General features: G+C 44.1%; 14 protein-coding genes, 1 non-coding gene and 1 pseudogene across 15 annotated transcripts; 6 read left to right on the forward strand and 10 right to left on the reverse strand.

Moving 5' to 3' along the window:
• The first annotated feature begins 13,321 nt into the window (after positions 1–13,321).
• LOC128716337 (palmitoyltransferase ZDHHC15) lies at positions 13,322–15,626 on the forward strand. Its single transcript, XM_053811257.1, has 6 exons — positions 13,322–13,490; positions 13,564–13,685; positions 13,862–14,206; positions 14,280–14,403; positions 14,483–14,612; positions 15,305–15,626. Exons 1-6 carry the CDS (start codon positions 13,322–13,324, stop codon positions 15,624–15,626), a joined length of 1,212 nt encoding a protein of 403 aa, XP_053667232.1.
• A 7,289-nt stretch (positions 15,627–22,915) lies between these two features.
• On the forward strand, positions 22,916–27,131 carry LOC128716050 (cold shock domain-containing protein E1). The gene is made up of 11 exons (XM_053810973.1): positions 22,916–22,952; positions 23,266–23,633; positions 23,720–24,132; positions 24,383–24,590; positions 24,675–25,121; positions 25,195–25,518; positions 25,590–25,892; positions 25,963–26,385; positions 26,463–26,639; positions 26,796–26,991; positions 27,109–27,131. The coding sequence occupies exons 1-11, from the start codon at positions 22,916–22,918 to the stop codon at positions 27,129–27,131; spliced, it is 2,919 nt and encodes a 972-aa protein (XP_053666948.1).
• A 5,201-nt stretch (positions 27,132–32,332) lies between these two features.
• On the reverse strand, positions 32,333–33,207 carry LOC128714248 (neurogenic locus notch homolog protein 2-like). Its single transcript, XM_053809123.1, has 4 exons — positions 33,153–33,207; positions 32,677–32,825; positions 32,463–32,592; positions 32,333–32,397 (listed from the first exon to the last, which is right to left on the reverse strand). Exons 1-4 carry the CDS (start codon positions 33,205–33,207, stop codon positions 32,333–32,335), a joined length of 399 nt encoding a protein of 132 aa, XP_053665098.1.
• Positions 33,208–34,105: 898 nt separating this feature from the next.
• Positions 34,106–36,831, reverse strand: LOC128713976 (uncharacterized). The gene is made up of 2 exons (XM_053808851.1): positions 35,388–36,831; positions 34,106–35,325 (listed from the first exon to the last, which is right to left on the reverse strand). The coding sequence occupies exons 1-2, from the start codon at positions 36,829–36,831 to the stop codon at positions 34,106–34,108; spliced, it is 2,664 nt and encodes an 887-aa protein (XP_053664826.1).
• Positions 36,832–37,939: 1,108 nt separating this feature from the next.
• Positions 37,940–42,482, forward strand: LOC128711585 (tectonin beta-propeller repeat-containing protein). Its single transcript, XM_053806467.1, has 4 exons — positions 37,940–40,392; positions 40,762–41,833; positions 41,903–42,358; positions 42,441–42,482. Exons 1-4 carry the CDS (start codon positions 37,940–37,942, stop codon positions 42,480–42,482), a joined length of 4,023 nt encoding a protein of 1,340 aa, XP_053662442.1.
• An 893-nt stretch (positions 42,483–43,375) lies between these two features.
• On the forward strand, positions 43,376–44,635 carry LOC128713926 (ankyrin repeat and MYND domain-containing protein 2). The gene has a single exon (XM_053808797.1). It carries the CDS (start codon positions 43,376–43,378, stop codon positions 44,633–44,635), a length of 1,260 nt encoding a protein of 419 aa, XP_053664772.1.
• Positions 44,636–48,860: 4,225 nt separating this feature from the next.
• LOC128711283 (sodium- and chloride-dependent neutral and basic amino acid transporter B(0+)) lies at positions 48,861–79,838 on the reverse strand. The gene is made up of 8 exons (XM_053806150.1): positions 79,771–79,838; positions 74,498–75,124; positions 51,770–52,001; positions 51,297–51,454; positions 51,123–51,166; positions 50,894–50,986; positions 50,544–50,810; positions 48,861–50,469 (listed from the first exon to the last, which is right to left on the reverse strand). The coding sequence occupies exons 1-8, from the start codon at positions 79,801–79,803 to the stop codon at positions 48,861–48,863; spliced, it is 3,063 nt and encodes a 1,020-aa protein (XP_053662125.1). The 5' UTR covers positions 79,804–79,838.
• A 17,617-nt stretch (positions 79,839–97,455) lies between these two features.
• Positions 97,456–98,578, reverse strand: LOC128714635 (RAB6-interacting golgin). The gene is made up of 4 exons (XM_053809511.1): positions 98,503–98,578; positions 98,012–98,432; positions 97,796–97,936; positions 97,456–97,723 (listed from the first exon to the last, which is right to left on the reverse strand). Exons 1-4 carry the CDS (start codon positions 98,576–98,578, stop codon positions 97,456–97,458), a joined length of 906 nt encoding a protein of 301 aa, XP_053665486.1.
• A 573-nt stretch (positions 98,579–99,151) lies between these two features.
• LOC128714781 (uncharacterized) lies at positions 99,152–102,859 on the reverse strand. Its single transcript, XM_053809662.1, has one exon. The coding sequence runs from the start codon at positions 102,857–102,859 to the stop codon at positions 99,152–99,154; it is 3,708 nt and encodes a 1,235-aa protein (XP_053665637.1).
• A 993-nt stretch (positions 102,860–103,852) lies between these two features.
• Positions 103,853–105,320, reverse strand: LOC128713385 (protein trapped in endoderm-1-like). Its single transcript, XM_053808242.1, has 4 exons — positions 105,188–105,320; positions 104,701–105,068; positions 104,110–104,603; positions 103,853–104,030 (listed from the first exon to the last, which is right to left on the reverse strand). The coding sequence occupies exons 1-4, from the start codon at positions 105,318–105,320 to the stop codon at positions 103,853–103,855; spliced, it is 1,173 nt and encodes a 390-aa protein (XP_053664217.1).
• A 2,631-nt stretch (positions 105,321–107,951) lies between these two features.
• LOC128714058 (eukaryotic translation elongation factor 1 epsilon-1) lies at positions 107,952–108,706 on the reverse strand. The gene is made up of 4 exons (XM_053808935.1): positions 108,626–108,706; positions 108,353–108,565; positions 108,185–108,280; positions 107,952–108,104 (listed from the first exon to the last, which is right to left on the reverse strand). The coding sequence occupies exons 1-4, from the start codon at positions 108,704–108,706 to the stop codon at positions 107,952–107,954; spliced, it is 543 nt and encodes a 180-aa protein (XP_053664910.1).
• Positions 108,707–110,997: 2,291 nt separating this feature from the next.
• On the forward strand, positions 110,998–112,129 carry LOC128711684 (LITAF domain-containing protein-like). The gene is made up of 2 exons (XM_053806567.1): positions 110,998–111,272; positions 112,023–112,129. Exons 1-2 carry the CDS (start codon positions 110,998–111,000, stop codon positions 112,126–112,128), a joined length of 381 nt encoding a protein of 126 aa, XP_053662542.1. The 3' UTR covers position 112,129.
• A 1,629-nt stretch (positions 112,130–113,758) lies between these two features.
• Positions 113,759–126,312, forward strand: LOC128713135 (ionotropic receptor 75a-like). The gene is made up of 10 exons (XM_053807998.1): positions 113,759–114,166; positions 114,634–114,938; positions 116,583–116,855; positions 117,329–117,496; positions 117,587–117,738; positions 118,688–119,033; positions 120,085–120,362; positions 122,619–122,830; positions 123,883–124,178; positions 125,988–126,312. The coding sequence occupies exons 1-10, from the start codon at positions 113,759–113,761 to the stop codon at positions 126,310–126,312; spliced, it is 2,763 nt and encodes a 920-aa protein (XP_053663973.1).
• Trnav-cac (transfer RNA valine (anticodon CAC)) lies at positions 115,301–115,373 on the reverse strand. Its single transcript has one exon. It is a non-coding gene; the product is annotated as a tRNA-Val (tRNA).
• Positions 126,313–130,380: 4,068 nt separating the features above from the next.
• On the reverse strand, positions 130,381–131,323 carry LOC128715500 (microfibril-associated glycoprotein 4-like). Its single transcript, XM_053810406.1, has 3 exons — positions 131,142–131,323; positions 130,575–131,075; positions 130,381–130,510 (listed from the first exon to the last, which is right to left on the reverse strand). The coding sequence occupies exons 1-3, from the start codon at positions 131,321–131,323 to the stop codon at positions 130,381–130,383; spliced, it is 813 nt and encodes a 270-aa protein (XP_053666381.1).
• Positions 131,324–132,233: 910 nt separating this feature from the next.
• Positions 132,234–133,191, reverse strand: LOC128713136 (ficolin-1-like; annotated as a pseudogene).
• Positions 133,192–141,228: the final 8,037 nt, after the last annotated feature.

Consider the following 141,228-nt stretch of genomic DNA (forward strand, 5'->3'; position numbering starts at 1 on the left):
CATGGTCAAAATGGGCTAATTTGGCTTGCACGACACACCGTTGCTGCCGGTGTAAGATATTCCACCCTTCCAATAGCGCTTTCCTTCCGAACACGGTTTATGCTCGAGATGGGCCGACCACGGAACGGGGGAGGTGGGTTCATACACGGCGCGATAGAGACAGTGAGCGAGACAGGGTTATAATTGCGTCACAAATAAGAACACATTAGCACGTGAGCCATGAATGCGTCGTCACGACGGAGTTATTTGCAACGGGCAAAGCGCTACGATGCTCGTCGTTGGCCGGGTCCCCCCCCATTGGCGCAAACCGGGGCACATTGCTCATTGCGCGAAGCACGCAGTCATCTTACATTCATGATCACCCGCGCTCGTTTATATAAGTCCAGCTCGGCGTCCAGCACCAGAAATCGTTTCAACACACACACACACACCTCGTAGACGCGGGAGAAATTTTCTTCCACCGTTTATCTACCGGAAGGGATGATCTGCTGGGTTGGCTTTTGCTTACACCATCATCCACCGGCCCGACGATCAACGGGTCGAACGCATTTGTCCAAATGAGCTAAACTAAATGCGCTTCGCCACAAAAATCGTTCGATCTCCAACCGTTCGCCCGAGGTGTTCAAATCATCTCGAACTGTTTACACTAAAGGGGGGAGTGGGGGAAACCCCCCCCCCCCCCCCCCCAGCGAGGATCACTTCTCGTGCGCCATTTCTTTTATTTTATTTTCTTTGCCCGTCAAAAAATTTCCAACCACCGAGCTGGAACTATAAATTTACGCAGTTTTTTTTTTTAAACGATATACTTTCCAAAGGCGAGCAACAAGAAAAAAACAGCAACTCGCACGTTACCACTCAACTGTGAACAGTTAGCCACCCGTCGATTGTTGATTCTAATTCTGACGAGACGAGTTCGTGATGAGTTCGATGAAGTTTCGCTGCCGGTGGGAGTACATGCATCACAGCACCAGCACATCCCAGAGCTGGTCTTATGAATGTTTTGAAACTGTTCAATAAATTACTCAAGTTTATTATTTTCGCTGCACCGTCGGGAAGAGTGATAGTGGTGTTAACCATTCCACCTTTGTATATTTATCAAATCTTGCCGGGGGCAGAATTAAACCTTTGAATGACCTTCCACTTTGCAAGGGGCACATATTGCGTCTTTGGAAAAATCGATGTATGCAAGATTGTTGAGCTGTTTTAACAGAATTTCTATGAAGTCTATGGAGCACTAGGGAGTCAATGAATATTTTTGTTGGAAAACTGAGCATTTAAGGAGGTATCTGTGTGACAATTGAGCAGTTTTTAAATTATCTGCTCTTGACCTAGGGTCTAGTCCTAGTTGTCTTGTGATAGACGTATTATCACATTTTCCTAAAACTTCAATCATCTTAAGATTTACATAATGTTTATTTGACATTTTGACGATGTTTTTAGGTGTTTAGGTTAGAATACACCGAATTCGTAAGAACCCACAAAACATTGGAGTTTGTACACTTGAATTCTTAAGTTGCAGTGGAATATCACAAAAGTTAGTATGTTAGACCAGTGAGAGAACAATACATAACTAGACGGGCATCTTCACAGACATTAACGACATTGATTGAATCGTTAAAAATAATCCAACTTGAAAGCTAGTTGTGTCTGTCAATTTGAGGCCCAAAAATAAAATACCATTCCAGTGTATCTGCAATCACAGGCAAAAGTATTTCAAAAGCATGCATCCGTTACAGATTTCCCTTGCTGTGAATCCTTAATAAAAGTACCAACGTCACCAACACACAATGGAAACCATCTTGAGGCGTGTTCATTCCAAACGTTGCGTGAAAGATCGAGAGTGAAATCCCTTCCGGCTAATTACATGCTTGAAAGGGAGCTTCTTTTCTGTTGTTCGGTGTGTTACGACGGTTTCAAACTGCGACACGTTTGCGGTACAACTTATGCTGCTTCGCTGGCAGGCTTTTTCATATTTCGTTCGGTGATGGTGCGCCGGTTCGTGAGACTCACGACAAATGCCACCAAACGCGGCAACAGCACTTCACGTCAGCAGGAAAGTACTTAAAAACTCGGGTAAGATAACGGTCGCCAAGCAATGCCGAATGTCGCAACTTTAGCAAACCCAAACCAAGAGCGGCACCGCCGTTGCTTCGTGTTCGTTTTGCTCTTGTTCCATTGCTAGTACCACTTCAGGATCGGTTTGCCACAGCGACAGCAACAATGTACAAGGAAGCGGTCGGACGCGATGCTGTGGGATCGGGAGGTCGTAAATTTCGCGACCTTCCTAAATTTTCATTATTTACCAGCCACAGACAGCGGTCGGTGGATAGCATAATGCTAGCTTAACAAACGAACAAACAACACACACACACACGCACACACACTATCCCATAACCTGGTGCCCACAACCAGTGCCAGTTTTTCAGGACGCATCACCAGGGAAGAAAAAAAAAAGGATCCAAAAGGCAACACACACGCGCGCGCGGATGTGTTAAGAAGTGTAGTTAGCTTTCGGCAAACCTTCACGAGAACATCTTGAAACTGCTGACGGCAAGTTCTGACGACCGAGCGGACCGTTTCGTGTCAGCCGCGCTGGGAGTTTGGGAGATGGCTAATAATGAATTTATCATCATGTTCCACGCGTCAGATGCCCGTGGACATTTGCTGGGACGAGCGACCATTTCTATTCCACTGCAGACCGAACGCTGTATCGGTGTTCTTGCTAGTACGGCCCCACGATTCCTTTCGTGCCCTATCCGAAACGTGCATCGCATAAACTGGAGGATTTCATGGCTATTCAATAAATAATGTGCCAGCAGGCTACTACTGCTACTGCCCGGGATAATGCGAGAAAATGGCCCAAGAAAACAAATGCCAACAACAACGGAATAGAAGAGAAAGAGAGCTTTTTTAAAAATTATGTTCGCTATCTTTCCAGCGCCGTTAAGCAGAAACTGTAACGGTGGGATTATGTGTTCAATTGTGTGCTTTGCCATTTGGCAGGAAAGGCAAAATCGATATTCTCGCCTTCATAAAGGATATACAGAGTCGTCGTTCGTGTTCATAACACAGGATCGATATGACTCCAAACTGACGTCTACGAATTAGAGCAGAAAGCGCGTAACTCGCCCCAATGGGCTACAGTGCCGGCAGCATAATAAGCCAAAAAAAAAACGAGCCTTTCAGCCCACACTGACGACAACGCGCGCTAGAAATCGGTGACGACAGTGGCAGTCACCAGAAAGCTAAGTGAAAAATATGCACCAACATCATGCACCGATTTGTTTGCCTTTGCCGACGAGTTCCATCAAATTCCTTCACGGTCTCCACGACCGCCACCACTACACTACCACAATTTCTTCTGCTTGGAAAAGTTTCGACTGTGCTGTGCAAAAATATTAGGTAGGCAACAAAGTTAAGGTCTTTTGAGGATTTGTTACATTTATGATATTGAGTCGCTCAGAATATTGTGCTTCGCTGTAGCTTTAGATATCTTTCTCCAAAATTCTGAATTCCTAGTCGAAAAATGTCTTCGCCCTTTGAAGCTATCCAGCACTTAAGCTACGTATGGAACTCCTGTACAGCTAGACCATGTGGCGAACCACAGAACTGAAGATATCTTAATGGTGCAATAGCTGAAGAATGCAACTGATGTGGTAGGATCTCTTATATTACCATTTTTCACCGACTTGGAATAAAAAGAATGGGTGATCTAATTCATCTTGCTAATCTCACTACATTCGGGGATCGATTGCATTCTAATTACAATACCCCATAGTCGTTTACTACGCTATTGTCAGTGGTTCATCATTGGTATACGACTCTCCTACGTAGCGGATACTCGACGAAGAACTGATAGGTGGTCGCACTTTCGAAGTGGTCCAAAATTTTACCTATCTTGGGCCAAAGGTGAGCACCGACAACAAACACCGTCGAACGACCCTTGGACTGTATAGAACTTATATAGTTCCAGTATTCCAGTACATGCGTCTCTGAGACATGGGCTTTGTCCAAAACTGACAACTAAGAGGATATCCGCGTTAGAGACGAAGATACTCAGAAGAATTTTTTGGCCCCGTATGTGGCAATGAAGGAGACGCTTCAATGACGAGCTCTGTGATGTAGACTTGCCAAGGCTTCGGATGACTCTGCCCATAAAGTTCTTTTAGGTCGTCTATATGGACAGAGGAGTCGTGGTAGATTCAAATTGAGATGGAGTGATGGCGTTGATGCGCCCGCCAGTAAGGTCGGGATGAAGGTTTGGATGACGACCGCTCTCGAACGAGTTCGGTTTAGAGGACTCCTGCAGCCGGCCAAGACCGCTCTGGTCCCAGGAATTAAAAATTAATTCAGTATTTTTCGCTCTTCCTTCACCGTTGTAATCGTCGAAATCACACTTTTTAATATAAAGAAAAGACTCCTGACAGTCGAATTTATTTAAGTTTTGGACGACTACATCATCCCAGCTTGATTTATGATTCGTTGGATATTTCAACATATGTCCCAGCTCAATCCTTAAAAAAAAACAATCATAACTTACCAACAAACCCAACACACTGCGGACTCATTGGTGTTCTTTCGTCCACACAGCATGACACACTCTCTCGTGACGGTGTCATGCCTGCTGTTCTGCTTACATGGGCACTACGGGCACAAATAAAAACGCACATCACAGACCACGGTGCACACAGCATCCCCTTTGGCCAGAGTACGACCAGGCCCGGCACATCAACCAAAACAATATGGTGTTTCTCGTCACATTCAAGTTATTTTAGGTGCTGTTGTTGCTTGCTTTCCTGTTCGCTTGGGCCGCGCACGTGAAGTGTGGTCGCGGCAGCGGTGAAGAAACCGGGCGACAAAACTGCGCCTGGTTAAAAGTGGCAAAGATGCAGTCGCATTAAAAAGAACGGAAACACGTAGCATAATGATGAAACAAGATGTTGCCGCTACTGCCGCGCCGCACACCATGGCTTGTACCGTGATTGTAATATTTCACGATTGTAGGAATAACATGTTTTTACTCTTATCGGGCCATCCCCCTGACGGGGAGGGAAGATCTTTGGCGGGCTCCCGGTTGCTGTGTACCCAACGTTCGCTACAGCGTACAGTCGCTTGATTTGCTAAACCTCCGACCTGCTGCTTACCGTTTTCCCATGCCCTAACACATCCATTTCCATTCGAAGAATCACACAATTCCCGACACACCGCATGGGATGTGATAATCTTGCAATGGATGAATCATCATAATCGCACCACCGAAGCATGTCGACATGGAGAGGGAAGCACCTTACGCTATAATCTTCCCAAAGTTGTTACCATTTGCGGTTAACTCCCTGTGCGTTACGCCGATCGAAAGCTGCCCCAAAAGTAAAAGCAAACCCTTTTGTTGGTGTGCTAAACCTTTTTTGCATATCGAACGCTTCTTCTCCGTGAAGGGACACGCGTTGTGACGTTGTGGGTTTGTGCCACTTTACATCGTCGCATTCGAATGGTCACCAACCAACCACAAAAATACCCTCAAAATATCTCCATCCCCAAGTGTGTGTGGGTTTTCCCCATGGACTCTTCTCCCCACGATGAAGGAAAGATTTGAGCTACTTCTCGAGCACTGGAGGAAAATAAAATACCTCTCCTCATCCGCCAAATCGATCGATAGCAGACGTACCGGGCCCCCCATCCCAATACCCCTTGGGGGGGTGTCTATTGAGTGACACGTTTCGAGCGGAGCAGGACAACGGTTTGCCGAAACGCCCTTCAGGAGAGCAAGTATCCATTTTTAATGCTCTTTTCGTGCATAAAGCCCACACATGCACACCGCCAAGCACACAGAAACCATTCAGGGCCACTGAACCAATTGAAAAAGATTTTCGGGGTCGTATGTGAACGAATGGGAACGAAGCCTCCCAGCATAATCAGTTTCATTCCGGTTGAGTGCAGAAAATAAAACTTCTCCCAACACGTGGGAAAAACACGTGGGACCGCGGTATTTTGGGGGGAGGTGGGCCAGGTGCGCAACATATTTCGATTGGCCAAACTGTATGCCCTGTACGTTTGCACCCGTTTTTGGTGCAACCCCCCAAAAAGTGACTTCTTTTGCGGGAAGCAAAGTTTCAGACAGTTTTACCCAGTTTTTTTTTTTTGTTTTGGTCTGGTGGACAAGGGAGATTGCATAAATGAATGAATGTGTGCCAAATGGTAGGTGTTTTTTTGCGCAAGTACCGATCCACCTCACCGCAGCGAGTGTTGAAGCGTTTACCTGTTTACGTAAACTGACGCATGTAGAGCAACATTGACATTTCGACTGCACCGCGGGATGGTCTCCACCACATGCACCGATGCACTCGCCAGTCGAGGTGCAAACTATTTTTAGTTAAAACGAATGACCCGCAATGCACTGCAAAAACCAAAAAAAAACAAACGGGAAACCGAGGAAGACAAACAACTGTGCAACCCAGGATTGCATGTGTCGACGGTGAGACACTGGGACACTTGTACTCCTGTAGAAACATTCTTAGAAACACACCGAGGTGTACGCTACCATTTGCGAGGGCGCATACCTACGAATTCGGCTGCCAGTCATCGGTGAGTTTTCCGCGACATTTTAGTTTTTATTGACCCGCGTTACTCCCCAACATGGAACAACATCACCAGCCGAGTCGTTCAAGGGAGGCTTGAACGCGGCAGGGACACATTCACCGACACATTCCTGTCCCAAGTTCGGCTTGCTGGTAGCTGAATTTATGAGCGTATGCTAACAATCCGCGTCGGTTATCGGATCGACTCCATCAGCCCTCCTGGTCTAGCCACAATCCAAATCTTCCATCTACACCCAACCCAACAGACGTACAACACCACAGCGTTAAAATGCCACCCGGAAGTGTGGCGGCCGCAGCACTAAGGTACCGCTTTCAGAGCAACATAAACTTACTCCTGATGAAATATTCACGTAACCTTTTTCCATCGTCCAATGTCCACCGTCGCAATGTCCCCTTTTTAGCTCGGGGTTTTGAACCGAGCGACAGGCCCCGCTTCGGCGAAAGATTCGCGTTTATGGCCCGTGTGACAGGTTTATGTGTTGTCCGCTCGTTCATCAAGAATCCTGGCATTCATACCCGAGCGATTCTTCTCCCCCTCCCTCCGTTGGCTAGCGGTTTCCGGTTTTCCGGCCAGATGTTATGCCGACACAGGGCCTTCACGGCCACCTTTACCTTGTCCTAATTACACACGCACCACAGCCCCACCTTCCGCCATGGCGAACCGCGGAGACATCCATGCGCAAGTCCTGTTTTGTTATGCAAAAACAAACCCGCACTACGCCCTACCGCAGGCGCGCAAACTGACCTTCGTACGGTGGGCAGAATCCTGGGGAAATGAAATGGTAGCTGACAAATCTTTTAGAATTTTACCGTCCCCAACAGCAGCAGGAGCAAAACCAAAAACAAAAAAACGCTCCAGCGGCATCGACCGGAGCAGAAACAACGACGATTGTCCTTCGGTTGTGTGTGTTGTGAGACGATGCCGGACCACCGATGTGAGGGTAAACCACAAGAGCGAAAGACAAAAATATCAAAGGGAAATTGAAAAGGAAATGCAGCAGGAAATAAGAAAATTCCGCAATACATAGTTCGCATGGCGCATGCATGGGGAGGACACCCGTTCACAGCATGAGATGCCGGTGCTCTTTACCGGGCGTTGCTCAGGCGCCCAGCGCTTAAGCAGGAAAAGCGTTTATAAAATATTGAACGCATCTATTAATGGAAATGCGGAAACGGGACATCGCGAAAGGTCACCAGCGTGCGGTGGACGGATTCGTTAGAATTTTTACCAGTTTATAAACCAATCAGGGCTAGTCATGCCGTGAGAATGATTCCAGACGACCTAGCCCGTAGATTAAAGATCGAATGATCCGAACGATACCATCAGAGGAAAAGTAATGGCCCTAATCGGACATTTGAGCCATAAGAAATTTGACAATAAGAATTTGAGACATAAACAGGAGTACAACAGGAGTTCTTGACTTGACTTATTGGAACTTAAAAAAACAGTTGGTGGCCTAAGCCTTCTGAAGAAATCCTTTAAAAAGTTCCTAGATGTTCCTGTAGTCACATCGGAAATTGCGACAGGATGATTAGAAAGGCCGTTAAAAACCTCCACATACCACTGGAGTAGTGATCATACTTCAACAAATCAAATTCAATCCAACAATATGGGGATCTTATTTGATCTCACGGATGGCCGTTCGAGATAATCAGGCGGTTTTTTTAACTGCCTCTGTGAATTTGAATGCCTCCGGTCAGAGACCAACAGAGATCACATGATCTTATCCGATCCAGGTCCCCATTCTTCTAGATCACTCTAAGTTCGATTGCTAAATAGTTCCATTTATCTGCTTTACACGATGTCAATTATCGTTATGTTATAATACTAACTATTATCTGAATTTATTATCTAAATCTGCAAATCTTTTTTAACTTTGTTACTAAATTCTTTTTCTTTAGCAATACAACAACCTCAATCTGGATAGTCAGTCACCAACTCCAGCCGGATTTAACTGCAAATTAAATCCCTATCATTCCCAAATTAGTAGCTAATCAAGGCTTTTGCTACTGCGAGTCCGCTCAAGATGGCGTTTGGCATAGGACATTCGGTGTATCAGATCAAAAGCCACAGACCATGCAACCACTTAAACTACGCTAAATAACACAATGTGGTTAAGAACCTTAGAACTTAAAGTCGTTTTCTCACAGTACTCAAGCGTCACTATGCCGTCAGTTGTGGTCTATTTTGCCAGTTGGCAAAGTGCTGCTAATAGAGATGTTAAAAAGCATTTCTATTATAGCGATTATCATCTCGAAAGGGACAGTTGTCGCCAATTCCATTAGGGGAATGGCAAGCAAAATGAGTCAACACTTAACAGGCTTGGTCCCATTCCCCAAGGATCTAGAATAGACAACGTTATAATTTTAATTTATCAATAGAAAAAAAACCCCAAAGTTAGAAGCCATGTTTATACATCAGAATATTTAAAATATTTTTAAATCACTAAATGTTTCATAAAAAAATAGCAATTGCTAAACTTGAACTACTACATTGCAAGCTGTAGATGTGTATTATATCGTATGCTAGCCGAATATACATTCAAGTTTCATGACATTAAACATCAACAACTGCTAAGTGATATTTCCTCCCAAACCCAATACAATTAACTCGAAAAGTGTATTTGTTGCCCTTTTCCGAGCTAGGACCTTTTTTGGGATGGTATGGCCTTCTGTCCCTACGTCCCTCGCTATGTATTGGTGCGAAGGAATATTGGAACTTGTAAAAGCATACACCTGTACAATGCGAAATGAGTTGGTTGATTCGTCCGGCTACTGGTACCAACACTACGCCAGCAGTACAACTACAACTAGAACCATGCGATTTGTGCACTAACAGGAAAATTCTACTGCGAGAACACCTTCCAGTGTTAGTTTTCTATAACACGAATAAAGTTTGTTAATAGCGAAAGTAATTCTTACGCAAGCTGAATAATTAGTTTTGTTAAATACCACCAAGGCGTATACACTTTTAACTATTAACATATTAACTTTTATAACTGTAAAATTGTCCAAAAATTTTAACCCCCACTCGCATGATATTCACATCAAATTTTATCACCTTTAAAACTTCTCCAACCCTATTATCACGACTCTCTCCCACCTTTTCTGCTCTTTCTCGCTCACTCTCTCCTTTTTTCTGCTCAATCAAATCACCTGCTGCGATTTCTTTCCAACCCTACTGTAGTACACCTGGGCATACCAGGCGGAGGTGGAAATCTAGTGTGTTAGTGTGCGTTCCACGCAATACATACACACATGTTCAAGGGTTTCATTCAATCAACCAGCGTGCAAGGAGGCCGCTGATAGGTGGTCGAGGCATTTAAATTTTTGGCTCGGAAAAAATCCTTCCACATCCCACGGACACTTTTTGATTTGCGTTTCCTGTGCGGAAACTCGAGAAAGCGTGGCAATGAAATGCTCGTAAGAGCGAGTGAAAATGTTGTACTGTGTTTAATCATTCTTTCGAAGATACATTACCTTGCTGTCCGCTACTTGATGGTTAAGATGGTCGATACTCAGGAGTACTTTTGTAAGAAATATCCTTTATCGCTTCTTCTATCGACTGTTTAGAGTGCTGTTTTTCAGCTCGATATTGCACACACTGCTACACTTCACCAAATCCACTAGAATCACTAACGCACGATGCTTTTGCCAGAGCCTTCTAAAAAGAAGCTCGAACCTGTACAAGGTTCAAGATGGGATTGTGAAACTACTGTAGAACAGTTGCTTTAGTAAAAAAAAAATAATCCAGTTAAAAGAAAATTTCACTTTCTTCAGTACTAAAAACGAGTGCGAGTAAGATAAAACAACAAAAGTTTGCCTTCTCAGGCGAGGCAACAGTCTTTTTTTTTTTTTGTGTGGTAGGGATTTTCTTCAAGCTCACTCAGTTTTCACCCGACCACCAAGCCGTCCGCCGAGTCGAGTTCGCGATTTTGTTTCCCGGTAAGATCCGGAACCATGCCAGCTTCTCACAACTTGTTACACACGGCCAACACATCCCCTGGAAAGGCTGGCATTAGTTGGCTCCCGCTCTCACCGCACGAGCAGGAGTTGCGCTGCTCTCGGGAAAAGAAAATTTATCAATCGACAACTTTCGCACGGGCAGCAGCAGCAAAACCCCAACAGACGGGAGGGGGATAGCGCAAATATCCAGCATATATATACACACACACACAAACACACACACACACATTCACACAACTGCTCACGCACTGGTATCAAACCAACATCAAAGTGAGCGGGGCAGTTTCGGAAGGAGCGCCGAAGACGGGTCAAAGCTTTACGATGTCGGACAGAAAAGGAGATGGCAAAGTCGCACACAATCGAGAAGAAAAAACAAAAACGCGACACGCGCGCACACTCTGCCAGCGACGGTAACGTGACAAAACGCACTCACACACAGCACACCGTGTGAGCACTACCTTACATACACAACAAACACGCGCGCACACACCGCCAGCACACCTGATGTCAAAAGTGTGATTTCCTTTGAATCACGGCTCGCTCGCTCGCTCGCTCTCTCGCTCTTTCTCCCACCGTGCGGGTACTCCGGGGCTCTCGCACACAGCGCTCCGCTCTGCAAAAAGTTATCTGTTTCCCTTTGCCAAAAGGGACGACACCGTTTTCTTTAGCCCCCAAAAAATAGGGGGGATTTTGAAGGGAGAGTTCCGATCTCTACCACCTGTCCAACCGAAGGAAGAAAAAACTTCACACCGGAATCGATTTTCAAATTTTCACCATTTTCATTAACATTTTACACACACGCACTCACACACATACACACGGCAACGTACAGCAGCAGTACACGTTTTCAAACCTGCACGCAGCTTTTCAGCTTTCGGTAGCGTTTAACGCAACGCGGATCAGGTTCGACAAACAGTCGCACAGTTCCCAACCAACTCTGCTAAAGGCCCTCCGGCAATGAAAGATAGTTTCCGACACTCACGGTACGTCCACAAGAAGCCACACCAGAAAATCACGCACAGAAAGATTTAGGCTACTGTTATTTGTAGTGCGAAAGCGATTCCAAAATACCAACCCAACTGGGCACACGGTTGCTTCGATCCTTGCAGCACACAGCACACGCACACGCACCACACACTATCTAATAACACCTGCCCTGCACACTGGGCCCAGCGACTTTGACAACCGCGTACGGTAAACCGATGGTAACCCAGCACGGCCAGTTAGCGGCCCTAGAAAAGCACGACACACGGCTGTAACACGGACCGGACAGTGCCTGCAAGTGGCGGCAAAGGAAAAAATAAAACAACCTTCACAAGGTGGTCACTTTTTTCACAGCTCGCACGCACGGCTGGCAGCTTTCACTTCTGTTCTAGCAGTGAAGCCGCTATCTCTTTCGGATCCAGCCTGCAGCTTCACTCGCTCAACGCGTTCCATATCGGCGAGCCGCGCGCGATAATTGCGCTCTCACGCACGCTCTTGCGATTTGCTTCTCTCCCGGTCGCTCATTCGTACGCGGCCGTTCTCTTTTTCGCTCTTTCGCAGTTGCGGGCATGCTGGGCTACACGGTGAACGTTTTCTGTGCGCCAGTAGGTAGAATTCAACGTTCGGAGCCTCCGCGAGCCCTCCTTTGGGAAGGCGTACTCTCTTTCACGCTCTGGTGGAGTATTTTTTATCTGTGGTATTTTACGCTCATGCTGTTCCTTCTTTTTTATCACCGTTTCGTCGTTTGCCCAGAACCCTAAAAAAACCCCAAAAAAGTACTATTTTACCCAAGGTTTGATTAGGAGTAGATTTCGTTCTGGTAATTACAGTGTAGTTCGTAGTTCAACCAGCTTGGAGGTTTTATGTTTCCGATTGCTTTTTACAAAGTTCATAAGTAACAGGTTTTTTTGTGCAGACCACGTGGTGGATAGTAAATTCTTAGCACCCTTTGAGACCTTCACGGATTACACATTCGTTTCTCTTCTTAAATACTTGAAAAATGTTTAGGTGGGAAACGTTTTCTATAAATTTCTCAAATGAAATTGAAAATTATTATATTTTAACTTATAATCAACCGTTTAACGATTATCTAAAAGTTGTTGATAATCATTCAAATGTATGAGAATTTACGGTAATTTTTAAAAATTGTGCAAAAATCGATTTGCGCTTAACCATTGTGCAGTTCACAAATGTCAAAAGTGGCATTCAAAAACAAGCATTTGTCAAATGTTCGATAATTATTGGCCGCGTATCCACTAGCTGGATCGAATACATTCCTTCCGTAAAAACAAAACTTTCCAACCGCTCTTTCGTTGTTTTTCTGCATCAGTATCGCTTCTTGACTGCTAAATAAGTAAGAAAAATTGAGCTAAAATATGATGAAGGCTGTTTGACAACGTTGATAGCCGAAATAGTATAATTAAATGTCCAAAAAAGGCACCTAAATATTGAATATTTCGCACAAGGTAGCTCAAGTACACCCTGTTTTATACACCTTCCGTGCAATGGCAAAACAAAAAGAAGCTGACATTCCAATTTCTCAATATTATGGGAATTTCTGCTAGGAGTGTTTCGTTATTTATCGGTTTCTGCTAGCAGCTAAAAAGTGTTTTAATCCCATTGTTAAAAACACCAATCGTAAAGTTGCACACTCACCATCGCGGTAATAGTTCAACGCGCAACCATTGTGGCGACCACGGAAAGTGCCGCAAAGGGATCGTCCTCGTCGATCCTACCCGTAGAAGGTCGCTGGTATAAGGTGGCGAACTTGCAAGATGTCGATGGCCCATGGAAACAACTATGATTATCATCGAACTACGTTCGATGGCGAACGAAATGAGCGGTGCGCCTGTTGCGTGCGTACGATGAAATGGTTTCCGGTGCTGTTCATCGTGTCTGTGATCGGTTGGTCATACTACGCGTTTGTGATACAACTTTCGTTCTGTGAGTAAAGCATCGTTATTACCGTGTTTTATCCGATTCTAATGTGATTCACTCATTCCCGCTAATCCACTAGTTACCGTCACCAATATTGTTCAAAGGATATTGTTCCTGCTGTTCTACCATGCCGTGCTGGTTATGTTTCTGTGGTCCTACTACCAGACAGTATTCACCGATATCGGTAGAGTTCCTTCCAGGGTAAGTCGATTCGAAGCGCGCTCCCTTCCCGATTACTCATCGGGTTCATCCACTCGCTTCAAATCGTTTGCGCTCCAGTGCACAACAATCGCCAGTAATGGTTGGGATCGTAAACGCTGTCGAGAAGATAAGATAACAATAAACCCCTTTCACTATGCGTTCACACCATTTCACAGTTTCGCGTTCCGAGAGCCGAGCTGGATCGAATAGTACGCGCGACGAATGAAGAGGAACAGAAACAAATACTGGAACTATTCGCAAAGGAGCTCCCCGTCGTGACGCGCACGTTAAATGCAACCGTGCGTTTTTGTGACAAATGTCGGCTGATCAAACCCGACCGGGCACATCACTGCAGCGTGTGTGGCGTCTGTGTGCTCAAGCTAGACCATCACTGTCCGTGGGTAAACAACTGTATTAACTTCACGAACTACAAGTACTTCATTCTATTCCTTGGCTACGCACTGCTGTACTGTTTGTATGTGGCGTGCAGTACCATACCCTACATGGAGTTGCTATGGACGGTAAATGAACCTACTGACCTGCCTGTCCCGATGTACCAAACCCGTGTTTTATAACCGTGTATTCGCATTGCAGGGAAAGATCGATGGAAGATTTCACATTTTGTTCCTGTTTTTCGTTTCCATCATGTTTGCAATCAGTTTGGTTAGCCTGTTTGGCTATCACGTTTATCTGGTGCTGCTAAATAGAACCACCTTAGGTAAGCATCCATTTACCGTTGTTAGGATAGTAGCGAAAAAAACCCGTTCGTCTTATGTGTTCAAATGCTTCCATTCTAGAATCGTTTCGCACGCCAATTTTTCGATACGGCGGGCCAGACAAGAACGGGTTCAGCTTGGGAAAGTTGAACAACTTTCAGGAAGTGTTTGGCGACGATTGGCGATTATGGTTCGTTCCAGTATACACCAGGTAAGTTTGCTCCTGCAAAACTTTGTACTTTCTTGGGTAGTTTAAGATTTGCTCTTTAACTCACTGGAAATGGGATGAGATACGAATGCACTTGGAATGGAGCACGATCGCTACATGTTACATGGATCATCTCTACCATCTGTGAAACGAAATATTTTATTTAAACTTTTCTTTAAGAAAAGGTGTTCTATGAATTGTGATCTTGAAGGACCGGCAACTCGGGCTCGGTTATCCAGTTCCTATCTATCTGTATTTTAACTATTATGGCTTTATACTTCTGCAATGCACCGTTTGTTGTATGTAAAGCAATGGTTGACTGAATGAAAAAGTTTCGTGACTAATCCTATCGAACATAAGACAAAAAACAAAACATCGTTGATTAATAGTTTTCCCTTTACAACTTAACCCCGTTTTGCAACGTTCTCTTTTTCTTTGTTCCTGTTTCCTGTGTATATAATATTTACGGAAATTCAATGTATTACTTTCCTTTGCATGCATGATACATAGGGCGATTTTCTTTAAGGCGGGGAAACCCAACATGAAATGGATCTAATTTTGTTTATGAAAAAGAAAAGAACATCTCCCCACATTAATCCTACCTTTTCAATCCGTGTCTCTCTATTTGAAAAAAAAAATCATCCACCTTACCGAATCTCTCTCTCTCTCTCTTTGACTTTTCTGTTCATTTGTAGCCTTGGGGATGGAATATTGTTTCCCACCCATTCGCACCATTTAGCATCGAACTCACCGCATGAAGTTGGGTCGCCAGTAGCGCCACTGACCGCCATCAACGGCGGCAGTCCCAATTGTAACGGTTCGGTTGCAAATGGCACCGCCGGGGTGGATCCTCCAAACCCTCAAACGATCATTCTAGAACACCTCGACGAGCGGAAGGAAGGCGGTGGGCACCGTCTCCAGGGTCAGCAACAGGTTGTGGCGATGCCGCTCAGCACAAATGGCGGCTTGCCACTGCAGGAAACCAAAGAGAGCTTCGCATCCTCCCATCCCCTTTAGAAGCACGTAGAATGAAAGGCTTTTGTTTTGTTGGTTGATTACGGGGGAACTGTAAAGAAGGGCTAGTAGAAGAAAACGAAACATTGAAAATATTCAAACACCCTCCCCGATAAAATTTTTGCTCACTGGGTGGGTCACACTCACTCCTAATACGCATCATTGCGCGCTTCGCCTTACTCTCTTGAATAATAAGCTGCTAATGGGAATTTGTAATCAATGAACTTTTGTTCTTCGATAGGATTAGCCATTAAGAACCTCAGTTTAGTGTTAACGTTAACAACTAAGTTTATACTACCTTTTTCTATTTGTTATACAATCGAAACCGCACGCATCGCAGAATATGTGGAAGTTTCCAAACTAGATTTCGAATGTTTCCATACTTAATGAAACGACAACGTAAGGTACAAACGACAGAGCGAAAGGCAGAATACACCGACACAGTGGAAAGTGTAACTGCCTTTAAGTGTGCTAGTAGTAGTAATGAGTTTCCTTATCTTCCTTTTGGTTAATAATTTGATGATAAAGAGATGATAAGTTGTCGTTGGGCAAACGGATCGTCTTTACTCAACTAACTTCCTGCAAAAGTATTTCATAACAACAAAAAAAACACCCGTATTTTTTTAAAGGACTGGAAATAAATATAAAAAAATTACAATCACAACACGATTAGCCAGATGTTATTATTCGCAAACACTTGCGCGTGTTAAGGAGATTTCATTGTATTTGCCTTTTTTCAGTATGGGCGACGGTGTGGTATATCCAATGCGATGCTATGATGAAGATGCGGAAGCATTACTTGGCGGCGAGCAGCAACATAACCGCCCCGGAACGGAAAATCTTCACGATTTCGAAGCAGCCACATTCCTGAACGAGTACGGCAATCTGATGCACTGATCAGGTGAAGGTGCCGTTCGATATGTACAATCGGATGTAGTGATGTTTAGTACTTAGGGCGCATAAATGCTATCATTTAATTAGTTAACTTGCGTACCAGTCCCACTAAGGACCGGCGCCTAGTAGCAATAGTATGTGTGTAAGCAAACAAGATGGATATTAATATATCGCAATAGTGATAGGAAAGTTCCGCTTAAACACGAACAAAATTACAATCCAACCAGCTTTACCCGGTTTTATGTATGGATAAGTCATTCCTTTTGCATTTAAAAACGGCAGAAAAATCATTTTCTTCCAATCCCTAGAAATCGTTTTTAGCGCGAGGCCAAGAAGCATTTATTTATCCTTTTCATACACTATTCCAGTCTAGCACTAGGCCTGGTCGTATGCAGGCAGACTTAGCTATTTGTCAGGTTTTGTGTTTAATGTGTTGTTCTGTAAAACACTATGGCTGATTAGCACTGTTGACCCATTCGATAGATATACGGTGGCTTCTTTTAGAGAAAGAATGTTATTTACCCTTTAAAATAGATAGAACCAGTGGCATCCGTACAGACTGTGAACGATGGTCATGAAAGAGAACTGATCGCAAGCGCAAACATCTATTTGAAAAAGAATCGTTTTTTGGCGCCGTAGGGCGCAGTAGTTGTACCATTAGAGCAGGCATTGTACAATAAGCACGAGGAGCGCGAAAGAAGTTCGACTGAAGATTATAAATTACATGGTTGATGGGCGCGAGATAAACGAAATAAACCATATTTCTTTAATATACAATTTCGGAACCAAACCAGACCGATTGTGGACATATTTTGTTCTGGAAGACGGGCTGTCTCTTTGGCTGTGGACGGCTCAACTGAACGTTTAAACAAATGTTCGATTATTCGTGCTGTCACATTGCTCTTTCAATATGGCGGTTGGAAATTCCGCATGTCAATCTTTATATTAAAAAGAGTAGCAAAACACGGTTTGTTTAATTGAGTTGTATTCTCACTAACGCATAACTATACTAAAGTGCTTTTATGTTTGTCAAAAAAGCAAAACATAATTTATTGAATTGATGGTAGGCTCAATAAACGTTCAAACAATATGCTAATGTTGCATGAGCCAACCCGGTGGTTGCAATCCGTTACGCCAGTGCCATCTACCGGCCGCTGAAGCAAGTATAAAAATGACATGGCTGACTGTGTCGTTAGTGTGTGCTTGGTCGTGGTAAGTCTTTTCTTTATTGAAATATTATATGCAAAATTACGCATTGCTCACTTAAAATACGCTCAAAAGCAAGTTTGGAGCACGGTACACGCTACACACTAGTTAGATTTTTTGTTTGAATTCGGTTCAGTGCCAGTATCGACGATTGAAAAAGTGAAACCCCATTCCTTCCTTGTATTAGCGAGTACCGAAAAATTAGATGAGTAAGTGCAAGGGAGAAAGAAAACGTGTGTTCTGTGCGTGCGAGCGAGATGGCCTGTGTGAAGAGTAAAAAATGGAGAAATTGGAACCGTCAAAGCTTTCACACACGCACTGTGGAACAAGGCAGAATACTTTTGCAACCAGTTCACCACCTGCACCTGCACCTTCTTCATCCCATTGTCACCACCCTAGCGAAGCAGCCTGATCATGACAAATCTTCCCATTACGAGGTTTCTTCATTGTTCTAAGACAGTTCTTTTTCTTCTTTTTCTTGTGTGCTTCTTCCCCACAGCTTGTGTAACTAAACCGCTATTTTAGACTAAAGAGCAGTATAATCGAATCTACATCTACCAACAACTCCAAAAATCCAACAACAAAACCGCTGCAAAAATCAAACCACACTCATCAATATTGTTTCTTTAAACAACTACAACTGGGAGAGAAAAAAATACTCAACAATTTTTACCAAAAAGGAAGCAAATAACGACAACAACAGAACACATTAGCCAAGGAAATCGGAAAAAGCGAAGCTAATCCTAGCTAGAGGGAGGCAATTTGCATCCGCTTTATAGAAAACGGTGCAAGCAATGAAAACGATGCACGAGCAATCGTAAATCGAAATTTTCAATCCGCCTGGACTGTAACAAGCATGTAAAAGAAGCGAAAGAAGCAAAACAAAACAACACGAGTTGGGCCAGCGATCTACGACGATAAGCGACAAACGAGAGCAAGGAGAACGAGCCGTGGCATACACACGCAGCATTAAAGCCTTATGAACCGTAAAAAATTGTGATCTCCAGTTTTTCATCATTATTGTTTTAATTTCGTCAAAACGAGCCACCAACGGGAACGGAAAAAGAAACCATATTGCGCGGTATTGACCACAACGATTGCGAAATTCTTGGCTACACAGCAGAGACCACAAGGTGAAAAGCGCTTATCAGTCATACTTCCTCTAATAAACGGAGAAGTTGAAAAGTGTCGGTGCCGAGCATCTGTTGTGAGTTGGTCGTGTTTTTGGCGAAAGTGGTTACAATTAGCAAAACATTTCCCGCACCATAGTCATTCGGCAAACCGGTAAAAATTACTACACAAACACACACAACCACACGAAGGACAACTTAGCACGCATTCACGACATTTTTGGTTCCGCACGCAAGCAAGCGAAGCAGGCGCGGTAACGGCGGGGTAACACAGATGGTGGTTCTACTGCAGAAACAAGCTGTCTAATTGCAACTCTCGAGATCGATCGAACGCAGAACCAAAAGCCGAGTTTACCACCCCTTTATAACGAAAAGCTGCGTTTGTTTGCGCGACACCTCGAAAGACCGGAAGGTGGAACAAAAGATCAGCAGTCATTTATTAACAATAAGATCAATATTGAAAAAAAAAGAGGAACAAGCGACATAAATAATAGCCATAGTAGCAGTCAACAACAAAACTAAGATACAGCAACATTAAACCACCACAGCAGAACCGATATTGACGACCAAATAAAAACACTACTCCCCGGGAAGCAGTGTATGGGAGCAGTAGTGCAACATTAGTAGTAACACCAAAAGCAAAACAGATAAGAAATTCGAATACGTCTTTAGCGATTTTGTACCACGCATCACACAAATCCAAAACGGCCGAAGGGAACCCAAAAAACAGCTACGAAATTCGTGGCTGGTGTCAGCTCTAACCCTGTTCTGATCCGCGTGATACTAGCATCATATGAGCCCGGTACGTGCTCAACTATCAGTTTGAATTGGTTTCTTATGTTTGGAGTTTTATGTGGACCGTGAGTAGCCATCAAAAAAAGAGTGTCTTCATTTATTGCAAAACATCCATTTAGCTGTATCTACCCTCCCTTTTTGGTCTTCAACAGACGTACTGATCCTGCAGCGGGTGTTTAGTGGGTGTGCACAATAGAAATAGTAACTGTACCGGACGCGCGTTCAAATTGTTCAAGTGTATGTACTTTTGCGCAAAATAGTTTCTGTGCGAAAGAAACCAGCAGAGCGCGCGGTGGTCACGTTCGGCGAGCGTTTAAAATATACAAGTACAAACTCACATTCACAGCGACACAACATCGGATTCATCATAGCAAAGCATTTTGCGTAAACGGTTAAAACATCCGGCTCACGAAGAAACTCACTTTCTCTCTAGTGTACTACGATCCGTTTTTCGGCCAAGCATCACCAAGGTGGTATCAGTGAGTACTAGATACCTTTACAGAGTAACCCGGCTGAAAGTAAACAAACAGTGCCGTAATTTCCAAAGTGCATCAACAATAACAACAAACAAAAAAGTGGGTGAAAAGTTAGTCCGAAGGAAAAATTCTATGAAAACACAACGTACAGCAATATTTTTCGCTTTGCAAAACATTAGTTTACAACATAGTTGAGCTACCATTTTGGAGGGAAATCATTCAGTCTTCTACCCTCCCCCAGTGTGTCTAGTGGCAAAAAGAGAGAAACACGCACATAAGTATACTCTTCCCCACTGGTCTTGGACACTTTAAATATCGCGCAGTTATTAAATCGGGGTGGTCAACTGCAGATAACAGTATCCCCATCCATTATCTACTGGATCATTTAGTGCGTGCGTGTGCGTGAGGTGTATCAAACAGTGCTGCAAAACGCAAAAATTGTGAATACGGACTGATCAAGTGTGCAACATTCGCTGAAGTGAAGTAACTATAGTGATCGTCGCAACGCAAAACCAGACAACTCAAAAGACTTCTGTTGGTAGCGATAACGAGCAAGACTGTCACATAACACAAACCGCTGCAAACACACACTGGCACAGAAGGCGGATCGGGTGTTGAACGCGGTGGAAAACACGAAAAAAGAAAAGTCAAACGAGCGGGAGTGATAGAGGAAAAACATACAAATAAAACCATTCTGTGATAAAATTTAAAAAAATATAACAAAATAAGCATATGTTTATTAAAAGTGAAACTAAGTTAGGCTTACCGTAACCAAAATACACACAGACACCTACAGACACAAGGCAGAGAAAAAAAAGAAAACGTAACCATATAGTGGGGGATGCGCAACAGACATTGATGAAACATAAACACGGGATGCGCCTGTGCAAATGCTCATGGACTTAGCGAGGTTCCAATAGCAAAAATCGACGGCATTTTGATAAAAAATCACCGGCTACTTCTTCGAGTGTGTACGTACTGCTAAACACAGTGGGTGCGTGTAAACGAATAATTACCGTTTCGCGTCGATCTAAAAGCCGGCGTTACGCGTTTCACTGTAATAAGCATTTCATCAAATCGTACGGGAACAGTGAACAAGTGAACTAAATGCATCTTACTGCTAGTGGAGTTTAATTCATACCGAAAGAATATCCTGGCGAAAATTCTGATCCTGGCTTGGAAAATTCCTAACTCCTGCTGTCATCGTTTCGGTTGTGCGTGTTGAATCTCCGATATCATTTCATTTGCCTGATGTTGTGTAACTTCGGTGACCTGCGCCAAAACCTGTCGTGTGTATAAGTTATTCAACGATTACAACAGAACAGCACCAACAATTGTGGAACAATAAGAAATAGTCGTAAACGAAATTAAAGTGTGATTATTTTCTGTGAATTCAATTCAATACAAATACCCTGTGGTTCCATCGTGTAACACATAAAACCTAAGCTATCCGGTGCTACGGTTGCTACGAAGTTTTCTGATTGATGCTAAGCACACTTGGTGCATCAAACTAGGAAAAAACAAGAGCAGGATCACTGTCTCCTCTACTGTTTAAGGCTCATCTATTGCTTACAATTTGAACGCGAATCTTCGGAAGAAGGAGAGAAAATTAATACAAAATTGTGCGAAAACTACAGCTTAAGTGAGTTCTTGGAAATTAAAAATACCACTCCCGCGTGGTGTGTGGCGCGCTGGACATTCGGCCCCGGCTAAATCGTAAATCGGGCATTGCTGTTCCCCACGTGGATGCAAGCGGTGCAACTTCCGGTGATACATTTGCATTTGCTAACAAAATAGGCAAAGAGAATAGCAAACACGAGTGAAACAAAAAGGTGAAAAAGGCAATCGGTGAAAAAAAATCCTCCCCCCTCCCAAGTACGGTGTGTAATTGCGGCATAAGCATAAAAAGGACACATAAAAATACAAACCAACATACACACATACACACGAATATCTGATAAGGCTGATTTGTGAATAAAACAGAAACCAAACTAAGCGATAAACAAAACAAAAAACGGAAACAATGCAAAACTACTAAACTAAAAGTAATAAAATCAACAAACAACAACAAGTGGGAAAAAAAGAGCTAGCGTAAGATGAGTGTGTTGTGCAGAAGTAGAAACGTAAGAGCAAATTAAGTGAACTATACAAACATTAACTAACAAATTGTGGGAAGGCGCTGAAAAAGTGTCTGTTGGCAACCTAATAAAGCAGATCGGGCGGCTTAGAAAACATATGTGCTTGTGAGATTAGTAAAGAGCGGAGAGAAACAACAACACCGCATCAGTAAACGAACGATCTGTCAAAAGAAGCATTGCAAAAGGGCAAAAACAACAGTAACAACGGAATCGAACCAAAGCGGTAACGGTGAACTAATAGACTTTTGTGAGTTAGTTAGTAGCAACGAGGAAGAGGTAAACAAGCAGTGATTAGCGTAAAGCAAATCTATAAAACGTTAAAAATAAGTCCACCATCGACAACCGGTTGGTGAACGGTGAAGTGGAGGAAGAGTCGACCCTGCAGAAGCGGACAGAGAAAAAAAAAATCGAAGTACTCGCTACTATACCCTGTTTTGTTTTTGAGTACTACAAGAAAATTGTCTTGAATTTGTTTGTGCTCCCTCTGGGTGGTGATAACTGAACGAGTGTCCACGCTGAACAGAAAAACAAACTTCGATTTAAACCAAACCCCCTTCCTCCCTTGCTGATTGGTTGGGGTTCATTCTTCTGCACCAGCTCCAGATCCATCGGAAGAAAGGAAGCTTATACTGTTCGTCTCAGCGGCTATCATTATGGGAAGCCAAACGAAACCTTTCCGTTCTGCCGATGGTAAGTAAATGTCAGACCAGAAGGAGGTTCTTGTTACAGTAAATTTCATCCCATAGGTTTTAATTATTCAAATACATAACAAATCAATTTTACTGTTATCAAGAAACATCAGGATAGGCGTGATAAAAAAAACACACAGCAGACTAGAACAAATGATTACCTTCTAACAAAAAAAAACTGATCATAGTGTGCTTTGAATAAAACAGAAAACAAAATTTGACCTTTGATAAGCCTAAAAATGTATTTCTTCCAAACTTACTTGGTGTAATGGCCATGGATTTTAATATGTGATGTTCCCCTTTCTTGCTTGCAGCATCCTTTATGGACTACGTTGCGTACGGCCAACGAAGCGACGTGTTCTATAGTGGCCAAACGAACCAACCGCCTGCTCCACGGCAGACTATAAACCCATCGAATGTATTCCCACCGATCGGTACGTTTAGCATCGAGACGACTACGATGGCAGCCCCGAATCAGGGTGTTTTTGGAGGTGGCGATGCGATGAGCGTGCTGGGTAATACCGGCACAACTGGCACCATCGGGGTGTTTAATGCCAACGCCATGATGAACGTACCGAATAATATGAGCAATGCGAACAATTCTTACTCGACCGGCCAGACCACGAACGGCGTCGACGCTAGCCAGGGAACGCGCGAAACTGGTATCATTGAAAAATTGCTGGTGCGTATGGATTTTACAGCTTAAACGTTGCTGTGCGAGCCTACTTGATTGTTATGACATTTGTTTTATTTATATTGCTTCAACAGCATTCGTACGGGTTTATACAATGCTGTGAGCGACAGGCTCGACTCTTCTTCCACTTCTCGCAGTTCGGTGGCAATATCGAACATCTGAAGATTGGTGATCCGGTGGAGTTTGAAATGACGTACGATCGGCGTACGGGGAAACCGATCGCTAGCCAGGTCACGAAAATAGCGCCGGAGGTAGTGTTATCGGAGGAGCGCGTGACCGGCACTGTTACGACCGAGCTGAAGTGCGATTCGGCTACGCCGGGCACCACTACGAGCTCTTCAACGTCGAGCGACACCACGACCGGGCGCATTAGCTATGAAAATCGGGGCGAATGTTTCTTCCTACCGTATACCAAAGACGATGTCGAAGGGAACGTCTCGCTACGTTCGGGTGACAAAGTTAGCTTTCAGATAGCTACGAATCAAAGGTAAGGGTTTATTAAATATACAGCACCGTCAAAAGTATGATCGGCATGATCTTTTAGTATCTATGAACCTTTCAGAATCCATGATCTTTTGAGGATTCATGATTCTTGGTTAATTCATGAATCTTTAAGTATTTATGCGATTCGTCGATTCGTAATTGGAATGACTCCACACCGGAGATTCTTAAGAATAATTCTTATCAAAACATACAGTAAAAACATACTTATTTGGATGGGGTTTCTATTTTCGCAGGGGTAACCTTGGAGCTTGTCACATCCGGCTGGAAAATCCGGCCCATCCAGTTAAGTATCGTGGCGTCGTGTGCTCTATGAAGGACACGTTCGGTTTTATCGAACGAGCGGACGTGGTAAAAGAGATCTTTTTCCATTTCTCCGAGGCGGACAATACTATCGAACTTCGTCCTGGCGATGATGTGGAGTTTATTATTCAAACCAGAAATGTAAGTTCCTAATAGAAGATATGAACGTTTTCAACTGTTCATCCATTGAATCGTTTTAATGCCGTTTTTATTGTTACATTCCAGGGAAAAGAGGTGGCTTGTAATATCGCCCGCTTGCCACCCGGATCGGTAATCTTCGAGGATGTCGATACAACGATTTACAAAGGACAGGTGCTAAAGCCACTGGATCGCAATAATCCGGCACGCCAGCAAACGAACGACCCGTTGCCGGGGCGTATACGGTACCGTGCGGCCGATCACTCGGAAGTCGAAGTGCCATTCGGAGACAAGGATCAGAAAGGTGACTATACGCTGCGCCATGGCGACTGGGTACAGTTTCTGCTAGCGACCGATCGTCGCGATCAGCTGCAACGGGCAACGTCCATTTCCCTGCTGGACGAAACATTCCAAGTGAGCGGTGAAAAGCGCGAGCAAGGCGTTGTGGCTTCGTTAAAGGAAGGCTTCGGCTTTTTGCGCTGCGTCGAGCGTAGCGTACGATTATTTTTCCATTTTACGGAAGTGCTAGATACGGTGAGTGTAAGAAAGGAAGAAAATGTCTTCCTGTTTGCCAACAGTTTGTTAATTGTTTCGTTATTATCTATAGAGTCGCGAAATTTGCGTTGACGATGAGGTTGAATTTACCGTCATTCAGGATCCGGGTTCTAGCTTCGCCAACAACCGCCAGAGCGCCATTCGCATCAAGCATTTGCCATTTGGCACGGTCAAGTTTGAGACGCTTATCGAGAGCAACGTGGAAGGCGTCGTATCCCGTGAGGCACCGAAAAGTCCTATCAAATCGCAGGAACGCACCGAGGGTGGCGTTATTACCTACGGCCAAGGTCCAAACAAAAAGACTATAATGTATTTCTTGAAAGATTGTGATAAGCCACCACGTGTGGGTGATAAAGTCAGATTCAATATTTGTCAGGTAATAACGAAATCGATCGACTTCGAATTGAATATTTTGATGCTAATTATCGGATGCTTTGCTAAATGCAGGTTAAACGTAACAAAGAATTGATCGCAACGAACATTGTGGAGATCACTTCTAATACGCAACAGGCTCTGCAACAGCAACAACTACTGCTGCATCAACAACCACTGCAGCAGCAGTCACAGCAGCACTCTCCTATTGCTGTGGATACACAGCTAACGATTGGTTCGGTTCCATCGTCGCTATCGCCAACAGGTGGCCTCACTAATGGTGCCAGAGCAAACGGAAACTCGGTAACGAAGTCCAACTATACCAACGGTAATGTAAAGCCGGGAAAAATTCAACACGGATTCATTGCAGTGTTGAAGGTTTGTAAAATATGATCAATATCAGTATTGGGATCAATAATCCGATTGGTTACCTTCATTACACTTGCAGGAAAACTTTGGTTTCATTGAAACGGTCGAGCATGACCAGGAAGTGTTTTTTCACTTTAGCAACTTTATCGGTAACAGCAATACTCTTGAGTTGGGTCAGGAAGTGGAGTACACACTCTCTACCCGCAATGCCATTAACGCCGGAAACTGTATTCCCGCCGAGAATGTAAAGGTATTGCCGAAAGGCACCATTCAGCAAGCGAAAGTTCTGCCTACAAGCTTCAATGGATCGGTACTACGCCCACTGCGCTGCATCAATCCGGAACAGGTCGAATACAGTGGGTTGGTGCAGATCAAGAACGAAATGGGCGACACACTGTCAACGCACGAGTTCGGCATCACCAGCCTGAAGAACCATCGCGATCTGCTGCAGAAAGATGACGTGGTAACGTTCAAGATCGATGAGCTAAATCGTGCAATGGAGGTGTGTAATTTCGGAGCCAGCTGTAGTTCTAGTGAAGATCGATACATTTAATGTAATTAATTCCTTATTGTTTACAGATCGCTCCGGTTCGTACCAAAAAGCAAGCAAAGGTAGATTCGATTAAGGGGCAGTTTGGATTTTTGGATTTCGAAGTTGAGGAAGGGAAAAAGCTGTTTTTCCACATGTCCGATGTGCAGGGCAACGCCAATCTGTATCTGGGCGACACGGTGGAATTTTCCATTGTTACCAATCAGGCAAGTGTATAGTATGCGTACCACATGCTACATCCACACACACACACACACACACATTTTACTAAAACAAAAGATTAATCCAATTTCGTTCGAATAGTGCGTAGTTGTAACTTAATCTAACTGAATTCGTTTATTCTACACTTTATATCGGTTTAGCGGAACGGAAAAACTTCTGCTTGCAACGTGGTTAAAATTAATGATGCCAATGGACCACGGCCGGAACGACTGATTTCCCGCATCAAGCTGAACTCCGTTGATGATAGCGGACCGCGCTTGACTGTCATTCGTGCACCGAAAGGGCCGGACGGTACGAAAGGCTTCCACCCATCGGCTAGAACTCCTCGTTTGGCTGGTAAGTAAATGTGTTTCTCCCTTACAATTAAACTACGCTGAAAAGCTCTACACCAACGTGTATCATCATTTTTGTTCTGACCTGTTTTTTTCTCGGTTTCTTTTCTGTGCATTATAGGTAAAAGTGTGACAAACGAGTAGTAAAACAAACAAAAAATCCCCCCCACACACACAAAATTTGCAAATTGTAATAAATTTAAATCAATTATTATTGTGTATGTTATCCTTTTTTATCCCGCTTCTCTAGACCTATTTTGGTGGCATACGAAAAAACAAACAAAAAAATACATAAAATTTTGTAAGCTTATTTTATTTGATGAATTCAACGTAAATATTTAGTTATTTGCAAAAAAATTAAAAAAAACTATACTACAGAAGACAATGAAACAAGGCAAAAATATATAGTGAAGCAAACAAAAATGTATATCATCAGGTGGAACATAATGACACACATGTGATGAAACCAAAACCTTTGCTTTCTGGTTATTGCTTGTGTAACGAAGCAGAATGAAAAAAAAATACGCTTATTGTTGCGTGGATCTTTTCGCACTGCCAAACAGAATGTGTGAATTAAAAAAATATATATATAACTGAAGCCCTTCGTTTGAAACAAAACAAACAAACAAACACAAGAAAAAACAAGAAAAGCATGTGTTGAAAATCTTAGTTGCAGCCTAATTTACATCGAAGACTAATTTTAACATTCATAAAGGAAACAACAGGATACCTTATCTGGAAACAAATGTGCCCGAAGATTAAACGTATATATTTACATTACACTTATCTTATTCTCGTCGTTGAACAATTAGTTAGCTTTTATTTAGCGTCGTGTGGAAGAGTGAACAATTCTCTCACCTCTGATATGTCCGTCAGCCATCATCGATATTCGTAATGAAGCGGTGGTCACCTCGAAACATTGCAATTACGTTCGCGTAAATCCTTCCGAGCCCTAACGATTCGTTGCATAAATTAACTGAACGTGAACGAAACAGTGCAAGTCAAACCAATCCCGGATGGGTTTTCGAATGTTGTGTTCGTATTGTTGGTGATTTGAACTGTTCCTGTTGGAAATGTTTTCATGCGCTGTCATGTCAAAATGTTCCATCATTTGTGGCGCTTAGTTGATTCGTCGATCGTTTTACGACATTGCAAGTAATATTGTGCAAATTCCCATTTGGGCTATTTGCAATTAAACTTGTTTAGTTTATGCAGCCTTGTCTACCGTCGTGGAGCCGTCAGCGGAAATGCGGAAATGAGAGAACGAATTGTGCATGTTTCGAGAAGAGCATGATTTTTGGAAATCAAAAACGGCAAAACATAAGAATTGGAAAAGCAATTTTGACACGAAAAATGGAAAAAGAAATGAAAACGTATTACACCCGAATCAGTTTAAAGCTACAATACTACAAAAACATTACATTTAGGATCTGTAAGATGCGTAAGAATGAAGTATGAATCTAATTCAACTTTTTTCTAAAAGGTTTTTTTATTTGTTGAAAATCCTAAACGTATTCTTTCGTTTCAACCTCTTTGATAATCTTATCACACACACATTAATCCAAATGATTCGCTCATTTTCCAGTTTCTACTAAATATGATGTTTAATAACTGGGTGAAGAACGTGTCCTGTAAACCCCGGACAAAGTTAACGTGACGCATCTTCGTCTTTTTTTAAAATGAAACACTACATTGTAAACCAATGGAAAAAATCGAACAAAGGTGAAATGTGTGTAGCCTCCAAAAATTGGAATGCTAAGGGTTTAAATTTTCTGGTGAAATTAAAAAAAAAGTGCACAGTGTATGTGTTTTCTTTTAGAAAAGTTCGCTTTAAATTGGTAATTTTCATTTTATTACTCACAAGTTTGAGGGTAAACACACGATTACTGGGACGGTCCCCAATGGGGACATAGTGGATATAGCTAATAGACCACGTAGCAAAATATCATCCCAAGAACTGTGCTCCCGTATGCTGGGAGCGACTTTCTAGCTATGGATAAAAATATAAAAGTCCCGGTAAGCCTGTAAGGATAGGCTAAGACCTCCTCTGAGGTTGCAGTTACGTAAAGAAAAAGAGAAACATGCAAACAGATAAAAAGAACACATGAAAAGATAGTACGCAAACCAAACTATCAACGAGAAAAGCTAAAATGTATAGCATATAAGTGAATGAGAAAACGAATCGTACTATTAGCCTACAATGGTTATGTTTATTATCGACTTTACTTTTACGGAACTGTACAATACTTTAAGCCTGATTATGCTTTTTTTCTCATTTTCGATACATGCCACGTAATGAAGAAGAAAAAAAACAAACATTGTGTAACTGAGCAAACAACAAATGGAAACAAAAGGGAAATACAAGTACGCCAAGCTTAGGAGAATGCAAACGAAAACGACAAACAATGGAAAAGGCTATTGAAAGAAACACGTATCCCAACGCATATTTCCTCTTATAAAACATGATCTAGTCTGTGCAACAAATTGATACTAAAACAATGCAAAAAAAAACATACGAACGCGACATAGGGATAGAGCGCGAGATAGGTCGTCGTTAGAAATTAGTGGAACACGGATGAGGATGAGAAAATACATCTAACCAAGGAAGGAAACAAGGGGATAAGAAGTAACTAAGCCACACATTCAGCGATTTGCACACGCAAGTGACAAATGCTTGATATATATGCTCAGCAACACAACCAATTGCAACTGGTGTTATGGGTTAATGTTCAGTTGCAACAGACACACAGATTATGAGTTTAAAAATTGATCTTGTGTTTTTTATAGCATTCGACATTCGATTAAACTAAACCTATCCCCCGTACGAGATATGCAGAACTGTTAATGAAACAGTTAAAGAATTTAAAAAAAATAAATAAATCCCTAACAATATGTAAACCACACAAAACATACTCAGCTAACAATACATTCACACACAAACAGTACAGAAGAACTCGGGCTTAGAAGAACTCTCGTATAGAATTTTAATTATTTTTATAGATCATTAATGGAAATGAAATTGAGGTCGGAATAGAAAAGAAACGAAAAAAAAAACATACAATATGCATCTTCAAAGCAAACAAATATACATCAACATTAGTATGGTATCCTCCGGCATTGTAGAAGCGGTCAACTGTGTAACGATGGCCAAAATAAAAAGGAAAAAGATGCGAATAAACTCTGGCGCCAGCAAAACAACGATTGGCAGCACATAACTAGCGCCTTGAAACGCGGTGGTACGACCGGTAGTCGTTCGGGAGCGTAATGGCGAAGTGAAGAGAAAAACAAGACGAAACAAGTAAAAAATCACGTATGAACTATTAATTAAACGCAAATCTATCATACAATAACTGCAGAATGAAGAACAAAAAAAACACAATGGCTTTAAAGTTAAACTTTAAGCTAAAACATTCATAAACAAACATACACACACAAAGAGGAAACAAACAAAAAAACACGAAAGTAATACAACAGTCATTAACATTTCGGGATCAAATGAAGGAAGAGTTTACAGGAGGGTGTGTGCACCGTAAACAAACACAAATGCTTGGCAATGCAATCAATATATGCTCCGCCGTATAGTAGCAGCAGTAGAACGGGGCTATAAGGAGCCTGATAGTTATGTTTGGTTGGGATTTCTTTTTTGGGTTTTCCTTTTATTTACGTCTTTGATTTGTCGCGCAACCAACAGAGAGTTCGCTCGCCGATCGTATTGCAACAGTCAAGCGCGTACTGTGTAGTAACGTAAGTCGCTTTAGCTCAAGAATGATGGCCGCTAAATATGGACACATGCTAGGAAGAGCGATAGAGAACTGAAAAAAAAACATATAAGTTCCCACGTACCAACGGATTGGATTGATGATCGACGATGAGAAGAAAGAGAAAGAGAGAGAGAGAGAGGAAAATTGATCCTTATCAAGCAATTAAGTCCAACAAAACGAATGTTACACGCGTTTCACCACAAACGAACCACATTGAACCGTTTCACTGAGATGATTTTGCTTGAGATGAGTTACATTTTCGTCCAACTTCATCGAATAGCAAACAACCGGACAGGTACGTGATTTTTGTTTCGTTTTAATATGCTCGATCGCTCCTCTAGCAATGTTGTACGAGGCGGAAGAAAAGAATGCGAATAACGAAAAGAAAAAAAAACAAACATAAACAATAGGGTGAGGACACATAACAACCAGTATCCATTGAACGAGCATAATAATAATTCTACAGGTGAACAAAAAAATGAAAACAAACAACAGCAACAACAACAACAAAAAAGCATTAAAAAAATCACAAAAAAATGAAAAATTTATTTTAAAAAACGTACAAAAAAATGAAATCAATACAACATTGTAACGGAACGAAGTAAAGAAACACGCAAAACTCTGATGTAACCAATAAAATCAAGCAAAGCAAACAGAAACAAAACAACAAAAAAACAAACAAACAAAAACAAGATAAGCATTACACAAACTAACATATCGAGGCTTCGAACTTTGTGAAAAGCGTTCCAAGAGGTATGATGACTTATTGTTGCTTTAATGTAACATACAACATTTCTCCAATATAGACGAAATCCTAGTAGCCATGTTCGAGAGGAAGATGTCCTGAAGGATTTTTGGTTTCATATGTTTGGAAGGACAATGGAGGAGCCGCTACAATGCCGACCATTATGGGCTGTGAATTAGACTCGCCCAAGCTCTGGTGGGTTGGTCATGTTGTTAGAATTAGACACCGAACGACCCAGCACATGAAGTCCTTTCAGGTCGTCCATATGTAGATGGAGATGTAGTGATGTGTCGCCAGAAAGGCCGTGATATTAGATCGGCAGACGACGGCGCTCGACCGCCGGAACACATCGGAACATCGGATGTACAAGACGGTGGAAACCCGAGGCAAACACGCGCTTCACTAAAGGTATGTTTCCAATAGAATTTTTATTGTAAAAGAGGTATATTTTAACGAACAGTTTGATTCAAACTTTTCGCTGTAAACGTACTATAATTATGCACGAGAACATGTTTATTTACCGATTATGTTTTATTCTTGCTATCCTACAGGAGGCCCCAGCAGTATCTCGGGTTACAGAAATTCTCTAGCAGCTTCTCCGGCCGCTAGTTTATCGTTTGCCTCCAAATGGCTCGGTATTTTGGTCGTGGTTTTTCAGTGCTGTATTGTCCGTTAGTCGGATTTAGAGATAGTGTGAGGATTGATAGAGAGAACGGTTCTTTTGGTGCACTTATGATTGTACTAAATGTGATGTGATCTCCACGCAAGAGATTCGTGCTGTATACTGATTTAACGTGACGAAAGGAAGCTATTAACAGTGTGTGTGCCGCACAGTGCATCTAAATAACGACACATTCGTGCGGGAATTTCGTGCCCGGAGGAAGCTGGTCGGGTTTGGGACACACTGCAAAAGCGTAGAGGAAGAAAATATGAAAGCCCCTCCCGATAAGCCGCCATGACTCTACTTACTTCGGTGACATCGGTTGCCCCAGTAGCCGGTACCTTCGCAGCGACACTTGTACTGCGGCATGGTCGTCACTTGCGTGCACGTTCCTCCATTCTGGCACGGTTGACGGTTGCAGATGTCACTGGTGCGACCCTGGAAAAAGTGAAACAAGCACATACAAGTGGAATCGGTTCTCAGCGTCTCGGATCTTTGCGCTAGCAAGCTCTATAAACGAACCTTCAACGCATCTTGGCACTCCTTCCGTGTGGCGTAGCGAAATTCCGATTTGCAGCCGAACGCACAAGTGCACTGACCGTTATCTATCCGGCAGCCGTGTTGCGTTTGGTCCAGATCGCAGCACTGCGTCGACCTGATAAGTACGGCGACTGTAAGTAAGGGAGGCAGTGAGAGCCAGTACACAGTGCCGGAGACAGAAACAGGAAACTAGCCGTTAGGACTGATAAGCGAGATAATTGTTCTACTGTGTAGAGCGTGAGCCACTTCACACTGTTTTCTTGATGCTTTTGTCTTGAGAACGAGGCGCGAAAGCAGCGTTGGCTTCAACAAACTCGATCGTTTTCTTTTTTTATTTGAGGAGGAGGAGTACGAGAACTTAGGCAGTAGCATTTTTCAAATAGGATGGTATCTGTTCTCATGGACTATGTTAGGTATAATACATTAAAAGCAATATTGAATATAGAGCCGTTCGTTACCTAGTGTGATCGCACACAGTAGCGTCAAGTAACACGATCGATCGTTCCTAAACATCGCTCGCTATGGCCACTTTTGCAGCTGTTAGCGACCCTCAAACACAAACTTCGCTTGTTCTATCTATACTTTCACCAGACCAAACCCTTCCAACTATATATCTGGCAACGATCTTGCACGACTATAATCGTTGGAAAGCACTGGAACTTCTGGTACACCTCTATCCGACGGCCGTGCTGCTTCATTTAACACAACACTGCTGCATTAAACTTCTGCTTCCGTTGTTTGTTTGCTTCCGTGTTCACTCCGTTGCTTCGGTGAAGTGAACCAGTTCGTGTCCGGACACAGACTAACTCAAGGAATTTTCCTACCACTCGAAAGCCCGTTGATCGATGCTGATGCTGTGTGACCACAACACACAGAAAGATGCATTAAAACTGTTCTGATTTACTCTTCTCTTTCCATCTTTGCTGGAGTCTGCAACGGGTTCTTTACGGAAGAAAGCGAGATAACTACAGGAAGAGCGGGACGTGAATGACGAAACGACGAGGCGCTGATAACGTGATGCTGATAATGCTCAGAAAACGTAAATGCCATTACCACCAACAGGGCAAGAACGATCGCCATATGGGATGGCGCACAACATACCAACAGCACTAGGGAGAAATGTCCAACACACCACAACGTTGTTTCCGGCAAGCTGATAAATGTAATTACACGGGAGTAGTGAGGGTTTTTTTTCATTCGTAAAAGAACTAAAAATTAAATGTAACACAGAAATGTTCGTCGCCTTTGCCACCCACCCGTAAGCAAAGTTCTATTTTTATTCCGTCATTAACTCTAGAATACTTTTCGAACTTGTACTATTTGAAGTTGTGTACTTTCGTAGGTTTTAACAAATCTTTGGTGCATTTTTGGTAGATCACATCTGAAATAACTCCTTTCGGTGCCTAATTCTTTAGTTCCCTAAGAACGCGTACAGAGGCTGCAATTGTTTACTAAGCATTTGATATGGTAGTTTGTTTGCATTATTCTTAATCTTCCGGTCGGCACCTCGTGCTATTAGTAACTCTGCCAGCTCTAGATGCATGTCGCTGAACGCTTGGTGTAGCGATGTGTTTCCTTCGGTATCCTGCAGGTTGATTTCTGCCCCATAGTCAAGCAACATCTCAACAGTCTTCAGCGTGTGGCCATTCCATTGTGCCGATTTAAAGTGAAAGACAATCGACAGCAAAGCGTTCCGTCCCCACTGGTTTATGACATTCACGTTGGCACCTTTCTTTAGCAGTCGCTCCACAACGTCCATGTTTGGTTCCTCCATGTAACTGAGCATACCTATGAGTGGAGTGTATTTGTAATCATCTTCCACCTCAATATCGACATCTGGCCAATAATCTAAGCACCATCTGGCACAGCAATTAATTGCCCGGTGGCACACTTCACGGAAAAAGATGGCCGCTTCCTCCCGCGAATGTCTATAGAGACTGAGGAATAGTTTTTCCCGTATCTCGGGATAGTTTTTTAAATATTCGCCACTGCTGCAGGTAAAAAAGTCACGATTCTGGTTGCCAAGCAACCAGGGTAGGAACACGTGTGCAATCTCGTCGAACCAGGGCAGGTCTGCGATTTGCAGAATCAAAGCCCAACCGGCACAGTGCAGCTTGCGCTTCAGTGTCTTTACCAGTGCGTTCCCATCAATGAGCTTCACATCTGCACCGTTCTTCATCAGAAACCGTACCGAGGTGCAGCAAGTGCCAAGCGATAATGGCACATTACCATCGTGCGTTGCTTCGTTTACATCAAACCCGAGCTGCAACAGTTTCGTCTGTATCTCTTCACCTGTGGAGTGTCCTAAACGGCTAGTTTGATGCAGTAAGTTGTACCCGTTGTCGTTGGTGACCGTCGAATCTACGGGCCACTTATCGTACAGCATATCGAATGCAGCCTTACTTCGTACAAAAAAGATGGGCAAATTGCCTTCGTTATCCTTTCGATTAAGATCGATTCCGCAACCTAGTAGGTTCTTGATCATTTCCTTCTCATCGTAATCCACCGCTTGGTGAAGAAGGTTCTTGTTATCCTCATCTACCAGGTTCTCCAACAGTACACCATCTTCACCCATTGAGGCAAGTGCTTGATCGAACGATTTTTTCAGTGCATTAAATCTATCCATAAAAGCTGGAAGAAAAGTTAAAATAATGAGTATCATTTGTTGAAGTTCTTAATGCTCCCATACTCACAATTGTTTTGCTGAATTTTAGCCGCTTTTGCAATGGTGTCGTTAATTACATCCTGCTTCTCTGGGAATGCTGCCGCGAGTAGTGCAAATGGTTCTCTGTACACAGATCTATCGAACCAAGTCTGACCAAGTGCGTATTCCTCCAGTTCGGCGGGTTGAGAGCGAAGATAGTCTTTGTGATGTTTCAGCATTAACTTAAGCTTATCCACTAGCCGATGGCTCAAATTAACACGAAGTATCTCAAAGGCTGCTTTGGTTTCAAAAAACGATTTCACGGTAGGATGCTGCTCATACATCTCCTCGATAAACTCTAGAAGGTTCTGTTTATAGAGATGATGGAGCACGTTCGATTTGTCTCCATCTTCCAGTTTTAGAATTTCCGGATTACGGCGAATTTCCTCTAAACAGTACTCAAGTGCTACCTGTCTCGAAAGCAATTCTGACACGTTAAGACGCTCACCGTTGCTGTACGTCAGATCGAGTCGATATTGCACTACGTACTGGGCACACTGCTTTTTCACATTTGGTCTAGCCAGTGACCATGTGGTCATATAGCTGTGTTCCTCACATTTGTAGGGAAAAATGCGATTAAAGGCTTCCGACTCCGTTTCACCGAACATTGCTGTCCGATACTTTAGCAGTGCCTTCAGCACGTAATCTACAAGCGCTGGGTTATTTTTTTCCAAGCAGATGTGAAACACATTTTTCTGTTGATGATCTACTACCGTAGGATCATATTGGTTAACGTATTTCGTTAGCAGTAGTTTAACGATATCCATTTTCATAGTCCGGCATGCCGTCATCAGTGGAATAGTTTCGCCATCTCCCGTCGCGGAGAGTTGTGCACCGTGCGCTATCAGAAGAGGAATCTTTTCCACACGATCGTACATGCAAGCCGTCTGCAGGTAGGTCATGTTATCTTTTCGTAAATCGGATCTGTCCAGCGATAAAACACCATTAGGCAGCAGCATATTAATGCACTGCAGTACAGCAGATTGCTTTTCCGTGGAGCACACATCAAGCGCGACCAGTTGATTTCCGTTGTGTGGGGTTAGAAAAAACACAAACACTTGCACATTGAACGGGATCGCCGACGGACACGAACTGGCCACCAGTTGCACTTGTTTACGTTCTTCTGCCGTGCCGGCGATCAGAATGGGCCGTTTATTCCAGCAATTGTTTTCCACTTTCCACAGGAACCGTTTTTCCATGTGTTCTTTCACGATTGCCAGATCGGATGTGTATCGCTCTAGCAAGATGTTCACTGCCAAATATGCATTTTGTACAATCGCTGCATGCATAGGAGTTAGCCCGTCCTTGTTGGGTCGGTAAGGATTTTCTCCTTTTTCCAGACATTTGCGAATTTCTTTCGGCCAATTATTTGCCACGCACCAGTGCAGCAGATCGTCCTTAAAGTGGGTTTTGTTCAATTTTCTTCTATCCATCGTTGTTATGTGGTCAAATTAGACTGCAAAACACCAGTACCGTCGAAAATTACCGGCCATTGACAACTGAACGGAACTCGATGCCCTGCCATGTATTTTATATTGAAGGTATTGCATTCTATATCGCAATGTGCATAGCATTGCGTCATATAACGACACTCTCGCGGTGTTGCACAGTGTACTGAAACATGAGAAAATTGCGCTGTGATGCATAGAGCCATTTGATGAATCACGTTTTCGCTTTTTCAAACGTCAGTTACAATATCGGCCAGCACGCGCAGGACAGATTGCGAGCTCTGTAATTGGAAAATAGGCATAAATTTGTTACATTTATAGTACCAATTTTGTTTGACAAAAAACTAATCTTGAAACAGTTATTATTAACACAAAATTTTACCAATTTTTGTAATTCTGTTTCGGCGCTACTGGTTTGTTATTGTTTACATGCGAATGACACGGCCAACGGAGAATGTAATTTGAACAATGGGAATTTCCTGGTCAGGATTAGGTTACATTCTGGTCTTATTTATATGAACGATCGAAAAAAAAACAATATAAATGCAGAACGTTTATTAAAAAGTTGAATTATGTTTTTATTATTTTGCAGAAATCACGACCAAAGTTGTAATTTAAAAACAGTTCGCTGTTCTACCGTTTGGTCACCCGTTGTGGTTTGTTTTGTTTACGTTCGTGTGGAGGTCCGTTTTGCCGACAGGGCATGACAAGAGTTGTTTGAGATCTGTCAAACGAAAATTTTCCGATCTCTGTTTGCAGCTGTGTGGAGGGTGTGTGATGATTTAAAACGATGATAATTTGCTAGTCAGCAAGTGGCTGTGACCGTACATTGTATCCACAACGTAATCAGACCAAAGATCGCGATGCAGCAAATGTAATCGGTTGTGTGTGCATCGTTTGAAAGTTACCTGTTCGTGAAAACAACAACCCCCCAACGATCGACCTCGGTTATCGATTATTCGCGACAAGGATACACCATACGTCTTTTGTGTGATTGTGTCACGTACAATTCCCACTTGCCGTTTGCAAGCATCGGCAGGCGTTCATCGTTTGCGTTCAAGGATAAACGAACCGTGCGGACCATAATAGCGCCATGCCAAGTACGCTTCTATTCGCAAATAGCAATGAAGGCCGCGTCTATGCACTCTCCACTTCCGGGTCGGCCTGGCGCGAGTTCCTCTACCTGGGGCTGGAGTTTAAGAAGATCTGCGTAGTACCACACTTTATGTGGGCTATTGGAGGCGACCGGCAGGTGTACGTGCACGTTCACGGGCTCGATGTGCCGATACGCATCAAGGAGGAAGCGTACGAAAATGAGCGCTGGCTGCCGATAGAAGGGTTTTCCAACCGATTGCTTCCCACCGATCGGTACCATTTTTCCAATGCTGACGGAACTGTTGATCGTAACATCGATAAGGTGCGTCTTCCCTCGATGGCCTGGCAGTGGGAAGGTGAATGGCAGCTTGATCTTACCTTAGATGGGCAACCCTTAGATCATGACGGTTGGACGTACGCGGTGGATTTCCCTGCCACATACCACCCGCAGAAGAACTGGAAATCGTGCGTCCGACGCAGAAAATGGGTGCGTTTTAGGCGTTACTGTGCCCTCAACTCTTGGTGCGCGGTAGCACCATTGCACAAGGATCCCACACAGGAACCGTTCATCGACGTGTCGATCGGTGGTGCTAGTGTGCCCGGAGCATCGCCGGGTCTGTTGCTTGTGTGGGCCGTTACAGCACACGGTCGGGTAATGTTCCGGTCGGGCGTTAGTACAACCGCACCGGAAGGATTACGCTGGACGGCCGTTACAACGCCGTCCGGTTGTGAGGTGTCACAGATATCCGTCGGCGCAACGGGTCTCGTATGGGCCGTGCTGTACAATGGCCGGGCGATTGTACGTGCCGGTATAACGCGTGATACCCTCACCGGAAGCACATGGTTGGAGGTGAAACCACCGGGAACGAACCTCAAAATCTCTCAAGTCGCTGTCGGCACCAACTCCGTGTGGTGCGTTACGAACGACAATCACGTGTGGTTCCGCCGTGGTGTACACGGGGAAGCGTCCGGTGTAAGCGAGGATGCCGCCATCGGAACCGGTTGGGTGGAGATGGTTGGCAACATTTCGTACATTTCCGTGGCAGCTAACGATCAGGTGTTTGCCGTTGGTTCGGAAGATCGTGCGCTTTACTTCCGGTCGGGTGTTTCTGCGTCCGATCCTACCGGGAAAAAGTGGCGCCTTATACAGCTTCCGATGCAGCTGAGCCGCACTTCGAGTAACTTTTCGTTTTCCAGTCGCCAAAGTGGAAACAGTTCACCGACCACGACCAAGCATCGTAGTTTGAACAGCTTGTACAAGGAACGGCTGCAGCAAGAGACGGGAAATGCTGGCGCTGGAGTTGGTGGTGGAGGAACGGCCGGCGGAATCGAGGAAACGTCTCGTTCAGCACCGACCGCGAATGTTAAAAATCGTCCCGAGCTGTGGCACAAGCCGGAACTTTCGCCCGATGCGCTTGCGAGTCAGTTGGAAGCGAAGCAACAGCAGCACGTGGGAAGTCTTGTGGAGAGTAAACTCACCCAGAAGGTGTCATTGGAAAGTGTGGCCGGCACTAGCGTACCCGTCAGCAACGACGTGTTCGAGATCTCGGGCAAGCAGCTGAAGAACTCTCGTGCCTGGAGCCCGGTACGATCAGTTGGATCTGTCGTCGGTACCGAGGCGCATCCGGAAACCGATTCGAGCGTGTTCGAGGGTGAAACTTCACGCGATTCGGGCGTTTTTGGAGAGTGTGAAGATCATGGCGGTTCACAGAATTGGACCGACTGTGAGGTACAATGGGTTGGCTGTTCGGCCGGGGCAGCTACAGTCGATCCGGCCATGCTACCGAACTGGTTCAACGATAGTTACTCGGTGAACGCATCGGAAGAGCTGAACCAATCGTGGCGTTTACGACTGTTGGACGATCTGAAGAAACGGCTACCAGCGTCCGAAATGGAGAGCGGTGCCTTTGCACACTATGAAAAAGCGATCGAAATGAGTTCGTGGGTGAAATCGGGTGAAGCTCGCTGTGCTAAATCGGGCCACCCGTTCGAGGACTGTCTGATCGAGCTGGAATGGGTGAACAATCAGGGAACGGGTCCCGATTCCGGTACGCTAACCGTGCTCAACTCGGACGGTATCACGACGAAGATGCAGTTTTCGTTGTCGGAGATTACGTGCATCATGTGCTGCAGTGAGCCCGGTTCACCGCGGCTTGCCATCCACGCGCCACGTTTGCCACCGGGATCATCGCCGTTGAAGCTACAGTTTAGTGGCGATACGGATTTGGAAGATTGGATCTCCCATCTTACGTCGGTCTGCTGTCAGATAAATGAGGTACAGGGCCGACCGTCGGTACGTTCGGTGTGGATAACGTCCGGGATGGGCGATGTGTTTGTGTTCGATCCAATCAACCTGGAGTCACAGCAGTGGGAACAGGACGCCAAAAGCTACCGCCAATGGATTGATCTGAAAGCGATCGAAACACCGTACTTGACAGCGCTTCACAATGGGTAAACTGTAGCATTATGTCTAAAGAATCTTTTAGGGAAAGTCATTCAAATCATGAGTTGACTCTCAAAATATTCCTGAATCCGCATGACTTCAAAAATCCTAGAAGATTCTTAACTCCTCATTAATTCAAAAATCCTCAAAGATTCATAAATCCTCGAAGAATCGTATTTCCTTAGAAATCAATGACTCCTCAAGGATAAATGCCAAAGATTTATGAATCCTCGAAGTTTCGGAAAATTAATGACTCTTTAAAAATTCCCGAATTCCCGAGATTTGATTCTTGAATCCTCAATGATTAATGAATCCCCAACAAATCAATTCAAATTTCATTCACTTTACTGATATTGATGTTTTATTTCTCTCGGTAGGATGCTTATCGGTTCGCGGTTAGAAATTAGCGGCTTCATTTACGACGACGCCGATCAGGTGCGGTTCGATCTGCAGGGTCATCCGACAGTACGTTTGCGCCACAAGCTGGAAACGCAACGCAACATTCCGTTGCACATAAATCCCAGGTTTAACGAGAACCTGACGGTGTTTAATTCGATGGCCGCGTCCGCCTGGAGCGAGGATGAAATTCGCGATCGGTTAGTAACGTTTGCACCGGGAGCTGAGTTTAGGCTGGAGATCTACAGCGATACGGATGGTTTTCGGGTGAAGGTGAATGGAAAGGAACATCCCAAGTTTCACTATCGTAGCGGACTCGCTCCGGACACTGTTTGCAGCCTGTACAGCAGTGGCCGGGTGAAGATATTGCAAATTGTGTACGATAGTCCGAAAATAATTATACCACTGAGGGACGTGTACTGGCGTCAGATCGGAGGCCATATGAAGCGTGTCATATCGTGCAAGGCTGGTGTCGTGTGGGGCGTTGGGTATGACAATACTGCCTGGGTGTACACGGGCGGTTGGGGTGGAGCCTTTTTGAAGGGCCTGGAGACGAGCAGCCAAGGAATCAACGTTATGACGGATACGCAAAATTATTACATCTACGAAAACCAACGGTGGAATCCGTTGTCTGGCTTTTCGTCCACCGGGTTGCCAACGGACCGACATATGTGGAGCGATATTACGGGCAAGCACAAACGGAGCAAGGAGCACGCCAAGCTGCTATCGATGCATTGGCAGTGGATTAGCGATTGGATGGTGGATTTCCACAATCCGGGCGGTGTCGATCGGGACGGCTGGCAGTATGCGGTCGATTTTCCCGCCTCGTACCACGCGAAGAAACAGTTCACGGATTACGTTCGGCGACGGCGCTGGTATCGCAAGTGTCGGCTAACGACCAGTGGCCCTTGGCAGGAGATTGGCAATACGAAGGTGGTGGACGTAGCGCTGCAACCGGACAGCGATGAAGCGGATTGCACAATCACGGTGTGGGCGATTGCAGCGAACGGTGATGTGCTATACCGGCGCGGTGTATCACAATCTCAACCGGCAGTAAGTGTTTGAAAGATCGAGCTCAAATATGTACGGCTGTATCTAATGTAATGTACTATTTCTTTGCAGGGCACCGGTTGGGAACACGTACCATGCGATCAACCGCTAACCAGTATTAGTATTTACGACAACAAGGTTTGGACCGTAGGTAAAAATGGCAGTGCATTCCTGCGATGCGGTATTACGGTGGAAAACCCAGTCGGCAACAAGTGGCAACTGATTGAGCCACCGGGAGGCGTTAGTTTTAAGCAGATATCGGTGGGAACGTGTGGCATCTGGGCACTCGACACGGTTGGACGTCTGTCGGTGCGGAAGGAAATCAACGGCACATTCCCGGAGGGAAGCCATTGGCAACTGTTGCCAAACGTTTTGAATGATCCTCCGCACTACGAGGGAAATAGCGGATTTAAAAATGTGTCCGTCGGTGAGCACGTGTTTGCCGTGTCTCAATCTGGCTACGTGTGTAAACGTAGCGGCATTACACCATTGAATCCCGCCGGCACTGGTTGGATACTGGGAATTCAGGTGAGTAATTGGAAGAAAGTTCTTATGGGAGGAGTTCTAAAAGAGCAATTAAATTGATTTATTTTCCTTCATGTTCTTTTAGGCAAACTGGAGTTCCGTTAATGTGACTGGATTTTACGATTGAACGAAAAGTGATAATCAGTATATTTATGTTAAGGCAACGTAATACAAAACATACAATTAGCCTGAAAGATGCTATTGCTTAAAAACCTTACAACAAAAATCTCACTGTAAATGAATGTGTACGCGCGCGTATTTGTTGTTCAAACATCTGCTTACTTATACACTATTCCAGCAATAAATTAGCAACCGCTTTACAATTAACAATGATTAATTCCTGCGCAATCATTTCGAATTACTTTACATTGCAACGGTAAATTATGCACCAAATATAACCCGCGTAATCTCACATAAGTTGAGTCGCGTTCGTGCTTAAGTTGAAAAAATTGAATTTTGTTAGTCGGATTCGTGTAAATTGATTAATATGTAGAACAAAACACGTTGTTTGGTAAAGTTGATTATAATAAAGCATATGCTACAGCAATAATTAATGTTGTGATCTTTTTTTTGACAAAATATTGTAAAACAGAATTGAAACGCGGAGATTCTACCGGGAACGTTGACAAAGTTGGCGCGTATTCGCGAGTCGTTCGCGGCTGCTACATCGACTTCTGATAGACGCTGATGTAGTCAGTTCTGGATGATAAATAATTTGAAAATGTGATATCGATTATTGAACTATTTAACCTTAGTAAAGTCTACTATTTACTAACTAAAATATAAACAGATATTTCAAAATTAATTGATCTACAAGTTGTCAAACAATATGGTAGAATAGGCGAACCTTTATGCAGTCTGTGCCTAGCTGTCAAAATCTTCAAAGCGCATGTTTGTGAGCAAAGTTTGTATGTGAGTTCCAATTTGCAAAAGAAAAGAAGTGATCATTTCTCTTACCAACCTATTTGTGATATTAAATTTACACATTTTCCCCTAAAACCTGCAGAGCGCAAGGGTAACATGTCGTCCGAGCAATCAAACGCCGCAAACAATGGTGCGAAAACAACCGCCATAGGCAATAAGGCGAAATCCACCGCGCCGAAGGTGGTGCTGACCGAAGACCAGCAGGCCATATTTAATCGCATCGCGAAGAATGAAAATAGCGAACTGCGATTGTTACTGTCGCAGTACAAAACCAGCGTAGATTTTGTGGACGAGAATGGTATGACGCCGTTGCAGCATGCCGCGTACAAGGGCAACAAGGAAGCGGTTCAGCTGCTGCTGGACCAGGGAGCGGATGTGAACTCGAGCAAGCACGAGTATAACTACACGGCGTTACATTTCGGTGCCCTGTCCGGCAATGCGGAGGTATGCTTGAAACTACTGTTGGCTGGAGCCGATCCGAAAGCGATAAATTCCGTCGGTCGAACACCGGCCCAGATGGGCGCGTTTGTTGCGAACCACGAAGCGGTCGGAACGATAAACAATTTCGTACCGCTGAAAGATGTCGAGTGCTATACGGTTGATCGGGGCCAAAAAGAAACGTTGCTGCCGGTGGTAGTGCTGGAGCCGTTCCATAGTTTCATAATGCAGGTTAACATTCACCCGGTCCGAATACTGTTGAACCTGCAGAAGTACGGTCTGTTTGCCTCGGACATGAAGAACCTGCGCGCGGTGCTGGTAGACATGATGGAGCGTGAGATGAAACGGCGCGGCGAGGTAAACGAGGTCATGGCCTTTAAGTATCATTATCTCGGGTACGTTATGGGAGAAATTGTGAAGCATCGTGACTACATAAACTCGCGGCGCGATGCGCAACAAGATCCAAAGACCGATTTCGTGGAGCTGTTTGCGAAGCGAGTTCTCAAACCGAACAAGGACGGTGCGCTAGAATACGTGGAAGCCCTCGTGCGCGAATGTGTGCGAGAATTTCCATTCCGTGAGTGTACCATCTTTCGGCAGATGGTAGCACAGCTTACCAGCAAGGATAATGTTGCACCGGCGCTCGATATTGCCCGAGCGGCCATAAACGGACAGCGCGGGTTCCAGGACACGATCACCTTCTGCAGCTCCTGTGGAGAGGAAAAACCGGACAAAAAGTGTTCCAAGTGCAAGGAGGTGCAGTACTGTGATCGGCAGTGCCAACGGTTACACTGGTTTACCCACAAGAAGGTATGCAGTAGACCGTCGGTAGCAGCGGGCGAGGCACAGAATTCCGCTCCGAAGGATATCGATTCGACGGAAATTAGTGAGCAGCTTCAGAAGCTTGTTGCTGGTTGAGATGGGAAGGGCAGGAAAGTGATCAGGACACTCGCAAATAGCATTATTGTATGTCTGTCCCAGTGTGTGTGTACTGTGTTGATGTGATTGGTGGAAAAATTCGATGGGCATGTTTGTCGGGTAGAGAGGTTTAACTAAAATGTCGCATTTTTCATGGTCAGTGTCATGGTGTAATGTAACATTGCAATGAAATCAATCATGGTTCCAATAAATATTGCTGGTAATTATTAGCTAAGCAATGGATCGTGTAATGGTAGCTTATTCTGCGCAAATGCTCCGTTCCGAATCATCAAAAATGTAAATGAAGTAGGCTGTGCCTTTTTTTCAGCACATTCAGTATCCACACGTTCCAGTTTTCAATTTGACTAAAGTAGGTACGAAAAGGAAATTGATCCATCATTATCTTTTTATGCTTGCATTTTATTTACGTTGTTAAATAATGATTTAAGAATTTATATTATTTTTTTGACACATTTACATTAATTTGCACCAACGGCAATGGTTTCGGTGGTGGGGTTTCCTTTTTCAACGTTTTTGGACCATTTTGTTCCGGGCGCTTTGCATGTTTCTCGATTCCATTGTCTCCTTTGCCCTCTGCCTTACGTTCAGGACGATTCCGAGCAGCATCAGACGCTGGTGGTTGTAGTTTTTCTGCTCGCGATGCTGAAGGTTTCAATTCTTCCTTTTTTAGACTCGATTTCGGTTCCCCAGCCTTGTCCTGTTTAGTGTTTTTCTCTGCTACACTAACATCTCCCAAGGAATTCTGCTCTGGACGGCTCGATTCATGGCGATCTTCTTGCTTGGCAGCTGCTTTGAAAAGAATGTCTTCATCGATGACTTCAGCGCCGTAGGCAAGCCTCGCTGATGGTTCTTCCAGTTCGGGACGTTTCGATGGGCGAATTTGAAGAAGTCTTTCGTAAAGCTCAATTAAAAAGCTATCCACTGATCCCTCTGAGTGGGAATCAGAGTTGATGCTGTCCTCCTTTTTAAAATGTTCGTGAGGTTTGGCAAAAACTCCCGCACTAAGGCCGATGATCAAGAGAATGGTTATTTTTGTCATTTTGCTAACACTGAACTGTTTTGCGATCGTTTAATGTTGTATAAGTAACTGATGATGGTTAAAACGCCATGTTCCCTTTATATAGGAGCTCGGTATTGGTTGTTTAGGAAACATAACAAATATACACAACCACTTCACAGGATGTTCAAACAAACACACTCACTGCAACTACTTGAAGTCGCTTCGTTTGGGAAATTTTGCTACATCATGTTCTTTAAAATTAATTACGAATTAGATTTTCATTTCCCCTTTTTATGTTATATTTATGGTAACATGAATTAATACCTCTAAACATCTTTGGGCACGTTTTATGCACTAGCTTGTTCCAGGAGAAGCATAAAAAAATAAAATTAGATAGACAAATACTTATGATGACAATTCAAATTCTGATCATAACATACTGTAGCAAACATGTTGCAACACGTGACGATTTATCCTGTTAAACTGCACTCATTTGCCAAAACGTGATTGGAGCACGCGTCCACCGGGAAAGCACGCGCGTTCGTCTCAAGTACAGGCAAACAAAGATGCATCTTACCACACTTGTTGTGATGAGAACTTTTCTCCGCGCTGGGGAAATACGGCAGAAAGTATCGAGTAAGTGTTTGAATAATTGTCTCACCGATGAGTTGACTTCATTTCGTGGATATTAATGTATGTGCGCCACCGATTGACGGGCGCATATAAAAGACTCGCATCGGCATCGAACCGATATCAGTATCAGCACCAGAGTCAAACGCAAAGTAGTAGTGCACAATGGAGAAAGCTGTAGTGTTTTTGTTAGTGGGTCTCGCAGTTATGGCATCGGCGAAGCCGTACGAACCAGCACGTAAAACATCCGCTCCCGATCAGCTGTCGTTGTATCCGTGGTACGAACGTAATTTCTTGTACGGAACTGACCGCATTCCCAAAGAATACTTAGACCGCCTGTTTGGTGAACGTGTGAAGGATTCTTCAGTGGATCTGCCACCGTTTGTGCATATGCCCAACGAACTGCCGAACGATCTAATTGGTAATGAGGCAGAGCATCGTGAAGAATCTATCGATGGGAAGCCAATTGCAGATGAGAAATCTCCTGAGTCCCAGAACGATCGAATTGACAATGAGGAACAACCTGGAGAGCAGCCGAAATCTCCCGAGTCCCAGAACGATCGAATTGACAATGAGGAAGATCATCAAGAACAACCGAAAGACGAGAAGCACGAGAAGCCTATTGATGAGAAAGCAAGCAACGATGGCATCGAAGCAGATCGAGAGAAACCGGAGCAACCGGAGCCTGACCAAAAACCGCAGCAGGACGATAAGGATAGGAAACAACAGCAGGATGGCGAAGGAGAAAAACCAAACGCAAATCATGCGAAAGGAAAGCATTCAGACGAGCACAAAAAGCGTCCTAAACCTGGACACGCTTTGATTCCTAAGCCCCCGAAGAAGGGAAATCGGCCGGGAATGGAGAAACCACCTAAAGGTATTGCTTCTCATGATCGCCAATCACCTCAGCAGCCAGGAAAGGAAGTTCGACGTGACGGTCCTCCTCAACCACCGCCCCGTAAACCGGAGTCACCTTTGGTACAAATCAACGTAAATGTTGCTGCAGCTGGTTACTAAATCGATGCTAATCCTAACTTAAGCAGAAAATAAAATGTATTGATGGATTATATTCGAATCGTTTTTGATCTGTTGGTCTTACCTTGATCGTTCGTGGTATGTTGCGAGAGTCTTTAAACCACTCGCGGTCGTGTCTCGTCGTCGTTAGTAATACTTCTCCATTCTTTCTAGTACATCATTAAGAGTTGGCCGCAGTAGTTATCAAATATCTGACCTTATCGGATCTAATAATTAATGTTTAGCTACCAGGTACCTCCATATACTAATTCTCTATCGAGTCTCCGCAGATCGTGTCTCTACTAAATTTCCATGTCCAACTATATCCACTATATCTTTTGGTATATCCACGTATACTAATTTAGTACACATCGTTTATATGCCATTTTAGTACTGATATATTATTTTAGTATCTGCCATCAATCAGGCCACCTCCATAATCCCTCAGTATCGGAAGTTGTGGTAACGTTGGGCTGGACCCTAACGAGGGAAGAGGGCCACCTAGCATTGATTTTGCTAAAATTCAACTAAATGGCCAAATTACTATGCAGATAGGTCCGTTACTATGTTACATATACAGTGCTCCAAGTCTCTGGTAGTTGAGCGTTGAGTCTCAGTGTTTGAAGATAAATTACGGACAGAAAGCAAAACAAACACGCTACTAGCAGCATTTTCAAGTAACCATTTTTATTACCATCGCCTTTACCCACAACAGTGCAGGTCATCGCCATCGTATCGCTATGTACACGGCTCTTACCATTTGAAGTACGCCGGCAAACAGTCGTTGCGGCTCCGTCAGGTAATGAGCAAGTTGCGTTGGTTGTCGATCGAATTGTAGCCATTATTACGTTTTTACTACACACCTCATTGTCTTTAAACACATTTATATTCGCTTAAACCTGCCTAATAGAGACACTGTCTCGACATATCTAAATCGGCCTGATAACCGTCTAGCGTTGTGATTCTGCTTGCTGCTGCAGTGCAGCGAGCAAAGGTGTCGATAAAAGATCGCTTCTTTTGAGCGTGCCATTCCCTCCGGCACAGTCCCTACCCTGTTTTGCAATGGTAACGATGACGCACAGCGTGTGTTTAGATGAACAGCTCATCGTTTAGCGGGTTTGCGCGTTAAGCGTCCTGCCCTTTACGCTCGGTATGCAAATCTAACTTAACACGCTCACATTCGAATGAGGACTGTGCGATTCGAATAAATAATACACCCGGGAACCGGGAACCGGAAACAGTTGCACAGCTTATTAAACGAAGTAGAAAAAAAAAACCCCATCCCGTTCCCTCTGCTTACGCACGAATACACGTGTCCACATGAAATCAGTCCCTTGTCTACGTCCACCCCCATCCTGTCTAGCCCTACCCCTTGCGCCTTGGGAGCGACCGTTCCAGGGTAGGGAAGTGTTTGCTCTATTTCTGGTGTCCCAGCACTTGTCTACTATGTACAAACGGAACGTTGAACGCATGCAACGAAAGAACCATACGCAACGAAACAAAACAGCTGTAACAGTAACACTTTTAACACACCGCCACATGCACCGCAGAGTCGTTCCTCTACAGCTCCGTCGAGTATTCTTCCGAGTTGATGGAAAACTTCCGCCAGCAGATATGATCGCCACCGGTCGGTGCGTGTCCGTTGCTGATGAAAATGTCCCGATTGTAACCGTGCTGCCGGTCGTCTGCGGTCGGTCCGCCACCGTTCCGTGGGCCACCGTCCTGATGGTAGGACACGGCGCTCTGTTTCGCACCGTGCACTGGCACCATTCCGTTGCCGGTGCTGGGATGATGGTGATGGTAGTGCCGTGCAACATTCGCATGGTGCTGGTGATGACCCTTGGCAAGCGGATTACGCACGATTGCGGTACTGCGACCGAACCCGGCGTGCGCTTCATCGTCCGTGGGCAGGATGTCGATACGCGACCCGAAGCTATTGTCGGACGTTTTGCGGGCGTTCGGCAACAGATCCGCCTGGCTCCGTTCGCTTGGCGTACGTTTGGTGTGGTCCGTCGCACGGGAAGACTTTCGCGAGCTGGCCGATATGCGCGGGGAACTGTCGTCCGTAGTTTCGGTGAGCGGAAGCGGTGGTAATGGGGGTGGCGTGTCCATACCGTAACCTCCATGGTTTGCGACGCCCGTCGTGTGCTGTTGCTGCTGCGAGGAGTGCTTGCTGTAGTGCGGATACTTTTCCACACTCATGTCCTCCTCGATGGCCGAATCGCCAAAGACGGAACCGCTGTAGTTCGGGGAATTGCTGCCCGCCGTCGAGAGGTTCCGGTTAGACGATGCGCCGTACTTGTGCGAGTGCGTATACTGGCCCTTCTTGATGGAGTTGGTGTAGTCTTTCGTACCGCGCCGGCGCAACGTAAAGTCTCGCTCGCCCGTATCCTCGCACACCGATTTCCACTGCTTCCAGGCGTGCCGCACTAGCGGATCTGCCGGTCCCCAGTCCTTCGAGGGCTTTGTTGCTCCGTGGATCATGCTGAAAACGTTGTAGTCTACCTGCTTGCTGATTTCCACACAGGCAAGCAGCACGATCACCGACAAGCTGAACACGACCGGCAACCACTTGGGGAAGTAATCGATCAGCAGGTCATTGTCGTAGTAGGTTATCGACCACCAGCATAGCAGCGCCATCAGCAGCACCGGGATGAACCCCCAGATGAATAGCCACGCCTTCAGCACTGGGCGGCCGAGCGAGAACTCTAGATCGGTGTAGAGATTCTTCGACCCATACACCCAGATGATGAGGATGATCTCGAAGATCATTGCACACACGGCCAGCGAGCCGACGATCCGCGTGTCCAGGATGCGCGGAAAGATGTAGTTGGGACAGAGCAACCCGGCGATGGCGACTACTAGCCCCGCGAGACACACGGTATAGTTCGGATGCTTCCGGATGATGCGGGTCGAGGTGTAGATGTAGATGACGATCGACACGAGCGACGAGATGAAGATCATCGTGTACGACAGCGCGGGTATGAGCCGTTGAAGCGTCGGATCCGACTCCTGCACGGTGATGGCCCGATCGTAGATGACGGTAAGGGTGCTCAGCTCCGGATAGAAGGGATGTGACTCGGTGAAGCTGTTGTTGAACTGGAACACGTAGAATAACACCGCGATCGCCGTTACGAGTATGTTGAAGAACATGTACACGAATGAGGTCCTGTCGAGGAAGGAAACGCATTGATTAAAATTAAATTCATATGCAATGAATGTTGTCCCACCAGACACACTTACTTGATCGCGTCCCCTTTGTAAAGGAATTTCCCCGTCAGTACCGGTACCGCACCGAAACCAATGTTCAGCGAGTAGATCACCTGGACGAGCGCATTGAACCACACCGTACTGTCCGCGAACGATTCCGGATGGAACGGCCACAGATCCGGGAAGTATTGCTCGTTGATCGCCTTCGTCACCTCCCAGCCGGTTTCGAAGATCAGCAGTATTAGCGCCGCAAACCCGAACAGATAGACCGATCGGCGATTGATTTTCCCGCTGTGCGTACTGCAATGTGTGGCAGAGGTGGAAGGAATTTAATGGAAAGGGACTTTATTGTATGCTACAACATCATCATCATCGATACGTACCACACCATCGAAATGACCCACAGCAGTATGAGACTCAGCGCCAGCAAGCCAAAGTACAGCGAGCTTCTCCACACTGGACGGAGAAATGTTAATCTGTCGAGTGAAAGCACAGGTGGTTTATGAAAAAAGGGGGTTTATTCCTCCAGCAAAAAATGTGTCAAACACGATCGCTGAATGCAAAGTACGTGCGGTGAGCGTTTAAAAAAAAAAGAGGCAATAGATCGCTTACTTCAAACATTCCTGTCCACTGCTTTGCTGTACGTCGTAGCCATTCTGTGTAGGGGGAGGGAGAGAAAAGAAAGAAGAGCGATGAAACGATCGAATGGTATGAATCGGTACAAATTGGTTGATTGGTTCGTGGAAAGAGTGGTGGCTGTCCAACCGTTTCGGCGCAATGACTCACATAAATGGCTTGCGGGTTGATCGTAACCGATTTGGAGCACTCCCGCAATGGCACAGATTTGAATGCTAGCATACCGATGTAGAGCAGTGCAATCACGGATTGCATCGATGTCCATATCGCCGCCAGCCACGAAGCAATGCGGCCCACCAAGCTGGCACCTGTTTGGATGGAAACGAAAACGAAATGGGAAACGGTATAACAACGATTGCGTCAGTGTCAATCGATTAAGATCCGAAACAAATGGCTAAAGTGTGTTATACAGCAGCGAAAACACACAGCATTTTTTTTAAGTACATTGAATTTAAGGTAAATAATTTGTAGCAAATATATCACTGCGAAAACATTTTATATTACGTTGAAACTAAATGGAACATTCTAAGAAAAGAGATCATGATCATTTTGGAGTACTCGACTCGAAAGCAAAATATAATAAGCAATTACGGATAATTAACTATTCTCCAGCAATAACTTACCCTTGAGGAAGGGAGCCGCACGCCACATGTGGGCCGAACCCTGGCCGAGAAACTGGCCGAGCGATATTTCGAGCAGTACCACCGGGAGCCCGACTAGAAGGAGCAGTATAACGTAAGGTACTAGGAAGGCGGACCCATGCAGCTGCAGTTCCCGCGGGAACCGGACCACGTTGGCGAAGGTAAGGTTCAGGCAGAGACATAGTATCACACCGCGAAATATGGATGATCTTGACTGTGGGGCGAGACAGAGAAGGAACATAACATCGAAAGATTTCAATGAGACAGCAAACGACGAACTCGCTCGGTATACAATTATTCTACAAATTAGTACATAATGGTTTTTTTTAGGGGTGCTTCTTCGTCTGCTGCGAGAAAGTAAATTAACTAATGCGAGATAGTAATTTAAATGTTTGATAAGTATGTTTAAAAATTATGGATCTTTAAAGTATTTTAATCTTTAAAAGCATTTTTCAAGAACGATCACTACTGTCGGTGGGAAAAGTACCCCACTTATTTTCGCTCATCCCCCTAGAAGTGCTTTGGAAAAACAGAACCATTTGCTCGAACGGTCACTCCCTGAAGCGTGAAAAGCAAAGAAAAAAGCGAACACCAAAGGGAGAAACGCGATCACCATTCGGTTGGGCCCATTCTACGAAGGATCGTACATCTTCTTCTGTTATGCTACAGCATTCAGATTCCCCCCTTCGGGCAACAGAAAAAGCCTTCGCCTAATGTGGTGTGTAAACGATCCGATTGCTTACCTTCTTGTAGAACCGAAACTGTTCATCATCTCTCGTGTAGTAGAGATAATCGAGCAAATATTTAGCATTGTTGACGTCCATTTTCCTCATTGTGAATCGAATGGACTGTTGCTCGTGTGTGTTAAAAAAAAATCGACCTTATTATATTATCCGACGACTCTTGCCGTTTACTTAAGTACCAAACTATGTTACGCTACAAACAAAGCCCAACCGCGGGGAGCTTTTCCACACAAATACAACTCCACTTGTCAGTTTGGCGGTAGGGTAAACGGTACGGTTGTAACATTAAAAAACAAAACCTTTTTTTTGTCGCTAACATTGGCACATAAATCGTTTACAAAACAGCTGTCGAAGCGTGCGTATTGGATCGCTTCCGCGCTAATCCGGTTGTGCGTTGGCTCGTTTTTGAGTACATTTTCCTCCCCGATCCGTGTGTCCGATCGTTCCGGTTCGTGGCTTAGATTACGTATGCGACAGTTTGTTGACACTCCATTTGTTTGTGAACAGACAATAAACAAAAAAAAAAAAACGGAACGCAACAAAAACACTCGCGGGGTTTAATTTCATCTTCTCATTCACGTTAATTGTTTTGCTTTTGCGGCTCTGTGTGTTTAAGCGACGTTTACGCACAGGGTAATGAATTGTTTTTTGTTTTTTTGTTGTTGCGTCTCTTGACTTCAACACCGATCGCTTTCGCAGATGCAGGGGATGTTGTGTATCGTCACTTTTCTGCCACACTTTCGCTCTCGCGCTTAACTACCGGGCGTCATCCTGAATTGGTGGCAATGAACAATGGCCATGAAGCTGGCCTGGTGGCTCGGTGTGGTGTTGTTTTACACCCTGCTGGTCACAGGGCCCACGGGGTGATTAGCATCCCCGATCGGCCGGTGATCGGTCGTTCCGATTCAACCTGCTGGATTGGCACCGTTCGTCACACTCGCTTTCGTGCTGCTCATGCACCAGTACGCCCACGGGTACATCAATGACCTCGGCCGAGCAATGGCGGGACAGCATTTCACCGTACCGGTACACTGTCTTACGGCTATCGAGTGGCCGGATTGAGCCGGGTGCCGTGCGATGACAACGCGACATAATTATCGATTTCGGTGCATAACGCGGTCGAGGTGATGCTTCTTGTTTTTTTCCCAACCGTTTCTGCACGGAAGATGGCACTAATCACATTTTCACACACCGTTGCAATAATAAGCATGCACTGCGACGAAGTGCTAAACAGCAGGAAACACAACACTCGCGGCAAAACGAAAAGGGCTGAGAAACAAAAAGACACAACCGACATGAAGGTAAGGGACAAAAGAAAACTGCATTCCCGCGAGGCCGATTGAACTCCTGCGGACCGATCACCTCACCTCAGTGCAGTCTTAATCGCACGAGTACTGAAGAGTGTTGGGCACTAGTACGGGCCCTTCGAGCCCTCCGAGCGCAGCACGGAAAAAAGTCCACCCTGATTGGGTTCCGATAAGAAGTGGCCAACCATTTCGCCGCGAGGGTGAAACCAATTGGCAAACGAAAGCCGTAGCAGATATGGCAGCCTTTTTTTCCGATCAGACACAACAATAAGCGAGCGCTTGGGCACAGGTCCAGATGCACACCGTTTGGGAGAGAGAAAATTGCAGCAAAACTATTTTAAATCACGCTATGCAAGACGGATCTTCGGTGGTTATGCTGTCTTCTTTGCGTGGGGAGGGGGGGCCTTGTCTCTAGCCCGTCTGGAGATAGCATTTTTCGTTAGATCATTATCGTACGGGTCGTACAAATGTTGCACTCGGGTTGGTCACGAACATATGTCGACATATGCCACCCTTTTGCGAGGCAGCAGGCGGTAATTGAACGAATCAATTTAATTTCGCAAGAAAATAAGTTGTAATTTGAGCTCATTTGAGTCCAATTGGAGTCCTACTGGTGAAAGTTTGGGGCATGTCATGTGAACGACGAAACATTGCTGTGTTTTTCCTACTTTTCTATGAAAATATCAATAAAAAGCCGAGGTGTAGTTGAGTTAATGCAATTACAGAAACATTCAACTGGTTCTTGTTCACTAGTTTCGATCTAATTCGATTCGTCCCAACCTTTGGGCGATGAGTTGATGAGCTAATAATGTTAAAGTTCCTACATCTCATAACAAATATTATTGACACCTTAAAATGTCCAAAACCGACCTTGTTAGGGTAAAGATGTTCGCCAGTCGATGGAGCGAAACATAACTCGAAATTGTTATTACAATTTCCAGAAAACGATTCCAATATTGCAAAATCAGCTCCAATCCCCATTACAAAACCCATCTTCCGGTCCGGCTGAACATGCAAAGCAAGGCACACGAGGTGATCCAACAAGTGTGACAATAAATTTGTCGTTACAAGCGACACCGTATCCCCGATCCGTTTTCCGGCCCCGGTGTGCAACGGCGCGCAGCAAAGACGTACGGACGAGATGAATGTGAGAAATTGGATGCTTCTGTAGTTCCGCCTGCCGCTTGCTCTGCCCGAAACGGGAAGGCCAACTTCATGCATCAGCTGATGGCGGACCAACCACCCCCGGGGTGGGTATGGTGTGGTATGCATATCGAGATCAAACTTGCCGGTGCATGAAAAATGTTACAGTGGCAGCACTGCCGAGCACGGCGTGTTGTCGTCGACGAGTTGTCGTAGTCTCAGGTGTACTGAGGCGGTACTATGCGAGAGCCAGCGACTGAAGGTCCGTGTCCAAGGCAGAAGGCAAAGTGTGGTGGTCGAATGCAACTACAACAGGGTACAACTCAATCCCCGCAACTGCAAATACGTCATCGGTCGGCTTGGGCTTGTGTGGTATGGAAATGAATTCCGCTCGAAAAGGTAGTAATATATTGCCGATGCTCCTACACGTTTGTTACACACCCCACCGAACGGGTCGAAAGTTGGCCTTCGGTACAAAAAAACACACACATTCAATGGACCAAAGGCGTCAAAAAAGCACCATAGTTCCGCGTGGTGTAGCGTATGGAAAACCAAAAATGCCCACACATCTCCTACACCAGAGGTCACCTTTGATGGATCGGAAAGCTCCCACGCGATCGATCGAGGGTTGACTTTCGGTCGCGATCGGCAGCGATCTTGCTGCTGGAGGACGACTTTCTAGCGTGCCACACTTCCGCGAATATTCCGCATCTGTTTCCGTCTGCCGAGTGCCGTCGATTGGGTGGAATTTGCGGAATTGAGTGGTAATTGTAAACGAATGCCACCACCGTCAGCGCGTGCGAATAGGCAGAACTTGAACTTTAAGTGGTGTGGGCGGGTAGCTAAGCAGCTTTCGAAAGCTTCACTCATATGCTTGAAGTGCGTACCAGCTGTAGAACCGGGAATCGGGTGTAACAATGCTGCAAAACTATCTTCCACCGGCCGCTGACAGAAAGGAATGCATGAAAGGACCAACGGCAAACTGGTTCCTGCCAGTGTGTATGCACATTCATTCATCGACTGGTTCGAATTGCGTCATCATACCACGTTCTGTTGATGGGGGATGATTTTCGCTACATCACACAATGCGGCAAAAAAGTACCCCTCGAGACTGCCCATACAAACGTTCGTTATAATTATATTAAATATTTAAACGAATCGTTTCCAAAGGTGCTTCTACCAATGGGAAGAAACGTACGTATCAAAACCATTGCCCTTCGGGTCTCGTTTGTGCATTGAGACTGCAGCAACCCTAAACCCTCTACGGGGCACGCCACACGCCAGATTTATTGCATACTGCAATCTATGAACGACGGCCATGCTTGTTGTTGTGGCAAAACAATAGAGCCGCGCGCTCAAAGCAAAAAAACACTTTCATCCGCATTGTCTACAACCGTACTTGCCGTTGCACGCTGTTGTGAATAAATCTTGCATTAGCATAGGAAAAGTCTAATTAGCTGTTGATAAAGCCATTAAACTCTTAGGCGGATTTTTATAGCATTAGATTGTTTAATGCTTTCGCGGTGCAATTGATGATACCAAAAAAAAAAATTGGAAAAAGTACCTCAATACAACCCTCACAACCCATGAGAAAAACCTCCGCACCCCAACAACGCTATTTGCGATTAATAATTTAAAAATTAAAGCCCACAATAAAATGAAAGTCGCCCAATATTTTGGGACTGCTTTGGACCGTTTCACAAGAAGCCCCACCATAGTGACCAGGGCAGAATCGATGAGAATTGTTCCAGTTCCAGCTTGGGGTGCCTCTTTTTATATTCCTTCGCATTGCGGTAATACTTTTCGTTTTTGAAAGCTAAAGCAAAGTAAGCTGGAATTGTGATTGAGGCAAGATCTTATCAAATAAGTTGCTCTTTCTGTGATATTCATGATTCACTGTGGGCAAGTGCGATTGATGTACATGGTGCGATGGAAAGAGCATCGATAGAAGGGTTTAAAAGTGATGTGCCGCAGATAGTTCTTGAAGATACTGCTAGATACTACAACGACCGGACATAGGGCCGGACAATTTTTGGGGTTAAGCAGTTTTATTGTAGATGGTCCATGGCTTTCACATGCCTTTCATAGAGTAAGAACCCTAGTAAATATTAAACCACAACCCATTTCTTCAAAATTAAAAAGCTAAAAGCTAAAGGAACGCTAAATTCGCTTGGTACTTCTTGCTATTTATACTTGGTGCTTATAGTGTTAATGAAAGAAACTGCTCGCTATAATAGGAACACTAAAGAAGTCCACTATAAATACCATAATAATTCATCTTTATGCCATAAAATGCGTTGTGCCATAATAACGAATAGTAATGAATGGACACAATACTAAAAATCCTCAAATTTAGACGGAAACCTATTTATGTTTTGCTATTTCCACAGTAAAACTTCTGTCGAAACCAAAAACAAAAAAAGGGTAAAAGTACCATCTCGTAAAGGATTAATTACTAAGAAGCTAAAAACAAAACCAAAACAACCACCACGTTCGCTACCGGATCCGAAAGTGATCAGCTTCCGAGCCGGTCCACAAATTAATTACTAACAGTATGGCGATCGGTAACGATCTCCGCTCTCCGTGCGGCTCACCGGTTGGCTCATTACGGTTTTGCACGAAATTTCAAACATTAAAGTACGAGGTACTTTAGTCCACAAGCCCACCAACACTCCCCGCTCTCGGTTTTGGTGTTGCTGCAAACATACACACGGTTATGTTGAAGCTTAGCTTTAATTATGTGGCAGCTTTGGGCAAGGCCGCTTTCGTGGGCTTTCTTTTCGCGTGGTGAAACAACGTGGTGAAGCGATTGGTGGATGGTCCCCTGTCGGCATGGTTACCATAACAATAGGTTTTATTTTTCACTTTCGGGGACCCCACACGCGGAGGTGGATGGATCGAAGAGCAAGAAATATAACGATCGAAGGGTAAAGAAAACACATTATCCGATATTAACTCATTTTACAATCGGACACACACAGACACTGTTACACCTTACACAAACACGCTGGAAGTATACACCTGTGTGAGGTGAACGTAAAAATGCACTTGCTGCACTTTCTGCAGTGATCGATCGGTGGACAACGGCGACGATCGCTCAAGGATCGAATATGACCTTTAACGGTTGGCATTTTCCATTTTGTTTTTGTTTTCTCTCTCGCATGCACAATGCCAGTAGCACAGATACGTTGTAGAGCGCCAATTGAACGAAAGATTCGTCAGGACACGCGAACCATCACCACTGCAAACCACACGGCGTGGCATATTCTTTTCGATCACTTAATGCACTTATTTTACCAGCCCCCCATTCTGGCGCCCACACCCGCCCGTCGCCGCTTTCGAACGAATTTCCAAAAACCTTGAACCAGTTTGCACGGACACACTGCATTTATTTAAACTTTTTTTGCGACCTTCTTCTGCTTGGGGCAGGCTTTGCTGGTTGCACTTGCTTCGCCCGATCCGGGGGCTCACACTTAACGACCGGTCGCGGGGTTTTGAATTGTCGCCGAAAAATTGGCCCCAAAATAAAACACGGAGCAGCCGCAGACACGATGCTGCACCGTTCGCGGCCGAGAGAAAACTGAACCAGCGGCCGGCGGCCGGGCTGCGAATGGCGGTTTGTCTTACACTCTTTGCGCTCCGGTGTGGTGCCGGTGTGGTCGCCGGAGCACGGCCGCACGCCAAGAAACACGAGAAGGCTAAAGCCCCACCACCGGCCCATTCCTTCCCCGTGCGCGCTCTTCTAAAGAGAAAAATCCCAGCAAGCCCGAACTGGCGAAAGAATATCCCGGGTACGGGTTGCAATCGGCCACGTTTTCCACTGCACTTTGGGGTGGGGACTTTTGGGATGGGGTGTGAGAATGCGTTTGCTTCTTCTCTCTTGCAAAATGGACGTCGAAGAGAGCGCACGCGAGAGTCCCATGTACGCTGATAGCAAAGCTCAGCAGTTTTTGAATATATCTCCCAAGCAACAGTTGCTAAGCGTCGACGAGAAAAAAAAACCATGGCTGATTGCTTGCTTGGACCGGCGCTGGGATGGGTGTGGAGAGAGCAAAAACAAGAAAAAATAAAAGACACATTCCCAATGCTCATAATCATCAAGCGAGGTTGACTTTCACGCTTCATGACACACGCACTTTGTCGATCGGTTCTGTCACAAATACCGACGATCGTGGTTGTGTACCTTGAACAAGATCATCGCAATTGCCTCACAAACTACGCGCACTTTGGCCGCAAAAGCTTCAATAATAACAAATAAATGCAAGTAAAGCGACGCACGCATGACGATCGTTGACAGATCGCGTAAAGCAACCTTCATCCCTTAACCAGTCGTCACGCGGACGAAAAAAGAATGCTTTGGAGAAAATAGAAAGAAAAGAAAATGCAAAACCAACAGCAACAATAACCCCCAGCTTGGAAAGGGAAATCAACAACAACAGTGAAAAATAGGTGCAAAAACCCCCATTCGTTTCCCAAGCCAGAAGTGGGTCAGGTTTGGATGCGTTTATTGTTTCGATGTTTGTGTTTTTGTTTTTCCGTCTTCTTCTTCTTTCCTTCATGACGTTGCTGCCCGGAATTGATGCGGCCAACTGGGCTGCGATACATACCGGGTTGTACGCGCATATTTCGCAAGCTTCCGGCCGCACTGATGGCGCTGGGGTGGATTTACCACAATTAAGGGTGTTTATGTTAGCGAGAGGTGGTGGCACGCCCTAACCCTTTCCCCCATCCCTGCCCAGACCTACGGGCGGCGAGGTGGTGGTGCACATGAATGATTTAATTCTATTTCCCTTTTATGCAGTGATTTGCCTAATTGAAAATGAATGGGATAATGTGAGACAATGTATGAAGCATTAAGTTACACTGAGGCAAAATAAGTGCAGACAGTGCTAATTGATACGCAAAATAAGTGTTTTTTTGTGTTGGATTGAAGTCAAACAAAAGGTTACTTTAATTTGGAAGCCAATAATAAAGAATTAGTAAATGTTTGTTTACAAGACAATTACACAGCGAAACTCAACGTTAGCATTAAAAGAAAGAGAAGAGTTTTGAGAAGAGTCATTCATATGAATCTTTAGAGTGGAGTCATTCAAATCAGGAATCGATTTTCCAAAGATTCACAGACCCCATCTTTTTATCTATTTCTTCAGTTATTTCACCAAGCTCTGAAGATTCTTCCAAGGATTCATAAATCATTGAGGGTTCTTGAATGTTTGAGGATTCATATTAAGAATAGAGATTCAGTTTCATTCATGCAGTTGAAAGATTCATCCAGTTTCAAACGAATTTGAATCCGATTCGATCAACACTAATCTGAGCTCTTTTTATAAGTTATTCAATATATGATGACATTCAATCATTAACAATTAACTTATTTTTAACTACAAACACCTCGTTATATTTGATATTTTTGGAAGAACCTCCAGAGTACGTGAACAAAAATTTGTGTAAACCTCAAAAGTCCTTCGGGGATTTTGCACCATTCGACTGTACCACCGACGCACCCACTTAGCAGCCCCGTAGTAAGCTGACAAATATCTACGTCCACCGTTATAGTCAATCCATTGCGAAGAAACATAAACTCTTTGATGTACACCCCAGTGCTAGCTACGTAACAATAGCGCATCCAACGTCCCTCCATTAAGCATTCTATTTCAACGCCCATCAACCGTGGGCGGCGCGCACGGACCGGCAATTCCTCCGACGCAATTCCTCTAAAATCTATCGCCCCAAACCCACGTGTTCCACTGGGTGTTGCATTCTCGCCGGACAGTGATCCTACGGGGGCCCTTAGCATAAAGTTTTTCTGCTTCGATACATACGCATCGGTCGGTGCGTGCGTACGCGCTTGTGGATGTGGCACGCAGTTCGATACCGATTCCTTCCATTCTCGCGCGCAATACATGATGGGCGATGGGCGATGGAGAAGGTGTGCCAAATAGGATGCACCCAGTCCTAACAGGTGTGTGTGTGTGTTTTCGTGTCTGTTCGCGAGTGAGCCACACCAGCAATTAGCGATGCGTTGGTAAATCGTGAATGCAGCCAAATGCACAGTTATTGGTCCAGTGTTTGTTGTGTGCAGAGCAAGATTCTGGCCGCGTTGGTGTGGTCCAAAGAATTGTGTTGCTGTAAAAGCTGGGGAGCGATTGCACGGGAACAGGCACCGAAACATGAATTACCAACGAAACACGTTTAGCCGGTGCATTGTTGCTAATTAAAGCGATGCACTAGAAGAAGCGCATATTGCATTAAAGCGATTGTGGCACAAAAAACACGCAGTGAACATTGTGCTCATCGAGCATTTAGCATTATTGTTTTTGTCTACTTTGTTTCATATATTCTGCTTTAATTTAATATATTGATTAAAAATTTTAGTAATTTGTTACGTCATAAAAGTGTAATATTTTCTCTAATCCACTGATCGAATTATATCATCAGCCGAGCTTAAGCACACCACACCGGTGTTGATTTTTGTCAAACACATTCCAACCGCAGATGCTGTGTCGTAACGTAACTTCCTGCATGATGGTTTAGGAAAATACGAACGCGGCCACACCATTAGCAGTGGAACAGGAAACAGACGAAAACAAAAAAAAAATCGTTTAAAGCTAGCAGTGGCCTTGTGGCCCACAGCGAGCAGCAAGAAACAAAACCACACAAGAAACCTCGATCGGATCTTTCGTAAAACCGTGGGGTTGTTGGATTGAACAACTTTCTCCCGTTTGGTGCCGTTGTCCTCCGCACTGATTTGGAGGATGTAGAAATTTGTATAATCAAACCCCATTCGGTTGGGTTTGGTTGATTCGTACCCGAATTTAAAAAAAGCTTTCCCAAAATAGGGAAGTGGGGGTGGGGTTGGGGGAGCTAGATGGGTTGCTTCCCTGCCTGCGGGGTGTCGGTGAAGGACACGACCCTTTCCCTGTTTCACGGCTTGTATAACCCATCGCCCATGCCACCGGATGGCAAGCGGAAAAGATGGCACCAAACTGCTCTCGCGTGTGTCCCGAATCCCACGATTAATGCGGGCTTTTTATTGGTTTATGCGATGCAGTTTCACTGTTCGTACGTACATTGCAGCCATGTGGATGTCGAAAGAGGTCATTTGACGATTGTGGTTCACCTGCGACTCTCTTTGCATCTTCACGACGAGCGCTGCGCCCGGTGGGTGTGAGAAAGAGGCGCCCCCGTAGGCAAGAGTTGCTGCTTCCTGCGTTATTATGCGACAGCGACATAAACTCCCACGTCCCGGGAACGGAGTTCACAAGTGCGAGCTGGAACCATATTAAATTCCATCTGTGGGCGTTCGTTTGACGATGGCGTTCGTATGCACGGGTGTGTATGTACTAGTAAGTAATTCAATTATCTCACGAGATGTTTAATGGTGACAATCTATGCGACTGGCAGCTGTTCCACACGAGCGCCCGACGTTATGATTGGTGGTGCAAATTTTGAGCATAACGAAGTTTTAAACATGTTTGCTCTGGATGGGAAAATGAACCTTTTGTCTGTGTGAAGCTTTTGGCTAGCAAAAATGCTTTGCATGCGTTTAACCTATAATTTTAAATCTAAACCTACACTATCTGCTACACTTCACTGTTAAGATCTACCGATTTTTGTGACACCTGCAACTTCCTTTGCACCTTTGTTCATTTTTTTCCTACCTTCACCCATGTTGCATCGTTATTATGTTGCGTGTGAATGATAACGATCGGGTGAAAATGAAACATTATTATAGCCCAAAAATCGTACCAAAGCGATTGTAGGGTGTAAAACTGCACAACCCAAGCCTTGCCCCCGGGTGGGAGTTGCTTTAAAGGCAGCGAGGAAAAGTGAAGCCTTTAATTTAATTTAGAGAAACGCCACCATTTTCTACCCATTCCGAAACAATCGACAGTGAAATGAAGATGGGTGCAAGGCGCAGGAAAGATGCAGGAACTACCGGCACTACCTTTTCTATTCCGGTGGGCTTCGTTCGATTCGGGTGTTTTCGTATTTGCGGTGCATGTTGATAATGAAGCAGCAGCAGCAGCGAGAGTAAACTATTGGCCAAAACCTCCAACAGAAAGAAAGCAAAAGTCTGTAAATCGGCGCAATCGGCCGGGGACTATTCGTGCGTGTCGTGGCTGTGATTGGTTTTACACCATCTGCCGAAACGATTTGCTTCGGAATGCTAACGTTTGGCAACATTTTTGGCCAACCGTTTCGGTGGGCTTGAAGCTGGGCCCCCTACTAAACCGTGCGCTTTTGGGCAATGCATTTTGGTTGCAGTGCAGGACTGGGTGAGGAATTAAAGAAATAGCACCTCTGAACAGAGCCAACTGAACCAATCGGGTAGTACAAAGTAAACAAAAACCAGGCACAGATATTGGTACATCCTTCGCAACTGTGGCTTGTTTGGGGGGAGGGGGCAAAGTGATTCGAAGCATCGATTAACCGTGACTGACAGGCAAGGCGTTTCAAGTTTATAGCCTAATGCCGGAACGGGAGCGATTACAAAGTAGTCGGCACAAAAGCACGCATTGGCCACGCATTGCAGTGTACGGCAATGCGGCATATGCAATGGGGTGAAGAACAAATTGTATGCTTCTTTGAATGTTTTGAATGCACAACCACAACGCCTAAATGATTTTTTAACAACCCCTAAATAAGGCTTATTATATAAGCGTTATCGCTACCCAAAAAAAAAAATGGGAGATGCTCAGTTACAGAAGACTAATATTGGAGATGCTTTCAGACATAACAAAATAAATCTCCCAAAACAGGTGGGTTTGGTTAATGCGCCGGAGATGTCGTCCGCATAATGGACGATTTGCATATCCGGGGAAAAGTTTGTGTAAGATTAAAAATTCAAAATAAGCAGCCGGGTGCCGGTACCTGGGGACATCAGCTCACTGAAAGCAGGATGACAATTATTGCTCGCGTTGAATTTACTGTCTTAAATAAAAAACACACACACTTTTAGGAAAACTTCCGCAAAGAATTAACGTTTATCAGATCTATCTCAACTCCCATTCCTCCCGGCAGCGTGAAACGCAGGCGTGTGAAGTGTGTGCATGAATGTAAATCATAACATTTTGTACGAAAAATCGTTATCGTTTTCCCTAATGATTGTAATTTGAAGAAATCCAGTTAAAAACTCACCCTCACCCAACTGTGGCAGTGCCCGGTGCGGGTTGAAAACTGCCCGCGGAAAAACTTCTATCCGCGATGCTTCGCCTGCCCATTAAATCGTAATTATCCTGTGTGGTGGTGCTCTCTGTTTTTGTTTCTTCTTTCTTTCAGTTCATTTTTCTCCCATGCCCCGTACTCCGTTTGGTCATGAGAGGACCGGTTGTCCGGGCGAGGAATGGGAAAGGCGTGAAAATCGAGATGGTACGATAATGAAGCGAGCGTAACTAGAATCATTAAACAAAACAAAAAGAAAAACTAGTAGAACATATCCCGGGGCCACGTCTGATGAATCTCGACCAAGAATGTTTGCCGGAGCCGGTCCTTTTCGTCCCGGGTTGGAATAGATAGTAAGCTAGGTTTACCGAGTTGAAATTACATTGACCCATTTCGACTTCTCCGCTCTTTCTCGTCCATTTTGCTTTTCTCTGGATGTTAGAATGCAGAGGTGGTACATTTCTTACTCGTAACATCCAGCCAGCCAAACAGAGAAATAAGATCCGAAGGCAGGGGTACTATTAAAATGATCACACTCATCGCGGTTAAACAATCCGCATATCGTACATCACTGACGATCGAGCCAGAAGGGAAATGTGCTTGGTTTGTGCTCTAAATTCCAAATCTGAGTTAAAGAGTATTTGCCCAAAAGGTCGCTCGGACGAACACAAGTCGCGTGTGAAATGAGAATTCCTTCTAAATGTTTTATGCATCCGCTGGTAAGATTTATAAACGATTTCATTCTTTTAACTTTGTTTACTTTATCCAATTAAGTTTGAATATGTCCTAGAAATACTAACATTAAAAGGAGCTGTTAGGAAAATTAGTGGCAAAAAATTAAATTACTTTAAGCATTGCTAGTTCCATCTGGTCGTTGAAATGTACAACTAGAAATACAAAAGATACGTATTTTATTGCATACATTTAGGCTAACCACTTCTAGCTTCAATGCTGCAAGCGCATCGTTTTGCGCATTGCATACTTTAGGCGAAAATTTGGAAAGCGCCTAAAAGTATGCAATTTAAACAGGGGTTTCAAATTCTCAAATGTTTACTCTGTTGAATCATCATTGATTTTTCCTTTTCTGTCTGATGTTTACGTCTTGAATGGTGCAGTTTGCCCTGTGATTGTCTCAATTGAAATAAAAGCTCAAATTGAGTAAAACACCGAATTGTGTGGCAAACTTCTTCAATTAGTTTTCATACTAGAATTTGTGTGTTCATACTAGAAGAACTAACATTTAAACAAGCAAAACAAATTCTATTTTACAATAACTAGTGACCTTTACAACGTATATTACAGCGTGCAGACATAACATATAACAATTCCCAATACCCTTGACTTCACCGCTTTCAGAAACACACAAGAGCACACTTGAGGGTCGCTTCGCGGAGTCCCTGTTTGTTTTGATATCGTGTCGATTCGCGGCGCCTCGATTTTCGTCGCACGTTTCCAAACCAAAACGGCCCATTAAAATCCGTTGCTCACCGCGTTGCGTGGTGTGCGCTTCTCGGAATGGAGGAGCCTCAAAAATTCCTGTTTTCCAACCGGACATCGTGACGCAACGCTGACCCGATGACTCGAACGGGTCCGGGCGTGAAGCTGGCTGCTTCGTTTCGGAAGAATCCGGCGCGCATTGGATTGGTGTTTTCATTCGCTGCATGAATGAAATCATCGGCTTTTGTTTCGGAAGCGTTAAAAACTCCATGTGGCTCGCAGACGAGACGCTGATCGTGACTTGTTGGGCAGACGTTGTTTGTGGAATCGAACGAAGCTTCGCGGTCGAGAGAAGCATGATAAATCGTTTTTTATCGAAACGACCCTTTAATGACCCCTTGGTACGGTGTGTGCCGTTTGCTAAAATGACGTCATGTTTCACGTACCAGGAAACAGATCGATATTTTCGTCCTGATTCCGTCCAGGGTATTTATTGCGCGTTGCTGCTTATTCTTTCATGACATCATGAAAAGTGTAACTGGCCGGTCCTAAGAACACAGCCAACAGGTAATAGCATCTTCGTTTGATCGCGATCAAAGACGTGTGCTTTATCGCTTCCCAATGCAAATAAACTTAATTGCGTTGTTTCGGCAGAGTCGGTCTCGCGAAGGGTCGGTCTCTGAACGATATCAGAAACATACCATTCCGTTTGGGGTTGGTTGGTGTGGTTTTGTTCAGCAAAAGGCAACAAACGGCACGTAAAAGCCGTAAGTAATTACCTAATTGAAAATAAACTTGAACGGCCCGAGGGCCAGGTAATCACCGGCGACGTAGTTAGAGAATGTGCGCTAATGAGCAATACGGCCGGGTAAGGTTATTCTAATGGCATTTGAGATTATTCACAGAAATATGCTTCGTTGACTTTATCGAACGTTTTACTAGAAATAAAGTTGTGCCGAACCTGTTATCGGGGAGAATTTACATAAATCTGTATAATTGAACCCCGACGTTATTCTTTATTGCGCCCCAAACTGTAGATGGGGTTGAATTAATTAATTGCCAAATTAAATCTATTGTAAAAATCCCACAATTTGGCACAATGTCCTGAAAATAATTTGCTCATTTGCCAAACCATTCGCCTGCAGTTTCAGTGCGAATTGGAAGAATTGTGTTCATCAGCGCCAGCGTAATACCTGATAAAACGTCTACGCCGAACATTCCGTGAAAGCATATTCCAATCCCATTATTAATTTGTGTTTAGCGCGAAAAATAAACTTTTCTTCTCATCGACCAGAGGGGTTTTTTTTTTTGGGGGAACTTCGACGAAATGAAACTGAAGCATTCCCACGGGGAAATTGCAAAAAAAAAAAGGAAAAGAAAAACGTATGAGTGGCGTAAAGCAAAAAGGATGTCGTATTTAGATGAGGATTTGCGTTCAATAAAAAGTTTTCCGTTTCACTCCACAGGGCGCCAGGGGTTTTCTTTTCTGAGATCACTCCGTGGGTGTGTTTGTATCGTTTTCGCACAGAGCTAGCGCCAACCTGTCCTCATTTTCCATGCGGGTGGGCTGGTGTGATTATTGATCCTTGGGATATATATTTTCGCTTAAAAATATCCGCTGCTTCCGTTGGATCCGTGCTGCTGCAAGCTTGGAGATATCATGTTGCTGGCCTTGCAGCAACAACAATTATCTATCTGTAGGCGTTAGACGAACGGTACAGAATGGGACACGGGACCGGCTAGACATGGTTGGAAATGTTTTTGAAACCATTCCAAGAAAATATCCAAACTTCGCGCATGTAGCACAACGGGAAGGCGAAAAATATCATCAATCTATGTAGCAACTGGATGTGCTTCAAAAATAGCGCACAGGAGGGAAAAAGCTCCCCATTACGCGAGCCTAGATGAGTAGACTTTTTTGGATGACATGTCCTAGTGGGGAATAATTCTTTATTATAATAAAACATACAAGAAAAAAATAAATAAAACCGAACCCAATCGCTCAACAATCATCTAAAAAGCATCCTGTCAAACGTTATTTGCACAAATGCCATGTCGATTACATGTCACGTCCAATAAAACGACCCAGGCACGTGTGCCCAGTACCAATCAAACGGTGACGAGCTTTGGCGTAGCCCGGGCTCATCTCATCGCAAACAAAGCCCACAGCGGTGAGCAATGATTACTCTCGCATCAGGAAACGAGGTTGTCCAATTTTGCCATCAATCAAACTAGACCGAATCATAACCGATAGCTGCTGCTACCACATACGGGGCGCGATGATGGAAGCGCATGGCTTTCTAGCAAATGCAAATGCGCGCAATAACCATCCGCGAGCCGTTGCCTACCGTAAAAAAAAAGCCATAGAAAGTGAGGAAAGGTGTTGAGAAAAAAAAAACAAAGCGAACCAAACACAAACAAAAAAGTGCCAGCAGAACGCTAAGTAAACCAGCGTGTGGGCTCATATTTCCTCGGGCCTGCCCATTTGACACCCGCCGCGGGAGAAAACGAGGATAATGAAAACAAACCGTACCGCCCCCGAGGGGGGGGGGGGGGGGGGGGGGGGATGGCACCGAAACCAACTGAAACAATTCCATTGCGCGCGTACACCCAGCAGCAGCATATCGTTGCCTCATAAGCAGCGATGATGAAAACCGAGATGACCGCTGGGGAGAGGACTGTGCGTGTAAGTCGACAGCAGCACCATGGCAGTACATATGATCGCTACCAACAGCAGCCACACAGCACAGCCTGGCCTGAAAGCGACTCTTAGCTGTTTGCCTCCACAATTGGTGTAATGTGTGTGCGCGCTCGTTCGAAATGCGTAAGAGCCAGTAATAACAGGCGAATGGGAATTCAAAAAATTGAAATCAAACAGCGAAAAAGCTCCCACATGGAAGGAAAGTGAAGTCCACCCACCCACCGCCATACAGTTAAGAAATGAGGTATGCACTCTCCTGTCAATACCAATGCACATATTGGCAACTCAACATCATGTGCGATTTTTTTTTCTTCTCCGTGTTCGTCCCGATTCGCTTCTAATAATCGCACTTGCCGCGCATGTCGCACCATCACAATCCAACCAGTCGTCAACTCGTGTTGTAATGGATGCGGCGGTGATATCGATCGTACGTAGCTGGCAAAAACCCAATTGAAACCAATAATCTGGACGTAAGAAAGTGGCCACTAAGTGGACAGCGTGCGAGGTTTGTAATCAATGCATCGGTTCCAACTCTTTTTCTCACTCCACCGCTGGAGAGTGTTTCAAGCGTCGGCAGAAAAGCATTTCTGGTAGTTACCAAAAAAAAAAAAAATGGCATGACGTACGTGAGCGTGCACGCAACGCAGCGCGTAACGAAAAGAATTGAATGAGTTTGTAAACAAAATAAAATTAAAAAAAAAAACTTCCGCCTGCACGTTTGGGTTTGGTGCTTGGAGGAACAAATGAGTCCGCTGTTAAGATGTGATACAATCGACAACATTGTCGGTTTGATAGGAATGAGGACGATGAGCAATGGCTGCAATGGTTGTACGTACGTAGTGGGTGAGTTACGAACATGCCTCGATTGGAAGTATGAAGCACTATTTTAGAAAGCAGAAAAACAAAGAAATATCATCTTGAGATTTTTAGTGCTGAAAACAATATCTTTATAGTATAATTTCTTACATTGTGTTTGAGTTCCAGTGAGATAGTTAAGACCATTTCTGGCGACTTTTCATTCTGAAGAGACCATTTTGGAGGCTTCAGACTTTAAGCAACCTGACACTGATAAAGTGAACGATTCTCAACTAACACTTCACGTCAGAAAGCTTAATATATCTGTGAGATGAATAAGACTTGAATAGATTTCAACTTCAAAAGAATCAAACTCCTGTATTACATCATTTCTCTGTAATTATAATTGAGTTTGGTTTATAAGATGTAACACAGCATTAACATATCTATGACGTTTTATTTAAGCTCAATTTAACGTCCTCGCTTCTTCTTCTTCATCTTCATCAGCACAACAACCTCTAGAGGTCTAGGCCTGCCATTTCTGGCTTTTTGTGATAGTCAGTTCTGCGTATGGAGGATTGGTCCGGGTGGGTTTTTGGTCCGGTCCGTTCGTGTGAAGACTGGCGCTGCTACCAATACACCACCGAGCCGCCCCGTTCTCGCTACTATTATTAGTATTCAAAGGGCTACTATTCAAACAGTATTCAAAGGGAGTTTTTTTCTGTGGCTGATCTCTTATTCTCAAACACTGGAAAGGACATCACAGGGAAGAATTTCTGATCCTTAATCATAATTTGATATAACAAATGTGGAGAGTAATCCACTAATCACTCCGTCAACTCTAATCGATTATCTTGTCTAGCACGGAAAGAGAGAGATGAGCTGGAGATTTATTCCAGGTGAGACTACAACCCAGGACTCTGTGTCAACTGTTCAAATATTATGTTATTGCGGCAATGACTCCACAGCAAGAATTCAGCTTAAATGTCCGATATTTGCGATCAAGAAACTATAATCTTTTTACATTCAAATTGTGACGTGAAGATCGCTACCGATAACATTAGCCTATCGGACCACCTCGTAAACCATCCTGTGAAGTGGTTTTTTTATGAATGTCGTCTAAACACTACACTCTGGTGTCTCTTATTCAATTGCGGCAGGTCTATCTAATATATTGCAAATTTATCTATTTTATTTGTACATTTATGTAGGAACAGAGTGGGAACGGTTACATCACACATAGAAGTCAACCTGTTCATAAAAGTCAACAATATAATAATCAATGACCTATATCACATAAATGAATTCTTCACAAATTGAATCATTTGTAAATCCATTTAGCCATTACCACTCACTACTTATTACGGCGGGAAGCAAGATTACAAGTGAATCACATAATTGATACTTATCATCTTCAAAGTCCCATCGATTAAAGTACAAATAGGTAGCAATCTGTAAAAGGAAACCAATGGTAGTGCGTCATATCTTGGGTGGGTTCTTTTTCTAACGTTTGCACTACTCTCAAAGTACAAAAAATGATGTTGAAAATGAACTTTTCTACTCGAACGCACAGAATACCGCACGGCAAAACGCGATGTTGTATTTATCTTGTTTGTAATTGTTTTACAAAGATAACGACCACCGTTGCACCGTGTATCTCTATTGTCTCTACTATCGAAGAACGTCGCCATAGTTCGATGCGTTCAGTGCCTGTGGAATGGGCCCCTCTTGAGGAATGCCGGGCGAATTCTTCCTTTGTTCATTTGCTACTGCAAGCGAAGCCATCAGCAACAACACCCGCCCGGCCTTGGTTGCGTTAGACGACGTTGTTTTGTTATTTCTTTCGCTTTGGCCCAGTGAAAGTATGTTTGATATGTTAAAACTATCCAAACACGCCCAAAGTATGCATGTTTATTTGTGGAATGTTGATTTCTCACATTGTGAAAAAAGAGGAAAATAACAGCCAAGTGCAATGGTTGTACGAGTATCGATCCGTTCATCGATCATATTATTATCAAAAGTGGCTTTCTTACGGCACGCCGACCAGAATGGGTCAAGAGGTACAATTTAACCGATCGGCACTTTTTGCCGTGCGTTTTCACCACGTTGGATGTTTCTTTCACTCCATTTGCCTTGTAATGGACTGTAATCCAATGTGGCACTACGCCCCCCCCCCCCCCGCCTAAGAAAGCGAAGGGCAATGTGGAGCTGATCTCACCACTGACCACCGGTTTAATGATGCGATGTTTACATTGGAGGATCAACTGCAAGGTGGCGTTCGTTTGGCACCCTTCGGATAATTCCCGGAGCCCGGAACAAAACAGCCCTCCAAAGGGTGGCTGTTCCATTCATTGGGATGATTTTATTTTTCTCCAGTGTAGCCACCGCCACTTTCCGCGTAGGTCAAGCCGTGGGCAGCAAGCGGGCAAACGTTACGGAAGGCGAACGGACAAATCATCAAATGCTGTGGCTCATTTCGTCCCACAACAAGCGAAACAAAGCGCAAGAAAAACAAAGTAACACGCGGGTCGAAATAGAAATAAAAACAAAAAAAAAAGCCTAATAAAAAAACCACACAGCACCTGTCCTAGAATTCGTGATGAGTTAAGTTTTCTTCTGGCCACAAATCAGCACTCTAACAAATGAACAAACGAACGAGACCACCGCACCACCGGTGGGAAACTGGCCGAGGAAAGTGGAGATATGAAAATTATCACGAAACGGGTGGGGGGGGACCTACAAATAGGCCCACGGTGCGTGGCTGGAGTGCGAATGAATGGGGTGGGTGGTTTTTTTCTCTCTCCTCCGTCCTCCATGCGTTCCGTTCATCCGGCAGACGCGAACGGAAAATCTCCCACAGTCGCCTCATTGCACACTTACTCTCGCTTTCGGCTCAAATCGGTGATGCTGCTGCTGATGGCGTCTAGTTGTTTTTTTTTATTGGCCCAACACCCCCCGCCTACACGGTACCATTTTTTGTTGTTGTTTTCCCTTCTCTTGTCATTACTTTGGTTTTGAAGTGGATTTTATGAGGCAGAAAATTGCTGATACTGTAAATTGACACCTTCGAATGCGCGCCGTTGCCGTACAGTTTCCATGCGAGTGCACCTTACCATTGGCGCATTACACAATGCAAACGTTCCATCCGGATGGTACGGGGCCATACAAATATTGAATGTATTGGATTTGATAAACATTTCCATAATTTCTTTATTTTCCTGCAATATTTCCCCACGGACGGTGCGTGCTTAATAGACACATCGTCCACATTGACCAACAGCCGCTCATTAGTTTACTCCCGCCAAGCGAGGGCGTTCCGATCCGAGCTTGAGGTTAATAATTTATGCAACGCGCAAATCAGAGCGTGCAGTATGATAGTAGTGGCCACACAGCCAAGTACACAAAAACCCCGTCCCCAATCAACCTTGATTGATTCCGGCGTACCAAACCACAAAATCACTTCACACACCGCACAGGTTCTACAGCTGGTACGGCCGTTCTCATATTACTGTGAGAAATAGAACTTGCCAACAGACATACACATTTGGTGCAACATTTTTAATCACAGTTAGGAAACAAACAGGAGAGCAATGTTCAGCCCGAGATGGATTATCTTTACATCAGCTCACCAGTTGATAATTTGGATTTCAAGAGCTTTGTTAACTGGAAGCTATTCTTGCCATTTTCCGGTCAAGGTTCGATACGCACCAATGCGCTCAGCATTGTGCGATTGAAGGTGATGAGTGCAATTATTAAAATCCACACATAAGATGGTATTTAAATGGTGATAATCTCGTCCAGCTTGATGTGGAATATGCTGGGCTCTAACTCGACAAAAATGTGCTTCGAAACATGTGCTTTGAGATGCTTTTTTCTTTGAATTATTAGACATCCGATAATACGGTAAATAACGAAGAGATATGGCAATTTAAAGCTAGGAGTTTAAAAGTGGCAGCAAAAAGGAAACAAAGTAACTTAAAAATTGATAATTCGTCTAGCTTCGTATGTTTCACAACGCCCGTCTAGAATCTGTCTTGGCGGAAAAGGAATTCTTCACGCCTTCTGGAAATTCTGGAAACGCCCAAGGCGATTTAGCTCAAGATGTTTCAAACTCACACATTTCACATACCTTTAAGCGTGGAATTATGTTGAAGGATGCCAGATCTATCTGGTCATATTCTAGAACAACTTGAAGATGAGCCCAGAAAAGGCACCATCTTTTTAGAATTCCAGAAATAGCTTCATTTACTTGAAAATCTATTTATTTTGAATTTCTGTTCGTCTTTTTTGTTGAATTTAGACATACATTCGTTGATATTTGTCCAGAATATCAAACTGCAATAACAAAGGTTGTTGGTCTCATAGCTTCATTCTCGTTGAACTGCAATATTCAGCAAAACCCTAAATCGTTCACCTCCAACAGTGCTTTTACACTAGAAGATTGTGCCAATCTTCACGATTCTAGATGCATCCGATATACAGAAAGTTTATTCTGATGCAATAAAAAGCGAAGCGCTTTGGCGCATTAGCCACCAATTAAACGGAAATTGTTTTACTTAGACATGCGGGATAACGGAATGCTGCCGTTACAGTACGCTGGACTGTAAACCCGAAAAAGCTAATCCTTCTTGCACGCTGATGATACGTTCTAAATTTATGGCAACTCCACCACTAAAGAGTCTACGGTGAAATAATCAACCGATGCGACGACCGTTACGGCAATGGTTCAAAGCGAGCCTCCCCCAGGGGCAACTGTATCGCTTGCCAAAACCGGCCCACCCCATTTTCCGCGTTCTAATCTACGCACCGAAATTGTGTCCGTAACAAGAGGAAAAACGCAAGAAAATGAAGCGAGCAAATGGGAGAACCGACCATAAGATTACGACAGCAGCCTTCCGGTTGGTTCTGGCATTAATATTTCACCCGTGCCCGTCATGCAATCGCCCGAAACGACTGCCCGGGGGGGGGGGCCACCGCCCACTGTTGTTGGTGCAAAAAGTTCTACTGAATAAAAGATGGTCCACCCGGTTGGTCCACATTCGCCAACGTAACGGAACCGGGCGCCTTCTGCCAAATGACGCTACCGGCACGTGAACGAGTACATCGGAAAGAACAAATGACCACAGCAGCGCCAAACACAGCGGAACCGTCCCGTGTAAACCCGTTGCTGGCCGGGGAGAGGCCGCGCACTGGCATACGTACAGTGTGTCACTGTGTGCAGAAACGGTTCCGGTAGCGTATCGCATCCATCGCCACTCGGTCGCTTCTCGGGGGAAACCGTTGGAGTCGTTTGGCCGGACAGAATTCGCTGACCGACACGTGTAGCGAATCAATCCGAGTGTATCGGAGTGCAGCAGCAATTGTGACGAAGAAGCCCCCTGCTTCGGTGGACACCGGGAAGGAGACCAAACGGACGTACCTGCTTGTTTGACTGATCATCGCTCGGTGCAACGGTGTTGGCGCTGACTTTGGTAGAGATGAGCTTCACGGTAGACCCGTTCTGGATCACGCTCGAGTTGTTCGGATTGGTCGAGGGCGAGGACAGATAGCGCAGATCGCTTAACGTCGGTATGCCGGCCGTCGTTGTGGGACCGGTACCAGCTTCGCCATCGGTCCCATCGCCACCGCCGGGCACAATGCTACGCGGCCGGCCTCCTCCCGCGTGTCGTCGGTTGCTGTTGGTGATGGTGTTGGTGGTGTAGTTGTTGAACGATGCATTTGTCGTCCAGATCGGGGACGAACCCGTCGTTGCCTGCGTGTAGGAGTGTTTACGCGTGCGTTCGATGGTGTGGTTGTGACCTCCACCGTTCATGGTGCGGTTATCGCCGGCTCCGATGGCCGCCACCGACGACGGTCCAGTCTGTTTTGCGCTGGGTCCAGTGGCCATCATGGCCATCGTGGGTGCACCACCACCGCCACCTCCACCGTCTAGCACGTTTTGCATCGATTTTTTACGCTCCGAGGTGAACGAGATGGTCCCATCGGAGAAGCGGTGAAAGGTGAGATTTTCGTCGGACAAAAATGACATGGACGTAACGCTGGATATCTGTGGAATGTAGAGAAAAAAAGGAAGGAATGCATTATTTGGTGCTCTAAGAAAGAGTGGTAAAATATGTGATAGAATTTTCATTGATCCTTCAACAGTAGCTGCCATAATTTCACCACGGCATTCGAGCAACTACTACATTTATAATATCTTTTCGGCCAAAATTGTAAAAAATGGAAGTTTTTCTGTATTGTATTAGCCTTCCACAAAGCTAAGATTGTTCATAATATAGTTTTAAATAACATGCGTAAAGCAGCAGCATCCCAAAGAATAGTTCAATGTAAGAGTATCATTCCACACATCACCGAAAAATCAAAAGAATTTAATATTCAATATATATTCATTTATGAAGACCTCACGCCTAGGAAAATGTCACAATTTAATATGAACAAATGAATCAAATTTAAACTTTGATATTTAGTAATAGTTCCTATCAACAAACTGTAAGCATTAATGCATCCACAACCACATTGGACTACTTGCTCACCGGTAACACGATCCGCACCCTCAATCAATCAAAGCTCAATCTGATCATTGTATAGGTGTTACGGCTGCTGCACAGTGTAAGTAAGTGTCCTTAATTGTCAGAGCATCGATCAATTAACAAGCTACCCCCCTTAACAAGCTACGTACAAACATCCTATGCGGTGAGTTATTAAAGCAAGACGAACATTTCCAGCCAGTATCGGGGCGTGGGTTTGATTTCTCGTGCGTGCGCGTATAATTTAGCCTTGTTGGCACATATTAGATTAAGAGCAGCAGTGCAACCTCCGGGGCGCCGCTGAACTGAACCCAAACGAAGCGCGGGAGGGAAACATTGCAAGCAAATCGATCACGTGCAAAGTGCGTCCAGGCGGAAGAAAAACTCGCCGCAGAAGCAGGGCAACAGCTCGATAACACCCGCTCGTAATAGGATAGAGGGCTGCTCTGAATATTCATTGCGAAAAGTAAAGAGCCGAACACGAATGTTATCCTACTTCCCCAGTTCCTGCCAGCAGGTACTGTAGCATTTTCCCGTGGTAAAAACCCAGTGGGGCGAGCTTTTCCTCGCCGAGTCTAGAAGGTGCACGAAGCATCCACGGAGCGTTATCGAAGTTCCCCTTTCCCGGGCAGATGCCTCCGAGATGCACGGAAAGGAAGCGTTTGGTTTGGCCCAGTTCCGGCAAACACTATCATTTTCCGGGCCAGAGATCCTTGCAGCGTGCGGGTTTGTGGGTTTGGTTGCAACGTGCAGGGAGGAGTTTGTGTTTTCCTTGGTAAAGCGGAAAACTCTTTCTTGAAATCGTGGCATCGTGAGCAGCGGCAATGCGGCAACTAGGAAAAGATGCTTCCTGCACTGCACCTCTTTGAGGGTTCGGTTATGTATGTGGCGAGCATGTGGCACACGATCAGTGGCAAGCAGGAAGCCGTGCCGAAGGAATCATCATGAAAGGAAATTGAATTTTAATTGCTGACAAGGTAGAACAGAATTCCATTCGGAAACTGTCGCCATTTTAAAATTGGATTGGATTGGTGTGGAAGGAATATCATTGCATTGAGTCACTGTGAAGTTAGAGAAATTCTAATAAAGTCATAAATAATTTATGAATAATAGTTGAATTGGATTTTCGTCTTCCTAGTCACCAAACAAGACACCCTCGACACATGCGTTATTTTTTCCCCCACCTGATTATGCAACTTGATTTTAGTTTCATTTTGTACATATAACCACAAACAAGCCGTTACCATAAAGGAAATTTACTTTCGTCCTCATGCGGCAGCTCCTCACATGCTAGCACCGGTGCCGGAAAATTGCCCATTTCCCGGTTTCGTGCCTTCACACCAAAACACGCTTCCAACACGGACCGCCAAAAAGGAACACCCGCAAGAAGGCCGAGGCATCGATCCAAAAGATGGGGGGGGGGGGGGGGGGGGGGGGGGAGAAAATAAGTCGTCTTATAGGTTTGTAAGGTGGCAGCAAAAAAAGGAACCAAAATATGTTACGTTTGCTAGGCTTCTGGCACAGGTAAGGTTTCCGTGCCGTCGTTCGTACGTTCTTGTTCGATTATCCTCCCCCAAACACACGGCAGCAAAAAAAAAACGGCTACAAATGCGGAAAAGTGAAACACTAAATCAATATCACGTGGTACAGTTTGAAGGACAAAACAGCCTCAAATACATTTGAGGAAACAACAGGAAAGCAAAAAAAAAAAGACGAGAAATCGCGTTCACATTCTTCGTATGATATCACCACCGTGTCGCTTCCGGAACAAGGAACGGTGGTGATTTTAACACAAAACACACCCGTCCGGGCCAAGTGGCGAAAGTGCCGGGCACCGACGAAGAGTTTAATCATCCGGAATCCACATTCCGCAAACTGCCGATCGATTGTCCGCCAAAGGACAGTCACCCGATGGTGCTGTGGACGGTGGTTTTTCCCACCCCGTCCGTGCGCACAACGTGCACAGCACACGCGGTGTGTAGCGTCATGAGTGCGGATGAACCGTAACAAACATTGCACGGAGGAATTTTCACTTTTCATGTTCGATGCCGGGGCCGGAGTTCCAATTTATTTGCAGAATAGGTGTATTGGATGCCGCACCGTACCGTGGCGTCACTCGTAGCCCCCAATCCCTAATCCGGTCGAGTGACTGCTAGACTGGAAAATGTTCTCTTAATGGACCGGAGCACGTGTAATCAGCGTGTACCAATCATGCTCGACAACGAGATGCGCACGTACACACCACCTTCCCTGAAGGCGATGCACTCGAAATTAAATCATACGCAACATTTCCCAGCGGAGTGGCTTTTCGAAACAACAATCAATTCGAAACGCTCTTATCAAAACATGGAAACGATCCGTAAGGGTTTGCTAAACGATGTCGAATTGACCGCTTACATCAACACGTCCCGCGCAAAAGCAGCAAATATTTATAGTTTTGCATTGAAAAATATTCTTTTCAACAGCACAATCGCTCTTTTTTTGTTTGCATCCGGCCGGTGGGTGCAACCATAGCGTAATCCATGCAAACATTTGCTCGCTACTAAAAACCAATGTTGACCGGGGTAGGGCCCCCGCCCCGTTGCAGTAGAAAGCGAAAAAGAAGCCAGCTTCGGAAACGGGCTGCTTAATGAAGCTAGAAACATCACTCTCGATGTTACGGATGCCATCACAGCACTTTGGTCGTTGTTTTTTTTTTTGCTAAGCCGATCGTCGTTTATTTTTGCTAAAGTGAGTGATAAGCTACCACCGCACCCCTTTCTGGTAGCCACTGGATTGGAATGGTCCCTTACGGGTATGGTGAACGCGATGGGTTCGGTTCGCATGCGAGCGGGTTGTTTTGGCGTAGCCATTGTTAGTCAATAAGTCCGCATGAGCCATGCCGGTGGTCGACCGGCCACCTGATCGTGTTTACATTGCAGCTTACAAGAAGTTTAAAAGTTTCCCACCGGGGATGATCATGTTTTATGCATGGAGCGTCGCTTGCTCCTCGAAGTGGTGTGATGTTTGTGTAAAACATTTCTTTAAATAGTTTTTACACATTTTTTAAACTAAAAATAATATTTCATTGATTAAAATTCGTTCATGGTGCATTACTTATTTAGCTACAAAAAAAACAACTTAACCCTTTGCACTCCAAACCTGTCTGAACATTGATACCAAGATAATTATTGAGTACAATCTTATGAAATATTTATTGTAAAAAAAATATTAAGAAAACCAACAGAAATTTTAAATGTACTCTACAACATGATATCCAGATTCTATCAACTGTTTAACGTAATAAGTCAGGTCCACATAAACCGAAATCGAAATCAAATCGGAACAGAAACTTCACGTTATTCCATTCTACCAATAATTTTAGAATAATCGAATAAATTGCTTTATTTTTATAATGCACTTGTATTCTCTTCTCGATCTGAGTTGTTTAAGCAAATAAGCATCAATAAATCAGACGTAAGTTTAGCTGAACTTACTTTAGCTGAACCCTGCAGCAAGATCAGAGTGCAAAGGGTTAAAATAAGCGTAATCTATTCAAATTGCGGCGCAGTACTGGCAGAAAAGCTTCCAATTTTCTTGTACTAATTGCGTCGCGGTGGGAGATGACTTGTTATCAGCAAACAACTGCACATTCGGTACAGATTGTACTAGATAGTGCTAAAAACGGATGGACAAAATGCACTCAGCAACCCTTTGAAGTTTCGTACGACATTTGTTCTACACGATGTTGTAATTGAAAAACCGTGTCCGCCTCGCCGTTTGGAACAACGAGCACATTGGTTGGCACAGCAGGATGTAGATAGATGGAGCACCTTTGCGACTCGTTTCAGTTCCGTTTGTACCCATGATTGCATCCGTAATCGTGTCATTAGTGCAAAATTGATTTCCTAAAATGCCACCCTTGGGAAATCCATTGGAAATGACCTTCGGCGCAGGTGAATGGCAGCGCTTTTCCGTTCGTAAAATCGCTCGGAAAACATATCGACAGTGCGGGCGTATGGCCAAAGCACGAACTACACAGCTATCATGTCACATCAATCGATACGGTGCATTTTTCGCCAGAATGTTTATGCACCGTTTTGAGGCGGTTTTGCATAACCGTTCTGCTGTGCACTGCCTCCCCTTGCGTAATGCTCCACGTGCAGGGCGTAAACAACAAACTTACCGACTGTTTTGGCTCCTTATTTTTCCATTTCATGTTGCCACTGGTGGAAGGTCACCGGGAATTGCTGCTTTCGGTGGGGTAAAACACGATAGACACTCGCACTAGCGGCTAGCAGTGGTCGCCCTGATGAACGGACTGGCGGACGCGCGTACACAACACATCAACACAAAAAACCCAACATTGGGGATTTAATTTAAACTTTGCACCGATCTACGCCGAAACTTCTTCGAACATTAGCACAAATTTTGGGCCCGATCTTCACCGCTTGTTCTCACTAGTTTCGCTGCAAGTTGTTGGTTTTCACTTTCGCTTACGCTTTATCGCTACACTGGACGATCACGGCACGGCTCTGTGCGGCATCAGCATCAAACGCACTCATGTTGCTTTCGCAAAAAAGTCAGCCATTCCTGGAAAAGTCAGCAAAGGAATTATAGAGCCGCTGGGAAAATGGTCGGTTTGCCGCAATGCTACGCTCGGTGGCTGGATGGCGCGTGTTGGTGGCAGTTTTGCAATAGTTTTGGACGTGTTTCGTTGACAGGCGACGAACGAGTCCCACATAATATGTCTCTACTATTCTTGTGTGGGGGGCTGGTTTTTTTTTTCCTTTCTTCATGGTGGATATCTTCGAAAAAAGAAAAACCCGGGGGAATGTTTTGAGGAAATTCGTTGGCGCCTTTGTCTGCCTGCCCGGGAAGGTGTCGCTCTAAACAATAGCACCGGCAGTCATACACACATAAAAGGTCCGGGAGAACGGTGGAGCGATGCAGTGTAGTGTCAGAAAGGGACAACCCAAACCCGGTCAGCGGCTGTTCACAACCCATTGCATGATTAATTCAACGTCTATAAATGCTCACTATAAAAACGTGCCATGAAAACTGTGCGGGAAAACCCACTGCATGGTAGATGCGGTGGAAACAAAAATCATTCTCATGCTGTACGTTTCAGCTACCAGACACTTGGAGGGCAGCCTGGGGACAGAGCCCACGCGTGTACGGCCGCTGTACACGGCAAACTTTTATTCTCCCACAGCAATATTTTGGCCGGCATAAAGAACTTTTCCTTTGTGCCCTGTTTTGGGGCACCGCAAGCGATCAGAGATGATGTTACATAAAACGAAAATTAAAATGGAGAATTGAACAAAAGATTACTCTACGACGAGGTGCGAGGTGGTGCTGCACCTTTTAATATTAAAAGTTAAGCAACTGACGTAGAATAGAAGCTTGAAAAGTACTTAAATTCCTTTTGCAGACCGATTCATATCCAATTTGCATACACTTGTTGGTCTGTTTCGAGTCCACCTTGTGTGCTCTTCTATCTTCTATTCCCAAAAAAAAACTAACACGTGTGAACATGAAAACACAATCGCACCCGCAGCTGATGTCATAACCCCTCGGTTAAGTTCCTTCCCTGCCTGAAAACCCGAAACCCACATACAATAGGCACGATCGTGACGTAGCAAATGCCGCACAAGCTCGGATAACTCAATTACACCGAGATACGGATGCATTTGCTGGCTAGGGAAACACTGTGACTTAACACCGTCGTCACACCGGCAAAGGCATCTTCCAGTATCCAGGGGTGGTACGCGATCACTGAACAAGCTGGTTAAAAACAATAACGTTGAAGATGCACTTAATTGTTGGCAACGGAGCAACCGATTTTGCAACGGTGGGCGTCCATTTTGAGATGTTTTCATTGGTGTGTTTACTATATTTTTGTTTCACCCATCGTGCTGCTGTTGTTTGCGTTTCGCAAAACCGGACGCGGAAGTTTAGTTCGTGACGAGGCGCGGATCAGGCGTCGGTACGGGCATTTGTAGCGATAGAAACGGGGCACCAGCAATCGACCACCGTTGCGGATGAAACTCTGCAAAAGAAACGTGGAGATGAAACAAAAGGAAAACAGTACATCAGTTAAACGGGCTGAAGGTGTAGGTAAATATCGCAAAGCATAACATAACCACACGCCGGAAGCTTTTTTTTCCGAATCGTATCAATAGAAACTGTGAAACAGGCAAAATACGGAACCGAATGTGCAATCGGTTGGGTTTTGGGCGGCGAAATCGTAAAGCGATTGTTGGTATTGTTTTAAGAGATGCTTCAATAAACACACCGATGGCTTTATTGGGGAATGGTAAACAGAGACGAGTTATTCGGCAGCTTAGTTATGTATAAATAGGTAAAATATCCAGAGAGTTATGAGTTATCCAGAATGCCTACAGTACACACCACTTTGATTACAGCGAGTGACAACATTGAATGGAAATGCATGTAACAGTACGTTAGAATAAGAACCATGGAATGACATGGTTGAAAGCCGATGCCAATGATGAGTGGAACGTGACATTCGTATCAACATCGGTACAGTGTGTAAGTTAAACGAATGTCATCATTTGCAAGTAATAACTGGAGTGCGCGTAATCGGTCATAAACAAAGCAAAAACAAGTGATCCTCTACGTAAGGCATTCCTTTACCGAGTTGCGTTCACTACTAGCATCTATCAACAGACAGTTGTTTCAATATAAGTAAGGGTTAGAGTTTGTGGCCCGGTGGGCTAGTAGTAATGGCGTCTTTCTTCACACGACAGGACTGGTACAAAAACCCACCCCTGCCGTTTTTGAATTATTTTGGACTATCCACTTAAGGGTATAGAAATCTTTGGAATTATAGACCAAGATCCAAAACGATCATTTTTTGATTAATTTATACCAATCTTTACGACAATTAGCTAAAAATTAACATAATTTTTACAATTATCATAATTTAAATAATATTTTGAATAACTGAAGAATTATTTAGTTTGAATTCTCCATTTATTTTTCCATTTACTTATTTATGTTAACAATATTACTCAAAATTGCCCAACTGTACAATATTAACAATGCGTTGTTAGCGAAAATTATTATTATGTTAAGCACATATAAAAGATGGCTTCCATTGGGAAACGATGTCCCAAAAACGAAATCAATCAGAACAAGCGTAAAGATGACAACGGTTGGACGAGTTGGGTGAAACCGCACGATTCCGAAACCTACCAACATGTCCATGAACTGCGCCACAAACGCGATCGACCGCACTCTTCATTTCTGTTCGGCCGAGCCTCGCTGTTCATGTGGAACAATAGGCAATAAAGTGAAATATGGATTGCATGTCGGTTAAAAATCACAAAATCACGCACCCGCCACCAAGGTGAGCAGGTCTGGTGGTGTGTACCGGCAATCGCTATCACCACACCGCCCGGAAGTTCGGTCCGAAGGCGAAACGAAAGCAAAACTGGACGATTTACATGGCCGCCCTGAAATCACCATTCGGCAGGTGAATTTGCTGCGATAGAGTTGGCGCCCGCGCCCGTCACCTCGAGTGGGCGGTGGTGAGAGTTTTTCGTTTTTCCTTAATGGACACTCAGGCGAAATGATGTGGCGAAATGGACCTCAGGTCAATTCGATTGGAAAGAAGCTTGGTCTCGATTGGAAGTGAAAAGGCCGATCATTAGCCCAGTGACACTGTGATCTCAATCTTTGCTCAGCCACCCCCACGAAAGCGCGCCCCATCCATGCGGGCGCCGAGATTAGGTGCCAATCGATAAAGTGTGCCCAGTTTAACCTCTCGAGCTGCAAGCTGCCGGAAAGCGTTCTGTATCGGAAACAACTCCCCCCGGAAACATCAGCTCGAGCAGGTCCATTTACGCTGGATCAAAGCGACTTCTTATCGGGCTGCTGTTGCTAACGATGATCCCGGTCGGATAGAGTGGAGATGAGGCTGGAGGCCGCATCGGTAAATGGGTTCGCAGCCCATGTAGGTACGGTGCATCTCGACCGGAAATGTTCCGACACGCTACACTGGCAACGCGATTGGCTTTTTTTTCATGCCACTTGCAACTGCAGTCGATGCAACCGATGCCGTATGGGCCTGCGAGTGGCCGCACCTGAAGCGGAAGATGATCGGTTGATAACCGTCACCATACGTCGCAAAACGGAATGCATCCGTTCGGTTTCGCTACCACTTCGTTTCCACCATTCCGCCCTTCTCCCCTCACCGGTTGACCTTGTCTGACTGGTGCGGCGGCTATCGGGCACCGAGCGAGCGTGAGCGCGAAACAGGTTATCCCGCGGTGGATGATTAGACGATTTCACCTTCCTATGCACGCGCACACCGTATCACCGCAACGGGTTAGTTCTACGAAAATGGTGACTAAGAGCCAACTGGGACCGCTCGCGAAGTGAGAAATCATTAGCATCATTTGCGGCCACGTTCGGGTGGAATGTCCCTTGCGCTTTCGGCGCGGGGTGTCAACTTGGGAAACGAAATAAGGAAAGGACGTCTCGCCCGCTGGCGCAAAGTGTCAATGAGGTCGCCATCCGTTTCCTCGCACTGCTGCAGAATTGCACTTCTCCTTTCGTTAGCGACCCGGTTTTCATGTCCCGAACTACTACCAGGCGAACGGTGATGCTGATGCTGATGATAATGTATGTTTACCGAACGAATTCACACACTCCATTGTCGCTCCATATTTAATCACCCCTCATGCATTGCACTACGGCTTAAATGCAACGCGTGTAGCTGTGTTGGAAGCTTGTCGTGGGGCGCAGGGAGTCGTTCGAGATCAATTTAAGTAAATGGAACCAGGGAAACAACAATGACACGCAATCAAATCGCGAAATGAATCAAACCACAGAAACTGCGAGGTTTTTAGAACGAATCCAACCCATGAAAGTGATTGAAATGTGTGCCACCATACACGGCGGGCGTGAAAGGGAAAATAAATGAAATATGCAAGTAATTTAAAATAAAACCCCATCAATAATTTTGCGAACCAATAATCCGGGGGGTGCAATTAAAAGTTATGAAGTGTTTGATCGGACAGCACTTTGACGAAATAAATCATGAAAAGGTATCGATGCGTGGCGCCCGATTTATTTGTTTTTAGTTTGGGTTTACGTTGCTGTGGTCACTCTTGAATTGCTACAGTGCGTACCATATTTGTATCAACACCTGCTTTGATTGACAATTAAACCGGCCAACTTGATGGATAATAATGATCTCTTGGAAAGTGAAAAGAATAAAAAGTTGCAATAAAATGCTTCGAGAATGTTGTATAAAACATTCAGAAACAGAAACAGAAACAGAAACAAACTGTTTTGCAGATTTTTTAGTTCAACAAACCCGATAAAAGAAAATTTTTTGTTATAGAAACTCTATAAATATTTTCCATAATTGTCTTCATTTTTTATTCTCAAAATCTGATTGTTTTTATGGCACTTAAAAGATACTGTATAAATACTTAAAAGAGATCAACTACAGTTTAATAATTGATTTTAATTACCAATTGAAAATAAATTTCAAGTAGTTTTCCACCAATGCATTTTCCACAAATTTGCATCATCTTGCAGCTACTTCAGTTGCAACTTGGGGCTGAGGAATCACCAAAAGAAAAACAATCCCCACAATCAATTATTCCCATACACACATGAACGATTTGCGTGTACTTTACCCCAAGTGGATGGGTTTCACATTGGTACGGGGTGGGATTTTGCCCTATGGGAAACAGGGTAAAGAGCGTAAAGCACCATTTACGTGTTAGTTGCATCTTTCGGCAGAGACCATGAACAATGAAGCTTTCGGACAGCAAAAAAAAAAAAAACAAGCCCTCCCCACTTAGTGTTTGAATGCTGGATCGGATCCGATCGCGTTTGTGTGCGACAACGATCGGCACCGAGACGAAAACAAACCAAACGAACCCGCCGGACCGGCCGAAAACAGCCCGCATGCGAGTGTGTTGGGTATGCACATTGTAGGCACGATTATTTTCCGACCTTCTCCAAAAAACCCTTCGTGCCCGTGCGTCCCGCGGGGCGCCACCGGCCCATCGCTGAAACGCAATCCACATCAAATGATGAGCAACGCTCATTACGCGCGTCCCGGGGCGCACTCGCCGTGGACAGACGCGACCGGTGGACAGGAGAGCGGCAGGTGGTTTCCTACCCTAATAGTCTCCCATTCGCGTCACACGGTGTCTCCCCGTCTCCGTAAAAAAATAACACTTCACAGCACCAGCGGCACCTCTGAACGAGAGTCAATGCCGCGTGCCTGAACGATGGACCGTGTGCGGTTTGGATGTTTTCGCACCAAACAACCCTGTCGGTGCTGACCCCAGAGGCTCGTCACAATAATGTTACGGTGGGGAAGGGTCCACGATTGGGTGAGGTGTATGTTTTATTTGACCCTCCATCGACAGTCAGTTGTTTCTTTATTATTATTTTGGGGGAATTTGAGCGCATTTTATGGAACAAACATTATCGAAATGTGCGGAGCATTGTTGGAATACTTTTAGCATATCTAATAGAAGTATCGTTTTTATTTCTTTTACAAAATAATTGTTTCTTTGTTAAAATTGTTTAGAAGAAGTACACACTGTTTACACAAGAAGAAATCAGTATATAGAACATTAACATAACTGATGTAGACTTAACTCTGAAGTTAATTTTAACAACTTAATTTTTACAAACATCCAATTTTTTTATGTTTCCAAGCCAAGGCAAATAATCCGATTTCATAAAACCGCCACCGGAGATAAAGTTTCTTGTTTTCTTCGTGATCATTTCATTAGAGTCGGGCAAATGCCACTCTCGGTCTCTCATCACCAGTGCCCACCGCACCGTTGCTTCCTCTCCAGCAGCAGCTTAGCACTTTGCGCCCTTGAGCGGAACTTCTTCACAATTGATTTATGCTGAAAACAAATTAACAACTCTCACACCATCTCACACACATCACCGGCAGGGCTAAATGGTGTCGCAAGACATCAACAAACGGTGCAGCACCGTCACGAGGCCCCACCCGGTAAAACTTTATCGATTACCACGTGGGCGGTTGTAGGATTGTGCGACTTTGCCCGCGGCCGGATGGATTTGTTTGTGAAAGCTTATTAAAAACTTCCTGCCGGCAAAAGAATCCCGGTCACACGCGTACCGGTCTATGGATGGTCTATGGTCATCTGCCAATGAGACGATAGATTTATGGAAATTCTTGAACACACACAAACACGCCCAATCGACGTATGTGTGATTGTTATTCACCTTAAATGGGCGAAGGCGTGATGACCTTAGCGAAAGTTTCTTAATTAAATGCAACTTGAACTTTGTTGCAATACAACATATTTTTCTAATGGGCCTCATTACTGGGGAATGAATATTACAGCAATCGGTAAAGGAAACCCATTATCATTGTTTTAATTATGTTACGGCAACAATTTTGCAATATCCTTAAAAACGCAACTCAACAACGTTGAAATGGTGTTTTTATAATATATATCGCTTACAAGCCTTAGGAGATAAATATTACCAATTATTATTTATACAAGTACAAGAAAATTTCCAGCGTCTCAAATGCATTGCGCACAGAAATGTCAGATGTTACTTAGAATTGGGTCTTATATTACGAACTGTTCTATTGCACCCAGCTAATTCTGGAAGGAAAAAAACTCAACGCACACGGGACACGGTACGAGTTAGTAATTTTCCACCTATAAAATGGTCAACTACATGTTGCTGCCCCAGTCAAAAACTATTTGAAGATTTGTGGATGGGAAATTCCACCTGCTTTTAGTCCCGACTAAGCACCATTCGAGCACCACTTGGTTTGATTAATGTGGGACACTCTTAATGGAACACGCTTATTTGAAGTCAACGCACTCACAAATTCATTTTTGAGTCCAAACTATTAAAAAATTGTTCTGGTTTAAAATTCATAATTTCCCAGCAGGATGCGAAAAAGTTAAAGTATATGATGGACGATCCATTGAACAACAATCTTTGTAGCAATTTGTCCCAATAAATCTTCAAACTTGGAGGGAAAAGCGCATGGAAAACTTACTTATACACCTGATAGTAACCAACATCTTCTTAGTGATAAAAGATTTTTTTAAATCTTTTAAATTCATCTTTTTGTAAAACACTTCTTGGTAGCAATATTTCCAAGATGATTGCTCAATCCATCGGTGAACCCTCCCAACAAGCCACGTACAGCTTCTCTGAATCATAGCTTACGGGGAATATGACTGCAAAAAAAAAATCTCGGTAGAAATCTACTTTATCATTATAAATATGAATAACTTAACGTTCCGTTCAGCTTCCAGAGCTCGCTTACGTAAGTCATTTGTGGCGCAATCGGAACAGCTACTATTTTTCCTCCCGACCAGAGTCATTCTGCTGCGCTAAACTATCTCGCCAAAATAAAAACAAAAATGAGGTGCCTTACTTAGCGCATCAAACTAACAAACTCGACTCCAAACCGCCGGTCCGATTTTTCTACCGGGTGTCATAGCCTAGGGAGCCCGTTTCATGGCATGGCGGTGCCCCCAAAAACTATCGACGGGCCATGGGAAAAATACGGAACGACGTGGGTCAGCTGAAACGAACCCAATCACTTTACTATAATCAAACGATTAACCGTGGCAATAAATCACTGACCCGTTGGGTTTGGTTGGTGTGGCTGGTGGTAAATCAACAATTACCCGCGTGCCCATCGGTTCGCCAATATCGCTTACGGAAGGCCCGAAAGAGGAAGCATGTTTTTGCTTCTCCTGCTTCTCCGCTACTCCGGTGCTCCATTTCCACCTGGGACAGAAAACGGCAATGGGCCTACGAAATGCTAATTTATTCACCTCACCAAAAGCCGACGATCGACGTGGATCATCGGTTATTGAAGCATAAGCGGATGGGGTGGCCGCCTGGGCCTGTATGAAGCATTTCCGCAAGGAAAAGAACCACAAACACCTCCCTGTCCCGTGTACATTTTAGCACTATGGCCCTTCTTGGTGTTCGGCGTGTTCGGGTGTGGGAGGTAATTGCACATAACCTTCCGCCCGAATCGATGACACCGAACCCCGCGATCCGTGAACAACGTGTTTGGTGAATTGATAATTCGACTCAATGAAGCGTACCTATTTCGGGTGGTGCATATCGCTCCGTTGAGCAAACAGTGCGCCGTTCGGGTTGTAAAATGATGGAGTAAACATTACACCCCTAAAAAACTGGTGGAATGCATCCACTTGAGAACTTCGAATTCCACGGATACGGTGGGTCGAATTCTGCGGGATGCGATACATGCTATCGGGACGGGAAAAGTGGATCAGGTTGTTCGCGGACACGTTTGTCACATGCTGCGATTGCACGACGTCCGGACGGTTTGTATGTTAATGGCACGCCGTACCACAATGCAGTGGGCAAAACAATTAACATTCAATGCACTAACGTGCCTCTTCCGATTGACTCATTCGTTGGGTGACTGGCGTACGGAACCTTCGGAACGGACAACGGCCACCGCGATGGGTAGAGACGGTCCGTGAACTTGTGGCTACTTGTTGCCATTACTTCCTCACTACTGAAGACCCATGGTCTAGCCGTTCGATCACTTCTTTCTGCTGTCTCATACCCTGGGGGTATGAGACCCCGAGGTACGAAGTTCCGTGCGGACGGGTTCATCTTCGTTCCGGTGGTTGGGTTGGATCGAGTCGTACCCTTACGACTGCAAAAAAAAAAAACAACACCACCATCACCATCAAACCGTGGCTCATCGTCAGCTGGGAATTAATTGGTTTATAAGTATGATGACCGTAGCAAAATTGTGGTTTGCACCGAGCAAGTTCTGTGCCGTTGGTTTGTTGTGGAAGTGAACGTTTGGCCACTTCTGCCTATCTGGACCGTGTAATTCGATATGCTTCTAAAGATGTACTAATGAACACACATTTAGCGGCTTCCTTCCTACCGTTAGGATTTGTATATGTTTCACATTCCCGATTTATTGAGAAATTCTTGATAGCTATTGAGTGAAAGGCACATAACAAACCGCACGAAATGAATAATAAATCGAGGGGTGGGGGAAAAAAAACATACGATTAAATGAAGGACGAAAGAACCCATGAACAATGCACTGCACCGCACTTTCAATTCATTCAAACCACACAACAATGAAATGTAATCCAAGGGCGCACACACAAAACAGGTCTAATCGCCCGATGAGCCCTGCAATTGATCGGTAAAACGATCATCGCAAAGGACTCTCAACAGCAGGCAGCAACGGATAAACCGTATGTTCTCGGGAACGCACATGATGGGCTTCCCGATCCAATTAACACAATAAACTATGCACACCAGGGCTGGCTCATGCTTGTACCGGTACAAACATATTTGCTCGCTCTCTCCATGGGACCACATCTCACGCCGTTCATGTCTCATTATTTTCTTCGCAAAAGATGGTGAAAGAAGATATATTTTGATCGTTGGGGAACTTTCTCGCCGGTTCTTCGTTGGTGCTTTGTTTCTTTTTTAAGAATTGAGAACCTTTTCGGGATATGTGAAAAAAGCACTTTGAAAGGATTGAGATCGAAATAATAAGGTTTAATTCTACGCAACAGCGAATGAATAATGAGAGGAGTTTCTTATCCTATAAAACGATCGAATTACTCTCTTTTGATTTAAATGGAGATTTATCTCCGTCTCTTCAATGGGTTTGGTACCTGTCCTTTCGTGTGAAGATCGGCACCGCTGTCACTGAACCACGAGTACGACCCGATTTTAAAGCGCTAAAACACCATTATAAACTATGTATAGTGCAGCCCAACATAATGCAAAACAACGGTCACTCCATTACAGATTTATTTTAATCAATCTTTCGGTTTGATAAAGACAAAAACATACACGCGCATACACTGGCGTCGGTGTATAAATCAATGGTCCATAAAAACGGCACGGTACGCCTGTTTTTTTTTTGTTTTACGACCAAAATACAACCTCACCGGATCAATAGTCACATAAAATATGAACTAAAACACCCACAACGAGGAACCTTCCACCGTCCATTCAACCGTCCGCACACTGCTTTTGGTGGCAACGAAACTGACTGCCCGTTTGGGTGACCAACCGTGAACAGCAACAGCTCCCGAATTCGGTAACGTACTGGCTAAAGGCTACACCAAATTGCCACCGGAGTTGTTGGGTGTGGGTTCGATTTTCGATTGGTGAAAAGTGAAGCGACCTGACCCCAAATGTCAACATACCCTGGTGCCGGTAGTGACCTTCCGCTTTTTGGGGGAGGGCAAAACAGAGCATCCATTTTGATTTCAATTCAATCGGTGTCCCTACGGTAAACTTTAACTGCACCGGAATGAATGGGACCCTTGGGTGAAGAATTATTTCCTGCCATTCTCATCCGATGCACCTGCGCCGCCTCGGCGGTGTGTTTGCGCGTGTGGGCGAAACGTTGTTCTACCGGAAGTAAACCAATGCCCGTCCGCTCACAGATAGCGCCTTGCCCTCGCACCAGCTCGGGTTTGAGGGCAAAGCAGGAACAGGTCCGGGTCTCTACTATCATGTGTTGCCGTTTGCTCGCATCGCGATCGTCACTGTATTTACCTTTTTGAAATATTCAACGGTCGGGTAAACAGTTTACCACTGTATGTGTCACACGGGCTACCACCATCTCCCTGACGGACGCCAGGAGAACGTCTTTCTGTTATTGGATCTGGAAGCAACCGAGCTGGAACCTCGTCCGGAGACGGTACGTTTTCAGAACGATACACGGTGGAATACCGTGTGGTGAATAATTCATAATTACTTCGTGCGTTCACGCATCACATCCCGCCAAACGGCGCTTGGGTGAAAGATGGCACGCCGGGGCCGCCCCGAAAAAGGGAAAAAGTGAGATGCGACCGTAACGCAAAGAAACTTCCATCAAACCCTTAAAGAGGGAAATACACGCTACGGTAGACAAAGCAATGTTGCACAGTTCTGTGGCCGAAACGAAGGAACTCGCTTGGGTCTTGGTAAAACCCTGGCACTTGAATGACCGGTACGAACACCCCTAAAGAAAACCGACCGGCAAAAATGGGAAAGGAAGGAAAGGGCCACGGAGGGCTTCGGCGAGGGCGAGTAGGGCGACGATCACCTGCTGACCGAGTTCGTTTCCTGCTCGGAAGGATGGAAGATTTTATCCAATTTTTACTTCGTTTTTTTTTGCATTTTGTTGTGACCTAAGACACACATACACATACGCGCGCGCACAAAAAAAGGAAACAGGAAGGGCTGTAAACATTTGGCTTGCAGTCACATTGGGCTGATAGTTTAGCGTTATGAAGCACACGAATTCGGAGCAGGAAATTCCCGTGCGGGGAAAAAAATGGTTCCATTTTGGTTAGAATTTTCATAATCTTATCCACCAAGGTTAATGTTTCGCTCCCAATAAACCTTTCTCGAATGTCCCTCCAAAGCGTATTATTTTTTTTCCTTAAGCCAAACAGACTAATCATCAAGCGAGAAAAAAAACAACCCCTAGAAATTGGGGATTTTTCTCAAGAAAAGTCAATCTCTCCTACCTGTTAATAAACGGGGTCGGCATTTATAATGCCAGTTAATAGCGAACAGAACTGCTGCGAGAAGGTCTTAATCTCATTACGATGATGAAAGGGGTTCTCTTACAGGGATGCAACACTGTTTCTTGCGTTGCGCGTTAGGCAAACAAAAATCAAAACCGGTTCAAGGCTGATAGCATTTCGTACCGTCCGATTTGCCGGCACCGCTTCTTGGCAGGGCCAGACTTTAGATTTCCTTTTAACCCAACAAGGAAACATGCAGGAAAGTGGAAACATCACCAAATTGGTTTGTTTTCTTGTCGGTTTCTTGGCGGGTTTGCTCGTGGCTGGTATGGTAGGGTACCATCGTTAACAATACACACCGCAGTTCCAATCCTTCTGCGACTGGATGCTATGCAATGGGCAGACAGTTTGTTGCATGATCTTCTTGGAAGGGCGTCCGGAGCACACAGATGAAGAAAAAAATATGTTCAAAATTAATATTTATCGAATAAAATTCCAAGGCTTTTTTCCAAAGCTTCAATCCTTTGGGAAGAGTCTTCAGTTAGAATCTTTAATGAGGAGTGATTCAAATCAGTAATCGACTCTCAAAATATTCATGAATCTTCAGAGCAGGAGTTGGAGCCAGTTGGAGGAGCTGGTAGATGGGGCCCATTTTCAGCAACTGATGACGGGGAAGGATGATTGAAAAGCTCCTTGGAGGTCATGAATCTTTGAGGATTCAAGTCGGAAGTCATCCATGTAGTCCGATGAGTAGTTCTTCGATATTATTATTTTTAATGCTCAATTCTACACTATTGACCAGAGTTATAAGTTCATTAATGGTTGGTTCTCTAATCGCAATTATCTGAACAGGTGCTAATACCATGCCACAGGGTTTCTTCAAATATTTCAGGTTTGGAGTAATTAAAACAATCTATTTTAAGTAATTGTTACAATAAAATAGCTTAAAATAGTAGGAAGCTTCAATACCAATAATGCGATACGAACAAACGTCCAAAAATATACCATTGATACTTTAATAAATTGCTAAGGAAATATATGTTTCGAACTTTAATCTTACCTGACAAATAAACCACGCTCAGTTTTGGCCGATCTCTGATTTCTGTTGCGCGGTGAGAGTAGAAAATGAAGCCATCACTCGACGATCACCGTGCGCTCGTTACAACATTTATAGTACTTGCGTGTAAACTTCACAGGATCATTGCTTTCCGTTGTCTACCAGCCGCACAACACAATTGCACAAACAAATACGCCACGCGCACGATACACTGTGCTGGTGGTTGGCAACCCTTACGAACGGCGCACACTGGCAGCAGACCTACGGTTGTCACCGGATTGGATTGCTTCAGTAGTGTGTTGGTTTTGAGATCGATCGATCGTTACGCAGGCCCCGTAGCAGTCCAACACGGAGCGAAACGGAGACGGCGACGCGGCACGTTGGAGCTCATTAAACCTCAAAATGAGCCACGGTTTTCGATCGGTTTGCCCAGCACGCACTTGGAGGGTCTCGTTACCCGACCGATCGCACCGAGTGCGACATGCGACACCTTCAATCCACCAGTGGACGATGGATTGGGAGCGTCTCGAGAGATGAAGAAACCGTTTTTCACGTCATAAAACACATCCGCTGTTTTACGGCGGCCTGTAACACCGCACACATTTCGTACGTGGATAAGTGTGGTGGCCACTGAAAGCCCAATAATGGAGACGCGGATGATGTTCCGATTCGGACGTACACCACATCTAACACGGTTGCTGGTGATGGTGAAGGTTTTACGCGTTCAAACACCGGTGCCGAAGGTTGATGATGATGGGGATGGCGCCGTGATCGTCACTACCACTTGCTTGCAAATAATCACGTTTCGCTCCTATTGTCTTATCGGACATTTGCTCAAAGCTCAAGGATAATAGTACTGATTGGTTGGGCAACCAGTCAACACCCTTTCCTTCAATTGATTCGATTAGAAATGTTAAAATACAGAACAGTTTAAGGGTAGAATTGAACCTTGCAGTTCGGGGGACACACTTGAAACGCATTTGTTTCGTAGTATTGTTTGAACAGCTGGTTCCACTACGACATGGAGGATCTGTACCGCTTTTAATGCCTCCACCAGCAGTACAGCCAGCGCGTTGACAAAATATTTCGTCACATCCGTGAATCTCCTCCACCGTGGCCGCATTTGTCGTCAGTACAATAATTTCGCGGACAAAAAACAACCATCTCGCGATCGTTTCGCTGTCCTCTATCAGCAGCAACCACTGCAAAAAAGCCACCCTCGAAGAGGCACGCAATTATCGTAAAAATAGTGGTGTGTTCTGCCCGCTATTACTTTTAGTGCCTCCACCGTGTCCCCTGTCGGCATACGGGGAACACAAAACCAACCACCGAACACACCGCCATTGCCCGTGCGCTCTAGCTAGAAGCCTCGCCGTACGGGTTACCTACCCACTTGACGCTGGAAATATCGTTACGCCACAAACACACTTGCGATAAGCGCGGCACGCGGAGCACGTTTCGCGTTTGAGCAACGATTTTTCTCACGTTAAACCATTGGCCAAGAATGATACGTTTTTAACCGATGCAGCGAGCCAACACGCGGGAACGGATACACTACGGACCAACACAGAGAAAAGAAAAAACACACGCACCGCACTAACTAAAAAAAAAAAACCTGCTGCACACTCAAAAGCATCCTTTTGGTATTTTACAATTACACCTTGTGTACGCAGTTTACAACACAACAAGAAAAACTTTAAAACCAATCCACAAATCTTTGCTGCACGGCACCAAGGACGTACGCACGCACAACGGACACGGGGCGTCGTATTATTTATTCGTTCGCAATTGTTTTGATTTTGCGTTGAAGCAGCACAACCGGACCGAAACACAACCGACCGGGCACGCGAGTAAAATGAAAGTGTGCGTTCCACACACGGTGGAGGATCGCTAGACGCGCACTGTACAGGTTTTTTTTCGCTCTCCGGTGCACCTGAACCGCTAAAGCGCAGTTCACACAACCCTGTTTGTTGTGAGTGGGAGAGTGAAAGAGAGAGAGAGAGAAACGTTCGATAGGTACTGGTTGAAATGAATCTACCAAAGCAACCCGCTCGCTACCTAACTAATGGTAATGGCGTTGGGTGAAAAATGATTTAAATCTTTACGAAACACAGTAGTCCGTTGGTTAACCGAGGCCTGATTTTGACTTTTTTAACTGTGTAACCGGTTGGCCCGAGGAAAGCATGAGAGTTTTCTATAAAGAGTTTATCAAGGTAAACTCCCTGGAAAATGTTCCATATTGTTAATAAACAATAACTTCCGATATTAAAAAGACATGAGTGCGTTTTGCGTTGACCTAACTTCTTCAGTTCGCACATCATACAAAGCTAAAGGGCCTGTTCGAATTCGATTAACCGGCATGTGGTCGGCCCGCAGTTGCCCAGATAGCGACGATCTATTGTGCGTCCTCAAACTGTGCATAGTGTGTGTTGACCGTGCTTAACGAACTGTTATGCTCGAGAGTGTCGTTTCTTTGCGTAGAAGAGCAACAGAGTGAGAACGTAGCAAATGCAGAGCGGACGGCAAATTAAGTTGGATTTGAACTTGCAGTCCGTTGAAGTCTCTTTGTGTAGCGGTGCATATTTAAATTACTAATTGCTAATGTTGACTTTAAATCAGTAACTTCAATCTACTATGAACCTGGTTTGTAAACAACTTCATTTTCTAGTGGGATGTTAGCTTTGTTCCTTGTCTTTACAATCGATTTTTGTAGTTTCGTGTGTCACATGTCGTAGGGAGTATATATCGAGTATCGAGCCAAAATTGAAGTTCTCAAGCTGTAAGTTTTCAAATATTCTTTCCTCTTTTACAAATATTGTAACAAACCATATATCCTGGCATCAACATTATATCAATAGTTGATGAGATATGATTTCTTTTCTGAAAATAATACAGTATACATATTTCAGTCAATTAGATAAAAAACAGTCAAATCAAAATCTTTACGTAACGCATCTCTCGACGCACTGTCTCCTCGATCCGCACTGTTACTGTTAACGATAAGCGTCACTGCTAATACGCGCCCCCAGAAACTCTCATTCTCGATCGAATGCAGTTTTAATGATGTCGGGCGTCGCATGTCACCGCCGAACGGTGGTGGTGATTTGGCCGTTTGGACAAAAAACTGGTACTGCAAGTCAGAGCAATATTTGCACCTGTATACGCGCGATCGGGACCGATCCTCCGTAATGGCTAGAGCGAAGCTCAAGAAAGAGTTGCAACAAACGCAACCAAAGTAGCTGCCTGTTACCCAGACTATCCCCGAAGCAGCGTCATCAGTCGCTCATTAGGTGTAGTTTGTCGATGCCTGTAAACGCTTCTCTGCACGCATCAAACATTTCTCGTGTGTGCGGTCTCCCATGCTTAGACACTGCATCTGTTGAGATGGTTCACTTTCAGTTTTGCTTTCGCTCAGTCGCTCAAGATTTTCTGCATCCCGATCATTGCAACGGTTCCAGTTTTGTGTCCGTCCGTAAATGCGATCATAAACATCGGTATCAATATTTATTAATGTGCTTTCTATGCCGTACGTCACAATTACTCTACTGGTGCTTCCACAGATAACCGGAAGAGATATGTGATAGGAGCAGTTGGTATTTCTTTATATTCAGCATTTTAATGCGATAAAAAGACATATATTTTGTGTATCGTAATAAAAATGCAATCAAATAATGTATAAATACCTTTATGAAATTATTATTGCGTAATATGAGCCACCATATTAATGCTTCTAACAATTCCTTTCTTCTCATAGTTTCAATAGTTTCTTTTCATTGCTAGTGTCTTTTGCGCTACAGGAATAGAAAACGGGTTAGGTTAGCGTGTAAAATGTTATAGAAAATATGTATAATATCGTTTATTGTCCATTTAAATCACCATTACCTCCTGGCAAGGATTGATTCACAATTGCAATACCCTACAATACTTCAGTGTGCGGCGCTCGTGAGTACTAAACAATCATTAACTCTAACATTGCTTTTTTGTTGTGTTGTTTTGCTATCCTCTACTTTGTTGTAAGATACAACGGAGTTTAAAATGCATAGTATAGAATAATGTGTTAAAATGCATTAAAGGCAAGTACTGTCCCGGAATCGTGCATTAAAGTCTGGTCTTAGAAGTACTGAAAAATCAGTCCAAGGGACTCAATTACAACGAGATTTTTTGTTTTGTTACCAGATTTGGTTGTTTTGTTAGTGGTGCTGCGTCACCGTTCGTATGCTGTATCACAGCGTGAAGTTGACCTATCTTTTAAGAAACAGTTTTAATTGCGCGTCGATTGGATGCTGTCTGGCTCGGTGGTAGTATCCGTTGCACCTGTGTTGCTGTTTCCATTGATTGTGTCGTCAAAATGATCGTTCACCGAAATGCCTACCTTTTCCATCAATTCGGACAAACGTTTCGCCTTCCGTTCCTCGTTGTGGGAAATGATTGCACACAAATGTTCGGTTAACATTTCCTTCTTTTCCAACGCCTGATGAAGCTCGACCTTGGCTTTGAGGAAAAGATTTTCTATGGTAAGATAATTTTTCCTGCGATAAGAAACAGAACGGTTTTGATTTAGATGGTTAAAATATCATGAGCTGATACAACGTTCAACTAACTCAACACTCGAAAAGTGCAGGCTCGCCGCATCGATCTGTTTACGTAAAATTGCTACATCCGATGCCAGCTCGGAGTCTAGTTTGCTGAGTTCGGACTTAATCTCCTGGATTTTGCTTGCTTCCGCTGCTGTTTTTTGAGCACTAAAATAGAACAATGTTAATGCAAATAAATATTCTTGTAGGTACTATTCCGGACGCAGAATCACACGGCCTTACTGTTGCTCTATAGCCTTATGAAGTATGTCCCGTTTCTGCTTATTCTGCTCTTCCATCATTTTTCGCTGCTGTTCAAAATCTTTCAACGACATGCCTTTGAATGGAGTAAGCACATCGTTCAGGTTGGTTCGCAAACCGGCCAATCCTGTCGTACTGGTAGCAACAGTTGGTTCGGAATGTTTGCCCACCGTTGCTGGTAGGTTCGGAAGTACTAGAATGGATTCATCCACCGGAGCATTCATCATTACTGGTAGTGGTTTAAAGGCAACAGCTTGTTGGATTGGATGTTGAGGATAAATGCTTGTGTCGACACAGCTGACGGTACTGAGGTTGCCGTTTACTGTTGATGGTGGTGGAACAAATTTCACCGCGCCCGGCGGTACTTTAGGTTGTCTGCTGTGGGGACGCGACAGTTCTTTTGCTGAAACGAGTGACCCATTTCGCTTACAATTTTCAGTGCTTAAAACAGTGAGTTTACAATCACTACTTACCCGGCTCTTTGCCACCCGCCTGTCGGGTGATCTTGAAGATATCATCGTCAGAAAACCCAACAAATTGTTTGGACATTTTTGATAAAATCCCGTAAATTCACCAGCTCCGTTCGGAAGGTCCTCGACTACAGTTTGTTTACGTAGACGCTGTCAAACAAGGCTTGCACAAACTGCCAAACGTGTTGCGCTAGACAAGATGTATCAAGGAAAGGTATGCCGAAGCTACATTTCCTACTGTGCGATACATTATCGAGAAAATTTAATTTTACCGTTATTTCGCGCAAATCGCAAACGATACGTTTTATAAAGAACTATTATTCTAATCATCTTCTAACAGGTCGAAAAATAAACATAAACCAAAGATCATAATACGATTTGTTATGTCACACATTTTATTCTATAAATGTATATTTTTAATGAATTTCACAAATAATTTGTTCGTTGTGTCGTTTATTGTTAACTGTTCCATCCACAGGTCCTAGTCTAGTTGGCTTATTATAATTATAATGAGTTATAGTATAATGAGCTCTCAGAACTGATGAAAATCTACTAGTTCCGGCGAGCGGTTCCGGGAATTGTTCCAGCAGGCCAACAAAACGGTTGAAGGGTATGATACTAATATAAGTAAGAATAGTACAAGTTCAATTGCTTATTTATCGATAGTCATCCATTCTTTCAACACGGATTTAATAGCCTCATTTTGAAGCTTATCGACTCTTTTGCTCGATTGCTCTTTTACAGCAATCAATGATTCCTTGCTTAGGTAAACATTCAACAATGCGAGTATTTTTTGTGTTAAGTCTATACGATCAGCTTCCTTAAATACCTTTCCTTGCGGTACAATTTCAATACTGTCCAGAAGCTCTCCAAGCAAATCGTAGTTTTGCATCCGCAGTCGAATACTTTCAGGGCGGAATGTTGTTTTACAGAGATTCAATAGTTTATCGATGATTTTTTCCTTATTCTCTGCATAACAGTGTCTGATAATCGCTCGGGCGTATCTTGGAACTCGCTCCGTAAGGTACCGTTCGATATTCAGGTTGAAATGTTCTGTACAGTACGCCACAACCCAATCGAAAACATCTGGGAATGGTTTTCTTATAGCAACTTCCAAAGCATCCTCTTCGTTGGGATTCGCTTCAAACAGCATGCCTTTAAGTATGCTGAGGTCACCAGTATCGTCTTCCGCATCGACATACTCGTCGTCACATTGTTTCAGCGCTTCCAGCAACAGGAGCATTTGTCTTTCACCGAGCCGCTTCAGATTGATTTCGTTTGAATTGTTTCCCTGCAAACTGCTGCTCGCTCCGAATCGGAAACACAACGGTTTTAGTAATTCTGTTGGAGCGACAGACAACAACACCCTCAGGGTATTGAAGGTCGCATTATTTAACGCCATTCTAATGCACATTGGCAAAATGTTTTGACCGCTGTAGAGGTACGAACTGATGATACCTTTCTTGCGCAACGAAAGACACTGTGCATCGTGCAGAAAGAAATCAATAAACTTATCAGCAATGTTTGCACGCGACACACAAAAGTAGCGCTTCAGAAAGGAATGGAAACTATCCTCATCAATGTCGCCCAACATGCAAATACGCACCAGGAAGTAATCCATCACTGTACGATGTATGAAATTGATGCTTTCGGACGAATCGAACTGAATCATTACGAGACCGAAGCGTTGTAGCTGCTCGTAGTGCTCCGGATTGCTGTAGCAGTTGTACTCTAGCTCGTACGCCAGCTGTGCATGTTTCGTGTAATATTCACTCTTTATCAAGTTCCTGGCCCACACGTGCAGCTTATCCATTTCGTCGAACTTGCCACGCAACGTGTTTTCCAACTGACTCTGCACGAATGTATCGTAGATGGAACCGATTTCGTAATTCGTGTGCCATTGGATGTTGGGCTTGCGGATGCGATCGTGATAAATGGTTCCCATAATTTTGCACAGCTGAGGCACTTCCAGGAACGATTTGCATCCGGTACCCTTCAGTAGCTGGTCAAAGTTGGAAATGAAAATGTGCACATTTTGCTCTAAATCGGGCGACATCTCGTTTGGATCACTGAGCCATAGCTGTTGGAAATATTGGACGTATGGAAACGGTGCCAAGCTGTAGAATGAAGCATTCTTGTAAGCCTTCTTTAAAGCTGGTAACGATTCCTGCCTTGTAGCAATTAGTAAAGAGCAACAAGCTGCATGCTGCAACATTTTCACCAAAAAATTGGTTACAACATTTTGATATTGCTCCGCCACTTCGTCAAATCCATCCACTAATAAGCACACCTGCGCCTTCTCCAGACACTGTTGAACGATCTCATCGACAAATACACTCCGGGGAGCTATGTGGAGCAGTTTTTGTAGCATTCGCAATCCAACCAAAGACGGTATGTTGTCGTCTTGCGTCATTACTTTGGCTATTGTTTTGGCTCTAACGTACAGGCATATAATCCCATCCACATTTCGTGCCACTTCGCCGATTCGTAACAGTTCCGTCGTTTTTCCCTGACCAGCTGTGTCACAAATGATTGACACAGCACGCGCTGGACGAAACAGTAATTCGGTATGTGTAACTATCTTTCCACCTTCTCCTAGCAGGTCACGATCGATGTACTGCCGCTCGTCGGACTTGTAGACATCTGATTTCACTGTTATATCTGTAAGCGTACTTAATTCTTCAATCTTCTTAATACTGTCAATAGCCTCGTTTGTTAGATAGTTTGAAATAGGTAACTTTGTGCCATCCATACTTATGCACTTAATTTCGAGCTGTTCATAGTCCACGGTCACGTCGCACAGTTCTACATCATCTACAACATTGGGCACAATGGTACTAACGGTTTGTTCTGAAACGATTGCTATTAATTTAACCTTCTTTTCCAGCTGTTCCACGATCTGTTTCGAGCAATGCGCAATATTTGGCAAATCCAGCAGTATTATGAATTGTACTTCTCCACTAATTAATCCCTCTCCGAACGGAGTAGTTTGAATAGCCGCAAATGTCTCCAGCAATTGTTGCAAATCTGCCTCATTGCTTACAGCCAACGAGTTACGATTGGCGAAATCTTTCGTTATCCGAGCTGCTGTCCATGCTGCTTTCGTTTTCGACAGTATCGTTAATTCACGTTCCTCTCCGTTACGAAAAGAATTAATGGTGGCATGAAGTTCTTCGAGACTCTCTTTTTTAAATTCTATACCTTTGGGTGGCTGTACAACTAGCTTACCTTTAAGCTCAATCATTTTCAGTAATAGTTCTATGCTTGCCTTGCTTATGAAACAGTCCTGTTGCGGTGCCTGTTTTTTGGCTTTCTTTTGCTCTAGTTCACGTTTTCGTGGTTCAGTTATCAAATAGCGCTCAAACGATTTCTCGTTGAACTGATCGCCGAATAAATCCTCTATCGCTTTCACCATCGTATCATCTTTGGGAACTTGAACGTAATATATAAAGTGCTCAAAGAACCAGTTTAACGTTTCCTCCTTTAAACCTTTGTACTGAAAACTACACGCTACAGGGCTAGTATTCGATGCGTTGAGCTTTTCCACATTGAAGGTGTCAGTTGAAAATGTGACTGAGTTTAGGCTGGTGATGTCGAACGTTGGATCTTTGGGATTTGTATATAGCATTTCACATGCGACTTCAAAACTTAGCCGAAAGTGTCTCGCATTCTCTGAGAGACTTGAAGCGCCCTGCAGGAACTGTTCCCGAAATCTTACCTTCGGTACCGAATCAGTGGATTTATCTACCAGCTCCAGAACTTCACATGCAAGTGTCTCAGCTACCGTTTCGTTCAGATACGTATACGGCTTTGGATAATCTTTTTTGCGTGATTGTGATTTGCAGTCGTTTGCCAGCTTCTGCGCCGTGTCAAACATAAAGAGAGCTTTCCAGTGTTTTATCCGGTACTTCTTGATGCTATCGATCGTTAGCACCAAATGTGGTTCACTGCTAATATGCTCTTCAACAAACTTTCTTGTCGTTGCGTGAAGATCGTTCGCCGTCCAATAAATCATTTCCGTGGGCGCACCATCCTGCTGGTATGTTTCTGATTTTGCATATGTGATGTAGGCATCCAGATACTTCTCAACACTAGATTTTTTGCCTTGCAGTACATCCTGAATGGACAGCGTTTTTGTTTCATCAGTGGTTTGTTTGGCTTGGATCAGGTACAGACCTCCGTTGTACGCCCCCTCGCCATTGCGGTTAATTTTCAAAATCACATCATCCATTGCGCCGTAGGTGTCTTCATTGCCTTCGTACAGTACCGAGTAATCATATTTATCGTGAACTAGTCCAATTACGTAGTAACATAAGCGGTATTGAAAAACAACTCCATCCGTTGTAGCTTTATTTGCCATTCTTCAATGGTGACGCAAGCTTTGAAAATAAAGATCATGTAAATAATGAATACCGAGAAGAGAATTGTGATGACACTGTCTATCGTTTTAGGAACTGCAACGATTCAGTGACTAATATTTAATTATAATCTAATGTTAGGGGATAATTTGACTTCGTTACCTTGAACAATAGGCCACAACAGATTTTTGCTCAAAGAGTTTGAATTCAATTTTACGAGTAAAACCTCTGCTGACTGCTGAATCGTTTACACTTTTACACTCTGTTTCGTGTACGGCAAAATATGCGTTGCTCCACCCTTCCAACCTTCCTGGGTGGTCACCAAGTAATTTACAACTGCTCTTGTTTAACTATTACGCACTAGCGTTGCATTTCGCTACCCACGATCACGTTTTGGTTTTGGACTTGTAAAGACTGAATCCACGATCGTTGTACCAAAGTTTGTTTTGGTTGGTAGTTTGCAGCTGTCAAACAATGTTAAGGTGCCCGCACACGCGAGCAAATGTTCGATTATGCCGACACTGTTGCTGCATCGATACTCTGGATTTGTTTAGAAAAGTTATTTGAGGCGATAAGGAAAATATGTTGAAGCAAATAATATTGCAAGCAATGAATTTCGTTGAGTTGACTGAGTAATTTTTGCAGTAAAGGTTAAGGAAATGCGCAAAATAAAAAAGCGGGTTGAAATTATTCATAATTCTAATAACGCACACACAACCCGATTATCAACCATTGCTGCGGAGGGCGGTCCAGATGAGATTTCGACCATGACCGTTGGTGTATTAGATTGAAACCATATTGCAACACCATTAGATCATTAGTGGTATACGAATGTGAAAATATTAGTTACAAGAAAACACCGATCTTATTTGTGCGCAGCTAAAAGACAATTTAAAAAATATTCTAAGATATAAAACTTGAATTTTATTAAATTTACGTACTGGAATCTTATTCTTTGGATAATTCTCTTTTTTTGTTTCTTTTCTTTTAATTTGTCATACTTCCGAATTATTTTGTGTTCCACTCCCCGTATTGTCCGCTGCACCACTTGCAACTTTAGTTGATTTTGTTGTGCCAGGCGTCATTGGCGGTTGATTTCTGTGGAAAATAATCCTTCGCTGGGATTTTGTGCTTTTGCAATCAGAACAGCGAAGAACTGCCCAGTAAGCGTTGCTGTAATTAGAACGATCACACATAAATTGATATGGTTTTGTGCATTTTAAATACGTAAATAATTTCATCACTAACTAACCGATAGTGCCGACTACCGAGCGCATAGATGAAGGGATTAAGTACGGCCGAATGCCAAGTGAGGATCGATGCCAGCACGTGTACATCGCCAGCCTCGCCAGCAGCAGTTGCAGCACCCTCCAGCAGCACATTGGCGATCGTAAGCGGCAGAAAGCAGAGCATGAAGCAACCGAATATAGCAGCCGTGGTTCGTGTCAGATGGCGCTCATCATCGTCGTTACTCGACCCGGTAACGGTTCCGGGCGTGGAAGGAGCCGCAACCGTCGGTTTGGCCGCATATCGTTGCATGTTGCGACGCTGTCGTCGTACTGCACCGATGATGGCCGTGTAGCACAGCACGATGGCACAGAACGGTAATGCGAATCCCACGATGAAGATGAATTTCTTTGGACTGGCGGAAAAATTTCCCGCCGAAGTGATCGACGGTAAGACTGTGCAGGAGAATGTTCGGCGATCGAATCCGAGGCGACCCCATGCTTCAAATAGTGGCAGAGCCTGCGGATAGTGAGCGTTGGTAAAGCCATATTCTATAGAAGTTTTAAGTTCTAAAAGGTCTTAGCATCTCACGTTCAACCATCAAGCCATTACTCACCATCAAACCGTAGGGAATGGCCCAACAAACTGCCAGCTGCAGTGGTACCATACCGGGCGTCCGATAGACCGATCCATACCAATTGGGATGCACTATCAGCACGTACCGATTGACGGTTAGCGCCACCAAGCTCAGCACGGAAGTGGCTACCGTACCGTACAGTGCCACTGGGAACAGTCTGCACCACAAACTGCTGGACACGAATGGCCATCTTCGGCGACCGTAACGAAGCGCCATAAGGGGCATGACCGCCACACAAAACAGTAGGTCGGCGGTGGCCAGCGACATTACGAAAGCGGTCGTCGGTTGACGGCGCCGCTGCCTTACCGGGCGGTTTCGACCGAGCGCTAGCAAAGTCGTCACATTTCCTGTTGGGCAAAACCAAAAAAATAAATAAATAAACCGTCCAGAATGTTAGAGGCGCCTTCCAATCGACCGACTTCAACGGCGCAAAAGTGGTTCCGATATAAATAGACAACAAACAAACCGATTGTTCCCAGTACCGCGATAAAGGTAGCGCTCGATGCGGCCACGATCGATATTTCCTTGGAGCAGAATACACCATCCTCTGCGGCGTAGCTAAACGGATCGCTGAGATTTCCGATCGGGTCGTCAATCATGGTTTAAACACTGGCACTTTTCTTTTGTTACACGCTCGAGATCAACGGGACGCCTCACTACGGGAGCTTATGGAGTTAATTAAATATTGCTATCTTCAACGCACACACGTGTAGCATAATGGCACTGGGAGGACGCTAGGAGCACACTAAGAATCATTCACACAATACGCTACTTAGGGTAACGCGCAGCCACGCAAACACGAAACCCGATGCGATCACCCCGGAAGCGATCGGCCTAGTTTCGTGGGTGATCGTAATTGATTAAGTACGGATCAAAACGTTCATTAACGAAGGCGATATGCAAACAGGCGTACACAATCATTCGCACGGAACCGTTCCGTTTGGCGTCAGCAAACAAACCGAATTTTTGATAGTGCCAAAGCACAGGTTCCTTGCGAGCTCCAAACGTGAGCGTTACACCAGCGTCACCGCACAACGCTGCAGTCGGAACTGTTGTGCCCGGCCGGTCGAGCAAAAAAAAAAAAAACGGGCCCGCTAGTGGGCTGGATGCGAAAGTGAGAGTGATAAATATGAAAACGAAAGAACGCCTCCAAAGACGCACAAGACACCACCCGTTAGGGATGGGATTCTTAAGACTTGCGAGCGTAACACACGATCAGCGCGGGTGTTACGGGGTTGGAGGGAGGCGTGAGATGAGTGTGCGGTGCGCGATTAAAACGGCCCTCGGACATCCCTCGCATAATGCGCGCCACTAGGCTGGAAGATAAGTCGAAGGGTGCTTGAGTGCCAGTGTGTAATAAGAACACCATATACCACCCGAACAGTGAGAAGCGAAAACACACCATCCAAACATCGCCATGCAACAATGCGAAGTTGGTGGAGAAATGTTCAGAACAGATGCGTTTACCATATAGACCACGCGATGTGGACGCGGATGAGAGGGGAGCCGTTCTTAACGGACCGGGGGAGTTGGGCGCAGCTGAGCAAATGAACTGAAACCGGCCGCGATGGGAAAAAGCTGGCCGGCAAAATGAACGCAAACACCCGGAATGCAGATGTGTGGTGTATGTGTGTTTTTTTTTGTATTTCCTCTCATCGTCTGCTCTCCTTTCTCCTTCAAGAACCCATGCGTAGTGCAAGCGGGCAGAAGCACTACGGTTCTTGAACGGAGACGTCGCATAACGCCGGGAGCATGAATCGAAGTGATTCAAACATTTGGTTTGTTTCACGACGAATGCTCTTGAGAATTCGACGAACACGACATGGCCCCACGTCGAGGATTACTCGGGGGAGTAGTTGTTATGCTTCAGTGCAATATAACATAGAGCCGCGTAAAGCGCATCGCAAACGGCGCAAGATGCAGATATGGTACCATCTTCAGCCAGATTCATTCATAAAGTGTGTGGTGTTTGTTCTAAACAAACGTTATCGGCGGGGGAAAATTCAAACTAAAAGCATGATTCGAGAGCCTTGGTATCTTCGTTGTTCTTCAATTTTCTATTACGAAATTGGTTTCAAAAATGCGTGTATGTTTTATACTCATGCGTGATCATATAAAAGATTCAGACAGATGGTATTTATCTGTAATTAAAAATTAATACACGAAAAAAAAAATCCATGTTAAAATGTATTTTATGTTATGTATAGAGTTTTGAAATGTTTTTGAAATCGGGAACTGATTCATCGTTATTTTAATTTACTCCGGATTACTAGGTGGCAAGATGATCAGGTAGACTGGTCATTTATTAGCAAGCTGTTGGTTTTCAATTCGGTTTGGGTAAATCATTAGATTTGTATGAACTTGAGCGCACCGGTCCGCTCTTTGTGGCGAACTGAACGAACGGTTCAGATTCTTTGTTCTTTTGTCTCTCATAATTTATATCGTTCGTATAGTTCGCTCAACCAACCGTTCCAGGGCGATCATCAAATGTTAATACCGTTCTATATTATAGTATATGGATTATAATATACTATATTGAATGTATACAGACTGTATTGCTAGTGAAAATGTTTGACTGTAATAAACTTTGTATAAAATTGAAGGAAAACATATTATGCTGGATAACAAAAAATAAACTACGAGAAAATTCAAGGAGAACTTCGAAAACTTCCCATTACAAACTGCAAAAGCAAAAAGTTTTGTTGGTAAAAAAAGCTGCTAGATCAAAGAAAATTCCTGACAAACTTTGGGAAGACTTAAATTCGATATATTCTGGAGCACCGGATTTTTTCAAGTCGAATTCAAGTGGTTTCCGATTTTACATCGCTAGCAAGAACATAAGCTTGAATCACACGTTCAACCTGTTGTAATGGCAGGCAACATAGTAATGACAATTGGAAAATAGACATTGGATTAATACTCAAGCTGCGTATAAGCGCCAAACCATGCCAAAGTTGTTAATACCCGTCTCGACGATAGTGTGTTAACTTTACTTAAGCTATTGTACTTATCAAATGGGATATTTTTAACGATTAACGATCAAAGTAAGATTCAAATAATTTATTACATATCATTATGAGCCACTGCTTCTAGTTCGGACATTACAAAAGACGTTACTGTACCTTTAAATCCGACGGCCAATCGAACATGCTAGACACGTGTCAATGTGGTGCAGTAATTACAAACAAATGTCCTCTTGGCTGTAGGAACAGATCATCCCTTTTGAAAGCTTATGTGTGGGTGCCGGTGGCCCATTCCAATAGCTGTAGAGTGGAAAAGTTCAGCAGAAGTTTCCCTTGACGGATTTCTTCCAGCTGCTGGAGATGATGAAACCAACGGGATACATTCAGGAAGTTTTCCTTTTCGAGTGGTTGCAGGTTTGCCTTTAACGTGTAGAAAATATTGATTAGTACATGAGGGGATTGAAATTCTGACACAATGTTCGCAATGCTTTAACAAATACCATAGTTTCGTGGATCGTATGGAAAACCACAACGTCCGCCACGCTGAGAGTATCGTTTACCAAGTACGATCGGGATTGCAAGTAGAAATTGAGTTCCTTAAAAAACAATAGAGCATATCTTTGATTAATACGACCTAGCAATATTCAAGACGGTATAAGACAACGTACTTCCAACAGGTTCTTGGCCGTGTGCTTATCCTTGTTAGATGGAGCCACAAACAGTACGGCATAGTCCAGCCACTGCAGTATTTGGCATTCCGTTTCAAAATCCGAATGAATCTGTCGCACTGAGGACTTTTTCGATTCGCGGATCAGCGACTGTACTATGGAGGAAAATCCTGAGATGCTGGGTTCCGAGGAGGATTTGGTCCTGGTTAGAATCTGTAATAAAGCATGGGCGTGAGCTGTGTCTGCATAGATGCACATTGACAATGAACATACCTTTTCGGAATTGTAGCCCACTTTTCCAAGTGGCACCTCGAGAAAGGTGGCAATACGCTTTGTATTATCAACGCTGCACATGTTTAGGTTTCGACACAGTTCCGAACGCGGTTCGATGAAAAACTGAATGTTTTCTTTTTATTTTGGCAACGTTTCGATTTGACTGTCAAATACCGGTGCTGTCAAAAGCTTTTCCCAGGGTTCTGCTAAAGGACTCGTTCGGTTATTTTATTTTATATTGTTCTAGTTTGTTAAGCAGTTAAACATACATTGTAATGACTCGATAAGTTAATTAATCAGTTTTATGAACAAAATTTCAGTTCGATAGGAAGCATGAAATAGACGCAAAACATAACCGAGACGCTGATGGAAGGTTTTGTTCCACTGTGGCATTTTTGAACCGAGATATACTGTGGTACTTTTGTTAAAATTTTATTGTTTTTAACAATCAGAACTAAAACGAGACATAAAACAAACATTACCGAATTAGGGATTCAACTTCACAGCATTCATTTTTATTTCACTTCAACAAAATGACCTATTTGGACAACACCCACAGTGCACAGCATTTTTGACAGTTTTCGCAACAAGAAAAAGTTCTTCCTCTCTTTCCCCCGGCCTGTTTACAACGCAATTTCAAGCAAGAGAAGAGACGAAGAACGAAACAAGTGGGAAAAAATCGCGAAACATAGCGCTAAAAATACAAGCTATGAAGTCATATACACAAGCAGTGAAGAAGCGTTGAAAAGAGTGCGTGCAAACGTTTTTACTGCCCTAGCTCTCGAGTGTTTTTATTAGCGCCGAGTCGTTCTTCGCCCAAGACAGGTTCCAAATAAGGGGGCCAAATTTCCCACAGATCCGCCATCGATCGGATCAATTCGCTATAGTAACATTCCGCTGGACAGTGAAACGGTGTCGCGAAAGTAATCAGTTCATCACATCGAAGGAGCATCAACCGAGCATCGAACTAGTAGTCGGGGTGCGTTTAGGACGGTTAAACTACAAAGGTAATAACATCGCTGCTAGCAAGAAATGAATGAATTCTGGTTGGCGTGTGCAAGGCATTGTGCATCCGCCCAATTGAACGGGCAACTATGATTGAACGGATTAAGTTTGATAAGCGTTGATGAAGATGTGCCAGACTCGTCTCTGTGCGTTATAAGCTGCCCGAGCACGACGAAATACGGCACGGTTTCGTAGCAGAGTGGGAATCGGTACGGGTGCGAATTACGTCAACCAGTCAAAGTAAACCATGGCGTCGGGAAGCGAGAGCATCTATCAGGGTTATGTTCTTTTTTGTTCGCCGTTGTTGACCGTGTTTGTGTTGCGCTCTGCACTGTGTGGGCCATGTCAAGCTCACCTGTGCTTATTGAATAAAACAACAAGCACGCGTGGTGTACAGCGATATGTGCAAAGGCAAAACGCTAATTATTGAACTCCCGATCGGGTGGAGGTGTACCAAACGGTCGTCGCACGGGTGGGTTGGTTTGGCCCAAAGAGGCACAAAGAAGCGGCGGAATGTTCCGGGGAGTCGCTGTAAAGTTCTAGTAGTGGCGAGCGAAAGACCTTCGGATGTGGATTGGTCGAATGGCCTTGTACGTGTGTGCGTGTGGGAGTAGTGTCGAAATTTTTGTTGATAATTTACACACAAGACAGAAATTTCCCTTGCCAACGCAAAGCAAATCGTACCGATGGGTGATCTTGCGTGTCGCTATTTTGTTTGCCATTTCATCGGTTCCTTATCTGCCGGATGGAATTCCAGCGAACGTTATCTTCTACACGTTGTTTCTATTAATTTGTATAAAGTTTGTCTTATACAGATCATTGGAACGTTCAGCAATTGTTTTATACATTTCATTTCTTTGTTATATATTGATACAAGATTCGATTAGTTGTATAAAATAGCTGGAAGCAAGTAAACAACATAATCGGATTTGAAAGCTCTGTGAACGTGTCGGTAGTTATCATAAAAATAACACTTGCCGAACAAAACACAAAGAGCAACGTGGAATTGACGCACAAAGAAATTTGCTTACAAATTTGTCTTTCTTTTCGAGTTGTTGGTCAAGCGTGACTCTGGTACCTGGTCTTGAAGGTTGCATGTTTAGCGAGCGACGAATTAAGGGTCGCATGTTCATCCACGAACGCAACTCCCTTTTGTCCCTGGTCAACAATAACCGCATAAGTAGCGCACAGATCCATAGTTTCGGTTTCGTTGATGATTCAGCTATAAGCTTGTGAAATTCGACTTAAATTGACGTACGTCACTAGCTGGGTTTCAATTAGCTGGAATTAATAGTAGCACCAGATGGCTAGATGTGTTGGATGGATCGTAACTAATCATTTGATTTCTTGATCTTTCTTGCTCGCAGATGACTAAGGATGGACCACCGCCGTACGGGTTCGTGCCACCGCCATCGGCACCACCGAGCTATGCGCAGGCTGTTGGAGGTGTTCCACCGTCCAGCCCGTTCACGCCGCAGCAACCGGTACTGACCGGTGCACAGATCGTTACCACGGTCGTACCGATCGGTCCGCAGTCGACACACATGATATGTCCTAGCTGCCATTCGGAAGTTAACACCAAGACGACAACATCGCCGGGAATGATCGCTTATGTGTCCGGTTTCCTGATCGCACTGTTTGGGTAGGTTTCGATGCCGTGCATGCCGACTGATACGTGTTCGTTTCTTTGCAGACGTTTTTCGGCTCTTGTGTAACCAATGGACAACACAAGCTAGTAGTGCGGATTAAGTCGACTTGGTAGAGTAGTGCGGATCAAGTCGGCCAGATCTATGTCGATATATTTTAGTTCTTTTTCTAGTTCCCTTCAGGTAACTGAAGTATAAAAATTTCAACAGAATCCTCAGAACAGAAGGAAATGCTAAGACTATTCAAAATAAAATCGAAACCTCTGTATGTTGTATTACAAGGTCGAGGTTTCAGTGAATTGTGCACTGCTTTGCTTGCGATCGATCAAGACATGCGATAAGAACAAACTCTTGCAATCGTGTGGAGGTGTTTCATCATACTGCATGTCAGCGAGTCAAACACAAAACACGACTTCGGAAAAGACACTTTGATGATCGAACAATTTGTGTGGATTTTCGGTATAGGAACTGCACAGGAAGCACTGAATGTAGACAACCAAAAACTGGAGATGCTAACATTTTTTAGGTTTTATAGATTCAAGTCAATATTAGGATGATGTTCGAAAATCTATTTTAATGCCGAATGGAATAACTAAAGAATGCAGGAAGAATGTAGTATATTGGTAGTATTTATTGCCTTAGATTTCTTTTTTTAATTTTCTTCAGTACAGAGCCTCAAGTTCTTGCTTCCCAAAGTTCTTGCTTCCCAAAGGTAATAACTGATGTGTCTCAATTTGTCATTTTAGATGCTGGTTGGGATGCTGCCTAATACCGTGCTGCATTGATGAATGTATGGATGTACATCATACGTGTCCTCACTGTAAAGCCTATCTGGGACGGCATAGACGATAAAAATCCGGCGCGCCTAACTGTGGCCGCGTACACCGCCATCCAGTTTACACACTGATACATCGAGCGTCACGGTGGAAGATTCGTGCGACGAAAAGGGCAAAATGTAGCATGGGACAGGGAGATTATGTCGTATGTGTGTGTGCGTGTGCTTAACGATTCCAAATCCAATATGCTTCAAAGCGACTCGGTCGGTGTCCTCCTGTGTTCTTGAAACTTGAGCTACTCTACTACCCACTACCCACTAAGTACTAAGTGCATCATGAATTGTTGTAGTTGATTTGCAAACGTATAGCAAAACTCTAGGGCAAATAGGAAGTAATGGGGATGGGTTCTAACTAGCGGTGGCTATAGATAAGGCGCGATAAAGTCTTACAAAAAAAAAACTATACGACGTCGAGTGTGCTTCAAATCAAGCCTTTATCGATGCACTCCGAATTCTCACATTAATTATGTGTGTATGCGTGTATTATGGAAACCTTAGGATGTGGTTAACAATTAACGCGTATCGTATGTGTACTAAACCTCTCTTCATTACTACTCATTGATTACTGGTTCTTTCTGTTGCACTGTTCTAGCCCTTTTCCGTTATATTTCCCTTTATATCGATATTTGTTTTTTTTAAAGGACGAACACAGAGGCGTTACGGATTCGAACAAAGTGTGTTGGTACATGGTTATAGTTTAGAGTTATGTTTTCCGGTTTGTGCGTGAACATTTGTTCACATGTTCACAGGTAATGCAGTACAGTGCTATATATTAACACATTGTTCGGACACAAGAGTTGGTTTATGCTCGCGTATGGGTATGTGCCATGTGCGTTTGGCCGTGTCATGTTTTACTGCGAGTATACAATGTCGGCAAACATTTGGCTTCAACGTTGACCCTCACGAATAAATCTGATTTAACTGCTAGGGCATAAACTCGTCTAACAAACCGAAATGATATTAACGTAAATAAAAATATTATCAGTGTAAAGTTTTAATTGGTACGTTCGGCATGTATTTGTACGTTCTCTAGGGTTTGTAGAATGTTGATAATAATATCACAATGCTTATGTTTGCTTATCTGCATTAATGCACAGTTTATTGAGGAGGAAAGGAGTAAAGTTATCTTCATGTTTTTATATTTTATATGCAAATTTATTAAGCATTAGAAGATCTACTATCGTTTAGTACTCGTTTGCTTTTATTAAATGATAACGAACCGAAACAAGCATTATTCCTCAGCGAATGATTATACTGTCAAATAAGAGTCCCAACATGACAAGCTTATTTCCGTACGATACAACATCAATTATATGAATACATATCAATGGTCATTTAAACGTGACCACAAGCGATACCCTCAAAAATACGTTGATAGGACAATCATTTTCATGCCAGTCAATATGGTTGCCAAGTAATTGCTAATTCAAACCATTCGATTGCATGCACGGTCGGTTCGGTTTGGCGTTATGATTGGTGGCAGTAACCCTCATCATTCATGCACGATGTCGATGACGATTACGACTGACGGGTGATGGAATAATTTCGTCCGTATTTCCCCGTTTGCCGTGTGGTATAAATTGAAGAGCAATCGTCCTGCTCTCGAGGCGCGATTCTGTACCACCCAGGTGCATCACACCGAGTACAATGCATTGGAACGGCCAGCGAGTGATGCAGTGGGGTCTTGTAGCGGTAATCCTACCGGCAGTAGTGGTAGGGTTAGCATACGGAACAGCTGTTAAGCGTAACGATTACAGTGAAACGGTTGCTACATTTGTGTTTCGCTTTATACGTGACCATAAAGGCTTAAAGCAGGGCATCGTTTTCGGGTGTGATCAGAAGTTATTGCTCATTTACAAGGTTTTATCGCAATTGGCCACCATTGGTGTGCGGGCGTGGACGGTGTCTATCGACCGGCCGGCGGGTTCGTCATACCGTGCGGACGACGATCCTGAACCGGAGCGGTTTGCGAACACCCTTCGACGGTCACTCGAATTTCATCAATTTGTGCTGCTCGATATGGCTTGTGCAAACGCACCGGATGTCCTGGAACAGGTGAGCGTCGCTTGTTTATCCCTTGTAATGGTTTCTTCACAACGGCTATGAATAACATGTGGTGCTTTGACCGACGAGTGGAACAATACTTTCCACGCGGAACAACCGCACTGTGGAACTCGAGCCGGTGTATTTATTCTTTCGATAAAAGGTTAAAAGAGGAGCGTTATAGTTGCAGTTATTACCGAAGGACGGCTTCACGGTGACTGACGCTGAGGGCTAGAAGTTAACGGGTGTTACCGTTGCACTAAGTGGACGGTGTTTATGGTAACAGTGGCATTGGTGCTAATAGCAACACACGTGTGTGAAATAGGAATTGTTCGGAGTCCAACCCATTCTATGGATGTGTTTTTAAAAATCTAATAGAAACTCACCTACATTTCTGTAAATATTTCAAGAATTGTTACTCTCTTCAATATGTATTGTAACCAATCCATTGTTCACATTGTGTCCTTCTGCTGTTACAGGCTTCGAAATATGAACTCTTCAACGCATCATTCCATTGGCTGATAATTGATAAAAACTGCTATAGCATCGTGGACGGCAACAAAATGATGGCCCGCTTCGCGACTGCTGAGGCCACGGGCAACAATAGTGTGCTGCCTGACCGAACGGGCAGTTCAATGCAATCCTTCGGCAACGGCACCCGGGTGAATGCCACGGGCGATACCTTCGGACTGCTCGCAACAATGAACGTTAGCATCAATGCAGAAATAACCGTTGCATGCCCCACGGATACATCCTATCGGGGATTCACACTCTATGATCTCTGGTAATCATCCGTTGCCATTGTTTGACGTTGACGCACACGTAGCCATCGCCGGTGTGGGTAGAGTAGCAGGAAAACGGCCACCATCCCATCCATGCGCACCGTCACATCCATCCATCCATTATCGGCTAGCACCTTCGCTTGCTTCTTCCGCGCGTATGCACACCGGCAGCATCATAATCTTTCCTTTTTCCACGTACCAGCGTGATTAGCTGCTATCATTTTGTGTACGTGGTGGTGCAATTTACCAGTACAACGATACTTTTGAACAAATGGAGAAAAAATGGCACTCGACTAATATAGAGAATAGTCAACAGGAGGGGCGATAGAACAAAAGGGTAAACAAACAACTATATAAAAAGGTATGTTTCCGCCCGGGTTCGAACCGGGGACCTTCTGCGTGTGAAGCAGACGTGATAACCGCTACACTACGGAAACGTTAGTGCGGGGCGGGCGTTGGATGGCACACGGGTTGGTAAGAAAATACATAACAATCACTTTTGTTTATTGCAACTTTTTTCACATATAGTATTGATTGAGGAAATAATGATTGATTGTTTAAGTAATATTTGCGAGTGTTTTACGATGCGTTCTTGAACGAGTGTATTTTGTTATACACGAAATTACCGTAAAGTAATGAACCTTTAAAGAAGCGCAGTATATTTTTTGAAATGGGTATTCCTCGTGGTGTCCTCGTGGACCTCTGTTGGGGTGCTCTTAAGGACTGGTCCTGAAGAATGCATGTCTCCTGCATGTCCTTAATCGAGTGATCCGTGACATCTCTTCAGCGCTTCTTGTCAACCATGGTAACAAAAAGAAGTGAGGGAGCAAAAAGTCCGGGCTGTAACGAACGGCTGTGGGCTTGGTTCCACAGGTGAACACGAGTCAGGTAGTCGGGTCAGTGACTGGGCGCCTCCATTGCGTCCTGTCAAAAACTAAAACCATAGGCTCTCGGAATGTCCCTTCTTATCGTTTTGAGGGCTCCGATTTGACTAATGTTTGGCGCGCGTCATGCCTGACGTTGTGGATTTCTGTTATAAATTCAATTATAAATTCTGGCATATAACGAAATTCCCACTAATAAACTCATGCTCATGGGAATATGCATATGTTAAAAGTTGGACAACGTTTTGAAATACCCAGAATTCCTCGGAGAGCTGAGAACTGATTGACTTGAAATATTATTCTTATATTCACTAGTATTTGTTGTACGCTTTTATTTTTAAATAATTTTCTCTTTGATTTATAGACAAAATACAGCTAAATGGAGTTATTTTAATGGTGAACCGAAGAAAGGTCTGTGTAAAAATCTGTGATATAATGTTTTTTTTTCATTAACATTTTATATTAAAATGTAGTAAAAGTGGTGGTTTTTCTTCAAAAAGAATACAAAAAAATATACGTTTTCTGTATTTGCTCTGCTCGAAAGAGTTAAAAAAAACATCGCACCATTTTAAAAATCTCAAGTTTTTCTGCGTTCCTGTGCGTTTTATAAAACGGAACACGCTTGTGCATCTCGCGCAAAGGCACGGATTGAATAAAAATTACTTACCTATCGTCAGCACACCCTTTACCATAATTTCATGCCCCTTGCGAACTGCTTCGCATTCTATCGTTTCTGGTTTTTGTTCTATTCTTCGCCAAAAGGAATCCTGGTTTCATCAGTGGCGGTAAATTGAAAATAGAACCGCTGGGCAGCTACACGTCAGCCCAAGGGTTGCTGATACCACGGCGCGAAACGACCGTGGTCCGCCGACGGAATATGGACGGGCTGAAGCTAAAGATAATGACCGTGGTGACACAGAAACCGCACCGACCGTTCGAGCTGTACCTTACGACGCCACAGCACACCCATCTCGATTCGGTCCATCGCTACAACTACGGCCTGATGAGCATGCTGAAGGATTTCTACAACTTTACGTAAGTCCTTGCTTTTGTTCACGGGAGGGCTAAAGTTCGTTTCATTAAGAGATGGGTGGGGCTGCTGATGGGAGATTGTTGTTGAGCAGTGGCCGCTGCGCTCTTGTGGTTTAACTTTTCACACATGATTGATGATTATTATGACGCTAGAGGCAGACCAGCTATGTTCGATGATGATGTTTGCCGATGAAGTGGGCTGGGTTAAGCGAGCAGAAGTTGCTCCCGCTCGTCTGGGTTGACGATGTCCAGCCCTGATAAAGTGGCGCTCGGCGTCAAGGGTCGTAGCCGTGTTTGACAGTTTGCGCTGGTGCGGGTAGTTCCCGGCTGTTTTTTGTTCGCCCGATGCAACTTTTCTGCCGAGCCGGGGAAAGTAAAGGTGCCGGGGATATTGCAAACTTCCGTGCTAAAGTCATCAAACTTGTGCTTCTCTCGTGTGTGCTGGACGCGGCCGGACCGTGGTTGGGCGTGGGCAGGTTCGTCAACCGGCGCACCAAGAGCTGGGGCTATCTGCGGAACGGTAAGTTTGATGGTATGATCGGTGCTTTGTCCCGGCGCGAGGTCGATCTCGGCGGTTCGCCCATGTTCTTCCGCCAGGAAAGGCATCGCGTCGTCAGCTACACTACCCGCACCTTCATTGAGCGGTGAGTATGGGGTGGGTGCTTTTTTTTAATTCGATTTATTCGAGCTATCTTCTTCTCAACTCACTTACTTTGTGGCGGCAAATGTTGCAGACCGTGCTTCATCTTTCGTCATCCACCGCGCAATGATGCGGTAAAGAATCCGTTTTTGCTTCCGTTCGAAATAATCGTGTGGTACTGGATGGTTGGCTGTGGCTTATTTTTGGCGATCGTTTTGTGTTGCAGCTTCTTCGTAGAGGAAGTAGGTAAGTATTAACGAAAGCAGGATGTGAAGAATCTTAAACGTTTGATAAGTGGTTATTTTTTTTTGGGGCACCATGTGTTTGATAAAATTTTGCGGTTTATATTTTTGTACTTCGATCGGTAAGCTTAGAGACTAATTATGTTAGTGATCATTTTGTTTAGAAAATAAATATCTGTTATACATCATCTAAAACTATTGAATCTAAAAATTATTGAAAATGTGTATGTCTTTGACTAGACTAAGTAAACCAATCCATGTAGGCTAGGAGAATTGCAACAAATTAATACAGTGGAGAACATAACTATATGGTTCCTTGTTTTATAGAGAGAACATTGAGTCATATTACAAAGATTTAATCATTTAGAAAAGTCCTATAAAATTTCCGACAAACCAACAAAATCTCGCATAACGAGCACTTGGCAACAATTAGTTATCGTGTCTAATATCGCGATCCAGAAGTTGAGTCTTTAAAACTTTGAATAATACTATTTTCAACTATCGCTTAAACTACAACTCTATTTCTGTGGGAAAAAAACAAGCAGCCATATATTTATGTCATTGACTGTATTAAAGCAGATGGTTAAGAAAGGTTTAATATAAAGGTAATTCGTGTTCCTTATAAATTTGGTTTAATACTGTAAAGAGATAATGAATCGAATCTGCTATTGACTTACCCTCGGTAGTCCTTACTCTAAGGTCTATAAATAAATTTAATCTATGGCAGAGATGCTCCTATACGAGGGAGGAATGCATGGAACTGATTGAAGAATTCCAACGGAAAAATTTCTGACAACCTATGTCCATCCTCGCTAGAAACTAATGTTTGTTGCTATTTGAATGAAAATTCAAATACAATGTCGCAAGAAGCAAAACAAAATGCCTACACGATGCACCCTCGCATTGCAACCGTTTTATTAATCCGGTTGTCACTTTTCTTACCGTGGCTAAAGGAAGCTGTGCGTCTATTTCCCGTACGGCACGCAAGACAACATCAAACGATGCAACGTGCAGCTCGCTCCGTAGCAATATTGTCGATGCTTTTGCAAACGCGCACGGCGAAACAATATCGGGCAGAGGTACGGCAATCATCTCACCCACCGTGGGCACCGGCCGTGTAAGGCTCGCGGGAAGAAACGTGTCGCCGGAAACGTGCCTGGCCGGGGCACTTTTAAGCCCGCCTAAGCTGTCACCGATGCGGCGTACGTATTGGCACCGAGACACGACAGGCATCAGTTACACCGGTGATGATGATGGGGCGCGCTTCGGAGATGCATCAAACGTGGCGTCCGACATACGGTAAGGATGCGAAACGATACATGGTTGTTATTGTTATTGTGTGTTGATGAGTGGAGTTGTCGTTTAGATGCTTGCAATTCGGAGTTTGAGATGCAGCATGACATGGATGATGTCATTTGATGGGATTACACGTTCAATAAACATCATCACACGTGGAGCTTTTGCAGACAAAAGGTCATAAGATTTATAAAATCAAGTAGAGAAATGCTGATAAAACAAGCTCATCAAAAAAAAGGATCTCCTTTAAACATGTAACACATTAACCAAATTACAAACCAAAAAATGCATCTAAAAAGTCACATAAAGCTTTTAACGCAATCATTCTAATGGGTCCGAACTTACCACGACACAATCTGATGGTCTTTTCTCCCATCACCGGTGGTGGTGTGTGTTTGGAGTGCTTCTTCAAATTCAATGCTCATCAATTGTTGGCAGGTCTTTTGATTACATTACATACCAACATCCCTGCCAAAGGTATTGATCGTCGTTCGTAAAGAGATACCAGCGGGTGTCTCAGGTTGCGGCATTTGGCTCAGTTGCACCATTTTTGGGCTACATCATTAGTGGAATGAGATGCATCTTTAGTGTGTATGTGTGCATATGGTTGGTAAACCTGATGGAACAATGGTGCAACTTGCTCCTTGCAGCATTATGACCGGGTTATTTTACCGATCCGAAGGGCGTACGGCACAGCTATTGCCCGTTCACCGGAAGAAAATCATTATTACAAGTAACATTTTTCATTTCAATCAGCAAATGCAAAGTTTGTCCGTATCGAACTGGTGCATCTTTTTAATGGCGTCCCCATTGCCGAAGAAAGCTAACGATGATCAAAATGGTTGTGTGTGTGCAGTGTGTAGCCTTGCTTTCTTTTTTTGCCTCCTCACTATTTTCGTACTACATATTGTCCTTGTCCTGTTTCCATTTCCCCGGAATCGTGGCAGTTTTTCTTTATCCTTTTTTTTGTTGCCCAGTAGCCCCGTACTGCATGTCGAATAACAGTCAGCTTCCTTGCTGATGGGTTTCACTATTTTTGTCGGTATCCGCACAGTGCCACGGATGGAGCCGGCTCATCTCGACGGCGATGGAAAATATGCCACTGGCTATATCCGGTGGATTGTCGACAGCTCGGTCCTTGCGACGGTGATGCCGTTGCTGCCGTTGCGGGATCCCCGGCACACAATTGCCATAACAAGACCGTCCCGGCAAACATATCGTCGACGCATCGATTCCATCCGGGAGACGGAAACGATGGCGCCAAATGCAATTATAAAGCGGAAAAGGTATCGAAAAGCATTTTACTCTTTCTCGGAGGCGTGTGTCAACAAGGTAAGTTAGCAAATGGATTTTTTTTTCTCTCCCACTCTCTCTCTCTCTCTCTCGTACTGCCCATGTATCTTTTCCCTCTATTGTGTGGGCCTCCCTCGGTTCCCTCGGTTTTGTTGCAAAAGTTTCTAGTTTGTTAGCGCCCCGGCGCTATGGCTGGAAGCGATGCAACGGATTTGCATACACAGCGCGTTGCGCCACCCATTGTTGTTAACTTTCGAGTGCAGGGTTTTGTGTGAAAACATACATTGTAAACTATTGACAGTCATTTGCATTCTGGAGCGGTTGGTTTTAAAAGTAGCTGTTCGGGTTGTGATTTCATTACCGAAAATGGTGAAATATCGAGGATGGTGGTTCGATGTGGATTGTTGACATAGTGTTACCGTTACCGTAAATTTGTAATGCTTTTTTTTGTAATTGTCGTCGAATAAGCATCGTGCGTTGTTTGGTTTTAAAATTTGGCGTTTATTAAGTGTGTTTCCAAAAGTTCTATTCGATCTACAATTGTTCGTATTGATGCAGGGAGTGATTCTTTAAACTTTCTACAAACATTATATTTACTTTTAGTAATTTTACGTAACTTATAGTTCTCTAACTTAACTTATAGTTTACTAGCGTAACTTATAGTTTATAGTTCTCGGAATCTGTTTATTCTGTTAATGGATTTTTTTTTAATATTGTGTTGTTATTTTTGCTGTTCAAATAGTTTGACTTTTTTATTGTTTTGAAAAATTGATCCAAACTTTGCAGTAAATTTAGTACAAACAATGACTTTTTTTTAGATAACTTTTTCTATTTTATGAATAAATAAAATAGGGAAGTACTGTTTTTAACATTTTTTTTTATGATTTAAAAAAGTTTCGGGTTGAAGTAGCATTATTAGTACCTTGTTTAGCTTTGCTTAGCTTTCAGAGTGTCAGCTGAGCAGAATCGGCTTTCTCTTTCATATTTTTCAGAAAATTCTCGATCTTTAACGACATATTGTAGATCAACCAAGATAGCATACATAAATCACCTCAACTTACCACCTGGACTAGCAAAACCCTATAAAAATATTCAACTTTAGCATGCAAACGATTTTTTTGCAAGCATGCTCGAAAGCGGGCAGGGTTTCCCGACGGACCTTGACACATTCCAGTTCAACTTGAAAAGTATTTATTAATAAGTTTAACTCAGCAATATAGAGGTGGCATTTGAAGGATAGTTGTGCTAAAGGGTTTGTCTATTTTGTTTTAATCGAAATTTTATAAAGAAAATTTATTACAGTTAAAGAAATAGTATGCTCACAGTAAAAATAATCATTGAACCATTTCTTAACGATTGTTGACGAAGCAATTTGAAACGATAAGTGATCCATAGAAAAGTTGATAGAATTTCTACACATTAACTACACATCCAAATACAATGCTGTCAGAAACCCCGTATGTATGCCACATATCAAATAGAAGCTCAATCGCAATGATTGATTCTCGGGTTATTATTGTACGTTGGCCAAACGTTCTTCCCATACGCGAATGCGATGTTTCGAAAATAAAGATAAACTCACATTAGCCTCCACCCGCCACACACCCGGTTGCTGTGTGATTTGAAAAGTTTAACCATCCCGGGTGTGTGGTTCGCGGTACTGTTCGCGCTGTCAGTTCGTTTTGTGTTTCGCATGTGAAGCTGAAACTGACAAGCAACATTTCTTGACACGGGCGAATATCAATCATCTGGAGCACATCCGGACCCAGTAAGCGGCCCAGTAAGAGAACAAAATGGCGATGGGGACGCGCATTGGGATCGATTCTTGGTTGGAAGCGTTACAAACAGGGGATGATCTTGGGGGAACGTTTTGCTGTTGAAAAGGTTTATTTATTTGCTTACCATTTGTACCAAATGATCTACAAATTTTCACATGTTTCGCATTATTAAAAATTTAGTCACATTGAGGTTGTGTTCCATGAAGAAGAGAGTACAGTTCCATTAACGCGAGTTGACTTACGCTAATAGCTTCAAAAAGCCTTCTTCCCAGACTCACTCTCCCTCTGCAACGAACGGTGCCACATCCAATAAACAACAACCCGCGATTGTATCGCACTGGCCGGTGCGATGGTCCGAAGTCTAGTGGCCGTATTGGGAACCCATAAAGCTTGTATCAGTGTTTCCACCCCACAATCCCCAATCCGGTGCCAATACTCCCCCCCCCCCCCTCCCCCCGGGGCGCCGTGTTATGTATGAAATGGTTTTTTCTCGTATTATTTTCGTTCCATTTAACAGGATTATCCGAGATACCGCACCTATCATCCGGCAGATGTACGTCATTTTTCATCCTGCTCTTCGGCTACCTCATGTACCAGTACTACTCGGCCAGCATCGTCGGCACGCTGCTAATGGAGCAACCGAAGAGCATAAAAACGCTGCGGAATTTGATTGACAGCCGCCTAACGCTCGGGATCGAGGATATTCCCTATTCCAGAGATTACTTTGTGGTTAGTGTTTGATTGAAATTTATGCCGTTCGCCAGCTTGCCATGCACCGGTCAGGGCGGTCCGGTCGATAGGTTGATCCGGCACGAACCGTTGCAGACCGTTTGGCAGCAATGGGCAATCGGGTTCGACCGTCGATGTGTGACTACCTTCGGTGAAAGTTTCGGTCCATTCCTTCCACCCAAGACAGAAATGGCCATTATTGCTATGTTTTTTTTTTGCTTGTTTTCGTTGCCTTTTGTTTTCAATTGCCAATTTTTGCACGCCTCAAATGAACTCTCCCGCAAGTGTCTTGGACTACACCGGTCGGGAGATGAACCAATTTTTTGAAGGGGGAAAAAAAGATGTCCACATAAAATGCAGTGCACACTAGCACAACTACTACTTAAAAATATAAAAATGTCTGTGGTCCAAAAGACACGAACCCCCCCTTCGAGAGATGAGATGAGAGAGATGGAAAGAGATCGCAAATATTTTCATCCGCATCCCAACCCAAGGCCTCCCATTTAGCGCACGGAGTGCAACGCAAAGCAGCAGACAGCTGTTGGCAGTGCAAATAGATTAGGAAAGCGTGTACGCAAATAGATTAGAATGGGAAGCACAAACACCGATCTCGCCAACCTGCACATGCAGCCCGTCGTCCGTCGCCGGGTGGACCGGCTTTTTTCGGCACTTTGACCGCGCAAAAAAGGCCGGAACCGGAAACAATGGCCCACGAGCTTTCGGCTGGAACATTTACTCGCCCCGTTGTGCGGTGGGTTTGGTCTTGTTCGCTTTTCCCGGCTTCGGTCGGCGTGTGTGACGCGTCGAAAATGTCCGAATCGAAAGTGCTCGCTTGTATGGTTTTGTTTTTCGCTGCAATATTATACACTGATACTTGCATTTGCTCCGCTTCCTTTTGTTTGCTTCCTTTCTATTTGTCGTTCTTTTGTACGTGTATGTATGGATGGGGATCGCTTTGTTTCGAATGGGGGGAACTCTCGAAAGAAAAAAACATTGTCCTTCAAAAACATCCACTCACACACACACACATGTGTGACACTACATTTATCTAGCGCACGACGGACGCGGATTCGCTGGAACTGTACCGGACCCGGATCGAGTACTACGAACCATCGAAAGGAAGGAACGAGTCCCACTTTCTGCCGGCCGCCGACGGTTTGCAGCTGGTACGGGACGGTGGTTACGCATTTCATGTGGCCATTTCGGCCGCCTACCGCATCATCCGGTTAACGTTCAGCGAGCGGGAAATTTGCGAACTGTGTGAAATTGATATGTTCCCCGTCTGGTCCCAGTGGATGGTGGCGATCGTGCAGAAAAACTCACCGTACCGCGATGTCATAACGTACGGGTAAGGCTTTTTTATTTCTTCCTTTTTTTTTTTGGTGGCGGGAAAGGTCGTGAGGTTTGCAAATTGCACTCTGGTGCACCCTGCATTAACACACATTTTCGTGCAACACGCACTTGATTTCACCGTGGGTGGGTCTTAGTGTTACCTTTTGCTTTCTGGCAGCGGCCATTAGCAAACTGGCCTAGCAAATGGTTTTGAGTAGCTTGAAATGGTTTTTTATCTATCGCATTTAAATCTCTTCATTGTAGTTTGAAAGAATTACTTGACTAAAAAAAACTATTACCTTTGTCATAAGCTTCTTTGATTCTGACAGTCATAAACACTTCTTATTCCGGGGACATAAATTACTAATAGACATCGTAGCATCCGGTTATCGAGTTAAATAACTTTTTCACTTTTGTTTAATCTGGTTCAAGCTTTGCCCTGTTCTTGACCAATAAATCTAAAAATAGCCATATGCATAAGCAGATTTGCACGCGTTGACAACCAGGCACAGTCACAAGGTACTGAAACCTGGTGAATCGACTGAGAGTGACAGCGAAGCAAACAGTTGCTGTACATGATGAATCAAAGGAGACTGACAGAAAAGAAGATAGTTGTACAATTAGCGTAAAAGAGATGGTAAACATGTACCTAAACAGAAATTAATCAAGAGGCCACGATTCGACAACCAGGTCCAAAGTAACCAGGTACTCGATGCCCACTTCCTGAATAATGGATTTTTCCCTATTTTCTGGATCTATTGTCAGATTGCAAATCGATTCAGTGCAAAGCTATCATAATTCAAACATCTGCAAAGCTTTGACTACCTTTCAGTTGAGAAAGCTTGGAACAGAGTTGATTCCCGATTGCAAAAAATAAATTTTTAAAAATATTCAATTTTAAAGCTAGGGACTTGCTACCAAGCTAGCCGGAATATCTCAAATAAGGGTTGCTTGGATGACTGGATACAATATAAATATTGTATAAATAAAATTAATGCAATTATTAGTTTATTTAACACAGTTCAGAAGTAGCAAATATGTTTAGCTTCATGTCGTTATCTGCACTTGATTATTTTTTTCTTCAAAAATATGCAACAGCCCTGGACTCGTTTCGTTACACCCATCCGCTTAAAAAGGTGGTGAAAAATCAAGCCAAACCTAAACACGCACCAGAAAGCAGCATGGCCACAAAATGTCGTGTGCCGTGTGTGTGATCGCGGCACCGTTTCTTAACGTTTCACCACGCTACGTCCACCACACCGCAGCGGGTTGTCGATTTTTATGCTCGATTTCAATCATAGTTTCAATAACGCTTCACCTGACTTTCGTCATTGGCCTTGTGCGCGGGCTGCGTGAAAAGTCATCTTCATGCAGTGTGGCCAAGCGGTCGTTCGGCTGTTTTTTTTTTTGTCTTCCCCTGTTTGTGGGCCGTGTATCCCCGGTACCGATAGACTGGTTGGTGAATTGGTTTTTGCCACTGTCAACGGGGCAGCTATCAGGATTTAGCAAACGGAGGCGGTGGTCTGTTTTTCGTTTTTATCTCGCTTTCCATCCGCTTTTCACCGTGCCACCTGTTTCGACTGAGTGGAAAATGCATATTTTTTTGTGTCTGTTGCTGCTTTCCGAACTGTTTCCACGTTGACGTTTCATGGTTTGATGGTGAAGGTTGATGTTTGTTCTGGTTTCGTTTTGTATCGTTTCTTTTTTATCGCCCGTGTGTTTCGTGTGCTTTTTCGTTCATGCTTCCTCCGAACGGAATGGATTATCCCGGTGGCCTATGGCCTCCGTGTGCGGGGGCACTAAATCCTCCGGACTAAACTCACAGATTACGCCGGTTGAATGAAGCAGGATTAATGCAGCGGCAGAGACACGTTTGGCAGCAACCGAAACCGAAATGCGTTCGCCAGATTGCCCCGACCGATTTGATCGTTGGGTTGGATGCGGTAGTATCGGCGTTCGTGCTGCTGTGCGGCGGAATCGCGCTGTCCGTCTGCGTGCTTTTCGTCGAAGTCGTCTGCCATCGGATCGAACGTCATCGGCACGGTTGTCGCCGGGGGCCGGGACGGAATCGTTTTGTAATGATGACGAAGCAGCACAGCTTAGTGACGGACGCTGAGCGGAATGGTACGGAATTGTTTTACGTTGAATAGCCGGTCAGGTTTCATTGCAGTTTCCCGGGAGCGATTTGTTCTTAAATTGATGCCGAGTGCTGTAGTCGATAGGTATTGTTCGATGTCTGAATGCGGTAGAAGAAAGTAAGGGAAACTCTTATCGTGTGCTAGAGAACGGAACTGTTTGAAGTTGAAGTATTTGAAATTGTATACGATTGAAAGCTTCATTCATTACCTATTCATTTTCTATGCACATTATAATCTATCAAGTAAGTGTAAAAGGTAATTACTACAATGTTTCCATCATATAAACTCAACAGAATACAAGCAGTTTAATACAAAGCTGAAAACAAACAAACACAAATTTGAAAGTACTAAAACATGACACAATAGAGGTGTACCAAAAAAGTAAATGAAACAAGGTATTTGACGGAAAACACAAAGTTTAACTTACTGTTAAAAAAAGGTCAAAACAGAGTGATACAGTAGTTAAATATAAGAATAGATCATAATTATAAAGTAGAAAACAATGATAGTATAAATAAGAAAATGCATTAACAAAACAAAAACATAAGAAGAATGAAGCGCAAACATGCGTAACAGTAGCAGTTCGAGTGGTAGTAACAAATAAAAATGAAGTAGAACACATTAATAATAATAATGAGAAGCATTAAAATGAATAATAAAAAAAATTGTAAATTTAAAGAAAAAAACATAACAATAAAAATAATAAATCAAGCTGATTAACGTTGGATAAATAAAGCAAATTAGAAATAACAGTAGATGAAAACAGTAATCAATTGTCCAGAAGGGGTTTCTACAAGTCCAATATCATCTTAGAATTTCGCAATCTCATGAAAGTTCTAGTCGCGAAAGAAACCGTACCATCTTTAAGTGCGTGTGTCAGTCCTGCTCTAAGCACAGGAGGCACAGAAGCATCTTCACACACTTCACTTCTTGAAAAAAAAACCCTGCCCTACACAGTGTGCCTCGTGTGAAAAAGCACATGTCTCCCTAAGCCCCTCACATTTGACAAGTTTATCTTCCCGGTCGGAATGTGTCCGGAATGGCCAAGCATCTAAACCGGAAACAGTTTGTTACATCCCACGCGGCAAGCACAATGGGATGGTGGCCAGTTTACCAGGAGGTACGGTCTTCATGTGTACGGTGCAGCGAACGAAATGCATCGCCCCGAGCTGAGAGTGGATTTAGCGAGTGTCAGTAGTTTGGAGTGGATTAGGAGCGCTTGACTAAATTCGGGCCTAAGTAAGGGTAACGGTGGCGTTCTTTACCGTCCGTCGTGAAAATTGAATCGATCCTAAGCTCCACCGTTTGACGGCAAATGGATATTGGATTTTTGTGTTCCCACTTTTTGGCCCATCCACGGACGCCCACGGCGGGCAAATAATAAAAAAAAAAGGCGAAGGTTGCTATGCATCTCACCCGCCGTTGCATTGTAGTTGCGCCTTACGTGCTTTGTCCGCTTGGTACCGATCAAGAGGCAATGCGAAAGTGCGCACACACTGCATGACGATTGTAGCTGCCAGCGAAGCCCGCGGTGCGCTACTCCCGCCGGGCGCAGCGTTAGTGCGGCCTCATATCCGGAACACCGGAACTGTTTGAAATAAATTTAATTGAATTTTCGATTGGAAATAGTTGGTGCAAACGTTGGGCGTTGCATACGTGTAGTATGCAACCCGTACGGGGGATGGCTTTTTTGCATCCATCCACACCGTCAGCATTAGATGGTGAAATAGCGCAGGTCCGGATGTAGGATATGAAGGATTGATGTATGACAACTAATCGAATGTTTTATTCAGTTAGGAAATGGGCCAGACTGGAGGATGAAATTATCCCGGTTCGCTCCCCGGCACGGTTCAATCATTCATGGTGCGAAGAGCTTTCCAAAAATTGGGGCAAGACAATTTTGATGCTGAGGCTTGATTGTGCGTTTTTTTTTTGGATTTTATACACAAAAATGTAATATTAACTTGTAGTTTGTGACACAAAGAATCTTATTTTTTTCAAGAAAATAAATTAAGGTTTGCATGCATGCCAAAAACAGCAGCATGCTACAGCAGAATACATACATCATAAACTATGAAGCCAGCCCGGTTGGCTGATAAATATGTAATAAGATGCCTTTACCCGGTTTCAAATGCTGACTAGACTTTGCGCCGGGTTGCTTTCGGTTGTTGCTAGAATTAAGAGCATAAAAAGGGCTAAAACATAGAATGCAAGCATTAAATATTTATCTGCCAGCCGTTCCGTGCAGGCAGCTGGCCGGGATGCAACCATCAAATGTGCAAACACCATCCAGTTCAATCGACGGCCTTGTAAGAAGTGGAAGCGATCGTAACGTTCGAGTAAGTCCCCGTCTTAAGAACACTCCCAGTTCCTGGGGCGACCAAACTGACAGGAAAAAAAAAGAACCATAAGCAATGCGGATTCGGGTCGTACAGTGGGGCGCTGTGGTGGCGGGCACATTGGTTGCACGCGGTCGTCCACCACTGAGAATGAGTTGGCAGCACGCAAGCAGGTACCTTGCACTCGAGAAGTGCATCTTTTTTTTAACCCTTGTGTCGAAGCATTTGTCCAGAAGGGGTGTTTGTTGCGCCCGGGGAGGTTGTGTCTCGGGAGGCAGGTCAGGGGAAGTTGTTATCATGGTGGTAGTGCGCCGATGCGCTAAGATGCATGATGGTAATAAAAAAGAAATATTGTACACCGTGCACACGGAGGGGGGTGTTCCCGGTTGAAGTGAACCATACTGCTGCCCGGGTGCAATAAAGACGGAACTGATCCTGGTCTCGATAGTTCTGGTGAAGATTCTGGACCGACTGTTGGGGGCGTTGCTAGAACCGAAGGGGATGGAGAATTGATGGGGGGGAAGGTGAATCGGAAGGTTAAGAATGTTAGGAATGCAAGTGTGCGAGCAGTTCCCATCGGTTCTGTGGAATCTTTTGACTTTGGTGGCAGCATCGAGCGAAGGTACTCACGCTTCTGCACAACCGATTGAATATTCGAGGGTATTGCACGATGTGGAGAGCAGTGGCGTACGGTGAGATGAAAGTGGTCTAAGCCTGGGTTGGTGTCCCTGGTGCTAGTCATTTTTCTCTCGCTGTCTCTCTCCCTCGTGCAGTTCTAGCCAACAGGGGATATTTCGGCAAGGCTTCTCCGCAACATGCCAGCATGCAAAACGACTGGCAAACGCTTTGGAGGTTCGTTAGAGTTGTTCGACATCTGGATTTCCGGTGTAATCCGCACGTACCAAAAACCAGGCAACCTGAAAAATCCGGCCTGTATGCGATGCGATGCATCGTGCATTTTGGGCGGCTGGGTCGACGGTTCCGGTCTTTCCGGTATCGCCTTGCACTAAGCTCAGCTGGCTCAGTGCAGGTAACGTCGGTATTTGCAAACTTAAGCATGAGTGTGATATTTTCCATTTTTAACGAACGTTCGCGAATGGTACGTCACTGCATGGGCCCGGTATCGGTATCCTCGGTGCTTGACTGCCGTTCAGTGATACGGGAATATCATGCGGCCCACCAGCAAGGTGAGGCTGCTAGTGTCGATTGAATGTAGCACTTGTAACACGACAAGATAGTGCTCGTTTCAGTGTGGTTGGTTTTGTGTGTGTATGTGCTTTCTCCAACGTAAAAACGGCCATGCCAAAAAATGGTACGGCATTGCATGGAAATGAAGTAAAGCAAGGATTTGGAGGCATGATTTCTGTTTGCGAGCAAATCCGTTGCCAACCGGTAGGGAAGTGGAAGATTGTCGAGTAAATTTGTACACACGTTGAAGGAGGAAAATTTATGTTGATTTAGTGTTTGGGAAATCTTTGAACAGTTTAGTAATTTTCATAAAATGAAGAGGAGAGGTAATGGAAATAATTGAATATAGTTCAATTGCATTTTGTCGCTGCAACTTGATACTCACAATTTCTGGGAACCTTTTTCATGCAGAAAGATCTCCCTTTATTTTCTATAGATTTCGATTTTTCTTACTTCCAGTGTCCGCCATTTTGTCATTCATTGATACGCTGGATCGTCAATGACAATTGACTGAAAAGCTTTTATTTTTGAAATCCTTTTATATCCTCTGGAATCAAACCGCTTTGGGTCTTATCATCATTTTTGACGATTTTAGTGCATAGTTTAGCCCTCGAAAGGTTTTCCACGACATCCCAGTTGCATATTCTTGCGTTACTCCACGAAGATATTTCCCGTTGAGATTGCTGTAAAGTGGAAGCGAATGGTAAATCCATTCCCGCATTTTCACACAACCGTTTACCAACATACCTTTCGTGACATTGATTGTACCACCAGGCTCCAGTGTACGTGACTGCACAGTGTTTGTACCATAAGTCATTATCCGCATCGAATGTTGAAAAATTCATACCCATACTGTACCTGAACGAATCTCCAGCCGTTCCCGAACATCCACCCAGCTTCTTGAGTGCATATTTTTCGTACTCGTCCCCGATCTCGAACTGATCGTACTTGGCGTACGTCTTATTGTTATTGAAATCTTCCAGCACCACCAACAACTCGTACGGTCGTGACACTGTCAGCTGATAAATACGATCCAAGCCCAGCCAGAACTCACCGTCCAGATTGCCAAACCCGTTCTTGTACTGTTGCCAGTTGCGATAGAAGTTTGTCGATCCGTCGAAACGATGTTGTATCACAATCCATCCGCCCGATTCATACTCTTGATCGCACAGCACGTTTATCGGTTCGAAGAAGGGTTTTTCTGGTTGAATGGTGTATATGCCGGAAGAGGGAAGCTCACTGCACGATCTGTACACAAAGCACCTTGTTTGAGATGTTCATTTGTTGCCCCTGCCTGCCACTCGCATGACTTACCTTTTTACCATTTGGTCCTCCTTAGGAATGCAATGATCTTCTAGAATCTTAAATTTGTTCATGATCATTTCGAAAGCAAAACTTCCTTGAGCAAGGCTCGATACACCTGCCGATGGAGCACATTGCGTAACAAAGATGGTACAACACAGGGTTAACGCGCACAGAAGGTTAAACTCGAACATGTTGACAACACTGGCAAACCGATAGCAATGGCGCTATCAGCAAAATGTTGACCCATTTATATCCAACGTTCGTTCAAAGGGAAACCCTAAATTATCATTTTGATGGCCTTGAACAATGCGAGAAATCTGCACTGTGTGATGGTTTAGGGAAAGGATATAAATAGCTCTTGCCGCATTACTCACTTTGTGGTGTTGTGGAGTGTATTGTATCAGTACGCTGTATCGTACAGTAAAGTGGAAAGACTAATCTATCCAAATTTCACACAACTATTATGACATAAATATGCACACATACACAAAACACATGCTAATTGTTGTTTCTCCAAATCTGCTTCTTATCTGCGAGCTATTTTAGAGTACTTCAGCGGTCTGCATCAACGCACCATCAAATCAAAAGCCTCGATTGAGTTAAGATGGCCAGAGCACTGGAGGTAAAAACTAGATTCGGTAAAACATTAATAACTGCCAACTATTTGAAGAATGGAGAGAATAATTTTGATCTGTGGATGAAGGATAAGATGCAATCAGTTCGGCCGACTGTAACGATTTCGGATGATTCAGATGGGGTTTGGTATATTGTCCTGCTGTTTGAAAGGTCGCGACTGTTAACAGTTCCTCTACTGGGCTGTCTCAAACCCAGGAATATAATCGGACTTCAATCAAAGTATGCTTCTCACCATTATGTGTAAAGTTTGCAGTCTTGACCAGTCATTCTGTGGAAAAATGTTTATTTTAGTTGCACTCAGAAGTTTCCGTTCATTCCGCAGCAACGTTATATGGCACTGTCATCCGGCTGATTAACAAGATTAAGAAAAAAAAACAGTTTGTAAGAGATTTATTGTATGAAAACCTTTATTTAATCATGAGTTGAACAACCAAAATGGTAATTTTTCTTTAAATAAGAATTGATCTAACCATTCTTCGGTCTTATCATCATTTTTTGAAGTTTTGAGGGAATAGTAATGCTCACGGAATGATCGCCAAACCATCCCAGTTGCATATTCTTTCGTTACTCCACGAAGATATTTCCCGTTGAGATTGCTGTAAATTGGATGCAAAGGGTTAATGTTGGATGTTTCCACATCATCACTTAACCGTTAACGAACATACCAAGAATGACATTGGTTGTACCACCAGGCTCCATGAAATTCGACTGCACAATGTCTGTCGTTTGCCACCGCTGCGTCGTTATCCGCATCGAATGTTGAAAAATTCATACCCATACTGTACCTGAACGAATCTCCAGCCGTTCCCGAACATCCACCCAGCTTCTTGAGTGCATATTTTTCGTACTCGTCCCCGATCTCGAACTGATCGTACTTGGCGTACGTCTTATTGTTATTGAAATCTTCCAGCACCACCAACAACTCGTACGGTCGTGACACTGTCAGCTGATAAATACGATCCAAGCCCAGCCAGAACTCACCGTCCAGATTTCCAAACCCGTTCTTGTACTGTTGCCAGTTGCGATAGAAGTTTGTCGATCCGTCGAAACGATGTTGTATCACAATCCATCCACCCGATTCATACTCTTGATCGCACAGCACGTTTATCGGTTCAAAGAAGGGTTTTTCTGGTTGAATGGTGTATATGCCGGAAGAAGAAACCTCACTGCACGATCTGTACACAAAGCACCTTGTTTGAGACGTTCATTTGTTGCCCTCTGGTATGCATCCTGCCACTAGTATGACTTACCTTTTTACCATATTTCCACCAATACGATCTTCCAGATGTTGCAATTTGTTCATGATCATTTCGAAAGCAAAACTTCCTTGAACAAGGCTCGATACACCTGCCGATGGAGTACATTGCGTAACAAAGATGGTACAACACAGGGTTAACGCGCACAGAAGGTTAAACTCGAACATGTTGACAACACTGGCCGGCTTTTAGTAATGAGGCTGGCAACTAAATGTTGACCCTTTTTATATCCGTCTTTCGTTTAAAAGTAAAGTTTACTTTATCATTTGGTTTTCCGTGGGCAGGGTTGAGATGTGTTGACCCTTGGTTTGTGCCATATTGTGTAATGCTGGTTGGTACAAAGGAAATGCTATACATCGCGGCTGCATGTGATAACATTTCTCAACCATTGTGATTCACTGAGGTCACTGGACATTTTATTCGGTGAAAAGCAGTCTATATGCCGTCATTCGTCCAAAAAGTCTATTGGAGCAATTTTAAGAGTTTTTGTTTTGTTTATTTTCAAAATTAATCTTTATTAATTTGAATCCAATGTAGATATATATTTTTTTAAATTTTGTTCTTGGTTCGTGTGGTAGCTATTAGAAATATTTTTAGTTAAGTAAATAGTTTTATCAATCAACAACTGCTGTGCATAGCGAATTTCACACTACCGTAGTTAGACAAACTAACAAACAAAAAGCAATCACATAAACGTTGTTTCAATAAGATGCAACATGTAAAACACATTACGTGCCATAGTCTTAGTCACATGCTGATTGTTCTTGTTTGCTAAATGATGTTCTTGTCAGCCACTCGAACGACTGGTATTTTTCTCATTCTATGGAATTTCACACGATAATATTTTGCTTGTTATCTTGTGACGCTCATAAGAAACGAATGCTTATGCTGTTCGAATATGCCATTCCCTGCAATGTTGCGTTCTCTGCGTTCTCCTCGGTAGTTGTTAGTAATCTCCCACAAGCAAGGACTGAAGGTTTTTGGTGAAAAATGGAACTTTGGATAGTTAAGGGTAACGTTTTATCAAACACCACTAATCGCGACTCAGTTGCGATGGGTCGAAATGTTCATGTTGAATCACAAACAAAGAATCTAATTAAATAATTTTGAGGCCAGCACAGCACTTTGTGTTCGATAATATGTGCTATCGAAGGCCACGAAAAAAACCAAACCAAAGCAACCCAATTCTTTAATCGGTAGTTGCTTTTTCCTGATCCTCGTTCAAAGTTTGTTCCTTATTTAATACATACATAGCCGGTTAGTCAGTCCTTGCTACGGGAGATTGGTCGGCCGCGCTTGGTGGTTTATTAAAATTAATGTTACATAAAATTTAGTTTATTTATTTATGCTTAACTTCACATTCTTTTCTCCCCGTTGGTTTTAAAGCCAAACTTGATTTGATTGTTGTTCAAGCCCATTAGGAAAGGATTAAAAACACTCGCCAAAACGCATTGAATGTACAACACTGCGATGAAAATAGATTAGTGCACTAACTGGATAATTGAAACAAATGTTCTCGCCGTGCCGAATGTTTGGACCGGTCGCGTGCCTGTGTTTGTCACGCGCGTAGCCAAATACCATTAATGCAAAAACCGTTACCACTTTTCCGCACACCGTCCCGCGACATAATCGCACCCGCCCCAAATCAATCCGGCCGGTTGATCGCGTTGAAGTACCTGCGTTCATTTGCGACAGCGAAATGTTGTGACGAAAAATCCCATTAACGCCGACGAAAGAAATGGACAAAACCGTCCGAATCGGAAACGGTTACGGCCACGGCATCAATGTTTTTGACGGGCGTTCGAGTTCGAGTGATTGAGTGGGAATCGATTCGCGCTTAAATGCGAGAAAATGGGCAAAGTGCGGACAGCACTTACGCCCGATTGCGGACCGAACACGGTTCGCAGGTTGGAGGCAGCGGCACAACCCAAATGTGTCGCTGTATAAAATCGAATTAAGAGATTAACAAAAAAGAGAAGGGAGTGTGAGAAAGAGTCGTCTTCAGCCCCGTACCGTGGAAAATTCTCATTAGTTTCGCCCCACGTTGATTGTCCGAACGGTCGGGCTGCGTCTGTGGGCTTTAATGAATATTTAATGAATGCGGTGTGTGTAACAAACGTAACCGAGTGTGGTGGAGGTGCGGTGAAATGGGCCACCTGCTTGCCTCTGAATGAAAATGGGTGCCGATTGTGGGTGTGCTTTTTTTTCCTCGGAACCTCGGCTGTTGTCTCGGCTGATCTTGATAGGCAAATATTTACTTTTAACCCTTATCGTTCTTTCGGGCGGAGGTTCCCAAACGGGGAAACGGGTTTGGTTGTGCCAAACGTTATGCGAACGGCAAACATATCAGTGACGATGGATGCTTTGGATGGCTGCAAGTGATTCGTGAAGATTGAATTTGTATTTAATTAATATTCATACAAGGATTTCGCTCCGCTTCCTTTCGACCTCAGTCAGCGAAGAAACAAATCTTCACACTACCAGTTCGCATAAGATAAATAAAAACCACCAACGCACCACGGTGTTGCCGGTGCCTTTTCCCGGTGCCTTTTCCCGGTGCCAGGCAAATAAATTAGCAACGCTTGTAACGGCGGTTGACAAGCAAAATAATATATTGCAAAAACAAAACCCCGAAACCGAAACCAAACAAAAGAAAAAAGGTTTTGGAAAACGATGGACTCCTCAAGGTTCAGCCCCTCGACTCGACGTGCTGCCACCGTGCGCAACGCACGTAAACAAGGGTAAAGTTTATCAATATTGTAGGTTTGCCAGTCACCGCCAGTCGGAAGACCACCGTGAACTCGACCGCAGAACCGAACGTCAGAATAGAATGAATTACCGGAATGAAGGAAGAGTGATGTTTTTTTTGGGAAAAAGTTTTCCTCTGCCGAGTAGGATTGCGTGATTAATTAATGGTAGCGCCGAGTGCCGCGAAGTGGGTAAGTTTAACCTTCGGGGCGAATTGCACGCAATTTCGGCGAGTCAATAAATTATTACCGAGGTGTTTTGCAATATCGCATCCGCAATGTCGGATGGCTAAAGAGGGGTGGAAGAGGAAAAGGCCACCCGGGAAACACCTGTGGGGGGGGGGAGAGGGTGGTGGGTGTTTTTGTTTTCCTTACCGTGATGGAGTTACGCGATAGTTTGTACCTTCATCACCCCGGCCAGCGGGTAAGATTTGGACAGCTTCTTTTCTTTACCGGTGGCCTTGGTTGGGGCCCCTCAGGGGAGATAAATGTGGCGACAACGAATGATAAATAAGATTATCCGGGTGCTCGAATCCCGGCCCAGATTGATCCACTTAAATGCGCAACCGTTCCGAGCGCCGAATGGAACGGTTGCATCCGGGCGCGCAGTGTTTAATGAGGTCTCGTAAAATTCGCCAGTCGTTTGTTCGGTCCAATCGTTATAAAACAAAAAAAAAAAAAACAACCGAAAGGCATTTGTTCGATTTGGCATTTGGAGAAACACTTCTTAGTGGGTGCTGGATGTTCGGTTTGGTTTTAAGGACATTTCTTTCACTGGGACTGCTCGACGATAAAAAATAAGACCGTTCGATTGTATTTATGGGTATGGGAAGGATGATAAATCTGGCCCCAAATGTGGTTGACACCAGGGCAGTTTAACGTGGCAAATTATGTGCAAGCAAGCAATCGATACAGATTTTCTGATGTGTTTATCATTCAATTCTGTTTGCAGTATAGCACACGGTTGCACAGAATTGCTTTATTGTCCTGTTAGTAGGTCTTTTGTGAAGCGAGTGAATTAGAGTGGTAAACATTTAATATTTTGATCAGAGGACACTAGGTGCCTGAACTAGAACTTTTAGTCCAAATAAAAGAGGTGTTTTCAACCGATTTTTTTTACAGTCTGGCATCTTCTTCTTCAGAAAAAAAACACCTTTCGAGATGAACAAAGCTAGGATTAATTTGATGTCATATGTCTCAGAGACATGAACGTTGTCGAAGAGTGACGAAAGTTGCTTTCGATACGAAGACGCCCAGAAGAATGTTTGTTTCTGTACGATGAACTTAATATCGTCATGTCACTATAATGATACCGGACGACCCAGCTCGTACAGTCCTTTTAGGTTGTCCACATCGATCTTCGCGGAGCATTTATTGCGTCAGAGAAGCAAGTAGTCAAGCGATGGATACATGGTAGAGTTTATTAAAATTACTCAAATTTCTCAAATTACACATTTACTGGAATAGCGAAACAAACAAAGCATTACATCATTTTCCTCATGGAAATAGCAAGCACTCTTTCCTTACTTGCTTGCCTCACTTATGAAGGCTTTAACTCCCACCGTGTCCATAATGGGTATGCGAGTGGGCCGCCCAGTGGGTGTTGGATGTTGCACGTGCCTTGCACCGGCGACGACACATCCGACGCGCTGAGGGAATGTAAAAATAAACGCTCCAGCTCGCACTACTCCGTGCAAATCCGTCTTACATTGCACCCATTGCTGGACCCACGCCATTTGCTGTAATGCTCATATTTTACGGCATAAATGAAATAAGGAACGACACGGTTGCCGGCTGGGCATGGCTAGAGCTCGAGGTGCTGGATTAAAGCGACATTGCTCAGGGCTTACGTTTTATGATCTTCGTCCGCTCCGATGCAGTCAACCTGCGGCGGAACAGGCAACGAATGCTGGCACGGGGAAACGTGCGAGCCGGCTGCTTTACCATAGCTTCTACCGTTTTTAATGGAATGCCATTCTACCGGGGGGATGTTTGCGTGTGCAGAACCCTGCGCGAGAAGGTTTCAGAAGGTCGGTACGAACGGCTTGAGATGGTTGTTGGTTGCGCTTTTTTCTTTCGGTTTATGTTTTGCTTCCGCCACGTCTAGAGCAACTCTTCGGAATCGTCTCGAGGATGCTCGTAGAGTCAGGATGCTGTAAGTGATACTATCATCGCTTATGCTTATGGAAAAGAATATTTCCGACCCCGTTCGTTCTCGGGTGAAGGATGTAAGGATTTAATTTTTTCTAAAGGTACCGGGCCTGTGACCCGTGCCCGTTCTACGAAAGAGGTAGTTATTTTTTTCTCTTCTGCACGTTCATCATGGGATGTGTAACGCCTGGATACGTCGTGGACGCATTTCTTGGCCATCTGATTTCGTTTTACATTTTGCTTAGATAATGACTAAGACGATTGTAGCCTAAGAAGGCACAGGATTGTTACAAGTTTTTTTTTTGCCTTGTTGCTAATTAAATACAGCAGAGTTAAAAGATTATTTTGCATTTACAATTTAAGTACTACCGTGACTTATGGGTCTCGTCTTGTTGCCTGTTGTTATAGAGTTACATTACCGGGAACATTCTGGGGCGTTTTTTACTATTTTCTACCTCTTTGTTAGCAGCAATGGAATAAATCATACATTTCGTGGTAAGAACTAAGGAATATATTATTAAATTTATTCGCTTGTTCTCTAGAACAACTCTTCCGCTATTTTCAATTTTAAATACCGAACTAATACATGCATATCTCTTTTAATCAGCGCATGATTTCTATTGTATGACATGGACCAGTACCTGGTTTTGTCCGTTAACGATAGGTCCTGCACGCGGTTTGGTTCGAATTTCACTAGTACCACGGTTCCTCGTAGGTAGGATGAGGACTATTATGGTCTAATAATGAATTATAAGGCGAGAAAGACCTTTTAAGATCGTTATGTCAAAAATATGAAGAACGATAATAATAATAAAAAAGCAGTAGATTATGCTCCTTAAGGTTAATTATTTGCATTATGTTACCTAATCATATCCCTTTAAATACTCAGTCCCGTTTACTGTACAGTCTATAAATTTAGTAAAACAGTACATATTTTGCAAAGAAAAACTATTAAACTTTTTGGAGAGGATAAACTTCTTCCCTCTATTGACATTTATATGTGTAACCGATGGCTTATTTTGGAGTTGGACCTATGCTGGTAAACATGTTTCGCCTTCCATATCTCGTCGATCGTTTCTCGGGAGAAAGGCTCCGCCAAAGGAATAGCAATCTGCAGCTATCTGCAACATGAAGCAATCTCAAACTAAACCCGTCTCATCATCGAAAACGATAAAGCGACGTCCAGGCTGGCTTCAGCACCGACAAAGAACGCCCAGTGTTGCATTATTTAACGTAAGCGCATATGATGTTGATTGTGTTCGAAAAAAGCTGCAATGCAGAACCAGAGTCCATATTAAACTGGCCGGGGATGGGGCGGACCGGGGCTCATCTGGGACGGTTATAATAACTTATCTTCGGTGTCGAAGCAAGGAATGAGCCCCGAACCAAAACGGCATGGTAAATGGTAATGTGTGGCTGGCTGCGAAATGAATGCTGCACAGCAAGATTGGACCTACGAACCAGTTGCTGGCTCGGTACTCGGTTGACTCGGTTGTGGCGGTAGATTGTTGTTTTTTTTTCTATTTATCCAGATTAGGTTGCAGCTAATGTCAGGGGTATAATATATGTTGCCATGTTTGTAGAATGGAAAGAAAACAATAGCGCGCGCAATCTTCAAAATTGCTCCGCAATTTTGACAGCGAAACAAACAACAGCAAAATATTGTTTGCATACGACATCGGTTTCGTGATGTCTGTTCATCAATGGGAAGATGTTGAGCATGAGGCAAAGGCCTTATTCTTAACGATGCCGGTGTTATAAAGTGTGTTAAACCGAAAACGTATATTTTATTATTTGACAGATTTGACTTTATAAGCAAGTTATTATCTCCTTGTTTTGAAATGCATTTTAAGACTAATTTATGGTGCTGCTTTGTCTTGTCCTGAAGTCGATATGATATCTCTTTGCCGTTGTAGATTAACACTGTAATTTGTTTGTTGGAGAGTAGAAACATGTGTATTGAAAGCTTTGTTCTTCCCAAACAGGACCCATTTCCAGCATTAACAGCTTGTTGCGTGTCGGTCGGTCGCTGCCCGTCAAAAAGGGGCGGGCGATCAAGGAAATTGATATTAAAGTGTTTTATTTGGCATTTAATATCAATCGTTCGTCGCCCAGCAAATCCCGTAATTCATTCTTTTGTATGGTAGGCAAACACCATCAATCGAGCGACGTGGGGTTGTTTTGCCCCGAACAGCATATCGGATCGGATGTAGTCTGTTCGACTCTCGATTTTCCTCCATTTCATTGCGGTTTTGAGATTGAACGTACGAGATAGTGATGTCACAACGGATTTGTGAAGTGGTTTTTTTTCACTCCCCCGGCTCTTTCACTCGTGTTCCGGGCGTGGTGGAACCGTCCGGGACCCGTTTGCAGTCGCGCGGTGATCGTAAATCGTCCGGTCGGCCGTAGCCGCCGAGTTTGCTTTTGGTCGACGTCTGAGAAAGCTCCGGTACACGGAACCTGGGTGCCCAGCACCAGCACGAAACAGGGCCACCGCCGAGCGGTTACCAAGTGATAAACGAAAACCAAATACGATGACGGCCCGACGGGGTTGTGGCGATGGTTGGAAGGTGCTCTCGGGTGCTGTTTGTAGTTTGACATTCGTGCACGGTTCAAAGGAGACATTTATTCAAAGCGCATTCGACATGCCGGAAGATTTATGGCAACCGTATTAAGCCGCGCCGAAGAACGGTCAAAGAACGGTGACTGTAATTAAGCCATCCAGGGCGAGAGTGCCTGCAGTTGATGCTCGCCCGGTGACGGTCCCAAGTTGGTGCTTCCGGCCTGACGTTGTGGATCTGCTATCGACACAATAAATCTCCATACACAGCTATGGCCATTTTTTGTGATGCTTCCCATACACTCCCTCCAGTTCTCTCTCTCTCTCTCTCTTTGTTCCCCCATTCAAGTCTGCTCGTAGCAGCTAAATGCGCCTGGCTGAAAGTGTGTCCCGAACGTGGTTGGCAGCTTGGCAGGAACTGTTGGAAAATCTGGCAACTTTCGTGCGTCCTCCGAGACTCGGCCCCGCACGGTGGTAAGAAATGGCACTGTTGGGACACTGGCTGACACTGCTTTTATGGCATCGAATGCACCTGCTTTGGAATGGTAATGGTGCATCACCGTGTGCATGAGCGTAAGACGACATGTTAACACCATTACAGGTAATTATGGATTAGCGAAGATGCCACCGAGGACTTGAAAGGACTTAATTCTCTCTACCAACGTGATTGGCTTAGGTTTGTTATCTTCATTTGCACGTTGTGAACACAGCAATATATTCTTTTTACTTGTTTCATTAATGTGTTT

The sequence above is a fragment of the Anopheles marshallii genome, chromosome 3 (assembly GCF_943734725.1).
Source record: "Anopheles marshallii chromosome 3, idAnoMarsDA_429_01, whole genome shotgun sequence".
NCBI classification, from domain to species: domain Eukaryota; kingdom Metazoa; phylum Arthropoda; class Insecta; order Diptera; family Culicidae; genus Anopheles; species Anopheles marshallii.

Excerpts from the sequence above, each read along its gene's own strand:
- LOC128713976 (XM_053808851.1), bottom strand. The coding sequence starts at position 36,831 with ATGGATAGAAGAAAATTGAACAAAACCCACTTTAAGGACGATCTGCTG. Across the intron at positions 35,326-35,387 it reads TAAAATTCAGCAAAACAATT|CTTTTATGGATAGATTTAAT; the intron begins GTGAGTATGGGA and ends CTTTTCTTCCAG.
- LOC128714058 (XM_053808935.1), bottom strand. The coding sequence starts at position 108,706 with ATGTGCAGCGTTGATAATACAAAGCGTATTGCCACCTTTCTCGAGGTG. Across the intron at positions 108,281-108,352 it reads CGGCCAAGAACCTGTTGGAA|GAACTCAATTTCTACTTGCA; the intron begins GTACGTTGTCTT and ends TTGTTTTTTAAG. Across the intron at positions 108,105-108,184 it reads ATACGATCCACGAAACTATG|GCAAACCTGCAACCACTCGA; the intron begins GTATTTGTTAAA and ends TACACGTTAAAG.
- LOC128711283 (XM_053806150.1), bottom strand. The coding sequence starts at position 79,803 with ATGAAATGGAAAAATAAGGAGCCAAAACAGTCG. Across the intron at positions 52,002-74,497 it reads ATGATCAGTCAAACAAGCAG|TCAAGATCATCCATATTTCG; the intron begins GTACGTCCGTTT and ends CTCGCCCCACAG. Across the intron at positions 51,455-51,769 it reads TGCGGCTCCCTTCCTCAAGG|GTGCCAGCTTGGTGGGCCGC; the intron begins GTAAGTTATTGC and ends CCATCCAAACAG.
- LOC128713926 (XM_053808797.1), top strand. The coding sequence starts at position 43,376 with ATGTCGTCCGAGCAATCAAACGCCGCAAACAATGGTGCGAAAACAACC.
- LOC128715500 (XM_053810406.1), bottom strand. The coding sequence starts at position 131,323 with ATGTTCGAGTTTAACCTTCTGTGCGCGTTAACCCTGTGTTGTACCATC. Across the intron at positions 131,076-131,141 it reads GAGGACCAAATGGTAAAAAG|ATCGTGCAGTGAGCTTCCCT; the intron begins GTAAGTCATGCG and ends CTTTGTGTACAG. Across the intron at positions 130,511-130,574 it reads TACAATCAATGTCACGAAAG|CAATCTCAACGGGAAATATC; the intron begins GTATGTTGGTAA and ends TCCACTTTACAG.
- LOC128711684 (XM_053806567.1), top strand. The coding sequence starts at position 110,998 with ATGACTAAGGATGGACCACCGCCGTACGGGTTCGTGCCACCGCCATCG. Across the intron at positions 111,273-112,022 it reads TTCCTGATCGCACTGTTTGG|ATGCTGGTTGGGATGCTGCC; the intron begins GTAGGTTTCGAT and ends TTGTCATTTTAG.
- LOC128713385 (XM_053808242.1), bottom strand. The coding sequence starts at position 105,320 with ATGATTGACGACCCGATCGGAAATCTCAGCGATCCGTTTAGCTACGCC. Across the intron at positions 104,604-104,700 it reads CCATTCCCTACGGTTTGATG|GCTCTGCCACTATTTGAAGC; the intron begins GTGAGTAATGGC and ends CACTATCCGCAG. Across the intron at positions 104,031-104,109 it reads CTCGGTAGTCGGCACTATCG|CAACGCTTACTGGGCAGTTC; the intron begins GTTAGTTAGTGA and ends TTCTAATTACAG.
- LOC128711585 (XM_053806467.1), top strand. The coding sequence starts at position 37,940 with ATGCCAAGTACGCTTCTATTCGCAAATAGCAATGAAGGCCGCGTCTAT. Across the intron at positions 40,393-40,761 it reads TTGACAGCGCTTCACAATGG|GATGCTTATCGGTTCGCGGT; the intron begins GTAAACTGTAGC and ends TTCTCTCGGTAG. Across the intron at positions 41,834-41,902 it reads TATCACAATCTCAACCGGCA|GGCACCGGTTGGGAACACGT; the intron begins GTAAGTGTTTGA and ends ATTTCTTTGCAG.
- LOC128716050 (XM_053810973.1), top strand. The coding sequence starts at position 22,916 with ATGGGAAGCCAAACGAAACCTTTCCGTTCTGCCGATG. Across the intron at positions 25,893-25,962 it reads GATTCATTGCAGTGTTGAAG|GAAAACTTTGGTTTCATTGA; the intron begins GTTTGTAAAATA and ends TTACACTTGCAG. Across the intron at positions 26,386-26,462 it reads AGCTAAATCGTGCAATGGAG|ATCGCTCCGGTTCGTACCAA; the intron begins GTGTGTAATTTC and ends TATTGTTTACAG.
- LOC128714635 (XM_053809511.1), bottom strand. The coding sequence starts at position 98,578 with ATGTCCAAACAATTTGTTGGGTTTTCTGACGATGATATCTTCAAGATC. Across the intron at positions 98,433-98,502 it reads GGCGGGTGGCAAAGAGCCGG|CAAAAGAACTGTCGCGTCCC; the intron begins GTAAGTAGTGAT and ends CACTCGTTTCAG. Across the intron at positions 97,724-97,795 it reads CTGCACTTTTCGAGTGTTGA|GAAAAATTATCTTACCATAG; the intron begins GTTAGTTGAACG and ends TTCTTATCGCAG.
- LOC128714781 (XM_053809662.1), bottom strand. The coding sequence starts at position 102,859 with ATGGCAAATAAAGCTACAACGGATGGAGTTGTTTTTCAATACCGCTTA.
- LOC128714248 (XM_053809123.1), bottom strand. The coding sequence starts at position 33,207 with ATGTTTAGGAACGATCGATCGTGTTACTTGACGCTACTGTGTGCGATC. Across the intron at positions 32,593-32,676 it reads AGTGCCAAGATGCGTTGAAG|GGTCGCACCAGTGACATCTG; the intron begins GTTCGTTTATAG and ends CACTTTTTCCAG. Across the intron at positions 32,398-32,462 it reads GGGCAACCGATGTCACCGAA|TGTGTCCCAAACCCGACCAG; the intron begins GTAAGTAGAGTC and ends ACGCTTTTGCAG.
- LOC128713135 (XM_053807998.1), top strand. The coding sequence starts at position 113,759 with ATGCATTGGAACGGCCAGCGAGTGATGCAGTGGGGTCTTGTAGCGGTA. Across the intron at positions 119,034-120,084 it reads AACGTGGCGTCCGACATACG|TGCCACGGATGGAGCCGGCT; the intron begins GTAAGGATGCGA and ends GTATCCGCACAG. Across the intron at positions 120,363-122,618 it reads CGGAGGCGTGTGTCAACAAG|GATTATCCGAGATACCGCAC; the intron begins GTAAGTTAGCAA and ends TCCATTTAACAG.
- LOC128716337 (XM_053811257.1), top strand. The coding sequence starts at position 13,322 with ATGTCGATGGCCCATGGAAACAACTATGATTATCATCGAACTACGTTC. Across the intron at positions 13,491-13,563 it reads TGTGATACAACTTTCGTTCT|TTACCGTCACCAATATTGTT; the intron begins GTGAGTAAAGCA and ends CTAATCCACTAG. Across the intron at positions 13,686-13,861 it reads TCGGTAGAGTTCCTTCCAGG|TTTCGCGTTCCGAGAGCCGA; the intron begins GTAAGTCGATTC and ends ACCATTTCACAG.